Genomic DNA, 144,179 nt, shown 5'->3' with positions numbered 1-144,179 from the left:
TATATACAGTTTCCTATATTTTCCTTAGAGGTTGTAAAACCTGGCTCAAATACAGATATTTACAGTAAAACTCAAAATCCAGTGGGGTGTAAAAGATGGAAAAGTTGAGTGGACTAGACATGTCCTCTGTCCAAACATGTCTAACGTGAACGGCTTTAGGCAGGAGTGAGGGGCTCTGGGCCAAGTTCGACCAAAATTAAAGACAGAGTCACTTCATAAACCTATAATAAACTCACTGTTGACTGTTGCAAAAATGAAGTCATTAAATGCAGTCTAATTTCAAAATACTGCTACATTTCCATCCTCGACTATAAGGACATTCCTTTGAGAAGTGCTCTGGCCAAAATGTTAATATTTCTTTAATAATTTTTCATGAACTGGTAAAAAAAAAAAAAAAAAACATTAAAACAAAGGAAGCAATCGTATAACATTGTAATGTTAATCACTTTATGGTGTCGGTAAAATCTGGCCAACAGCAGGTAACAATAAATCGACCAAGTGTTCCTTGAAATGCTTCTCACCTGCATTCAACCTGTTACCACAACACAGCTAAAACAAAGAGCAGGATGCAGAAAAGACTATAAGGCAATGGAAACTGAGAACTGAACAGTCCAGGCAGAGACGATCTGTGGACTGCAGAGCCAGAGATAGAGGACAATCTGCAGAGGCTTGTTGAAAGAAAGAAAGAAAGAAAGAAAGAAAGAAAAAAGCCGGAGAAAAACATCCTGTGCTGTATCCCAGGTGTATGAGGCCTCTAATACACTCGAATACAGACATGAAACTCGGAAATTATGTATAAAACAGAATGAGGTCAGTCAGTCAGGCCCTCTGCGAGATCTTTAGAAGTCAATGATCCAGTATTACTTACTCTGACCTTTCTTACCACATAAATAACAGCAATTCAACAATTCAAAAACGAAATACAGGTTCCAACATGTGAATCTCTGGTTCATCTGCATCACTTTATACAAAGATTGTTTTCCTTTTGTGCGAAAAATATTTGAGGAATTAAATTACGTTATTGTTTTGACTCTGGTTTCCAGTTTTTCATAAAAGCGTACAAACTGGCATTGCACACTGGCATACAATCCTCTCTAACCAAACTCACTTGTCGTTTGGCTACGCCATCTCTAAATCCTAAGCACATTTTTACTGGAGTTCACTCTTATTACAAAGCAAAATAATTCCTTGGGATTCAAGAAGTATTTTCATGATCGATGGTTGTGTCGTCATTTGGGGATACTAAGACAGAAAAATAAACCGACTTTAACATCTGGCAATAAGAAAATACAAATGCAAAGTCAAATTTCATACATTATCATGAAAAAAAAGAACTATTATGCATTAATAATGAATAAAACAGGAAAGTTAGTACTGTACTGTGTGAGAATGCATAAGATGAAATGTCATTCCTAGAGGTGAAAGTATAGCAGATGAGTTGGATGTAAATGCTTGAACAGGCTTTAATGAATTCATCAGCTGACCATTGTTATACCCTGAAACTTTGCATTAACGCTAGAATTTTCAATTTGAATTAATTAATGCATTTATTAATTCATTTTAATCAAAGCATGCTAAATGTTATTTATTCACAGTTTGCACCTTCACTTTTGCATACTAAATATATAAACACACACACAGCAATTTTTTTATCTTCTCTAGATGATGCAACTAAACAACATACATAAAGGACTGTGTCCTCACTCGGTCAGTGCAATGTGGAAAAAAAAAACGTTGTGTAAAGCAGCATGAAGACTTAGAAAATTCATCCCACCATCGAAGAACCCAGCTTGTGGAAAAACCTTAAACTGCCAGATGCCGATGAATGATCTAATCACTGAAGTCTTCAATGTGGTGACATTGACGTGGCATGATAAAAACCCAAACTGAAAACTAGGACAGACGTTGAGAATGGGCTGTCTTCAGTGATGATCTACTTGGTCTCCTTTGTGGATATTTTCCCACTGATGTACAACACCAGGTAATTCTATATTTGTGACAGAATGGCCCAGCACTCAACATGTTGGTCTTCAAAACAAAGGAAGAATTCAACAAAAGACTGCTAACAACAAAAAACACTTGGTTTAAAGTCTGGAGGTTGCTCTATTCACTAGAAAGGATCTGAAGCTCCCTTTATACTGAGATCAGTCAAACAGGCTTGTGATGTCAAAAATAATCAGGTACAATTCTATAGCTCATCAGTCCTCAAACATCTTATCTCGTTTTTGCTCTTGGGTGTCGGCCAGGCCATAATTCCTGCAATCTTATCAATCTGGGGAAGTACCTGCCCAAGTGGAAACCTATAATATTCCCTACTTCCACCTACTTAATTGCACCTTTTAGAGTTTGCCAAGGTTGCCACCTCCCTCAAAGATCTCAGTCCTCAGATGTTGTATGTGCAGCATATAGCAGCAGTAAACACGCTATAGATGTGAAATTGGAGTGAGCAAACAATGAGTTTTCCAGTAGGCCTCAGTCAAATTCAACCTTAAATAAAAATGAGCAGTGACCAACCATTCAAGCATTGGCTGTACAGTAGGTGGCATTGAAAAAATCAGAATCAAGTGGGCAAAATGGACCGTTGGGGGTGGTCAGGGGGTGGACTTGTTGACGTTCACACTGTTAAATTCTCTCTTGGTTGAAGAGTGTTCTAGTTCCACAGGTAGACACCTCTGAATTGGAAAAATCCTAGGGACCCTGGAGAGACAGTGTCTCAAGTGCCACCCTCCCCAAACACAGTCTACTCCAGTCATGGAAAACATAGAAAACATCCCCCACGGTGAGTGCTGCAGACATCCCTACTGCAATCCTACCCCTTCCTTCCACAACTGTGTCTCTTTTTAACCACTGAACATTGGCCTGTTAGGCCAACCAGAATCCACCAAAGTTAGGAAAGTTGGACAGCATCAATTATGGGGGCCAGTAAGTGGTCCAAATACCAGGCACTGACATTCTTTAGGCTGTCATCATCCACTGCAGATACAATTTGGAAGTCCCTTCGGAAAAGCTCTCAGGCTACCTCCCCTGCTGCCAGGTTGAGATAACTCTGCAAAACTGCCCGCTTGTTTATTAAAGTCAACCTTGTGAAGATGGTGTTAGGTACAGCTGAAATGACATCTCCATGCCCGCTCCTTTAGCTGATATGCAGTTAAAAAAGTCAAGGAATGCCTGATTTGTCTGGTGAAGGCTTTCATGGCACGACTGTAACACACTATCAATTAAAACATTCAGTTGCTTTTGGCTAACAGCATACAGGTAGACACTGCCATGCACCTTCCATCACCAGCCTAAAAGAACTCTTCAAATAGATTAAGGCAGAGTAATAGGATGGAATGTATAGTATTTGGATGAGTTGTTGGGTGGCGAACTATTCTTGGATGCGTTGGTGGAAGTTGACGTTATCCCCTATAACAGTATGGCTAGTGTAGTCTGGAGCCCTGTGCTGTCTCTCTGTGAGTGGGAAGAAAACGTCATACATCGGAGCACTTTCACAAGGGGTACTGTGTTGTACAGGTCAGTAGTGACTAGAGATGGGGGAAAAATCGATTCAGTTATGGATCATGCAATCCTTATAATGTATGCATAATATATATATATTTATATATTTATATATATATATTTATATATTTATATGTTTGCATTTAAGGTGGTAAATTGTTGTCTGCTATAATATTACAGATTCTGCACTCTAAGCTCTTCACACATTGGCAGTCAGCAACTTATTTGCCAAAAAAATGATATCAAATCATAATATTTAAAGAATTGTTTTTAAAATTGTGATACTTACGGAATCCCAATAAAAATTGAATCAGCTCCTAGGTACCACGATAATATTGTATCGACTAGTCCCTTGTGATTCCCTTCCCTAGTGGTGAGATAATGATAACCAATCCTTTACAGACTAAAAGCAGCACATATGGTTATGTTCCCCTTAACCTCCAGCACTTCTCTTTATCATGTGATATTTACTTTTCTGAACTTTTGGTCACATTGACTGCCACATATTCCAACTGACATCACAATCATGAACGAATGGAAACTATAGCAGTCTAAACTCTATACAATGTGAACTACACATCTGACACATTCTCACATGTATATATACTGTAAGTATAGCACCTCTTTTTTCATGAAAGTAAATGTAACTAAATATATTTGCTTAAGGCCTTCACTATAGTATGTTATCCTTAACCTGACATTAGTCTTATATATTTCCCAGGATATTACGTTTATTATTTTACAAAATTGTCTTCTCTGATAAATGTCTCATTTCTCAGTGCTGTTATTTAAGAATAACTTGTTGACAGCTGTGGCTTTTTGATCTTGGGTAAGCAGGTTCCTTTTATCTGTGTGCTCGAATTATAGCAAAGGTAGGTCCTAATGGTAAAGCCATGATCCATTAATTATAATAAATGACTATAATTGCTGCCTGGCTCCCGCAGCCTCACTATATATAGTAATAACCATATTTCAAATTTTCATTTAAATGATTTCCTCTATTCCTTACAAACATGAAAACAAATGTCACTTATCAACCACTTAAAACATGTCTTAATCAGCTTATCTCCTAAAAGCTTAACCTATGTCTGAGTACCAATGAGTACCAGTACCAGATGACAATCTGCAACAATCTGCTTGACCGTGATGAACAAGTAAAGATGTGGTCCACACTTGTAGTCACCCCATGAGTTCACACTTAAAATTCCATCAAATCTGCTAAACACTCATTGAGGCATTTCAAACATGCTTATGGCCTCCCCCCTAGTGGCTGAATAAGATATTACCAACCGAAATAGTGTGCAAATCTTAAGAAGTCATGTTAAGATAAATGTACCAACGCATGAGTCATGAAGCTTTTACACATAAGAGGATAAAATAGTGATATTTGTTCTGATCACAAACCAAACACACCCAGTGAACTTTAAGCTCCAGGCAAATCATTCATGACATACAAAACGCTAAATCCTCCCTGACAACAAGAATAGGAAAACTATAATAACCAAGGTTTTAGTTTTGGATCATGTTCAAGAGGTAGAGTTCTCTTCCAAATAAAACACTGCTATCAGTTTACCTCAGCTGGAGCACTGTTGCTCTGTCTTCTGTCTGAGTGGTGTGTGTGTGTGTGTGTGTGTGTGTGTCTCCGTAGGTATAGCTGTTCTGACTCATACTCATGAAGTGTCGCATCATATCAGAAAGCTGACCCTGAAACCCTGGACGCAAGAGGCGTCTTGCACCGTGGGAGACTGATCACTCTGCATGCAAGGATTAAACTGTACCTAAGGGGATTAACTAATGAAGGCGAGGTGATAATGAAGCATACAGTATAAGTAGAGCGAGTAGCTAGAACCTAGTGCATGAACAATTAAGGTACTCGAAACACAAGTTTTTTTCCCTGCACAAAAATGTCCAGTGTCAGAACTGCCTAATCCGAGGCTTCTCATGAGCTTATGCTCTGTTTGCACCTAACAAAGCTAAACAAACACAGATTAGAGTTTAAGCTAAGTGGAAACATGTTTCAATTGGATGGACGCTCGCTTGGAACATCCTGGGGCAACGGTTGTCTTGTGCATTGTCACTTCCTACAGTAACACCTAACTCGGGCTTGAGTGAGCATGTGTTCAGGCACGTTCAGTCGGCAGCGCAGAGTTCAGTGCGGATCCGTACAACAGCTTTTTTTTGGTAACAAAACCTATTACATACTGTATAAATGAATGATTTAACAAATCGCACTAAGCAAGCATTAACTAACCTGACATGTTTTAATGTTAGTGATGACGCTGCCTGATTCTGAGACACGATGATCTTTGTCAGCAATTTCTTTTTCTTAGCTGTGTTCTCACAATGTGGTTAACATTACCAGCTCCAGCTACACCAGATCTGCCTTGTGCTATTTCTGGCTGACACGCACCACCTTCTTTCCCTGTACACATCCGCCACGAGCAAAAAAGAAAAAAAAAGGCACATCATTAGCATTTTTTCTTCACTGTTCAGGAGATAATTACAGATAAAGACTGGTGCATGTTTCGAAAATCCCATCCCTCTTGTGTTCCTGGGGTTTGTGGCAAATAAATGAATATAATGAATAAGCCTATTGAAATGTTTTCATTACTATTAAGACTTATACAACAGTTAGTTCTGACTGAGCAATCTGATTAGACGAGATATATTCAACGAGTGTTGATAATGGGCGGTAACAGCACTGGGATGTTTAACTATAGAGTATGTATTACTCCGTTTTCCAGTTGTTCTACAAATGTTAATTACACCAACTGTCGGTCACAGCATGAATAAATATAGGGTGTTACGGTCCACCAAACTGAGTGGAAAGCAAAAGAAACATTTAAAAGCAGTTAAAGAGGCACTTTAAGCAAGAAGACACATCTGATAACATTATGTCATCTTGTCTGTGAAGATTCTCAGTCATCAAGGTGAGGTTATTTACAAGTTAAGTCACGTCAACCGGACTTCTTTCTTGTTAATTGGAAATGTTTCGCTACTCATCCAAGAAGCTTCTTCAGTCTAAAGAACTCCTTAACAGTTAACACTTTGACTCCTTAATAAATGCCTAATAAGTCATTCTGAACCATCTGTGTTTATTTTATTTACAGCTAGGAAGCTAACTAGCCCTTAACACAAGGCTCAATCCTAAATCGCTCTCCAACCCTTGATCAAGGGCACTACTTAGTGTGTGAGACAATGGATTCTGCTCCCTAGTGCACTAGATTTCCAATTAAACCCTACTTGGGATTCCTGGATTCCTGGAACCCGAAAGTTACAGTAACAGAGCTGAACTTAAAAAACTATTTTCACTCCTGTTAATTACACTAACTGTCGGTTGCTAACTGTCCTGTGTCAGCTCGTCCAGTCATGGTTAGTTAGTTCCACCAGTTGTGGAAGGATATGTCTGGATGAAGCAACTTAAATAAAAAAACAAATCCTAATCTACTGATAATAAACTGTGTTCATAGAACTGTTGTAGAAAAGCAGTATCACATGATAAGGATTGCTGTATTGCTGGATATAGCACGGCTGGATGTAGCACAGCTGTATGCATAAGGGCAAAGCATTACAGCACTCCAAGTCACATGATGACAAGCATCTGAAGCACCAGTATACAGTACAGTGTGGCCCAAACCTTTGTATCCATGAGCATTTTTAATTTTTTACATTAAATTGTATCTGCCTCCGAGTGGCGCAGTGGTAAAGTGCTCGCCCTATCATCCGGAGATTGCTGGTTTGGTTCCCGGGTGATGCTGTAACCTCTCGCAGCCGGAGGTCCAGAGAGGGCTAATCGAGAGAGCTAATCGGCCGAGCCCTCTCAGAGGGGAGGGATGAGAGGTACTTAGTGCTCCCACATTAATCATGGCTCTACAGCCAATCAGGGGCGTCCATGAGCTCACGCAAGCGGAAGGAGCGGACAGCGATGTCCTCTGAGTGTGTTACGCCGCCCCCAACGGTGCGTGAGCGAGCAGTTCGAAAAGATGCGGTCAGCTGGCGTCACGTGGTTCGGAGGAAACAGGCCCTTCCGACTGAGTGGTAGTAGTAGCCTTAAAGTGGGAGCCCCCTAGTGACGGGGAGGAATTGGACACGACTAAATTAGGGAGAAAATCGGGAAAAAATTCCCCCCCCCCAAAAAAAAGGGTATATGTTTCTTTTTATTCCAGCCCCAAAGATGTGTCTTCACATAAAGAAGCTGTTGCTGAACTTTGCTTAAAACAGCGTTTGCTTTTCTGACTCTGGATTCATACTTTCATGCCACGCTTTGTAAGTCATGTAAGTATAGCGCTCTTCATCCACAGTAACGTCTGTTGTGAGTAGCATCGCTGTATGTTGTTACTGTATATTCAAACTTTGCTCATGTATATTTCATGGCTGTCTAGTTAATGCATGTCTCTTATATAGTCTTTAATCTTTTTCACGTGTCTTGCAGTCAAACCTAAATTCTATGCACGTGCATTTATTTCCAACCCCTTTCATGACAATAAATTGAAGCCCAAATGATTTGCATTACAGCTCACAGCAAAAACCGGAGAAAAAAACAACACCTGTCAAACTTGTCCACAGCTTTCGCCTCTGCCAGTTCAGTCTGACTAAAGAACAGCTTTTCTCGAGGAGGATTAACTCCGAATCAGTAAAGATGGATGAAGTGCCAAAAAGGAACTTCCAGATTGTGTCCAAGCATAAGGATATGATTGAACATTTGTGCGAGTTACAAACTGTTTATGCATTGGAGAGTTCATGTCCAAGATGGTGAAAAAGAAATTTTCTGTATGTCTTCGAAGCAAAACAGCCATGTAACTGTCATGTGAGATCTACTTTCAATTAATGGGAGAATGATATACTGGGTCTTAGACCTTCACCTGGCTTACGATTACACCATTAATCTCTATTGCTAAAGTACTATAATAATAACAAAAAAAAAAGTGGAGACTTAAGATAGATGCATTTTGAGGCAAATCAAAAAAGATTGCTGAGCTTTTGGGGTCGTTTTTCTGAACTCCGCACTGTCCGACGATTATTCATCTTTATTCCATTGTGCTTTCATGAAGCAGAACAAATGTAGGACATTAGTTTGCTCTGAAATGTATTAGCACGATCATGCCAAAGACTTATTGCATTCCCATTCAACAACCAAGTGTAACAAACATCTTACTTTATCGTGGAACTATTACAGCACTGTGAACGCAGGCATACCAACAGCACCATAAGGAAAAACTCAAACCTTAATTATAACACTGATGGTAACTTTGACTGTGTAAACACTGCTTACTGTGACAGATTTAAAAGCTGAATACATATCCACAGAACCACACTATCAAGGCAACTAATCTTTATTTCCAAAATAAATCCTGATCAATAAGAGATTCCAGATTTTTTTTTTCCATTCCAATCCCCAAGCAGCGACACCACACATTAACAGTCGGTGCGGAAAACAAAAACATCCAGACGTGCTCCCTTCCCATGCTTTAGAGGCTGTCAGTCAACACATTCACATACCCCTAATTTGTGCAGTCTAGACTGAAAAGGGGCTAAATTACCCACCAGAAGCACTAACAGTGTAAAACAAAGCTCAGATAACCACATAAGAACACACAACCACAATTTGGTGCCATAAATCACTCATAAACATCACCCTTACATATGTGTTAACAGATTTAATAGAGTCTTTTTCAAGGTACGATATACCTTAACTTTTGTCTTATACGACCTGCACCAAAGCAGGGGAAATTTTCTGTACTATAAATGCTTTCCACTTTTGCTTTGATCACACAGCATTTTCAGAGGACAATTACGTCATACAAAGTCCTTATTGACATGCTCTGCTTTAATCGCTTTTACACAAACTGTTCACGAATCACTTGTTATTGTTAATATGTACAAAATTACACTCACTTACTCATCGTCCATACCGCTTTATCCTGTATTCAGGGTTGCGGGGTGGCTGGAGCCTATCCCAGGAGACTTGGGGCACACCTTGGATCGGGTGCCAATCCATCGCAGGGCACACACACTCATACACTATGGACAATTTGGGAATGCCAAATAGCTTAATCTGCATGTCTTTGGAATGCGGAGTACCCGGAGGAAACCCAGCAAGCACGAGGAGAACATGCAAACTCCATGCACACAGAGACGAGAATTAAGTCTGGCCAGGAATCGAACCCGGACCCTGGAGGTGCAAGGCGACAGTGCTAACCACTACCCCACCATGCCACCTACAAAAATAAGATACACTTCAATAAGTTATATTATTAATGTAGCAGGGTATTATATAGAAAATTAAAGAGAATTTTTGCTCTTGCGTTATTTTAAGTCCCGGTTTGACTTGAACACCCCTTGTATTTTAGGTACCAACTGATTAAAATTTAGTTAGAGCTTAACTTTTAGTGTATGTAGAGTATTTAGATGGAAATGAACAATAGTTATACTGTGAGATTACTGTGGGATCAGTGTATTTAAATTTGGGAAGAACAACTTGACTTGGTCATTCTTGGACTTGGTACAATTTTTTTGATGTAATCTGACCTGTCTGGGATCACAAAGAGGAAGTGCAAATGTTATTCCTATGAACTCTGGGTGGTCTACCCACTTAGTGCACACACACACACACACGTGCGCGCACGAACACGCACACACACGCACAGAGCCATCCTTCCGAGCTGTATTAATGTTCGTAATAGAGATATACCTTTGCATAGCCTTATCATCAGTATCCTAAATGAATTCTCCATTCTGACTTTATATAAATGTAATTAGATTTTCCTTGTAGTTTCCTGCCAAGCTTCTAAAGTGTCACCTGTTCCGATTTTTATGGGAACATTCGGTCATCCGAACCCTGAACCGCGAACCCCGCAAGACACAAATAAAACTGTCAAAGGCTGCTTTAAGTCATTAAGTCACCCATCTGCACAATAAACAGGCATTTAAAGGCATAAAAGTCCACAACCCAGAGACGTTCATGCTATTAAAAAATAACGAATCCAAAGAGAGCACAAATGCAAAACAAGGAAACACAGCCATTGTGAAAGGGCTTGCAGATGTTCAAGTGCATTCATGAATGGACGAAAACTAAAACTAAGAATAAACAAGTCTATAAAGCCTTTGACAGCTACTGCCTCAAATAATAACAACAAAGGCCAAGACACACTTCAGTGGTCCGATAAAAATGCACAGCCAAACTAACTCACGCTGGGAATAACCGTACACAGTGAAATGCGATGTACCTGGGTCTGTGTTTGTGTGTATATCTAAGACTGGCACACTGCCACATTGCTCCAGCAGCCAGAAAGCAAACCTGTCCAAGGAATGCACTGCTCCACCCAAGATAAGCAGGTGGAGCTGAAAGCGACCAAACAAACTGAGCATCTGAGAAAAACCTGCCGTAGCCAGGGAAAGAGACAAAGGCTGAATCGGGTTCATGCTCGGTTCAGCTGCCGCTCAACGCCATTCATAAAGTTCACGACGTTCACCAGGGCCAAAATGGTGACAGACGGTCTCCTTCTTGGTGATGCTTGCTTGCACTTCAGACATTTTCCACTGCCTCTAGTTTTGGCTCTGTCACACAAGGCTTTGTTCAGTTCCTGTTCTTAAACAATAATACATTCAGGCAGAAATGTATCACAGAAATTCATAAAAACAAACAGACTGCATGATCTAAGGAATTACGTAGCCAATACCGTACCAGATAATCCTGTATTTAATTCTGGTGTATGTATTTCTGTTTATGTGCATGTGTGCATGCTGTGGGAAAGTTTCCTGCTGCTGGATACAGTAAAGTGCCTCATTAATCGCTGTATGTTTTAGGTAATGATGCATTTAGGAGGACACAAAGGAGCATTTACAGCAGGAGAAGCTGTGCACAATCTGCTCGAGTATAGACTTCTCTTTGGATGGTTTTGGCTTCTCTGCTCTTGTGTTGTGAACGGAATTACCTCAGCTCTCAGCTGCAACAGTCAGTGCGGCTCTTAATCATGAACACGTTAACTGTATATGGTAGAAATTAACTTGTTTTCAATACCCATAATTCGGTATTTTTAAATAGTGTGATAGTTGTGTATTTAAGCTTCGTGTTCATTTCAGACAACAACAGGATACATCACATGCTGGCGATTTCCGGTAGACAACAGATCCAACTTGGGTATAGGCTTAAGCTATTGGCTCAAGACTAGCTGAGGGAATAAACATGAGCTAGATTGAGTGGGTGTGCCGTAGTCCAGAAACAAGCAAAGTTTCTCACGCAAAGCAGGAGAACTTGTGACAAATCACTTCCACTAGTCAATGGTTGAGTTCCCCTACCAGGAACGAAATTACTCTGCAAAAGTCTGCCCAGATGTCTTTCCTTTCCCACTGGCACTCCTGTCGCTTTTGTCATGCATTTATCGCTGCAGTTTGTCCAGAAATCCTGCTCTGCTCAGCCCGAACTCTGATGGATAGCTCTGTTGGTGGCCTATCATCACAATGAAGTCACGACACATGGATGGAATCACTTGCACTCTCTTCATCCTGGGCCTGAGACCAGCATGCATCCTCTGCGAGCCAACTCCAACCCTATCCTCAGGAAAAGAAAGCAGAAAGCATAGCAGCCCAGCCCGAGGTGTATACAAATACAAGTAAACCATAGAGCAGCTGCTGATGAGATGGGCCTGTGACAAGCAGTCAAGTCGCTGTTAAGAAACATGTGCAATAAGCAGGAAGCTACAGTAAACAGGTATAGTTGCAGAAACACCCCATTATAAATGTAGATAGGAAGAAATAGTGCCACTATATTATTTCACTATATACCCAAAACTGTGCAATAAATATTCAGAATAAAAAAATACAAATTTGTTCATCTTCACATCTTCTGTGTTCATTTTTATTTAGTCCTGGTTTGTTTGTTATCCAGACACAGAAGGCACCTCTATCATTGCATTTATAAACCCACTCTTGTGTTATAATCTCACAAAACCAGTGAAAAGCACTCGCACTATACAAGTCCATCAAAACGACCTTAGATTTCATGTTTAATACAGCATGCATTGAAAAAAAGAAGTCTATCTAAGAACTTCCAGAAAATAATTGTTTAGAGCAGGGCCAACATGTGTTTTAGACCAGTCTGGTGTTGACACTGATGTAAACAAATCACTATTTAAAATGTTTTTGTACCTATTTAAGCTTAGCCATGGGTTTGTTGAGACTGCTCTGCAGTGGTGCTTATGCAGTGTGCTAATTGCAGTGGTGATCTGACTTGATGACAGGAAGCATAAATATATATTTTTTTTGGTGACTGTAGTGTCTTAAGGCTCAGGAACCACATGCTCCTTGTCAACAAGCACAAACCCACTCTTTTAGTTTTTAAAATATAATTTCTAATGTTTTGACTTCTAATAATTGCCCATGCACTGTCCTGCATGCTTTTTTTCATTAGTTTCATTTTGTAGTTGGGTCAATGACGTGACGCCCCCTTTTTCTGTCCGGGTTAATTTTATTTTGCAAAAAAAACTAAAAAAATACATAACAATTTCTCATCTACTTGTTATACCTTCTTTACCTACTAAACCACTCTAACTTCTCCAAATTTTTAAGTTTTTCATCATTTCTCTGCTATCCGAAGTGCCAAAACACCATATGGGGCGACAGTCCGGCCTTGACTTTAGTTAGGACAACTGGTTTAAAAACACTTTAAATCGACTTAAATATATCTCTTTTCCTAGTTGGCATGATTTTAAACATGTTTTACATCCATTGACAAAACTATAAAGCATTTGCTCATATATTTTTATCATGATATACAAACGAATGTTGTCCGAATTATGTTGATTCTATCCATTTCATCCGGGGCGACCATCAACAAACCACAATTTTGGGACCTTTATTTTAAAAAACATCTCAAGGATGGGATACTGCATCAGCCAGACACAAGTGAAGACCCCCTGGAAACAACTGTATAGTAAATCAGTCTCTCTCATATAGTAAGAAAAAGCTGTTTTTTAACGGCTGTGATGTCGTAGTCACTTTTGGTCATCATGTGGGGCGACCACCCCAAAACTGTGAATTTTTTCCACAAATCTATATTTTGATGATAAATTTGATAGTGCTTTGTCACTAGAAGAAGCTAGTTTGGTTTCTGAGGCTAACTGTTAGCCTGTTATACTTGAGTAAACCTGAAAACATCATATGGGGCGACCGAGTACCATGTGAGGCGACCCCTGCTAAATGTGTTAAATGATAGATATATGTCCTATATTTGTAGTTTTCATATTCTATACATCAATTATATACATAGAGTTAATTGTTTAAGTATAATTATTTGTATATTTTATCTTTTTTTTCTAAATTCAGCCATTTTCCATTCCTTTTATAGGGATAAACATTTATTTTAACTGGATAATGAAGGAGACTCTGATATTATAGAATAAACTTGTGAAATAATGGTTTTCATAAAATGAAAGGGCACTAAAGTTTATCTTTCTTCATTAGTTTATCTACTTACTGATATGAGTTTAACTAGTCTTAATGATACATAAAAATGTGAATTCTGAGATATATTACGGTCGCCCCAGATGACTTTTTTAAGACTTTTTTTTTTTAAAAGTCTTATCCGTCAATGACCCAGTTGCGTTAATCACATTCATTCATTATTTTAAAATGTCACTTTTTTTTTCATTACAAAAATATATTTTGAAGTCCAAGACTGGGGAAACAAATCCTACAAGTCAGTAGTTATCTCTGAGATCTCGTTACAGTTCCATTACCAGATCTGTAACTCTTATTCTCAGACACATTGAAGAGAGATTTATTACTGATGGGGGTTATCTGCATACCAGATAATCTTCTGGAGAATTACATTAGAACAATGGAAAAAAAAAATGCATTGAAAAAAAAAAGTTCGCAAAACATTATTTCTCTCATCTGTTTGCAAACTATATTTCCCATGCATAAAGACTGTATACATACCTGCAAGATAGAGCAGAGATGTTGTCTGTGGTTACCCTCCACTTCTGCAGTCAGCCACAGTCCCTGCCAAGCAAACACACATCAATCACCTAAACACGTCAACGAATTGAGTGCCTCATTAATTTGCCGGAGGAAGAAGCCTTCATTTCAGGCATAACAGCTGGTCTCCACACCCTGATGCTGGACCTCACTCAGTAACAAGGCTTTAGGGAAAAGTCCAGGAAATGCCCAATGAGCGCTTCAAAACAACCGTAAAGGTCTATTTAAAATAAAATGCAGCAAAAAAGGAAAGCACCACCCTTTCAACCATAAGTGTATTTGTACTAATGTACTGTAATCTGATAACACATCAAAGCACTAGTGAGAGGCAATTAACTTCAAGGCACTAGTTCTCCAGCCATCGTTTTCAGAATATAGTGAATGAAACATATTTTATGAATTATTCGCTTTACTTCAACATTCATGAACAAAAATCGAGATCTTGGACATTAGGGCACTATCTAAAGCAAAGTAGGGCATGTGAGAAAGTGGCATTTTAAAGACTTTAATTAAACAATTATTGTAACTTATGACAATACCAAACAAAACCAAAAGCAAATTTACTTTTAAGCTAAATACTCAATATTTTAAAATAATATTTTAAGCTCTCATTACACATTATTATTATTAATATAGGGCAAAGAAAAAAATGTTAAATACGCTTTCCTATAATTGATTAAATGAAACATGGGGGTAAAACTGGAACGTTATAATCCCATTAAAGGAATATCAGCACCATGGCCAGCTACCACAAGAAACCTATTGAAAATATGCACACATACCTGAGGCAAAGCCAAACCCAGCTGCCTAAGGAAAGGGGTTGAAAAATGTACAACTTAGCCTGAGCTAGTAGCACACTCAGGAACAAAGAAAGAGACATGCTTCACTGAAGATTAAACTCTCAATGCTCTTCTCAATGATAAAGCCGAAGGTCATGTGGTCTGACAATTGGCGCATCTGTGTAAGAAGGAAAGCACATGAACTTTTATCATGGAGGCAGTGTTATGATCTGGATTTGCCTCAGTTGGTCAGGTCTAGTCTTAGCAACGTTATGTGGTAATAAAATGAAGTCAGCTGATGACCTGAATGTACTGAATGAGCGAATGTTATCCTGTCAAATGATTCCTCTTAACCGATGGAATGGTCCATGACTCAATTTGTGGTTCTGGAAACATGAAGAATCATTTCCACCCAGGAATAGGTCACCACAGCATCCTGACCTTAACCCAGATGAAAGTATTTGGAAGTATTTCTGCTGGAGAAGGCTTTACAGAGTTGCTCAACAAACATTAATGCAACTCTGAATGAAAGTAAACGGACCTTTCATAAGGTTGTCAAAGTATTAAAGGATCTTGCATTAGGTTGTCAAAACAATGTCTTGGCGAATGTGCACCATAATCAAAGCTAAAGGTGGTCCAACAAAGAGAATACACATTATAGAACAATAAAAACATTAAGGGAATTGGTGTCAGCGCACAAGATCAGCAAAAGCATCACGACTAAAAACCTTGTCTCGGTATGTTAATTTGCACATAAGAAAACTAACCTGCATTCAACATTATGCTTGTCCACTTGCCCAAAGTAATAAGTAATTAAGCTTTGCATTTGGGCAAGTAGAATGCTGCAAATTAATATGAAGTTTTAAGTTTTAATTTGACTGTCAACCAATCACAAGCTGAGTTTCCTGGCCTGGGTTCAAATTCCAGCCAATGCCCAAACCCAGCCACTGGTTGCAGAGCATCCTTCATGCAGGGTTCCAAGCCAGAATAGAATGGCAAGGCTGTGTCAGGAATGGCATCCAGTGTAAAACCTGTGTAAAGCTGTATACAAATCGGATGATCGGTAATAAACCATGACAATAGCAGCCAAAAAAAAAAAAAAAAAAAAACAACGCTGTTGGTTAGCACATGTCTGTATGACTATCACGTCGCTCTCACTTATTCTCTATACTACTTATTTTGTATAAGGCGTGGGAGGCCTAAAGCCTAAAGTGCCCAATCCATCACAGAGCTCAAGCACGAAATTTGGAAATGGGAAATTAGCTTTATCTGCATGTCTTTGGACTGTGGGAGAAAACTGAAGCACCCGGAGGAAACCAAGCAAGCACAAACTCCACACAGATAAGCCAGAGTTCTAACATGCCATATTTTACATTTATTAGAAATAATGATTTAATGATTAATGAATCCAATAATCTACCCCACAGTCAACCTATAATAATCTATAAAGAAATGTATAATATTAAACATCATTGCTACTGTAAAAGCCCTGGCCTAAAATAGGACACAAAAAATAGCATTTCCCTGTGTTTGATAGATGAAGACAAAAATTCTGCTACAATTTACATCCACTGATGCTCTACAGAAGTCTAGCTTCACTTACCTGGAGCCAGAAAACCTTGTATAATTCTATGTTCTGAGGATGCAGCGTTTGACCGTACACAAACTACTGACTGGGAAATTAGAAAAAAGATTCAAAGATTACATCTGGCGGAAAGAGAAAACAACAGATAAAAAGACTAACAGAAGATGGTGAAGGATATAGCTAATTAAGAAACAAGGCTTATCGTGATATCAGTGAGAGTGTACGTCATGGTTTGATTTATTCACCGGGAGCTGACTAAAAACTAAACTGTTAATAATCTCCATGTACACAAAGACACACTGTCTGAACAATGGCTATGGTCTCTTTCACAAATGCAATACATGTGTATAAACTTTCTCTAAACCTCAAACTCATAGCCAGTTGTCTACAATTTACAAAGCGGACAAAATATATTGCATAGCAACACAGTGAAGTGAATTAAAAATACAGAGGAAGAGCGAGATGTTATCGGATCTGGGGAACTCCGCATGCTCCTTCATTACAGCGGGCTTCATTCAGAGCAGAGAAGCTGTTCTTTTACCCCGGATTAAAGTCCTCTACATGTAACACACACTAACATACTGTAGACATTTTGAGCAATTACCATACAGTAGGTTAAGCTGTACGAGCAATATGTACACAATCAAACCCCAAAGTTTGTTAGTATACCTCTTAAGTCAGGTTAAGAGGTATGGCACTACAAGGGCTCTGTGCATAATTGTGTGTATCTGTATGTCTGTGTGTGCATTTGGGAAACATTAGACTATGACAAACAGGTGGCACTGAAAAGCAGAAAGAAGAAGAATGGTATCATGTGAAAACTCATATTTAAACACGCATACAATGCTGAAAGCTAGGGCAGTTCACTCAGTGCTTAAAGAGAATTAGGTTGTTCCCAGTTGTCTTTTTCCAGACTCAGGGCTATTTTCAGTGCGTTTGAATTGGACAAGCTGTTTTCAAGCCTGGGTGCAGTCCAGAGAACAGATCTCTAGTCTTCATGCAAGCAGTGTACTGGGGCTGAATTCAACTGAAACCACTGTGGCGTGTAAGCTATCTGCTCTTCATAGCTTATTAATATTGGCATTCAAAAAACAAACCTCTTAAGACTAGACCAATGTAATTAGATTACTTTTGTGGTGTTAGTGCTTGCACTGAACAAATGCAGGTCTCCTGTTGACCTGCATGATTTATTGCACTTTTAACAATTGTCACAAATCAGCTTAACAGAGCTCTGGATTTAAAAAACCAACGACAAAACTTTAGCTTTCTTATACAAGTACGATTCCTCATTGGCAGTTTTTCTTGCACGTTAATGCAACGCATCTATGAAGGGCTGTTTGCTGCCTTACTGTTTGTACAGAATGAAAATAATAAAAAGCAAATACAGATAAACCTAAACTTCTAAGCAAATATGCCCGCTCAAAACTGGGGTATAAATCTGTATAATCAAACCACTTTGTTTTGTATATCAGCATGAAGTTGTGATTCCAAGCCCCTAAAGGAGCCCAAAATCTGTCCTGGCTGTGGAGTCAAGTTTTTTGGGCCAAATGTGAAAACAGTCCAAGAGGTGTTTATAGATAACCTGATTGTTTTCTACAGCGATCACATGAGTACGTCAGGCCAAATTGCACACTTTGTTTATTTTTGAAATAAAAAAGAATTAAACATGATCCAACTGTATAATAAACTATTGAAAATATAATTTTCTGCAAATGTTGATACACAATACCTTCATATTTGACCAACTTATCCAATATGGAAGACAATTAAATTAAAAACAAAATGTGGCATGTTTAAAAGTTTCGACACCCTTTAAGATTGCAAAGGCAATCTATTCTGTGCAGACGTTTTGTTTCGTGGGGCCGTCTTGCACGCACAGCATGATTAACATCTCCACACAGATTTCTAGTGATGTTAGGGGACTCTGAGAACAAATCCAAAAGCTTCAGCTTGCCTTTCTCACAGTCCTGGATCACTCTCCTGATGTAGAAGCCAGTCTTCTTTCAGTCTACATGCCTGTTTCTTGACTGAATATGTCACATTTGCTTCCAGAATCTGATGAGATTTACTGGAATCTATTTATCCATCTACCTGTGCGTTGTTTCATTGGCTGGTACTAAACCACAAAGTGCAGCAGATCCACCCACATTCTTAACACCTGGAAATTGTGATTATTTAGGAACATATTGCAACTGGGATTTAAATTATAAATGTTTTTAAATGTATTATTTAGTATTCAAACTTATTTTCTAAGCAAATGATGGCATTAGAAGAAGGCAACTTACAGTATATTTCCGGTATGTGTTTATTAGCTTCTGAAATCCTTCCTTTATAACATGGCCCCCATGACCTTCGCTAAATAATACGTTACAGCATCTTCAATTTTCATGTCTCTTTGATATTTCCTCATTCAGCATGATGGCTGCAAGTGCTTTATATTAATATTCGGGGGGGAAAATTGCCTTTCCTAGTCACCAAACCACAAACACATGCGACTAGTTTATATTACAAACAATGCACTGATGAATGAGACTTTTGATTGAAGATCTCTGATCTTGTTAAGTATACTTCAGGCAAAACTCCACCTGATTGACTGATAACACATTACACCTTTCTGTGATAAGATAACTGCATGGGTTCATATTGCAATTTTGATCTTTATGTGATTTAATTGTGCAGCACTAGTTGGAAAGATATTCGTGAAATACTGCTCCGTTTTTCCTCCAAACATACCTTTGGTGGATGTGAAAAAAATCATTTTTACTTTGTCAGTCCACAGCATTTGTTTCCAAACTGCTTCAGGCTTATCTAGATGTTTTGCATACTTACTGAAAATAATATTTATTCTTTTCTATCTGAACATTTTCTTCTTCTCACAGATCTTGTATTGATTTCCACAGTTCTCCTTAACGCTTATTTCCTAATGACATTTCAGATATTGGAAATTGTAACCTTTTTGTTACCTTCCTTTGCTTTACAGAAATATCAATTAGCTTCATTTTTAGATCCTTAGACAGCTGCTTAGATGAGCTCATGGTTGTTCCGAGTCAGCAGAGTTTACAGCAGAGAGCGCTTATTTCAGTTTGATATGATAAAACCTGTGCATTAACATTGCAAAAAATCGTATGTTTTAAAAACAGTTTATTGCAGAGGCTGCACTTAAAAAAAAATAAAAATAAAAAAGGAAAAAAATATGGAATATGGTCAGGTGGGTCAGGTGTGGTCACTTTTGCATACAACTATAAGCAAATAATCCTGCAAACTGAAGCTGCAGGAAGCACAAGGCCAAACTGCAACTCAGAAGGTCATTTATTACTTTACATCATCTATCACTTTCACTCTAGTCATTTTTAAAATCTTCACTCTGGTATCATATAACGTTCCACATTAGAACTAAGGAAATAAAACCAAAACACCACTAACCCATTGAGGCATTAACTTCACAATGTCACAGCAAAACATTATCGGCTGATCCTTTAAGTCCTGTACGTCCCGTGTAAGATGGGGCCTCCATGGTTCAGTCTTGTTTTTCCAGCACATCCCATAACTGCTCAATCAGATTGAGATCTGGAGAATTTGGAGACCAAGTCAACCCCTTGAACTCTTTTTGTCATGGTTCTTAAACTATTTCTAAACTATTTTTACATTGTGTCTGGATGCATTATCCTGCTGCATGAGGTCTACTGGTCATTATGGAATGCTGTTGCCATGAAGGAACTTAGTCGGCAACAATGTTTAGGTAGGTGGTGCATGTCCAAGTAACATCTTCATAAATGGTAGGACCGATGGTTTCCCAGCAGAACATTGTGCAGAGAACTTCCCCAGGTTGCTTTCTTCTCATAGTGCATCCTGGTGCCATTAGGTCCACAGAAAACCAAGTCACACACACACCAGATGATTTATCAGACCAGGCCACCTGCTTCCATTGCTCCATGGTCCAGCATTGATGCTATTGACAAGGGGCACCATGGGCACTCTTACTGGTCTGCAGCTACTCAGCAAGCTGTAATGCACTGTGGATTCTGTAGACCCCTTTCTACCATGGCCGGCATTAACTTTTTTAGCAAGTTGTGCTACAGTAGTTCTGTCTGATCAGACTAGGTAGGTCAGCCTTCGCTCCCGACACATATCAATAATCCTTGGCTGCTCATAACCAAATTGTCGGTTCAATGGTTGCCATTCTTTGGACCACTTTTCGAAGGTACTACCCACTGCATATCAGGAACGTACCACAAGACCTGCTATTTGGGACATGCTTTGACCAAGTCTTCTAGCCATTACTATTTGGCCCTGATCAAAATCAGATCTGGCACCAATACATCAACTTTGAGAACTGAATGTTAAATTGCTGCAGAGTATATCCCATGCATAGAGGGGTCCCATCGTAGATATAATAAATGTTATTCACATCATCTGTCAGTGCTTAATGCTATGGCTAATCGGTGTAGCCCGAGCTAAACCAGTACACAAGGTTGTGATCTGGATTTAAAAGTCTCCTAGTGAGCTAGCTAAAGTTTATGGACAATATAAAGCACGGCTGAACTAAAGCGCTTCAGGAGCTTAGCATCATATTCCAAAACTAACAGCATCTATGGCTTTAATGATAAGATGAACTTTATAGTCAATGTAGAACTTTATAGGGCGCATATTACGACTAGGGTAACACTGTATGCGATTTTCGTGATAAAATCAAACAAACCAAAAGATTCAACAACGTGAATCATTTTTTCTGTTTACTGACAAGACAGAGTTATTGCCATGGTGTGCCTGTGACTGTTTAAGTTTCTGGCAAGACAATGAGAGCATGCACAATCTGTCTTCTGGCCTGTATCTTAAGTGTAATGAAGACCAGTCTTTGTTTTGGTCATCTGCTCTGAAGGGGGATTTGGCGGTTTGGGTCTAGCATGATGGCATGTTCATTGCAGACTTTATTTTACTTGTGCTGTTTGGCAGTGACTCATTTGAGCATGAGAAACTGATTGCTGCAGTGCTGACAAAGCTGTTTTTAAAGGTTTGACCAAAATCACAAAGTTTGACCATGACTTTATCTGCACAGTGTTATTATAACCACACTGATCTTAAGAATAAGGATTCGTTTCGGTATATGGACTGTCTCACAGACGCTTAGAGAGCAGCTCGAGCGTCCCGGTCATCTGTGAGTCAAGTGCACAGCTTCATATCCACTTTGAAATCTCTTGACCATAACCATCTGCACATGTTTATATGGTTGGTTGCTAAATCTTTCTCTTCCTAAAGCTGCAGTGTGTGTATATATGTCTGGGATTCACACAGTGCGCTTCTAGCTAGAGCATCTGTACTGCATAAACATCTTTTTGGTATGGGTGCCAAACACAGGGCAACATTATGTAGCGGCTTTCCATATTCTCACATCTGACTTCCCTCATATTCAAAAAATATGTTATCAATATCTCTCAACATGATGGCTGAAAAGGCAAAATTGGTGCAAAACTGTCTAATTAAAATTAAAGTCAATAAGGCACATCATTTACTTACTGCATAAGTAATCTTAATCATAGCATAAGAATTGCCTTTATTAACTAAATAATCAATAATTGTGAAATAAGTAGAGCTGTATGACTTAATCGATTATGCAATTTCGATGAAAAACAAATGTGCAAAAAACTTTTTATGCAAAAAAACTTTTTTTTAAATAATTTGCATACTTACAAGTATTAAAGGGTTAAAAATAAATAAATTCCTCTTAAATTAAACCACAGCTTTGCTTCGTACTGTGTAAAGTGATTTAATCAATTATGTAATTGACTCAATCTTTTGTTAATCGATTCAATTGACTCAACCGATAAGTCGTTTTTTGATTCTATGTCCAATCCCTTTTACTATGTTAAACTATATAAAAATCTTTAATTCTTGATTCTTCTTCTACTGTTGAGTTTATGGGCTAATCCTGAAATACAACCTACAGGTCTATGGAGTATGGAGCAGACGGTTGGCAGAAAAAACAGGTATCACTTTGTTTGAAATATATATTCAATCCTCAACTCATCTTCTATATCGTCTGTCCTGTACAGGGTCATGGGGGCCTGAAGCCTATCCCTGATGACTTTGGGAAGGAGGTCAAAAGGACAGGGTGCCAATCCATCGCAGGGCACACACACACTTTGGATTGTTGCTAGACACCGGACTGTACAGAGGAAACCCAGCAAGCATGGGGAGACCATGCAAACTCCATGCACATTACCCGAGGCCTGAACACAAGTGTAAAGCAGAACATTGACAGGAAAAAAGATTATTGTATCGTATGAGGCATTTAATCAATGACATTAGTTACACAGTATTTCACTGTATCTTAGACACTGTTCCCAGGTTTAAAGCTTCACAACCTGTAAGAAATGCAGCTCCTCAAGACAAATAAATAAACATTAGTGCCACTGAATTGGGACGAATCAAAAAACACTATGGGAATTTCCTACCTATGAATCCCAGCTCTAGAAATGATACCTACCGCACAGCTGAAATAATGCTGGAACGTTCTCTCCACTTTGTCATGAGGGACTTATATAAAGACAAATGCAGTTCTTGTAACAATTCATAATTATGTCATGTCGTGTATGCATGAAGGATCCTCCCATTGGATGGGGACCAATAGGTCAAACCACAATCATTTATAAACATGTGAAAAAGCAAAGTCATGCTTGTGTGTGTGTGATACATAGATAAAGAATAACTCTGTGAAAACCATGCAGCGAGAAATAAGTAGTGGTGAATATTATTCCTTTTTAAAGATCCACCAATAAGAAAAAATAAAATAATTCGTTCCAGAAGCAGGTATTCCAAAACACTCGTAAACCAAATTAAATTTTCCCATAAGAAATAATGTAAACTCAAATTATTCATTCCAGAGTCCAAAAAAATACATAAAAAGAATTAACACAGAATATTAAGTCAAATAAAACAAATTACCCTGCACTTTACCTTTAAAAAAAAAGTAAAAATAAATCCGGACAGATAAGTATTTCCGTTTGTGCGTGTGAATCTAAAGTAAGCTCCCCTCTCCCCCTTCTCGTCTTACAGTTACCCTTCCTCCACTCTTTTCACACACACGTGCGCACACAGCGCAATTAACCTGCACTTTACCTTTGAAAAGAATCGTGACACAGCAGTGAATCTGTGTAGAGCAGAGAGAAAGTGTGTGTGTCTGTGTGTGTGTGGCACGGTGTCCAATGACGCGCAAACAGACACAAAAAGCAGCCTGAGTCTTGAGCAGAGAGAGAAAATGGATCTTTAAATTCTCTAATGAGAGCAAAAACCGTTGGTTCAGTTGTGATCACGTGACATTCAAAAAACACAAAGCGCATGCGTGATACATGATACTCGCTACTCGTAAAACCAAGACTTCATTTTCCAAATCGAAATTTATTAAAAAATATTTGCTCGTCTTGAGGAACGCTCGAAAACCGCGTTACTTGCAATCTGAGGTTTCACTGTAAAAAGAAACAGAAACACATGCTATTGTGCACAACTCAACCTACTTATGATATATCCTTAGAGATGTAACATCATGCTTGTGCCAGGAGATTTTCACCAAGGCTTTGGTGTTAATTCAGCCTGCAATTCAAATAAACGATGTGTCTTCTACTTTGAACTACACGATTAAGTATAATCATACACATAAATTGCTTCTCAGGAGAAATCAATCACCTCTTTAAAAAAGTGACATTTACCTGTAGTATATCCATCACTAATTCAAATCACATGCCTTTCTGTGACTTTCCAGAATAGTTTCGCTCTGCAGGGACATTTGATTAGGAGAGATTTTTGAGAGGAATACAGAACACACAAAACTGTTCTAAAGTGTTATGATCTCTGATAAAGCTGGAAAGATGTGGAATCTGGGATTTGACCAAGAGCAGACTAATCAAAGACTTTTCGTACTGAAATCTGGAGGTTCTTATGCATCTACTGTCATGTTGACCTGCATTGAAGCCAAACTGGAAGTGAAAGGCTCTGAACAAAAAGGTGTGATAAAGTGTTGCTGATAACACAATGAGACCGTGTTTCAATTACGACAAGTAAATGGGGTCCGAAGAGGGCAGCGACGATAAGTCAGGCCTGAATGTCTGGAGATTTGAAGAAGTGTGAGTTTGTGTATTTGTGTATGAGTTCACCTCACTAATCACCCAACCTTCAAAAGAACAACACCAGATGCGTAACTCAGCATCTTGTGCGCTTATACTGTACGATCGCACACGACCGCTATGATTTAGTCCATGTCTCCAAACCATTTCACACCATCACACTTCACCAGGCTGGAGAACACTCTCGAGACGCTTCTTATTAACCACCCACAAAAAAGCACAGCAGATGACCTAAAACGGCTTCCTCTCGACTTGTCCCTAATTTCTTTCTATAAATCAGACAACCAGTAGCTGGAGGAAAAAAAAAAGTCTGATTGCTGGGTGGAGCATTCAAACCTCAAACCCAGGCAAAGTCTGTGTCTTTCTTCTTCCATCAAGACAACCACAGTTCAGGTCTGACCGACCGAGTGAGCGTACTGCCCGAGCCAGCTGATTTGGCAGGGACCCTGCTCTAACTCGAAACTTAAAAATGTAATGGTGCTGTGTATTTCAAGTGCATGTGATTTATTTCAGTGTACAAGATGTGATAGCACTTCTGTTTCTCATTTTCCTTCATCATGCTTTTGCCACACGTTCTGGATTGCATTATGGAGGGGGGAAAAAAATAAAAGGATGACAGGCCTGAGCAGGCAGCACTGTTTATATGAATATTAATAGCATCTTATGCAATTTGCCTCTCAGGTACTCCGAAGCACGCTGGCCAGCCTACAGTATGAGATGGCATTAGAGGTGTCTGAGGTCTGTACTCTTTTCCTGAAGTCACAGACACTCATGCAGAGAGAAGTTCTTTTTTCACTCTGACTTAAGGTCATGTGATCAAAACTGTATAGTGGACATTGTTCAGGTCTAATTAATAAAAAAAAAAAAAAACATGGGTTTAACAATAAAAGGTACTTTTCAGTGCAATGCGCACAGGACACTCTTCTGAAAGAATATAGTGTATAGTTGAGTTTTTGTGGTTCACTGAGGTCATTTTCACACCCTGGCCCCGGTGCAGATTTTTCTATGATTGGTGAAGTGTGTATGGTACTCTTGAGCCTGGGAGCAGTCCAAAGAATCCATCCCCGGTCCTCTTGGGTTGACTTCAGCTGAACCCTGGTGCAGCGCACACCTCCTGCCGAGTAGCGTGACTGCTTCTATTCTATTTTCGTGATCCTGGGGTAAGGGTTATTTATAACCTTATATACTGATCTATAGTCCGTTTACTGATATACTGATAATCAAGACTTTTACAGAACTGAGAGTGCTGTAATTAGCTTTGTGAAGCAAGTGCTTGCACTGATGCAAAGCAAGTACCAGCCTGCATGACTAAACATTTGATGTTGAAACAGTTCCCACTTTGCATGCATTCCTGCATTATGACGACCCGCACGTCCTATAAACTTGACTGAATAAGTGCTACCAAAGCATGAACACATTGCCTGCCACTTGAAACCTAGCCACACTAAAGTGATACCGCGATCGTGTCAATTTAGAGGAAATTTAGAAAAACAAACCAGCGATCAAGAGCCCTGCCCCCAAATGAGCGCTGAAACAGTCTGGGGTGTGTTTGAAAATCTCATGCAAGGGGAAACCCCCTTGGGTTAGATGGGAGACATAAGACAGGTTTGACCTAGTCTTACGTCTGAAGGAATACTGCAGCTGTAAGAATGCAAAATGAAACATTCATCTGAAACATGAGTAGTTTCAAAGAAATGCCAAGCAGCCATCCAAAATATCTGTTCGTTCACCTTCGGTCATCAATGAAAGCTGATTCCACTCATCTGGACGTTTATCATCCCATTACTGAAGACAAAGCATGGAAAATTTTGACAGCCAAAAAACTCTCGTCGTTCCCTTTTTTAACAAATTGTTATTTCTTTAGCGTTCGCCTTATGAAGAGTGCAGCTTCAACAGTCACTGCCAGTCGTGCCTGACAAGTACCTTCCTAACAACTTAATTCACACCACGGCCCCTGTCTGATAAATATCTCTCATGGATTAAGATCCATTAAATGCATCCAGAACAAGGCTAGAGGGTGGGAGGGCTGAGGAAGGGAAGGAGCGTTAAGTGCTTTAGCCTGGGACTTTACACTTCCGCATAGGGCACGACCTGGTGTGTTTGTCTGGAACATGGCGTACTGTGATAGCGTGTGAGCCATGCTGCTTCTCCTCTTTACTCAATTTCCCGTGTAAGCTTCAGTCGCACCCATGTATACAAAAATTCAAAATATTTGACCTAAAAGACTTATGTAGGACAATAAAAGTTAATCAATTCAGAGAACATTGAGGACATAAGACAAGTATAATGATAAGAAAAAAATGGTGGAAAAAAAGCAATTTCTCCCCTGAAAGGGCCTCGTAGTGTTTGCATGATCTGGCATTAAAGGAGTCAAAAATTATCAAATGTTTTTGGCTGCAACTGAAGCATGACTCAAATCCCACATCTGGCATGACAATAACAAAGATATGAAAATCAAAGGCAGCTTTTCCCAGGCCAGTGAAATCTTGTGTTCAGGGGGGGAAAAAGAGCTGTATTGCATTAACCAATAAGAGCTTTTTTCCTTCATACGAACAAGTTATTCAATTCTGGAACCTTAAATCTATTCTCACAACAACAGACTATTTAGCATTTGTATCTAAAAAAAAACAACAACAAATCCTGAGTTTGCGTCATACTGTACGTCACAATTAATCAATCCATGACAGCCTTTAAGCATGTTGCATGTTTTATAAAACAATTTTATAAAATTTTCCTGATTAAAATGATTAATTATAATACATAAAATTAGACTTCTCCATTTTCAAAATGACCAGGCCTTGCAGTGCCAACCTTTTTACAATTTCAGAAACCAAAAACATTTCAATACCTAAAGCATCGCTCGCACACCATTTTAGTCAGCAGGGAATTGTTCCGTGATTGTTTGCGCTGGCACTACAAATGATCTGAATTAACTGTTCAGGTTGAGAAGAGAACATTCCCAGGAAAACAAAAAATGTACTCATTCTCCAAATACCACACTGCAAAGTCTAATATGTGTGAAATCATTTTTAGTTATGTGACCCTAAATCACACACAAAAACACGCTGTTTCGGATGCAAGCTGTTTAAACAAAAATCTTGACTTATAATCTAAATTTTATAGAGTTCCAATCGCAATAATGTGGTATAAAATACGCATAACGCGATGTCGCCGAGATCTCTGCCAAAGCTGTTAGTGTTGACCCAGCGGTGCCAGTTTGCTTAACACATCCCTCTATTTCATTTGCACAAACTCGGCCTGTAACACAGCCTCCTCTCACAGCTGATGATTATTTGCCTCATTTGCAAAAGGAAACTGAAGAGATTTAACTTGGACGCTGCCTCTGTCTCTCCACTCTCTCTAATTTGGAGAACCAACAAATTGTTTTCAGCCCTGAAGAGGCTTTGGAAGAGTTGATTTCTTAAAAATATATCCAAATGAATGAATAAATAATTAAATAAATGTTATATGTTTATTTAACATTTTTTATATATATATATATATATATATATATATATATATACTCAGCAAAAAAAGAAACGTCCCTTTTTCAGGACTGTGTATTTTAACAATAATGTTGTAAAAATCCAAATAACTTTACAGATCTTTATTGTAAAGGGTTTAAACAATGTTTTACATGCATATTCAATTAACCATAATTAACATGCACCTGTGGAATGGTCATTAAGACCTTAACAGCTTACAGAAAGTAGGCATTTAAGGTCACAGTTCTAAAAACGCAGGACACTAAAGAGACTTCTCTACCGACTGTGAAAAACACCCAAAGAAAGATGCCCAGGGTCCCTGCTCATCTGCGTGAACGTGCATTAGGCATTCTGCAGGGAGGCATGGGGACTGCTGATGTGGCTAGGGCAATAAATTGCCATTTAGGCATTTGGTAGACGCTCTTATCCAGAGCGACTTACATTTTTATCTCATTACACATCTGAGCAGTTGAGGGTTAAGGGCCTTGCTCAAGGGCCCAACAGTGGCAACTTGGTGGTTGTGGGGTTTGAACCTGGGATCTTTCAAACCGTAGTCCAATGCCTTAACCACTGAGCTACCCAAATTGCCATGTCCGCACTGTGAGACGCCTAAGACAGCGCTACAGGGAGACAGGAAGGGCAGCTGATCATCTTAGCAGTGGAAGACCACGTGTAACAACACCTGCACAGGATCGGTACATCCGAATATCACACCTGCGTGACAGGTACAGGATGGCCACAACAACTGCCCGAGTCACACCAGGAACACACAATCCCTCCATCAGCGCTCAGACTGTCCGCAATAGGCAGTCCATGAGGAGGAGATGCACTGCAGTACTTCAAGCAGCTGGTGGCCACACCAGATACTGACTGGTACTTTTGATTTTGAGCCTCCCTTCATTCAGGGACACATTGTGAAACATTTTTAGTTTATGTCTTATGGTGTTGACTCTTTTAGTGTTCATATAAATATTTACACTTTAGGTTTACTGAAAGTAAAAACAGTTGAAAGTCAGAGGACGTCTCTTTTTTTGCTGGGTATATACAGTGGTATGAAAAACTATTTGCACCCTTCCTGATTTCTTATTCTTTTGTATGTTTGTCACACTTAAATGTTTCTGCTCATCAAAAACCGTTAACTATTCTGTCAAAGATAACATAATTGAACACAAAATGCAGTTTTTAAATGAAGGTTTACGTTATTAAGGGAGAAAAAAAACTCCAAATCTACATGGCCCTGTGTGAAAAAGTAATTGCCCCCCTTGTTAAAAAATAACTTAACTGTGGTTTATCACACCTGAGTTCAATTTCTGTAGTCACCCCCAGGCCTGATTACTGCCACACCTGTTTCAATCAAGAAATCACTTAAATAGGAGCTACCTGACACAGAGAAGTAGACCAAAAGCACCTCAAAAGCTAGACATCATGCCAAGATCCAAAGAAATTCAGGAACAAATGAAAACAAAAGTAATTGAGATCTATCAGTCTGGTAAAGGTTATAAAGCCATTTCTAAAGCTTTGGGACTCCAGCGAACCACAGTGAGAGCCATTATCCACAAATGGCAAAAACATGGAACAGTGGTGAACCTTCCCAGGAGTGGCCGGCCGACCAAAATTACCCCAAGAGCGCAGAGACAACTCATCCGAGAGGCCACAAAAGACCCCAGGACAACATCTAAAGAACTGCAGGCCTCACTTGCCTCAATTAAGGTCAGTGTTCACGACTCCACCATAAGAAAGAGACTGGGCAAAAACGGCCTGCATGGCAGATTTCCAAGGCGCAAACCACTTTTTAGCAAAAAGAACATTAAGGCTCGTCTCAATTTTGCTAAAAAACATCTCAATGATTGCCAAGACTTTTGGGAAAATACCTTGTGGACAGAAGACAAAAGTTGAACTTTTTGGAAGGTGCGTGTCCCATTACATCTGGCGTAAAAGTATTTCAGCATTTCAGAAAAAGAACATCATACCAACAGTAAAATATGGTGGTGGTAGTGTGATTGTCTGGGGTTGTTTTGCTGCTTCAGGACCTGGAAGGCTTGCTGTGATAGATGGAACCATGAATTCTACTGTCTACCAAAAAATCCTGAAGGAGAATGTCCGGCCATCTGTTCGTCAACTCAAGCTGAAGCGATCTTGGGTGCTGCAGCAGGGCAATGACCCAAAACACACCAGCAAATCCACATCTAAATGGCTGAAGAAAAACAAAATGAAGACTTTGGAGTGGCCTAGTCAAAGTCCTGACCTGAATCCTATTGAGATGTTGTGGCATGACCTTAAAAAGGCGGTTCATGCTAAAAAACCCTTAAATAAAGCTGAATTACAACAATTCTGCAAAGATGAGTGGGTCAAAATTCCTCCAGAGCACTGTAAAAGACTCAAGTTGCAAGTTATCGCAAACGCTTGATTGCAGTTATTGCTGCTAAGGGTGGCCCAACCAGTTATTAGGTTAAGGGGGCAATTACTTTTTCTCACAGGGCCATGTAGGTTTGGATTTTTTTTCTCCCTAAATAATAAAAAGCATCATTTAAAAACTGCATTTTGTGTTTACTTGTGTTATCTTTGACTAATAGTTAAATGTGTTTGATGATCAGAAACATTTTGTGTGACAAACATGCAAAAGAATAAGAAATCAGGAAGGGGGCAAATAGTTTTTCACACCACTGTGTGTATATATATATATATATATATATATATCCCAACATGACAATGACCCAAAGCACACAGCCAGGAAAACCAAGGAGTGGCTCCGTAAGAAGCATATGGACTATTTAAAAGCAAAATAACAGGTCTTTGAGGGTCAGAAATCTGGCTAATAAGCTAGTGATGAAATACCTATTTGACACAGTAATTCACAAATAAATTGTTAAAAATATCATACAATGTGATTTCCGGATTTTTCTTTTTACATTCTGTCTCTCACAGTTGAAATGCACCGAAACGCACTGAAAATTGTAATCACAGGGTGATCAAATACTTATTGACCTCACTGTATATATGTTAGAAGGTATATACTGTATACCTTCTAATTCCACAGTCGCTCCAGATTTTTTATTTCCTTGTACATTGTAAAACAGTGCTGCAGGTGTCTAAAATATGCTATAATCTTCTTTTAACAGATGATATTGAGATGTGTCTGCTACTTATGCTCTGTAAAGTCTTCTTCTCTGCAACAAAGGTAGCTTTTCATTTTGCTTTCCTGGCCTGCTCTTTCTGAGAGACAGTTTCATCATGACGTTTGATGGGTTTTGCTAATGCACTTGACAATACTGTTCATGCAAGAACTTTTCAGAACAGCTGACCTTCGTGTCTTAACCCTAAAAGTGCCACAGATCCACGGCAGCAACACAGCATGGGTCAATGATTATAGGTCGAAATAGAATAAAATATAGGTCAAAAAATATATATGATTATATACGATAGTTTGTGGGTTAACGGGGAGGCTTTGGACATCCAACAAAAATTTGGTTTGCAAGGATGCCTGGTAGAACGGAATTTATCATCCCTTTTATAGCGCAAATTTTATTATTACCAGAATATGGGAAAGACCTCGTAAAAAATGAAGAGCTCTCAAAATGAGCATATTGTTATTATGCCATAAAGACCATGGAAAACAACCCTAAAAACTGTGTATCTGTACTATTTTTTGCCTTTTTTTATTTATTTTTTTGCTTAGTCATTTATATTTAGGTATTTGGCAGACTCTCTTATCCAGAGCGACTTACATTTTTTTAATCTCATTATACATCTGAGCAGTTGAGGGTTAAGGGCCTTGCTCAAGGGCCCAACAGTGGCAACTTGGTGGTTGTGGGGTTTGAACCTGGGATCTTCCAAACCGTAGTCCAATGCATTAACCACTGAGCTACCCCTGGCCCCTGTATGTATCATTGGTTAAAACAAAAAAATTAATCAGTTTATGGTCTGGACTTTGACCAGGCCATTCCAAAACCTTGATTTTTTTTATTTGCGCATTATTCTGATCAAAATTTACATCATCCTGTTGCATGAACCAATTTCAACCGAGCTTTAGCTGTCAAACAGATGGCCTCACATTTGCCTCTAAGACATTCTGGTATACAGAGGAGTTCATGGTCGACTTATTGACTGCAAACTGCCCAGCTCCTGTGGTTGTAAAACCAGCCCACAGAACAGAAAACAGAAGTGGTTTCTCCTGGCAACCTTTTCAAAAAACCATACTTGTTCAGTCTTCTTCTAATTGTGCTGTCAACTTGGTTGTTAAATTTTAACATTTACCATGCTCAGTGAGGTGCATCCTTTAGGATCTGATATGTAACTCTTGGGGTTTTTTTTGTATTCATTTGAGCCTTGCTGATGTGCAGCAACAGTTGCTTCTCTAAGAGCATTGCTTATGTCCTTCCCTCTTGGCACTGTGTTAACACACACCTGAATGCTCCAGACCAGCAAACTGTCAAAACTTCTGCATATCTGCTGATTATCAAGTAATCAATGGCTGATGATTTACAATGCCTGGCTGCAACTTACCCTCTTGAATCATGTGGAAGCAGTAAGGGGTACTTACTTTTGCTCACTTACTTAATATTCAACCTTTCTATAAATAAATATACACTATTGTAAATTGCAGTCACCAAACCCATTAAAGGTTATGATGAAACTTTCTCCCGTGAGGACTGTCCCAGCTTAGGGAGACCAAGAGCTACCTCTACTGCAGAGGAAAAGTTCATTAGAATAACCAACACTTCATTCATTACAGGATGGAAATATACTTGTGGTGGCACAAACGCTGTCTACTGGGTACAACAAAAAACAAATACATATGATATTTTACACAATATTTTTATTTATTTCATATTTCTATTAATTTCACAATTCAGAGATTCAACCTGCAAACCCTATCAACCTTTATGTTAAGAGTAAGACAAAGTTAAAAAAAAAAAAAAAAAAAAGAACTAAACACTCTTTGGTCTACAAAGATGATTGTAAGAACATGTGGCCCTAAAAACCAGAGCATTTTTAGCCATTTTTTACATTACTATGTTTTAATAAATAAACATAAGCAGGCAGGATTGGGCAGTATAGAGTGACACGCTGTTTTTTTCAGCACCTGCGTAATATAATGAATTTAATTTTTATTTCAGTTTAAACAACTACACAAACATGACTGAAAAATAAAATAATAAATAAATAGCTGAATACAATTAAAGGTCACATAGGCAAAGAAATAGCACAAATCATTTATAAGATCATGGGTTTTTATGGTTGTTTTTGGTTATTTCTGTGAGAGTATACAGTAGCAGAAAAAACAGATATGGGAGCAGTATCGTGAGAAGAAACGCTATGTGTAGGAAACCTGCATTCAGATCTCAACCCCATAGAAAATCTTTGGAGGGAGTTAAAAGTCTATGTTGCCCAGCGACAGCCCCAAAAGACTTACAGAGAACGTTTGACCTCTGTCATTACCAACAAAGGGTATATAACAAATAATTGAGATAAAATTTTGTTACTGACCAAATACTTATTTTCCACCATAATTTGCAAATGAATTCTTTAAAAATCCTACAATGTGATTTTCTGGATTTTTTTTTTTTCCTCATTTTGTCTCTCATAGTTGAGGTATACCTATGATGTAAATAACAGGCCTCTTTCATCTTTTTAAGTGGAAGAACTCGAACAATTGGTGGCTTACTAAATACTTTTTTGCGCCACTGTACACATAAAAATATAGGCAATTTCAGAATGCCAATTAGTAGGGGTGCAACAGATCGCAGTTGATCCGTGCGAATCACAGCCCGCAGTTCGGCAGGCACGTGACCAGCGGATTAATTGCTCATTTTTTTAACTTTCAGATTCATAAAAAAAATTTTAAGATCGAAAGTGATTCTGCTGATATTGCTTTTTACGTAATGATTTAAACGGAGCAAAACACGAAAACGAAAAAGCCTACTGCGTCATTCAAATCGCATGTATGCGTACATTTTGCTACCCTCTGCATAAAATATAATGATGACGGAAGATAGGTGGTGGACAAAAACTATTACAGTGTCTAGGCACTTTGGTACGAGAAAGCTGTATGAAAGTGGCAATACATCGAGCATGGCCACACATCTGAAGTGACGTCACCCTGGTGTGCTGTCAGGATGCAAACAGCTGCTCACTGCTGCATTTAAGCAGAATAAGCGCCACAATCAGAGCGGCTAAAGCGATTACCAAATCTATTGGGTGTTTATTGCAGCAGACATGAGGCCATGTTCTGTTGTGGAAAACAAAGGAAAGCTACGTACTGTAACAGCGATTGCTCACTACATCACACCGGAGTGGGAGATACAAAGTCCAGCACTACAGACACGGCCCCTCTACGATAGTCACACAAACACAAATCTAGTGCAGGTACTCAGGTTTTCTTACATGCACTTTAACAACTGAGTATTAAATATTTTATTTTAAACTTTATTTATTTGGCCGGTTATTTCTTCATTTATTTTTGTTAAAACCAAAAGTAGCTTTTTTTGCTGATACAAAAAATTATCAGATCCGTGACTCAAACACTGTGATGTGATCTGAACCGTGAATTTTGTGATCCATTGCACCACTACCGATTAGCCTATACTGCATGACTTTGGGGAGGTACCCAGAGTACCCGGAGGAAATCCACCAAACACGGGGAACACATGCAAACACACAGACAGACATGAGGGTGGAATCAAACTCTCAACCATTGAGGTGTGCTAATGGGCCACAGTGCTAACCATTACGCCACCATGTTGCCCCCCTCAGATTATAGCCCAGATAAATGCTTCTTGGCATTCAAGCGGCAAACATATTTCAGCATCCACTGTTCAGAGGAGACTGCATAAGTCAGGCCTTTATGGTCGAATAGCTGCCAAGAAACCATTATTTCAAAAGAACAACAACCAGAAGAGACTTGCTAGAGCCAAGAACCACAAGGAATGGACAATAGATCAGTATAAAAGCGTCCTCTGGTCTGATCAGTCCAAATTTAAGAGATTTGGTATTAAACACCATGTCGGTTTTCCAACAGGACAATGACCCTAAACACACCTCAAGATTATGTAAGAGCTATTTGTCCAAAAAGGAAGTGATGGAACGCTGTATCAGAAAGCACTGGCTTCCACAATTGTAATGGTTTTGGATGAGTTGGACGGGAGACTGAGGGATAAGCAGCCAACGAGTACTCAACACCTCTGGGAACTCCTTTAAAACATTCCAGGTGATTACCTTATGAGCCTGACTGAGAAAATGCAAAAGTGTGCAAGGCTGTGGCTACTTATTTGATCTGTAATAATTTGAATGCAAAAGATGGCTACCATATGTGTTCTGTCATAATTCCAATGTCTGGTGTGTACAACCAGTCAAAAGTTTTGACACCAGTCAAGGGTTTAGACACAAGTTTGGATTTATTTTCTACATTCTAGAACAATACTGCAATAACTGCTGTTATAAAGGTTTTACAGAGCATAAGTAGCAGACACGTCTCAATATCAAATGTTCAAAGGAAATTAGTGCATACTAGCATACTGTACATACTCATCATTGAAAGTTTCATTAAACTCTTTCCAGACAGTTATACATGGTAAAATTCTGTTAGAATAGAAATTTTTATAGCGATTATGTGAAGAGGCAATCCATGCCAGGGGGCATTTTGGCGCATAACACTGGGCTCTCAGTTCGGGTATTTTATATGCCCTGACTGACTGCTGCAAATATGTTTGCTCTAATGACCCATGTTTTATTTTATAGGGGCGCTTTACATTACTGCTTGTTTTCAAGCCCAGTTTTGAGAACATATGGGAAACCGGTTTTAAACTTCCTGCAGGAATGATAAACATACATTGATCTGTCCATTCATATTTGAAAGTTCAGTCCACTAAAGTCCACTTGTCTTATTCCTTGGAGTAAGCCAGGCTGTGTGGTGCTTTCGTTTCTGTTACTTTAGAGTCTGGCAGGTCTATTACCATTTCTGTGTCTTCCGCATACTCCATCTATACACAGTAAACTATCGTGTTGATTGGCTTTGTTGGATGACACATATATAGTAGCAATGCCCACCTCGAGGGAAAAAGCACTACATTTTAAAAATGCTGTGACATAGTCTGGCACATATGGTAACTGCTCATAACATTTCTTGTACTCAACATTGCAGGCCTCATGGCCTAATGGATAAGGTGTCTGACTTCAGATCAGAAGATTGCAAGCCCCTTAACCCTGTCTACTCCAGGGACACTGTATAATGGCTGACCCTGCCCTCTGACCCCAATCCACTAACAAGAATTTCCCTGTGCAGTAATGTATATATACGAATAAAAGCTGATCTAAACATTTAATTTTAGCAACAGGTTTAACTTGAAGCAAATACCTAAATACTGCCAAAGTTACATTAAATTCTGTCCAGCCAGTTTTGCGTGGTGATGTGACAAAATCTGGCTGAACATACATGCAGACATATTTACATACTGTACATACATACATACATAGAGACTGGTCTCAGGTCCTCCAATTTATGAAACTTAAAAATATCATTGAAAGAGAAATTTCTGACCCATGTACAGACAAAATGTTATATATTTTGAATGCCTTCAGCATTGCTTTAGAATGTAGAAAGAAATAAAAAACAGGAAAGAACATGGAATTAGATACTGTGGAATTAAAAGATAAGATAAACATTCTAATATATATAATAAATTATTTGGAATTGCTGGAACGTTCTAAAAAACAAATTAAACATGTATGACACTCGGGCACAGTACTCTTATTAACCGGGACACAGTTTCATGTCATACCAAACAGATTGAAGCAGTTTAATTAAAGTTAAACAAGTAAAATCTTCCTATGTACAATCATTTGAACATTAGTGTAATTGAGCAGGATCCTGACAACTCATTAAGCAATCCAGAAACAACCCAGATACACAGCAGTGTTACAAATGCTTTGGCTATTATGTTCCAATGAGCCATAACTCATTAATGCAGAATGCACTATTATCACATCTGGCCAGCAGTTATGTTGCACCACTTTCATAAAGCGCACTATTAAGCCTTTTTGGATACATTGCTGCTGGTGAGATGCTAAACTCACTAGACCAAAATAGAAGTATTCTTAATTATTATGAGAGCATGCCTTCCTTTGTTTACAATTTTATACTGGAGAAAATGTTTGCATGTTACACGGACAGATATGAGACATGCTATTAGAAATGAGACAAAGTCTGAATTACACTCTCTCAAAGTGCAAGGTGCAGCTGGTATGTCTCAAGCATGGAGAGATACAGGACACCCAGCACCTCTCCTCCCTTTCAGTGTTAGCACCTCCCCCACACACCCCTATCTGACAGCATCACCATGACTTACAGCTTCCATTAGAAACTTTTACTGGTGCTATAGGAAACAGGAAGATAGTGAGGTTCACAAATTTGATCACAACTATGGAATGTCAAGAATTTTGTTGTTTATGGGCATTCGGTGCCTAAAGAAGAAACATTTAAAACTTTAAATGCCTGGGGGCATGTTGAAAAATGAAAGAAAACAGAGGCAAGAGTGAAATGTTACCCCACTTAGAATAAACTTAATGATAGGTCAGCTCTGAAACATGTTACGCTGTTCCACTGACATGTGAAGTGATCAACACCGATTCTCTTGTTTATAGCAACACCTGTCAATCAGTGGAATATATCAGGCAGCAACTGACCAGTCCGTTCTTGATGTCTGGGATGCAGGATAAACCCGCAAGTGCAAGAATCTAAGCAACGCTGACAGAAACCAAATTGTGATGGCTAGAAGACTGGGTCACTCTTGTGGGATGTTCCTGGCATAGATTAGTTACTACCTACCAAAAGTGCTCCAAGAAGGATTACAGGTGAACCACTGACAGGGCCATAAGAGCCCAATTGTCATTAACGTGTGGGGAACAAAGCCTGGCCTGACTGGTCCATTCACACAAATTGCTGAAAGAGTTCATTCTGGCTATAACAAACAGTGCATCACAGCTTGCTGTATGATTGCATAGCTGTGGACCAGTCAAAGTGCTCATGGTGTCCACTCACATGCAACTATACAGGCACAGGAGCATCAGAACTGGACCATGGAGTAACAAAAGAACACAGCCCGGTCAGGCCGGCAAAGGCAGTGTGATGCTTTGGACAATATTCTCCCGGGAATCCTTGGGTCCTGGCCTTCGTGTGGATGTTACTTTGACACATACCACCTACATAAACATTGTTGCAGACCAAGTACGCAACCTCACGGTAATGGAATTCCCTAAAAAGAATGTTGTCTTTTACCAAAATAATGCTCTTTGACACACGGTTCAGGAATGGGTTTAAGGACCATGACAAAGATTTGACTTGTATCTCCAATCCAATCACTGTCTGTGGGATATGCTGGACAAACCAGTCTAATCCGTGGAAGCACCACCTCACAACATAGAGAACACGAGGACATAGTCTTTTGCTGCATGATTGCCACCCCCCAACAGCCAGCTTTCACAATAGTAATAAGTTCAACACCAGTCCACTTCCATCTTCATGTTCAGGTGGTGTTTATTTATGATTAGAACTGTCTCCAGTTACACTGTACTTTGCTCAAGACCAACTATTGAACAGGGCTTGAGCATGTTATGCTAATTCATACCCAGGTACAGTACAGAGCGTTCACATTAACTTAACGGTACTAGACATTATCATCAAGTGTACTCAGATCTGTGCCTGCCTCTCTAGTGTGAACGCACCTTTAAAGAATATGCAGCTAACATGTTGGTGCCAGATACCACAGCACACCTTCAGAGGTCTTATGGAGTTCATGCATCGAGGGGTCAGAGCTGTTTTACGGTGGTTTTAGTGTTATGGCAAATCAGTATATGTTTATATTGAAAGATGTGTAATGAGCCTAAAGATATGCTGGTGGTCAGTGCTGTATTTTCTTTATTTCTGAGAGAATTTGTTGGTTGCTGACACACTCTTGTCTCAGTTCAGTAGCAATGTGTGAGTATGATAGTGTTGATGGCAATATTAGTAAGAAAGCCGAAGCTGTGACCTGTTAGAGCAGAATGTACAAACTGTATGTGCAGGTGAGAGAGCTGGAAAGACTCAAGGACTAAAGTGTCTCTGCATCACTCTCTTCCAATTGAGATGAATTCCTACTTGCCCCGGTCAAAAGGCATTGGGGGTGAAACGGAAGTTAATTATGTAATTTAATTACAGAATAAATAAAGCACAAATTCTTAAAATATATACATTGTTCCAGATGGATTTTCTCTTTAAGTCTGAAATCATATCTCTTTGAGGTCTATCACGTGCTGTTCGTGGTCATTTTGGGAGGTATTTTGGTTTGTCCATGTTCCATCAGGCGATAGATACTCCAGCCGCGAGGATATATCAAGCTTTTCTATGGATTCGGGTTGCCAGCTCAACGCCTGATTGCCATTTACACACTATGGGCAATTTGCTTGTGCTTTGACCATGAGAGAAAACCGGGGTACCAGAAGGAAACCCACCAAGCACGGGGAGAACATGCACACAGACCCTGAGATGGGAATCAAACCCTGACCCTGGTGGTGCGAGGCCACAGTGGCACCTTTACTGTTCAGTTAGTAAACATATCCAGTTTTAAATGATTATGTTTTGTTGAAAACCAGGCAGATATCCTGCAATACAATAGCAACACAATTTGTTTGGGCTTATATAGCATCCTAAGAAATGCACAACAAAACGAAGGAAAAGAAGATAAGAAAACGCCTTAAAGTTCAGTTAATGTCGCTTTCAGTGTGCACAGCCGATATCTAAGACAAGCTTTTATTCCTTCAATGCAGAATGAACACTGGTCCTGAACTTCTCAGGTCACCAGGCCGAGGCCGAAGCTTGCACACAGCTGCCCCACTTCCCCGACACTTTTTTATTATCATTATTGCACTTCTCCCTGAGTGTAGCGGCAGAGGTAAGCAGACTCACCCTCAGGTTACACTTTAGAGACGTGAGCTCAGTCGCAGTTCCAGCGGAACGGCTCCTCCATCACCCGCGCGCGCTGTGTGCTAGAGCTCTCGCGCTGCGGTCCATCCGCGTCTCTGCCCGCGCGCGCGCACGTGCCGCTCTGCGCGCGTCCCCGCCCACTCAGACGAAAACACAAAAGTTAACCACTGCACGACCAGCGTGTCTAAACGCCTCACACACACACACACAGACACACACAGCTTTACGCGACCTCTTAACGTGGCTTTTAAATCATTTCTGACTGAAAACAGGTCCAAAATACCTAAACTTGGGAATAAAAGAACGAAAGAATGAACCCCTGCAGCTGACATTACTCTGAGCCTGGCCCGTGGAGGGAGAGAGCCAAATTATTCTGTCTGTGCGATGAGAACAGGCCTGCTGGGAAATATACTCTATCTGGAGTCGGTTTTCTAATAAAAACAGTCAAAATCCAGTCAAGAACAGCATAGACCTTGGGAAACAGCTTAAATTTTTTTAATGCTGGACAGAAATAAGAACCAAAACCCGGACATTAGAGTACTCTGTGGATAATGAGGGCTTTCAGCTACTGAACTCTTCATCCCCTGAGTCTGATCCATCCTTTCCCCCTATAACCACCCACAACCTCATTCCAATGTTTATAAAGTGATAAAAATCCTATTAGGCAATGCAGTTTGGTGAGAGTGCAGCAGGAAGTGTTTAGTAAGAGAAGCAAGTGACATAACTCTCTGGGTCAGTGTTATAAAGCCAAAGCCAGTGCCATCTATATAAATAAAAGAAAGGTTCTGTCTGTACATTGGATAAAACCCACTTTTTCAACTATATAGCAACAATCTATACATAAGAGAACCTAAAACCAGTCTCAGAAAACTTTCTGTCCGTCTGTATGTCCAGCCAGATTATGTCACAGCATCATGCCAAACTGTCTGGAACAGAATTTAATCAAATCCTTAGGTTTTTGCCTGCAGTTAAAGCTGCGCCATAAATTAAATCGAAATGTTAAGTAGAAGTAAAGTTATGAGCAGTTATGTGCCAGATCATAAACCACAAATTTTGACAGCATAATGCGCATATATCAAACTGTGGCGAAATCGACCGCTGGACAGATTTAATGAAACTTTTGCAGTACTTATACTTAGATATCTGTCTGAAGTTTAATCTGCACGATAAGTGAAATCTAAAGACAGGCAGTCATGTAAATGGACTTAATAATATCATTGATTACATTAAAGCTGATCAGCTTATTTTTAGCTTTAACCTTTTAACTATTTCTAAAAACTCTTTTCGCATCAAAAACAATACCTTTTTATAAACCAATGAATGTATGATTGCCAGAGAGAAATTATAGTTAAATGTACTCTTTAAAGTGGAAATGTTTCATTTACTAGAAATGCATATGCTCATGAGAGCAAGTTCTCTATCAGTATTAGCGGGCAAAAAATAGAATAAGCAGGAAGAGCAATAAGAGTAATGGACTATAAGGTTTGTACAGCAAAGTTTGTGCACAAAAAAAAAAACTAATGATTAATTGACTGTTATCATTTTTAGGATTAATTTTGCCTGCATGAAATGTCTGGGCTTTATGGAGTTTCCAGAGATGAAAGTAGATGTGAACATCTGCAAGTCCATAAGAATGAAAAAGTTTGTTTGCCCCAGAGTGGTACCCATTTGGACATGATTTTGATAATCGTCACCTGATAGTTACACCTTTTAGGAAAATAATCCCAGACCTTTAACGTGACACAAACAAGCCACATTATTGACAGATGCTGTCCTCAGGTCAGATTGAGCTGCATCCCCTTTATTTTTGCTTCTTTTTCAGCAAATCATTATTTATTTATTTACAGCTGTAGCCTGATTTTAAAAAATTCCCCTCCACATAATGTCTTGCTAGATATCCCTTCCAGGCTTGTAAAAAGTAAAAAGGGGAAAGTTGGGAGGAAAGATAGATAAACAGACCAGGCGAACCCAAGCTGAAGGTGGTGAGAAGCTATGAGGCAGGCAAGAAGGGAGTAAAGGGTCCTCGCCGTAACCTAGCTGCTGCTAAGGCGTGAAAGCAAAGAGTAGGTGGAAAGACAGGCCTGAGAGTGCTGATATATACTACTCACTTCCTCCTCTTTGTTGCAGTCTATCGCTTAAAGCCCAGCACCCCTCTGTTATTCTGCCTTTTTTTCCCATGGCCTCTTAGAACACAACCATGACAACATGGACAAGCAGTCCCTGGTGCTGCGCACAACTTGTAAAAACTGAAGAAACTAGGCCGCTGAACATGGAATTTTTCATCTGTCTTTTTGTTTTTTAGCCCAATCGGAGAGGACAGCCAGGTCCCGTAAGAATCGGATGACTCAGGCAAAAAAAAAAGGGGAGTGGGCAAAAGGGTTTTTGCAGCTGCACTTTTGCCAAGACTGTTCCAAGGAGACTGATAGTGGAACAAAGACAGATGAGAGGAAAAGACGGAGACAGGCAGATTACAAAAAAAAAAAAAAAAAAAACGGATGAGGGGAAATAAAGTGCAAAGGAGCAGAAATCTGAGAAAGCCGGGTTGCATTCAAGTGCTGGAGAGATAGTGGGAGGAAGCTTAAAATAGTGTTTAATTGACACACAGACTAAGAGAAAACAAAAGGAAATAGAGAAGAAGTGTGTTTATCAACGTTTGTACGACTTGTTTCTTGCAAACACTCCAAAATACACTATTACATCACAGAATGTGTGGGAACTGCAGTAAAGCTCCAAAAAGACTCTTTATCTCTCTCTCTCTCTCTCTGTGTCCCAACCCACCCCGTCTTCCTGATACCCATCACCAGAGACTCACTCCTCCATCTGCAGTAAACACACACACACACTATGACGGGAGTGGGAGATCAGTTCGGTCACCATGTCTTGAGCCTTGATGAGAAAATGTGTGGTGACCTAGAGGAAGTACTTCATCCTTTAACACACCCAGTCCCCAGAATATAAAATTTAACAGCAAACAGACTACTCTTTTAACAGCAAACAGCCACAATACTAAACCACGTATATCACTCGTTTCTTCACAGGCCCCTGGATTTCAGATCGTGGATGTTAATACTAGTGATAGCACTAAATATAGAAAAAAAGTTTCATAATCCAACTCATAGCATCATGAGACATATTAATCTATAAAAATAAATATTTTTCTGCATTCACTATATTCTGTCTGCAAGTTACTGTAGACATGAAAACCAAAACATATGCAATACCAGTACAGGGCAATATTTCTTTGCGGTGCATAAAGAAAAGTGGTGCATACTCCAGTCAAAATAGCACTTTTTATAAGCTTCCATACATTACATTTGATGTCATCGCCACCATCAGAGTTACCCTTCACATTTGGTTGCTCTGATTATGGGTTCATTACCTGGTTGTTTTAATTTTTTAATAACAGATTTAATACTACATAGTAAGTTCAAAGTTTGTGAATTTTTATTATATCCAAAAACTGCCTGCGTGTCAGACATCTGTTGGGTAGGATATATTCCTTAAAAAAAAAAAAAAACCCTGGCAACTTATAGGTACACTCCAGGTTTATTTGTACTGAGATCTTTTGATACACCAATTGTACACATTGTACAAATTATTTGACTTGTCCTAGAAGCATCCTGCATCAGTAATTTGATTCATGAGTCATAAGTCCATTTCAGTTCCAGGTTGTATCATGACAAAAAAAAGGGGGGGGGGTGAATACTTGTGCAACAAAAATGTATGTACATAGGCATGTCAAATACAAATTCATGTTTCCTATCTATATTACTGATCAAATGACTGCTAAAAAAAAAAAAAGCTCCATAAATATTTCTGCTAAATACATTTTCTTCCATACGAAGAGAGGAACCTACAATCCTCTCTAATAGGTGAGGCATTGCGAAACACAAATGAGAGCCAAACAATGATAGCAAACAAATACAATAAAACAGTTAACTTTTTTTTTTTTTAAACAAAGCAATATGTCGTTAGTTATGCGGTAGATGCTTCAGCTGATTAAGAAACCAGAACCTTGGAAGAAACACGCAAAGTAAAGCCTCCTTCATTTGCAAATGTCAGTCTTTTACAGGCCGGGATCACTGTCGTAATTGGGAGGGGATTAGCTGAACTTAAAAACCTAACAGCTAGACAGACTTCTCTAAGCTGCAGTTAAATAAACTCATCTTGCACAGTGAAGCTGCTGCAGTGATGGAGCACAGATGCAGAGGAGGAAGGGAAAAAAAACAAAAAAAAAAAACAAACTCCTTTCTCCTGTAGTCAGCTGGGCCACAGTCTGTATCACATGCAGCTTTGACAAGCCTGCGCTAGAGCCAACAGCGCTTTTGTGTTAATAAGCTGACTGGCCGCTTTCACAGTCTGTGATCGTCGGGAGATTGCCAATAGACTGGTTGACCCAAAAAGAATTATATGATTTGTTTAAACTAAACCTTCCCACCTGGGCTTTAACCCATGGTTGTCCACTCATATTTTTGAGTTTGAGCACCCACACGTAGCAGTCTTTATCTCTCTCTCTCTCTCTCTCTCTCTCTCTCTCTCTCTCTGTGTGTGTATCTCAGGTGCTACTGCTGCAGAATCGCAATGATGCATCTGTGTATGTGGAGCCGTCTTGTGTTTGAGAGAGAGCTCATGAGCTGGTGTCTCAGGTGCCCACTGTGTTGACGGGCATCTGAATCTGGACCACTTCTCCGTTCGCACCTTGCTGGATCTGTATAGCCTCCTTCACCTCCATCTCTGCCTGCAGAGCAGATCCTAGCGCCTCAGCCTGAAGAGAAACAAACAGGTAAGATGAATATGGGTTGCTGTTCAAACAGACAAGTAGATGACAAAAGAAATAAAAATACCTAAAGCACAAAAAAATCATACTGAAAGAGCAAGAGCAAAACCATGACAGATATACTACCAGTCAAAATTTTTACACATCTTTTAATTCCATGCTCGTTTCTGATTTTAAAAAATTTCTTTCTACATATTTCTTTCAAAACCATGCTGAAGGCATGCAAAATATGCAATAATCTCCTTTGAACAGTTGATATTGAGATGTGTCTGCTACTTGTGCTCTATAAAGCTTTCATAGTGGCTCTAATCTGAGGCACTGATAATTGAGCAGAGGTAAGTCTTCGGTCTTGCTTTCTGGGATTTTTACTCTTCATGAGTGTCAGTTTCATGGTGCTTGACGGGTTTTGCAATTTCTTACATTCTTGCAAGAACTATTCCAGAACAGCTGACCTTCATGTTTTAAAATTACAACTGACTGTTGCTGTTTTAACTTAATAACCAGATGCAATGTGTTATTTCATAGTTTTGGGAAAAAAAAAATCCAGTTTTGTTCTAGACTGTGGGAAAAAAAATCCAAACTTTTGACTGGTACTGTGTGTCTTTAACTGTCATCGACGGGTACTAACGCTAGTGTATATAGATTTATATTCGGCAAGGTTTGTGGAAGTTCGTACAAGGTGACTGACGGGAGTGGGACATTTAGAGATGAGGTAGAACAAGTAGAACACAGCAAGTGGTGATGGGAGGGGGGTGAGCTAAGCATCTTCCTCCACACACCCCACCTCAAGGGGAAAGCGCTGGCCCTGTTGAGTGACGCAAATGGCCACGCCCACTTTGTGTAGACTGACTGGCCCCTGGTCCTATATATATATATTAGGACAGGAATCACCATGGACCTGCCAATACAATGCCATCAGGATTTATATTGCGATTCTATGAGCATCATGATTTAAAAAATAAATTTTATGAATTTTTTCAGGTTTTGTTAAGAATTCGAAACAAACGTTGTAAGTAATTTGCGCCTGGGCGAACAGTGGATAGCATCCGTACGATTATAAAGGAACAGCAACACTTAGCCACCTCAAATGACACATGAATTAAAATTTATAAAAAAAAAAGTTTAACAGTCATTGTGGCGATAAATGAATCACCACACAAAAGTACTGCAATATACAACTGAATAAATCCCCCCCCCCGCCCCCACCTCTAATACATACGCACCATGTTACAATACTGTCATTGCTAACATTGTTAAAACTGCTCTTAGCACCATGCATTACCACAATGTTGTTGTTTTATCACTGTCAACACTACACTAATAAACAGTGCTATCAGTTCTGTGTTACTTGAGAGTCCTACCAATAACGGGCCGTTGAACCAAAATGAACTGCAGAGGGGTTGGATTAAGGCTACACTTTATCTTTGTCGAACAACAAATAAAAACAGTGTGTGAGGTAGAGCACGAGGGACGCCGATGAGTCACATCTGAGAGCGGAGCATGTTGAGTGAGTCATTCCTTCCTCACACGCTTGCCAAGAGACTGTACACCTGCACAACATGAACAGGCAATGTCACTCAAGGACATGGCCCAGGCATACACTTAAGCCTCTTTCTCTCAGTTTCACACAACCTCACATCACACAGCTGTGAACGCAACATCCTACACTACATCAGTCCCTTATGTGCTATAGCCCAAAAACATGGATGTTTTGACCTAACCCGTACAACAGATGTGATTAATCTGCCAAGTGATCTGTCCCATGTCCTTCAAGCACTCGATTGTGAATTCTAACTGTTCCACAAGAGGGCAGTGATAGGAACTTCTTCTTAAACTCATCGTTAAATACATTTTTATCCTTTTTTTTTTTTTACAACTACAGTCTTTAGGTATCGTAGACATTATTATGATAGAGTCAGACTGAATACATTATCTTCAATAATGAATATTAATTATACACTTTATCTTATATTCAAACTGGGTTGCACAGTACAGTAGCAGCAAACATGGTTCATTTATATAGTCATGTTTGTGCACATTCTGCATGTTATTCTCCTTTTGACAAATCAAAATTTAAAGGTTAAGAGGAGGAGAGCGCAGGGTTAGCCAGACACCCCTGGAGCAGATAGGCTTAACAGCATTGCTCGAGGGCTCAACACTGGCAGCTTCGGCGCTTTTGTGGCTTGAACCCCTGACATTCCGATCAATAATCCAGAGCCTTAACTGTTTGCGCCACCGCTGCCCGCAATCTCTTGTGTTAAGAAAATAGTTCTGTGCAGGATATCTATTAGGCTCTGTGTGTTTATTTCCCCTCCAAGCGTTATCCAGCCCTCTTAACCCTCGGGGGTCATTTGTAGGCTGCTGTGGACTGTTTACAAATGACCACCAGGCCAGGACCAATCCACAGCGTCTAGCTTGGAGAGCTATGCTGTAGAATATTGAACATGACTCGAGTCACAATGGGCAAATTGTCAGTGACTAGTGGACACAGTGGAAAACAGGCTCTATTTACTTTGTGGCCTCTTACTTCGGCTGGTTTTCTAAACCACTGGTGAGTCTGTTTAGATTGGACAGGAAGTGTGGCATATCTTGCATACTAGTGACAATCAGTCTAGCATTTCGACATGCTTCCTCTCTCCCTGACTTCCTAACAGACTCGCTGTAATCATGGCTTTCTCAGCAACTGGTCTGAAATCAGTGCTCATATAGTCTAACATTAAAGGCAGTGCTTCCTGTATGTTCTATTGTTCTCAAGGAAGAAACAGCAGATGCTATTTGCACCCAGGTGTCCACATGCAACAATGCTATTTGCACCAGGAGTAGAATAGCCCATGTGGCTATTTGTGCCTGTGTGTTCATAATCAACCTTGCAATTTACACCCAGGTGTTGTATATTCACACCCTAATCCTATCTGCATCCATTTACATTTTAACTATTACACTCATTTTGATTAGGTGAGGTATGGATGCCATTCATCTGCAAGTTACCCCAGCCTTTGTATACACTGGTGACTGGAAGTATTGAGACAAAAGTGAAATTTAATGTTTTATTGACATTCTCATTACATTTTTTAAGCTAATGATAATCAAGATAAGGTCCTTTTTCCTTTTTAAAACCTGTTGGACAAAGAGTAAAAAAATAAAATAAAAAAAAAACGTCTCAAGTACTTTGGTTGCTCAATCCGCGCCTGCTTGATTGCTTCCTGAAAATCATGTACAGAGATTTGCCAAAGTTGTTCTTAGTGTTATGTGTTAATATTATGACTGATCTGTATACATACAGACTTTAGCTATCTAAATTAAAGAACATTTCTTTCATTCAAATCATTTAAACCACTCCTTATTACACCTCATAGCACATATTGACAGTTAATCTGGAACACTTGTAATGCCAGCAAGTGCTGATTAAGCGCAAGGGATTACTAAATTATCACACAGAAACACACTTGCATGTCTGGGTTTCTGTCCAGCACTGAAACATGACCTATTGCTGAACCGGCATCAAGCCAGTGTAAGAATTTTTGACAGCGTTCAATCTGTCAAGATTCATCTGAGCTGTACATAGAACAGCATTTCCTGCTTGGAAATGTCCTTTTACTTACATCCACCCACTTTTTTATCATCTAGAGTCTGTTATGGAAACTATTACATTGCAAAAAAAGGCAAATGAAAGGTTGGGTCAAATAAATACATAAATAAAAAAGGACAGAGTAATTTTTCAAGCACTCGTTTAAAAACGCTACCACATGTTGGGTCAGACATAACAGTAATTGTCGTTATTCTCACTGTAATCTTCACACAGCATGGAACTTTACAGGTGAACTGATCTTATGACAGTAAGAGGAAAGTCAATGTCTGGTTCAGGTACATAAATGCAAGAAATCTGTAGAGATCTGAGGAACTGTTTCATGTATAACCAGCAGTGACCCTTGTTCGTGTTTTATCTGTATGATGCTTCTGCTAGTTAGGAAGAAGGTGGAAGTGAATATGGCCTTGGCAACAGATTAATTTATGTAAACACATGTAACGTGTAAACAGACAATCAAAATCATTGGGTTTATGGTGAGCTTTCTCAAATTTGTGAAAATTATAGCAGTTTCATGATTCCTTAATAGCTGCCTCAACTAACTCCCTTCTGTGAGGTCAAGGAGTGATTTAAAAAAAAGGAGAGAGAGAGAGAGAACGAGAGAGAGAGAGGGAGACTGTGAATTGGTACGTAATCACCAGCTTAACTTGCTCTGAGCTTGTTGATTTAAATCAACTTGCTTGTTGATTTCAGCCCAATGCTTTGAAAATCATCCATCATTAATACATTTCCAGATAGCCACTAAGTGTAAACAAACATGATTACAGCAAAGGCTACAATAAAACCCAGACGGTCCAAGAAAGCGCAGCTCAATGCACGGGGTAATGGAGAACACACTCTCCAATGAACCCATATCGTCATAAAATGCTCCCAATGAGGCAGCATGGCCTGAACTCACACTCCAGCACTGAGAAGGAAGGGGCATGTATTTCAGAAGAGCCTGGCTGTGAGCGAGAATGAGGCCAAACCTGCAGAGCCTCATCTGGCGAACAAAGCCAGTCATGAAGTCTCTCACACACATACACTGGCCCTCTGGGCTTGGCACAGCATGCTAAAGGAAGATGACAAGCTGAGTGCTGAAGATCAGCCAATGATCTGTGTGTGAGGGATGGAGAGATGGATCGAAGGAATGAGAGAACAGAGATGGAATCCGAGGGGGAAAAAAAAAACAAGATACCAGGAAAGTTCAATACCCACGCTTAACACTCGGACAACGGCCCGTTAAAAGCAATGTGAGCACATTTTGTTTACATCAGCTTTGTACAAGGATATCAGGGCAGGATGTGTGTATTTGTTTGGAGAAGAAAGCAAGAAATCTTAAAATATAGAGAAACAGTGGAAAATGGAAAAGTGAACATATGCAACGGTACACTGAAGATGTGGACATGTGCCCGGAGACAGAATAAGAAAGAGAACTAGAGAACAAGAGGGAAATGGTGCAACAGGGATGAACATATTTTAGTGTTGACATTAACAAGCGAGCAGTGCCGTTTAAACTGCTTGCTTTGCCAGGACCCAACTTATAGGGTAGGAAAACAAAACGTCTGCTCTATGCAGATGACCTCCTGCTGCTCACATTATATAGACGATACCATTTACAGTTATCAAATGCCCTCTACTCTTTAAAGATATGGTGTGAAAATATATAAAAACACTAATCACCCTTGGGGTAAATTAGAATGCTGACTGCACCCCAGAAGTTCTCACTTGAGCCGTGCCTGACCTAACTATTTCTAACATGACTTATGGTTAAACAAGGACAAACCAGCACAGCCATGTTCTGAAATGTAATGGTAAGCCTTCCCGGGAGAATAAAGTCTATTATGACAGCACAGACCAAATATTCATTAATGCCCATGGTTTTGAAACGATCATAAAGAAGTGTAATAATCAGGTGTTACACCTAACACATCCATTTTCATGCAAATAGTGTATGTTCGATGGGCAGCTCTGAGCATTCCAGTTCCTCCCAAAGGTGTCCACTGGGGTTGACATGAGTGCTCTGTGGGGGACACTCACATTCTGGGCCCGGGATAGTTTCTGAGAACGCTTGACCCCAAAGTCTGGATCATTTTGATCAGTGAGAAAACATAGGTTCGTGTCCCGCTGAAAGAGGTGGTCTCGAGCATGATAGATGCTCAAATCAGATATGGAAGCCAATTGTACCTGAACACGAAAGCAGAAGTGATGTCATCAGTGCTGTCTCTTCCAAAAACTCCTCCAAAAAAGTGTAGCACAAGCTAATCTCTTCTTGTACCTTACACATTCATAACTGATGAAGTAAAAAGGCATGAGAGAGCGTTGCTCTTGCTCTTGGCATTTTTCTGGAAAATCATAAATATTAGGCATAGCAAGAAGATTGACTTCCTCGTTCTCTTCTCTTTGATTTTTTGAACGAATATTGCGATTGCGATTTTATTTGCGATTTTGGCAACTGTTTTTGCTTTTTCAAACAAGCTACATGCATACATTCTAAATTTAACACAGTGCACAAGAAATGCATAACAAAACATTTCACAATGAAATAACATAGTATTAAGTTTAATAAAAAATTTTTTTAGTAAAATTGTCTTTAAAACAAACATAAAATAAATTAAGATTAACTATCCAATAACTATTCAACTCAAGTTAATAACATACTGTACACAGTAGTACTAACTGCTTGATAAACAAAACTGTAATAAATTGTCTTAAAAACAGACAACATAAAAAAATTAAGACGTAAATCAAAACAAAAAAAAAACTCCATTGTCTGTGGTGATAGACACTTGTTCAAAAAGTCCCCATAATGCTAAAGCTTCTTTTCACAGTTTAGCTATAATTGCCCGGTTCGCTGCGTAAAATCATGTGCACAAGAACGTATTCTGAATAAAAATCTAAATAAATTAATAGATAAAATTGCAGCCTTATGCGGTTTAGAAATTGCATGTGCTTAAATTAAAGTATAATAAAGTATTCAAATTAACAGAAATTAATAGTGCCTTCCACAACCAGGGATGTCTTCACCGACCTTGCTCGTCATACTGGAACTAGTCTGGAACTCCAAGGCTCAGTAAAGGGACGTTGTAAAAATATGGCATTTTACCCAAATACATTGAATAAAATTGTGTCCTTGCAACTTTGTTTATTTTTTGAGAAAACGCACACAATGTAATATTCAGGTGTCCACAAACCTTTGGACATACAGTTTGTTGTATGTTGGATCAATGCTATGAAAAACACTATTGTGTTCTACTCTGTACTTGATAAAAGTTCTACTTCTGACAATTTAATGCCAAAATACAAAAGACGACCCAAATTCCAAAAATACTATGAAACAAGCCCTCGGGAGAAACGGAAATTAAAGACACTAGAGATTCAGAAAGAGAGAACCCATGGACAGGTGGTTCAGAGGTTCACTTACCTCCTAACTGGCATTAACACAAAGCACACCCAGATCAGTACCACTTTATAATCCAATAAAATCACCAACTAGCATCAAACAGAGTTAAGACACATGTCTGGAACACTGCCATTCTGAAACTAAAAGCCAGAGTCAGTCAGAGTGCCATCAGGCACTAAACTGAGACACCTGAGAGCACAGACAGATTCAGTGCGTACAGCCTCATTAGTGTAAAGAGCAGACGCTAAAGCACCTGGCTGCTCAGAGACAAGAGAATACGTGTACGCTGCACGACAAAAACTTCACTGTTTAAAAAAAATCTTCTTAAAGTCTTGAGAAACTTTAATATCCAAATATATTTGAACTCTAATCTCAACCCGCACAGTAATCAAAGGTCTACATCTGATAAACCACAAAACTTCCCTGGTTGAAAAAAAAAAAATCTAGAACAATACTCCCTATAAAGTATGTCGCGACATCCATTGTATTATTGTTGGTATTATCATACAGCTGTTATTCATTTTGGTAATATTATTGGTATGAACATTATTAGTGTTATCGTTGATTCCGATCCATTTTTTTCCTCCAATGTTCTGGCAACATCGTACAATACTCGGTCATGCCAATAAAAGTTTAACTGAATTGAAGGAGATGATACAGTACATATGGGCGCACTTATTTTATGGTTTTATTTAAAAACACACAAAAAAAGAAATGGAGATTGCAGTACAAAAGAAATAAAAAAAATTTGCCTGAGGTGGAAAGTTTGAAAGATTATATGCAACAACAACAAAAAAAAAAAATAATGTTGTCATATTGGGCCATAAGTCATGTTTCCACTGAACATATTTAAACATTCCTGGAAGTGTTATTTCAGCAACTGGGTGTAGATCAAATATTTGCATATAATGTGATAACATTCTATTAATTTTCTTTACTGCATGAGTAGATCTGTAAAATGCAGGATTTACATTGACATTTATATGCACTCATGTTCCAACTAATTTATCTTTTATGCTTCTTAACCAGTTTCTAACTGGAGTCGATATTTCCTTTAAAACTGATTGGTGGTTTGTTTCTTCCTGAAAAAGACAACAATAGCCTTACACTTTTGTATTCTTTTCTCCTTAATCTTAACGTGTCATCTTCAGGCTTTTCATGTAGACCGAAGAAACTGATTCAGTCAAATTTTTGACACATTTTTGGAGATTCCTTTAATTTATGAATAGCTTTTTGAATAGGAACCCAGCTATAGAGACCAATACAGTGATGATGGAAGGATTTAGTAAATACATGTGGTAGGTGTAGATTAAACGAGAAACAACACCAAAGGTTGGGGGGGGATGTGAAAAAAAAATTGAGCAGATACACAAAGTGTGGCTAAGATATTCCTAGGCTTGGTTTGGTGCATTCCAGCTGAAATGCAATGCCACAAATCATCAAGGAGGGAAAGATGTTAGTAAGGTTTTATAATGCCATTGGTTCAGAAGAATCCACTCTGTTCCTGGTGGGTGAGAAGGAAGTTTCACAATTTCGCACACTTCCTCGTTTCTATACTTCGCTCTCCTTAGCACAGTCAAAGACCATTTAAACATATAGACCACAGCAACTCCCAAAAGTCAGCTGTTTTTGGTTGTGCCAGACAGCCCACTTTAAAGGATTCAGTGGGAAGCAAGTGCCCTCTTCTTTCTTTCCACATGGCCTGCATTACCCTCTACTTCACCACCATGCAAAAGGGATTTGAAGCTCATCTACTAATTATTACTTTCCCTTCTTCTAGCATTCCATTCTAGAACTCCAAGTGCTGCAGTCAGAGCAGTGGAAAGACAGCCAGGATTTACATCAAGTTTTAAAAATAAAAAAAATGGCCAACAGATGCAGTTCCATTTGACTGCATCAAACCTGACATTCTGCACTGAGCTGGGTGTTTGTGTTAACTGTGCATTTGTGTGTCCTTACGTGCACTGTTCCTGCGTGGTCAGTCACCGGGCCGAGCTGGACGTACTGAACCTGGATGTCATTGGCCTGCAGAGGAGACGCATCCACTGTCCCCGTCCCATCAGCAGAGGCCACTGCAATAAGCTGAGTCCCTCTCAAAACCTACAAACATGGAGAGAGAAAGTTTAGAGAAAAGATGCCGCAACCTGTTTTATACTGCATAGTCATTAAGTAATCTGTAGTACACGCACATAGTAGCAGAGTCAGGAAAAAAGCTGATATATTTGTCTAAACCAGGGTTTTAAAGTCAACACTATTGTAACTGGAAATTTTTCAAAGACATCATGGCTCAATCTGAGTTAAATACAGTGTAATAATAATTATGCAATTGCCAAATAAAGCTGTGTGCGTGTGATTATTTTTTAAATTGTATTATAAATAGCTTGCATTTAAGCAATTTAAGGCACTTCCGCTCTCAACCAAGTGTGAACTAATGTACGCTACTTATGACCCCCAAGGGTTGACACTAATAAGCCTTCCATGCACTCAGATACACTGCAACTTGTCGTTGAGCTACAGTGTTTAATTTTAGCTACACCTCATACATCCTGAATTGCTATCAATATAGAATCTTTTACACAAAAAGAAATCTCTGCATAAAAACTTTGTGGGTGTGTTCATTTAAGACCTCCCAGTCCAAATACAAAAAATTATAAAAAATAATAATCCTTATTAGCTTTGTCTGTAACATGCTGCTAATCATGCCAGCAGTGTAAGAACTTTTTTTTTTAAATATCAGGCATAAAATTAAGGCTTTGAAACAGGACAATGCAATTGATGCAGATATTAAACTAACTATGTCAAATCGGAACCTAGAATACTTTACACCCCTTGAAGAGAATGAACTAATTTCACTCAGAACCAATTACAGGCCAATATCAAACCTCCCGTTCATCTCTAAGATTCTCGAAAATATAGTAGTGGAGCAGCTATGCTCATATCTACATAGAAATAGCATACATGAACTGTATTAGTCAGGATTTAGGCCTCATCACAGTACAGAAACAGCACTCGTTAAAGTAGTAAATGACCTCCTATTGGCCTTTGATCAGGGTTGTGTAACTATGCTTGTTTTACTTGACCTCAGTGCACCGTTTGACACCATTGATCATGGGATTCGTCTTCACAAATTAGAAAATGTAGTAGGAATTAAGGGTACAGCCCTCTTCTGGCTCAGATCCTATTTGACTGATCGCTATCAGTATGTAGATCTAAATGGTGATTATTCTGCATGCTCTCTAGTTGAGTTTGGTGTTCCACAAGGTTCAGTTTTAGGCCCACTGCTTTTTTGCCTATACATGCTTCCTCTTAGCAACATAATCCGTAAACGTGGTATTAGTTTTCATTGTTATGCTGACGACACACAGTTATATGTCTCAGCAAAACCAGATGAGAAAAACCAGCTTACTAAAGTTGAGCAATGTGTGCAGGACATAAGAGATTGGATGCTAATCAACTTCCTTCTGGTTATTCATGATAAGACAGAAGTTCTAGTCAGGAACGCATTCAGCTAAAAGTAAGATTTTAGATCACACTGTAACTTTAGATGGCCTTTCTGTTCCATCGAGTGCAACAGTAAAAGACCTCGGTGTGATTATAGATCCCAGCCTTTCATTTGAAACACATGTAGATAATATTACCAGGATAGCATTCTTTCACCTCAGAAATATTGCCAAGATAAGAAATATACTGTCGCTAAACGATGCAGAAAAACTAGTTCATGCTTTTATCACCTCTAGGTTGCACTATTGTAATGCCTTACTGTCTGGTTGTTCAACTAGATGCATAAACAAGCTTCAGCTAGTCCAGAATGCAGCAGCGAGAGTTCTCACTAGAACCAGAAGATACGAGCACATCACACCTACCTTATCTTCACTTCATTGGCTCCCTGTGAAATTTCGCATTGTTTTTAAAATACTACTCTTGACATATAAAGCATTAAATGATCTCGCGCCGCAGTATCTGAGTGAACTGATAGTGTCTTACGATTCGCCACGCCTACTTCGCGGGGTCAGGGGTAGCTCAGTGGTTAATGCATTGGACTACGGTTTAGAAGATTCCAGGTTCAAACCCCACAACCACCAAGTTACCACTGTTGGGCCCTTGAGCAAGGCCCTTAACCCTCAACTGCTCAGATGTGTAATGAGATAAAGAATGCCAATGCCAAAATGCCCAAATGTAAATGTACTTCGATCAAAGGATGCAAGCTGCTTGTCAGTACCGCGTATTATGCAAACTACAGCTGGGGGCAGAGCTTTTTCTTACAAAGCCTCAAAATTATGGAATAGTCTTCCAAATAGTGTTCGGGACTCAGACACAGTCTCAGTTTTTAAGTCCAGGCTAAAAACCTATTTATTTACTCAAGCATTTTTATAAATAGATTTGTCTTGGGTAAAGGGGCAGATCTAGGGGACTCATGGACGTAGAGTATTATGGTGAAATGGTATGTTTAGATGCTGTCTTCCCCACTCTCCATGATCACTCAGGTTTGTTGACAGTGAGGAGATTGTTTGCTTTACATCTCAGGGAGCCCTCATGTCTGTGTTTCCTTCTGGCTCTCCCCTTTTAGTTATGCTGTTATAGTTAGTCCTGCCGGAGTCTCTGCTTGCACTCTACACTAAATATACGTTCACATTATACATTATTTGACTGCGACCATACCTAACTGTTATCTCCCCTCTTCTGTTCATTTCCCCCTCTCTCTCTTCCCTATCTCCCCCTCTCTCTGTCGAACTACACATGTCGTTCCTGAGCTGCCAGTGATCCAGACTCCCTCTGCCCTCCGGACCTGTCGGACCCATCCTGGTCGGACCCTTCTGCTTGGAGTTCTCGTCACAGGGATGCCTCGTGTGTCTCTTTGGGATGTGTCTGGTGTCTGGGGATGGTTTCACTCTACCATAAATATGGTTTTGGCCTCGACTGGTCTTGACAGCTGTTTCTCTGAGGACTTGACTTGGCTGCGGTCAAGATTGCAATTGTCTCCACAAACTACCTGGACTGCATATTTACATCAATTAACATTAACTGTTATAGCTGCTGCCTACCATATAACACACTGTATAATTGCAGATTGATTCCTGCTTTCTGTTTTACCCAAATGAGGATGGGTTCCTTGTTGAGTCTGGTTCCTCTCAAGGTTTCGTCCTTTTACCATCTCAGGGAGTTTTTCCCTTGCCACAGTCGCCTGCGGCTTGCTAACCAGGGACAATCTGCTCATGTTGATTCATGCACACTTACATTCCATACAGACTTAAATAATTCTTTTGATTGTGTAACGCTGCTTTGCAACAATGACAATTGTTAAAAGCGCTATACAAATAAAATTGAATTGAATTGAATTGAATTGTAAGTAAAATCTGTCAAGTAAGCTGCCAGGAACATCAGAAAAATCTGAGTTTAAGGTCTATCCTTGCTCTCTAATTCCCAGCATGTTACATACTGTACGGCATAAACAGTGAGAGAGAGAGAGAGAGAGAGAGAGAGCGAGAGAGAGAGAGAGAGAGAGAACTATGTAAAAGAAACAATTTAATAAATGATGTCTCATGTTAGTGTTTTTTTTTTTTTTACTATGACTAAGCCGAGACGATGTTGAGACGCCGGGGATATCAATGAACAATGACAGTGCCGAAATCAGCACGCAATATTGTTGACGGAAAAAGATGAGACTAAAATGTGGTTTAAAAGAATAAAAACTAATAAAACATCTGTCTTTATTTTATTCAACATTTAATTTTCATCACAATCCGCTGCAATACGGTGTTCATTCATTATGGCATGAGCAGCAGCGTTTCCCAGGGAACAGTGTTCCGGATATAAGGAGTAGTTTGTGCGCGCAGTCATCCTTAACTCTTCGTTATCACAGCAGTATTACTCGGGCGAAAGAGAAGAGCTGATATTTGGGCCCATTTTCTTTATACTGGACCGGAGAAATAACTCGATGTGTTATTATATTGGAGGGGAAACAGTGGCACACAATTGCTGGGAAAAATACACACTTGAGACACATCAAGGCAATCCATAAAATCACCCAGTTTTACAGCCTCTTTGTAGTAATAATGTTAATTATATATAATGTATTTTATATTTTATTTGATAGCTAAACTATTGAGAAACCCATTAAACTAATAGCCTAGCAAATGATTGTCACCCATAGAAGCTATCCTTACAACAGTTCAAGTGTGTACATTAATACTTCAAAACAATATTGTTTTGTAGGAACAAATATGGACATTTAGGGCCTGTCCACACAGAGACACGTTTTGCTGTATACGTCTAAATTTTTTATCGTATTGGCGTTTCGTCCACACGGATCCGGCGTTTTAGAAGACTGAAACTGCTATTTTTTTAAAACCGGGTCCCAAAGTGGCAAAATCTGAAAACGACACCCTTGCGGTTTCGTGTGTACAGCCAATCCGTATATTTTGTGAAACGATGATGTCATCACATCACGTGTCGGCTGCGTCACACGTAACAGCAATGCACCAAGTGTTCTAATACTTTGTATTGTTGACTTTTTTTCTGCAAGTTGGCTTTATCTATGAATCGGTCCAGACAGGCATAGATGAGACATGGAACGCCCATGATTCTGTTACCATTTATTGGTATAAAATTTGGGGGAAAATCACTGATAATCAATTTATTAACATATGACAAAAGCAGTAGTACATTTTGTTTTAAATATTATATATTAAAGAGAGATATAGAGTGTCAAGAGATGGAGCTTCCAGGAAGGCCCAAGAGGAGGTTTTTGGATGTGGTAAGGGAGGACATGCAGGACGTTGGAGTGACCAAAGGAAGATGTAGACAGAGTAAGAAGATGGAGACAAATGGTTCACTGTAGCAACCCATAACGGGAGCGGACGAAAGAAGAAGAAGGAGATGAAAGAAGTAGTTTTATAAAAACTAAATTGCAGTGTTTTTTACTGATAATGATTGGGAAATAGGATATTTATTTTTGTTCAAAACATTCCTACGTATAATGAAACTAAATCATGAAGCCATTATCATGAACTGATTCAAATCATGACCCGAGTGCATTGTTACACCCCAAGTGTTCACCCTAATTTACAACAAAAGCATCAAGAGTTTATCCCTCCAGTCTCAGGTATGCAAGCAGACGCTCGGTCATCTATGCACAGCAGACCAGGAAAATAATTACTATGATATGGAAACCAAGTGTGTGTGAGTGTGTGTGTGTATGGTTTGCATTAGCATTAGCTGTGGAGTGTGCATGTAGCCTTAACTTAAAACAGGAAATGAGGCTCTGATTTAGCTCCTGGCAGGAAACGATTTCTCAATAAATTTTAATACTTTTTCCATTTTCAACATAAGTAGTATGGAATATTTGATTATAAACCTCCCATGTGACTGGTACCTCAACCGCAATCTGTCATGTCTAAACCATTCTGTTTAGTTTGCTAGATCACAGATTCCTGTAGAAAATGTATAAAATTAAGACCACAGTTTTGTCTATGTGGTGCAGAAAAAAAAAAAAAAAACATGTAGCATGCTGACACTGTAAAGGATGAATACACCCAATGTAAAACTGACGCTGTGGCGTTTCCAAGTGCGCTCGCAATCTATTACAAGCATCAAAATTTTTTAAAGGATATGACTACAAGAAGAGTAATTTAATGTTCGCAACATCTCATTAATTTGCCATAACTCCACTAAAATCTCATGGATTTTGCCGGTTAACAAAAGAGGGCCTGTTGATGTGGATGAGAACATTCATATTTAGAAAATTACTTAATAACAAATGAATGTGTGTTAAGGGTGTAACTCAATGCCACCATCTGTGCCTGTAGCTGTTTAGTGCTCCAAATATTTGTCATTAACTACACATGTTCATTGGACTGCTTTTAATCTCACTCACGCATTTATTATTTTTTGGTTATACCTTCCAGCGATACTTTCTGACAAATTTAGTTTATTTACCTTCTATTGCCAGAAATCCAAAAAGCAGCCTAATTTAAACAACCCTGACCCAGCCCAGGCGGTTACTAAGGACCGCTGCATGGTCATGTTAACGTCTTTATTTCAGCCTCATATCATAGTGACAGCTCACTCGCACTCACATGCAGGTCAAATCCACCCACTTTGTTTTCTTCTTTTTGTGCTTCACGGAGGGTTTCAGTTCCAATACACACCTCTAGTTTAAATCGGATGATCTCTGAACCCTTATAACAAGTCTTTAAAATAGTGACACACCTACTACAATATTAAAACTTAGATTTGAAGAAAGGATTTTTTTCTCAGTTGGGGTCAGAATGCAGGGTCAACCATAATACGGTGCCTCCTTAAGTAAATAGGGTTAATTGGGGCTCGAACCTCCGACCTTCTGATGCGCAACCTGGTAACCTACAGCTGTAACATTTTGAGCCACCACTGACCTAAATATATGAATTTGAATCCACATTAAACACATATTTTGTTCCATCCCAATAATTTATTTGTATTTAGTTCCATCCCGTATCAGTGTGTGTGTGTGTGTGTGTGTGTGTGTTTGTGTGTGTGTGAGAGAGAGATGATAGGAATCTTGATAATTTTTAGAAACGACACAGAAAAAGGCATGCAAAAGCACGCACACACAAGCAGACACACACAGCCCACAAAGCTGAGGTGAGCAATGTACAGAACACATTCGTCAACGTCACGCCTCTTCATCAGCCTCCTGTTGTTCCTGTATCACCACAACCTCTCCGCCCCCCCCTGATGACCTCACTGCCGGAGCACTCAACAACACATACCGTGTTACACCAGCAGGGGACAGGACTGCCATCCATTCTCAATTAGTTGGAAAAGGAATCCGTCTCTCAGCACAAAACGCCACATAAACCCCAATTAAAGATGCAGTGCAGGCTCAGGCTCCCCCCTCCTACCACAATCCAAACCTTGCCTTTGAAACTGTGAGTCACTGACGTGCCTCGGTTTTGTGCCGAGTCAGCGTGGTGCCCAACGCGTCTCCGATGGAACTAAGAAAATCTGCCAGCTTTACCACAATGTCTCCTGTTTCTTAACCAAACTATGGTAGGATCACCACGACGCATACAGAACGATTAGGGTCGTGCTGTCTTACTTCTTTAATCACGAGGGGCAGAAAGTCATCAGCCTTCACAAATAAGTCCAGAGAAATATAAACACAATGCCTTCTACATACCGCTGCTCTCTACTGTAAATTATAATGCAGAAATATGGAACAGTTTATGAAAACGTAGGAAGAAACTTTCAATGAGAATTTACAAAACTTATATCTGTCTAAAACCAGAGTTCTGCAATGGGGAAACGGCAATCCCTGGATCGAGTTACACCGAGCTGCACGCTGAGGTGTAAAATGATGACTGTTCATAAACTACCTGTCAGGAAAGTGTGCAAAAATTGCAGGTGACATTTATAAGTTGTAATGGGATTGCAGGAAGGCTCGGCATAACAAGATGAAACAGTTCAGAGCAACTAGAGACGTATCGCAAAAACTCGTTTCACTAAATAAAATCGACGGGACTACGATTAAGCCTGGTGCTAACACTAAAGCTGTTGTAATACAATTTAGAGCTGTCAGGTTAGATTTGGTGCAAACTGTTTGGATTTGGAAGTCATTTTGCCATGAGGAAGATCCAGCTGCAAACAGGACAGTACTGAAATCAGCACTAAACTCTAAATATTATGAGAGAGGGATACACAGATCAGAGTTATCCTCTGCAGTGTCGCCAGTGGGCAAAAAACAAGCACAAAACTGCAACTGCAAAGAGATTTATTTTCAGCTTGTGGAAATGTTCCGATTTATGCAGTGCCACACTGACTCTGAAATCGATTTAAAATAAATATAAGATTAATATATGTTTGCATATGAGTGAGTCCCCACTCAGGCCTCCAAATGGCGCAGTGGTAAAGTGCTCGCCCCATCACCCGGAGATTGCAAGTTCAATTCCCGGGTGATGTGGAACCTCTCGCAGTCGGAGGTCTAGAGAGAGCTTATTGGCCGAGCTCTTTCAGCGGGTTGGGATGAGAGGTACGCGTGCTCCCATGCTCTCCTGAGTGCGTTACGCTGCCCCCAAGGTGCCTAAGCGAACAGTTCGAAAAGATGCGGTCGGCAGGCGTCACGTAGCTCGGATAGTCTTCACGTCTAATCCCAAATGAGTGGTAGTAGAAGCTTAATGTAGGAGCCCCCTAGTGATGGGGAGGAATTGGATACGACTATATTAGGGAGAAAACCGGGGGGGGGACACACCCAGTCACTGCTGTGCAGGTGTGAATTTGTTACATTTGTATAACTGTGATGCCAGCAACTTGTGATTTGCATGAAAAAAGAGCAGCGTACAGTGATTGTCTTTTGTGGTTTGAGGGTGTAACTGGTATCGAAACAACTCACAAAATCTGGCTGTCAGAGTGTTGTGCTGTGTGAATACGAGCAAATTATTTGCTAAGTTTGATCAGAATTGTAAAAATAAATAAATTAATTAATTAAAAAAAATCTTTAAGGAAATATTAAAATCACAATACTTACAGAATCGGCACCCAGGTTTCGTGATAATATTGTATCGCGAGGTATCTGGTGATTCCCATCCTTACTAATTTCTGTTTTCTAAATAAATAATAAACTTTTAAGCGCAAACAGCTTACCGATGCTAAACAGCAACGTCGACATCTGCAACGGACTTCGGCCAAGTTTGTACACAGATGAGATCTGTGTTGACAGACTACATATGGTTGAGATATGAGGTGCTGCACACACCAAAGTATCGCAATTTAATCAGTAAAATGCTGTATCTGTAAGTAGGAAATACAAATTGAAAATTTAACTCGGGATGACTATTTCACCTTGATGTTATAAGTACAGGCATCTTTTTTAAAAGACTGAAAATATTTCACGTCAGACGTTTGAGAGCAGAGAACCTGTCCAAATCTGTCAAGGATTTGAAATCTGGAGGGCGGCTTAATGAGAAGCACGCAGAGCGAGAAGTTCGGTGGAAAGGAAGTTCATGAATACACAAACGATTGCACACATATGCACACACACCGAGCCCTTAGGGTGACTTTACAGATTTCCAAATTCAAATTCCAGCCTTTACTTGATCTTTTTAAATGAGGATTTAAATGAGGTAACACACCCAAACGACAGAAAGCGAATCAAGTCATGCTTCAAGTCACGAATTCGAGATCAAGGCCCAGACATGCTCTCTTACTCACACAGACATTGTTTCAGTCAAACATTAGCACGTGTCATCATCTTGTCATCGATCGTACCACATAAAAGAGATTCGGAGACTGGAGAGCAGGTATCTATGACGTGTACGTGTGTGTTAGATTATATAGTTCCAGTCTGGACCGGAACTATAAGCCTTTGGTTGCATGTTCAGCTGCTCGAAACTTAACATGCTGATGGCTTACAAGCCTTGTAAGTGGAAGCGATGAAAGGCACTCTCGTCGCATTGTTCTCAAATCTGCTGCTCGTGTTCTATTAACATTCAGTTCATGTGCATGTAGTCTGACACTTTTTAAATAAACCCAGCTAATTCAATGCGCTTACAGCATCGCCCGATTCTGGCCAACACCGCAGACCTGAGTGTGATCGATCCAACACCGATCTAGGACCGGCAAAAGCTCTGACACATGAGGTTATTTCGAATTCCCGGACACACGGAAGTTCTGGCACGTGATAACAGGCACATGTCACATGTATCCTCGGATGACAAATGCCACACCGCGCAGAAACACACATCACGACAGAGAAAATGGGCGGCACCCAGGAAATGTCTATGACCAACTGCTGAGAAGACGGCCTGTGACAGAGCTGGGATGGACCGCTAAAGCTTTTCCCTTGGAGGCAACAGTTAGATCATCAAGTCTGCTACATCCATTCAGTTGATCCACCGGGCACAAGATGAGTTCTGTATAGTGAACCCAGTGAACCGAACTCCTTGATCAGTGCTCGCCGGTTGCTAGGCCCGAAAACAAACAAGACAGGGGGAAAAAAAAGGATTTAAATAAATCTTTCAGTTATGCAGTAATGCCTTCAGCAGTAACACAGGACACCAAACACACAACTAGCAACTGGAGCAAAGATGACAGAACAAAACAACAACAGCTTAATGTGAAAAACATTCAGCAAGGACCTTGCAATGAAACACAATAGCCAACTGTACAAACAAGTCTCCTTTCCAAAGCATCCTTTATCTGTGCTCCAGTATATTCACTACATATGACTCTCACTAAACACAATTATAAAAGATAAATAAGAGCTTGTGACACACCTCGAAACAGAAGGAGTTGTGAACTGCTGCATCAACTAACAAACTCTGAACTTGACTCTAGGCATGATCAATGCTGCAACATCAGGGGACTTTAAAACATTATTTACGATAGCGCCATCTGGTCAGTCACGCTTCCATTTCAGGAACACATCACATTTTAAGGACGTTTTGCCTTTACTATGAGCCCTGACATGTGCTTTATACGGAAAAGGTTCAGAAAGGCGAACACGCTAAAGCTTTGAAGCATGGACATACTCAGGGAAAAGTGCCTGAAGGAAGTATCGAAATTATTCACTGCATGCTTCAAGCTCAGGTGTGACAGTAGTAAGACCTGTGTTAACCGCATTGTTCTGCCCACTGTACCACATCACGCTCACAGAGCTATGAAAAAATCTAAGAAAAAATCTACAGTCATTTGTATCTTCAGTCATCAAAAGTCAACAACATCTGCAGGACATAGATCAGGGCCAGAACAGATGTGGATGGGAGGAATGAAAAGTTAGAAGAAGCGATAGAAAGATAAAAAGAGAAAGAATGAATCAAATAAAATCAAAAAAAGAAAAAAAAAATCAAACAAGAAATAAAGAAACAAAGTTAGAGGTAAATAAATAAAGAGGGAAAAAAAAGGCACAGCGCAAACCACGTAACCCCTGAAAGCCTTTAATCAGCTTGACAGAATCTGTTCTCCAGCTGATAAGATCCAGCTGAAAGCAAGCTTTGCTGCATAGGGCAAACAGAGGTTGAGTGAGAACATCCTTAGTAAAATGTTTGTCTGAAATATGACTGGGCCACCTGGAAGTATAACAGAACCTCTGACATTGGCAGGTTTGAGCTTCAGTTGTTTCTGCAATGTCAAAAGGAAATGCCGCTTGAAAACCTTTTTTTTACGACTCGCTGATAATTCACAAAGCAGTGAAGGTTTCGAACAAATACACGGCTGAACCTCTGGCAGACCCTCGGACACGCACACTCCGGATCCGAATGTAGTTTTTACTGAAACTGATATTTACATCATTCTGGTGGTTGGTGGAATGAATGATTCTGATTTCTGAATGATTTCTGCAGCTGTATTTTACTGTGCCCTTTCTTTTCTCCATTTACAAATCCGCGCAAGAAATGTTACAGATCAATTAGATGTGAAAAAAGTTGGCCACATAGCAAAACAGTCTACACCTCTCCTCACTCTCTCACTCTCCTGTTGTGTTTTAAAAAGGGAAGAAAGGAAAAACAGACTACAGACAATGATCAAGTTTTTTGATTTATCTTTGCCTGTTTATGGCCAGCCTTGCGATCATATAACCAGTACTGACATCCTTACACCTCTTTCACCTCCAAAACCATTGTATTTACAAAGAATCTGATGAGCTTTGACCCTTCTTTCTATGAGGGATGTTAAGGACAAACCGAAATTTGTGACGAAACATCCCATAAACAAAAGCATGACATTTCCAGAAGACTTCAAGCACAGTACCATGATGAGACTCTTTGCCACAGTAAAACATTTCAATAGTGTAAACATTTTAAACTAAGTTTTTTTTGTATGCGAGTGATGATCATAGCCAAGGTGTCTCACAGCCTACTGCAGACATTCCCGTGAACATTCGCAAGTGGAACACCTGATCCTTATAATAAAAAAAATTATTTATAGACCTCCGAGTGGCGTAGTGGTAAAGTGCTCGCCCTATCGCGAGTTCAATTCCCTGATGATGCTGTAACCTCTCGTAGCCAGAGGTCTAAAGAGAGCTGATTGGCCTGGCACTCTCAGAGGGGAACTGAGCTCACGGCTCAAGCGGAAGGAGCAGAAAGCGCTCTCCTCCGAGTGTATTACTCCGCCCCCAATGGTGCGTGAGCAAGCAGTTCGAAAAGATGTCGTGACGGGGAAGAATTGGATACAACCAAATTAGGGAAAAAATCAGGGGATGGGACCACCTGCGCATTCCGGGAACTGAGTTGGGAGTTATTTTCACATTACCTGTACAGTTCTGACCTCCCTCAAAGCCATTTCTACATGTTAGGGTCTTAAAAGGAGTTCCTGAGAGGCCAGCGTTTCACATGTCAAGCAGGCAGTCCAATCTTGTGTCCAGCATACTGAGAACGCTTTCTACCTTGATGGTATCCAAGCAATAGTGAAACACCGGGAGGAGTGCAATAGTGTAGCAGGGGATTATATAGAGAAGTAAAGGTAGTTTTTACTCTTCTAACCAAAGTCCTGGTTTGACTTGACCACCCCTTGCAAAATCCATACCACTCTTTAATTACATTACACCCATCACTAATGCAACAAACCTAAAAAAAAAAAAAAACAAAGAAAAAAAAGCACATGACCTTCTCATGGTCTTTAACAAAACCTTTCATGCGGCTTACCGACTCCACTTTCACACAATGCCTCACTGCTAATTTACCTCTTGGATCTTGCTCTTGTGTAGGACAGGATTCAAGTATGTACTTTTAAAAAATTGGAGTCAAGTTCAGCTTCAATCTTTTTGAAAAAGCAATGCCTCTGGTCTTTTTAGAAATGCTAGCAGCTCATAAATGTCTGTTCTGAGTCTATTCACGTAGTCCATAAAGACACATTTAAGCTGGAAATCCAAAACCCTGATACAGGCAAAGCCAAGACATCAAACACACCCAGCACTGTTTTCAAACAAAATCAACATCAGTTAAAATCAGCCAATCAGGTGCAGGCAGTCATCCAGCTGACAGAAATGATAACTATAATTTATTACAAATTTATCATCACACTGCTACAACGTGAAGCCAGACTTGTTTTAGGACCAAAACAGCCAAGTTATGTTTCCTTTTTTAATCTTTTATCACTTCGTATTAGGTTTACATAATGTTAAACATATTCTAGCATTTAAATCTTACACCGGAAATTTTTAACGATCTTCTGGGATTAGATATATGAGATACATTCAAGAAGGAAAGGTTCTCAAATGTTTTGTTATAATAAGATGGAAATCCTGTAATACCACAAATGCACAGAAGAGAAATACGTATAAGCAGGACCAGATTCAGAGTCATTTGAGCGTTATTTGACTTTACAGCCTTTTTATCTCGGTTCCTGATGAAGGACCACTCATGGTGAAATATGCAAACAATAAGTGCATTTGGTTAGATTTTCATCAGCAGATGATTTCTCAGCCTCACACTCCTGATGCCTTATCACTTTCTCCAACTGGACAGGAAACCAAAGATGCCTGACAAGCACGGCCTTCATCATCCTTTTCTCCACTCATGTCAACAGGCAGAGACAGCCAGCCCGTGTTGTCATTAATGAAGCAGTGAGAGAAAGATAGAGTGTGTTTGCGTCTCTTTCTTTGGCTCTTTTAAGTGTGTAGCTTTGGGGCCAGTTGGCTGCTTAGCTCTCTGGAACAGAGACACAAAGAAACTCTACCAGAGACATCTGGAGTCCTTTACCCATAAGCATAAGGAGCCAGGATCCAATCGGCTGCCCAGAGCACTGCGATCCAGCAGTGGCATCAGGTTCCTTCAGCTCCATGACTCCGCCAAGCAAACACAATTTCAGCTGCATGCTCAAATCAGCAAAATGAGAACTGTGAATATAAACCAACCAGCATGCACACAAGCTATTCTCATTCACTCCCCTTTAGCAAGTCAGTGCACACTACCCCTAAAGCCCTATCATATTAATGGGCTCTCCTGAGTGCGTCTGAGTAAAGCCTTCTGATCCCAGCAGCGCCCTTGGTTTTATGATACCACAGCAGTCCTTGATCCACTGCCGCTTTTAAATAATGGAGCTCGACATCTCACATATACACACATACACCCACACACAAACACACTTGCATGTGAAACATGAGCTCTGCTGTTGCCAGTTTAATTTTCCCTAAGTCAAGAAAAGCCTTGCACAACCATCTTTACCTCATGGTACCACTGGGAAGACAGGTAAATTAATTGAGGGTCTAGAAGTTAGTACTCCAGAGGTTCGGTTATGGCAGCAACTGGATCTCAGGTTAAATCCAAGAGCATTAAAGTTCTTAAGCAGGTACTTAGCCTAGTAAGACTCAAAACATCTGGTTTTAATGTTAACATGGACAAAACCTAAATCGCTGGCTTGCTCTCTCTCTCTCACACACACACACACACACACACACGCACGCACGCACACACACACACACACACACGCGCGCACGCACACACACACACACACGCGCACGCACACACACACGCGCGCGCGCGCACACACACACACACACACACACACACACAAGCTTACCAGTCAGTAAGGGCAGTGACATCATTGAGGCTGGACATAGACTGAATAAATACACACAACTTTTTTAAGATGCTGTAAAACCAATTCAACATGAACGGAGGATAAATGCTGGCTCATCACAATACTATGGAAAAAAAAAACCCACCACAACAGACCCAAACAAAACGAAACACATGTGATGTGAGACGCATACCGTTAGGGCCTATTGTGGCTCATAATCGTAAACACGTCTAGCTCCGCTGAGACACCACACTGACCTTGTAACCAGGTTACAGGAAATTTTAGATAAATTCGTTCAGCTTGTAGTGGTCTTCCAACACCCAAGACCCCTCCACCCCAAAAAAAAAAGGTCTTTGAATCCCTTGGCCCAAACACACTGTCTCCTGCATCCGTTGTGGGAGCAGAAACCCTGGCTTGGGAAATACTAAACCTTTCCAACAGTGCACCTGGCTCATCCGGGAGGTGTTGTTGCTCAAGGCTTCCTCCCTTGTTCTTTCACTGAGTCCTCCTTTCCTTCCTTCTTTACCTCCTTTTATCAGGAGAGTCATAAGTGTCGATGCATTCCTCAGAACGTGACTCCAGCAGGGGCACAAATAATGGACTAATGGATTTGTGTTTAACATGAATATTCCAGTTCTCTATAAAGGAAGCTGACCTGATCTACTGAAAGGCATGATTTGTGGGAAAGCCGGGTCGAGCCCAGACTGAGTCCTGGGAGACGTTTGGATGAGGAAAGATATACGAGTAGATTTTGGAACATTTTGCTGTCTGCAAATTTGGCTGGTCTTGTTCCTTCCCTTTACAATCTCAGCATCAGCAGCATTGTGCTGCCTAATAGAGGTCAGAAACTATAATTGCATGATCGTCCATAACCCTTAACGACATACATCTTTAGGTTCCACACTGGGGGAGGGACTTCTCCGAGATAAAATAAGAAAAAAGTTTGTTCCTTTGCCACCTTCAACACTCAGCCACCTCATCAGTCTTTCACTCTTATCTCTGCATCTGGATGTGTACTGTGGCTTGGAGTCACCAGGATCAAAGAACAAAGATGGGAACTATCAGATAAAGAAAAAAAAAATCTCTTACTCAAGTGCTTTTAAAAAGAAAGAAAAAAAAACCATTAAGGAAAAGCGTCTGTTGTGTTCTGACCACAGATTTTAGATAGACAAGTAATGCGCAGCGCCTCTGCCGGCGCTCTGTAATTCGCTTCATTCAAGGCAAGATCTTCAGTGACAGTTGAAGGTGTTTAAGGAGAACGCAAAGCAATACAGAAATTACAGAATGGCCCTTTAACTTATATTTACAAATCCCTTAATGTAACATTTTAGCTGTTTATTGAACTTTTGAATAAACTGAAAAAAAAGTAAATCTAGTAACTTCAGGGTTTTTTCAGTTTAGTTTCCAGGTAGAAATCCACAGCAGGAAGGAGCGAGGGATTTATATATATAAAATCGTTAAGAAACCCTTTATATAATATAATATAATATATAAAAAAATGCCAAGCTTCCAAAGATGATATGTCACCTGCCACTTGGAAATGCAAGAATTTTAACGTTGTACAGAGGAAAACAATAAAGAACGTACACGTCTATGCTTACGAGTAAAGGTTCTGTGAAGGCTTGGTAAAATTCCTATAATGGTTTAAATAGAAGTTTTAGATAGAAAAAAAAGTTTGATGACGGATGCAGAAGACATGAGACAACGAACAGTGTTGCAGATCCCTATACTTTACAGAAGCACAATTGTTGTCCCTTTTTCAGAAAAAAAAAAACAAATAGCAAAAATGTAATAGCCAGTGCACATCTATGCTTCCTAATAAAAGTACTATGAAGGTTTCTTCATATTCTTATAAGTGGATTCGAAAGAGTTGCGAATAGAAAAAAATCTAATGATGTCGGTGTTGGCGCCGCCGCGAGACGAGAGCTAGTGATCCGGACATTGCTGAGCCATGACCTTGACCACCAATGACCCGTGATAGCAACCGTCAACACTCTTAATGATCAGAACCCCTTATGAAATTGTAAATCCAGCCATTACTCATTTTCAACACTATGCACTTGACCTAAAAACTGATCCAAATCAACAGCATTCCCACTTCACTACTTATGACCAAGAAGCTGTCCAGACCACCATGCAGCCATGACATTACAAAACAAAACATTAAGCCTAATATTATGTGGGTTCCCCATGAGCTGCCGGGCATGATGCCACAAGACAGGATCTTGTGTTGTGGTGCACTGGGTGCTCTGTGGTGCACTGGTGCCTTTCTTTAGTGGCCAGACAGTCTTGCCTTTTGTCCCCAAAAGCACAGACGAGCCTTGGGTGTCCATGATCCTGTCACCAGTTTACTGATATATAATTGATAATCAATGTTAAAGTTTTACTGTTATGGCTGATCAGTGTAATATAGCAGTGAAATATCTTAAGCACCCGCCATATTTAAAGTACCACACGAGATCCTGTGCTGCTGAATGTCAATGAAAGTGTAATAGATACGACTGGTTGAACCAAGCCAGGAGAAAAGAGAAGATCTAACTATAGCACATGGAGATTAAAAGTAAAGACAAGGAAGGAGAAGAGGCACGGAAAAGTCCTTGGACAGGACAGAAAGAGACCTGATATTGAGTGAGATGTGGAAAAGATCCAGAGAAATAAACCGCAATGGGTCTTAGGCCTAATAACCAAACTCTTTCTTCCTCCAAAATATACACACAGAAGGCAGAAGACACAAGCTGCTCTGTGCTCTCCTGCCAGGCCCTGCTTTAGAGCTCTAACATCAATAAGGTAGCGAGGATGCTGCCACTAGAACAATGCTGATATTTTTCACAGCTATTTTTATTTCTCGCCATGGGAATCACACTCTGAAAAAAAATTTAAATAAAATAAATAGAAAGGCTCAGCCGTTTGTGTGTCTGAGTTTCTAAAAAGCCAGCTCTGGAACACAGGGTTACGGGAATAAGTCACAGTATGTTTGCCCTGGCCTGAACATCAGATCGCATCATTTAACAGTGCAGTCTGTAAGTAATTGAGTAGTGGCGTGGGTTTTTGTTGTTTTAGCTCTGTGCTTCTGCACATTTGACATGAAATAATCACAATGAGGTAAAAGTACAGAACATCAGATCTAATTAAAAAGATTTACATGTACACTGAGTAAACCATGAAAGAAACACGGCCATTTTTATACATCATCCAGTCTCTGCCAAAAAAAACAAAAGTAGCATAATCTTACATAAAACTGTCTTGTATAATACTTGTTTAAAAATCACTTGCAAATGATCACTGTAACAGGCGTCCCCAGAAACTAGATATCTTCCCTGGTGATGCTCTGCATGGTCTTTAATGCAGTCATACTGAGGGAGATCTTGTGCTCTCATTTTTATCAACACTGACTGAAATACAGACAAATTTTAGCCCATCGAATACAGTTGACTCTGTGGACATTAAAATAAAAAAATCTGAATATAGGCATACATTTTTATAATTTAAATTAATGAGTTTCATTAAATACTGTCTAACCTATCCATAAATCTTATATATAACATTTTATATTTGATCACATTTTATACAGTGTATATATATATATATATATATATATATATATATAAATAAAATGTGATTAAACAGTACCCTGGCTTTAGTCTTAATATCTTGAGGCTATACTCATAATAAAAAGAGTTCTTGGGCACTTGAATTGTGAAATTGTGAGATTGCATAATTGTCCATGCTCTCTCTCTCTCTCTCTCTCTCTCTTTCTCTCGACATTATCAATCACACTGCATTACCTGTCAGTTTGCAAGTTCATGTAAGTGGAAAAAGTCAGACAGCTCATAAGCCTATAAATGCTTCATGCTGCCCTGCTACACAACATCAAAAAGTTGTGATTGTCTGGCAGGTGGCACGATGGACCGATCAGCACTGTGGCCTCGCACCTCTAGGGTTGAGGGTTCGAATTCTACCCCAAGATCTGAGTAGGCTAACTGCCATTAACAAATTGCACAGTACAGTGACACCTCGGATTGTGAGTAACGCGGTTTGCGAATGTCCTGCAAGACGAGCAAAGATTTTTAATAACTTTTTATTTGGAAAACGAGCAAGTCTTGGTTTACGAGTACCGAGTATCATGTATCACGCATACACATCTTGTTTTGACCCCGAGCATCACGTGATCACAACTGAGCCAACGGTTTTTCTCTCTCTTGTGCTGCGGAATTGTGGGTAATCGTCTCCCTTGCTGGGTGTTAGTGCGCGTCTCTTACTGGTATAATCAACATATGTGCACGCGTGTACTGTTTACTATAACACTGTGACCACGTGTGTGTGTGTGTGTGTGTGTGTGTAAAACATATTTTATTTTGTGTTTGTAAGCGTGTGTGTAGTGTGCATGTGTCAAGCAAAAGAAAGTCACATTTCTCAAGATTAAAAATCCATTTTCTCCATCTCTGTTTCAGCTTAGGTGTGCGCACACGTAATTTGGTGCAACTGGGAACAGTTTGGGAACGGCCATTTCCTGTTACAACATGACTGCACATCAGTGCACCAAGCAAGGTCGATAAAGACATGGATGAGTGAGGTTGGATGAGAGTGGAAGAACTTGACTGGTCTGCACCTCAATCAGATAGAACACTTTTGGGATGAATTAAAGCGGAGACAGCAAAGACAGGCCTTCTCGTCCAACATCAGTGTCTGACCTCACAAATGTGCTTCTGGAAGGGTGGTCAAAAATTCCCATAAACACACTCCTAAACCTATGGGAAGCCTTCCCAGAAGAGTTGAAGCTGTTAGAGCTGCGAAGGCCGGGCCAACATCATATTAAACCCTATGGATTAAGAATTGGATGTTATTCAAGTTCATATGCATGTGAAGGCAGGCGAGAGAATACTTTTGGCAACATAGTGTACGTCATGCTGTTGCAACATTTCATTGTGTACATTGTCTGTGGCAATTATCTGCTCAAAACATTGTGAGGCCTTCTCATCATTTAAAAAAATTCTTCCTTCATGATCAAAACTATTTTGACGCATTCACTCCTGTGGTGATCCGTTGCCCAAAAACTCACCAGCACATTTTCACTTCTTAAAACGTGGTTGGCGTAGCAAACAGTTCACCACTTTGGCACGTCTAATCCTCTTTGGCGCATCTCGATTGATCTGTTTGGATTCGTCTACCTCAAGACCTGCTTATCTATAATTGAAGCAATGCTGGTCCTCATGTTGAAGTGGAACCGTAACAAACTCAAGACACCAACGCTACACTTGTGCATCATACGCGGTCATAAAACAACACAAAGGCACCTGGTAACAACTCAGCAGCCATGTAACTGTTCGGTTGTATCTGATCCAGTAAAATGTGAAAACTGATTATGAACAGGGCTAAATGGGATCATTCGCTCAAATTAATGCTGAAAGCCTATACTTTAATCTCACACTGATTGATGTGTTTCAGATGCAGTGTGCTGGAGCACAGAACCAGAACAACAAAGCTGGGTTATTGTGTAAAACTGCACAACTTCGGTATGAGTATGTACTAAATGAGGCTAAGAGTGATTTCTGTACACAGTACATTTAAGCCACAGGAGTGTGCGTGCACCCACACACAAACACACCCCGTGTGCACTTCATTAAGAACTCAATTTATTTTTAAAATAAAATCTAATTAATTAAGTTACGGGTAATGTAAAACTTATGACACAGTGAGATATTTTCTGGAGTGGAAAGGAAAGAAAGGAATATCGTGTTTTTGTCTGATGTAGAGCTGGATCTAATTAGATAATACGACTGACTTGCAGCATATGCATGTTTGTGATATTTTACAGAGCACTAATTTAGCATGAAAAAGCTGGTTTTATAGGGTACATGATGAGATGTATAATTAGAAAAGTCGTATACACAATGCTCTCTCCTGCTAAACAGTTTTACGACTGTCGTCATGCATGCACAACACGTGACGTAAATGGTGTGTATGTCTGTGACTTTTGCACTGGTCTCCTTTGATTTGAGGCTTCTTTGATGTGAGCGGACACAGACTTACGACAGCTAAGATAAAGAGTGCTGGTTCCCATCACAAGAGAGGCGGAGAGACAGGGACAGAGAGAGATGGAGAGATTGTACAAGAAGGTCACGGAGAGAGGAAAGAAGGTGACAGAGAGCAGAAGAGTGAGACCAAGAGAGAGAGAGAGAGAGAAAGCAGAAGAATAAAAAAACAGAGGAAAAGCTAAAGAGAGGAGGGAGAGAAAAAGGGAGAGTAGAAAAAGAGACAGAAAGCAAATGTGAAAAAGAAAGAGCAAAATAGAGAGAATAGGAGAAGAGAGATAGTAATACATTTATTACTATTATTATTATTATTATTATTATTATCATCATTATTATCATTATAATGTGTTTACTCCTGTTATTTTTTTGTGACCTATTTCTAATTTTTGGCAATATGAATGTAGTTAATATTTGTCATGACAATGGGGCACCTTTGAATCTTGAACCTTAAAAAAGAGAAACACAAAAAAGCTTGTGAGAGGGAAAGAGAGCAAAATAGCGATACAGGGAAAGGGAGAGAAAGAAGAGAGAGTCAGACAAAGAGCACAAGAGAGAGAGTAGATAAAGACAGAAGAAAGAAAGGTAGAAAAGGCATGTAATACCCCTATCTCACCTGCGCGGTTTCGCGCACTGCCCGTAAGTATGGTTCATCTCAATTCACCGCGAGTTTTGGAACTGTGATTACGTTATCTTTGCATGTAAAAAAAAAAAAAAAAGTTTTATTTTTTTCCAGTTCTCACAGAAGCTTGCGGACACTTGTGGTGCCCAGCACTGCATCCCACCATGAGTCAAACCACATACATTAGGTGATATAAGGGTATGAGCAGAAGAGAGAGACGGAGATGGGGAGAAAAAGAGAGATAAGGCCAAAAAAAAAGACATGGCGAATAGAAGGAAAAAGCACCAAAACAACACCATAAGTGAGCAGAAGAGAGGGACAGATAAAAAAAAAGGGAGATTGTGAGAGGATGGGAAAGACAGACAATAAAAAAAGCAAGAGCTCAAGAGAGATACAGGGAGATGGAGAGGGAGAAAGGAAGAGAGAGAGACAAAGAGAGCAAGACAGAGAGAGAGAGAGTCAGAGAGAGTGTAAGAGAAAAACAAATGACAGACATTTATTAGAACGGGAAAAAACTATGGAGAAGAGAGAGTTACAGCAAAAAAAAGAGACAGACAGAGTGAGACAGAGTGAGACAGAGAGACTAAAAGAAGATTGTGAACTGTGTATAGAAGACATGTACCAAAAAGGAGTGTGTAAGACAGAGCATGAGAGAGAGAGAAGAATAAAGTGAACAAGAGAGTAAAAAAAGAGACACAGGTGTGTGTGAGTGTGTGTGTGTGTGTGTGTGTGTGTGTGTGGACAGAAGAAGGTAGTACCTGTCCATCCTGCCCAACATGCACCTGGTGGATCTGAAGGTTGCCCTGGAAAAAAAGAAAAAAAAACACAATCACTGTTATAGCCACAGTATGAACTGACCTCACACACATTCACTCACACACACACACACACAGGTATCAACAAATGATACAGGTAACCTCAGGTTTCCCCCTTTTAGACGAGCAGATAGAACACAGCAGTTGTGTGAACTTTTCCTGCACCTAAGCCAGCTTGTGTTTCCGTGAATCATTCTTGTATGTTAATGAATCAGGCTGTTCGGTCATGTGTGTGAGATCACACCTCAAGCTGTCAGCACCGTAATCTTTTCGAGCTTTAATGTTGGTTTTGAGGGTTTTTTGGTATTTTATGGCTAGAACACACGCACAAGAGAAAAACGAGAGTCACTCCAATAAGCACAAATGAGCACACAGTGGCAGCTGTGAAAGGCACAAGCACCACATTGTCTTCCCCTCTCTCTCTCTCTCTCTCTCACACACACACACACACACACACACACACACACACACACACACACACAGTGTTGGGAAAGAATAAGAAAGCAATCTATTCATCATTTGTGTATAGGATCCCCTGTTATTTTCTCATCGAAATACTGTCAGGAAGGGAGCACAGACACACGTGCACTCACACACTCACACACTTACATACACAAACAGACTTCCTCTCTCAAACACACTGGAGATGTGAGCAGCAGGGAATAAAAGCTCATTTCCTTTTTAAACTTTTAAACAAATGGCTTTGATGAGGCAGGCCCGGCTTTGAACTCACAATAACAAACAATATCAGGAAAGTTAAAAGAGGAGAAAAACTTTTGCTGGGGTTCCCCAAGGGAACTGAAAAGACTTATATATGTCCCCCTACACACACTTACTTTTTCATTATTAATAACTCTATTTATATTGCATTAATGATATTCTTGTGCACATTTGTATGCACTCAGTGTAGTGTAATGGCAAGTGTCATTTATTGAGCATTAACTATGGTACATTAACTACAGTGTGCTAACCACAGTGTGCTAAATCCGGTGCAGTTAACTACAGTGCATCAGGACAAAGCACTAACTACAGTGCAGTAACAACACTGCATTAGTATAGAGCACTAACTATGATGCATTAATTATAAAGCATTAACTACGGAGCATGACTACTATGGTACATTACCTATGGAGCATTAGGTATGATGCATTAACTATACTGCATTACAGAACACTAGCACTAACTGCAGTGCATTACTTAGCACTGCCTATATAGCATTACCTATGCCACGTCGTCTAGCACGTAAATTATGCCGCATGAACTACACTGCATTACAGTACATTAACTACACTGAATGAACTACACTGCATTAACCATAATTAATTACATGCAAATTAATAACAGTGCATTAATTACACTGCATTAACTATACTGCATTAAAGTGTATTAACTAGACTGCATAAACTAGATTAACTAAAACTGCAATAAAGTGCATTAACTTAACTGCATAAACTAGACTGCACTAACTAGATTAACTAAAACTGCAGTAAAGTGCACTAACTAGATTAACTAAAACTGCCTTAAAGTGCATTAACTCAACTGCATTAACTAGACTGCATCAACCATACTTAATTACATGCAATTAACTACAGTGCATTAACGACAGTGCATTAGCTACAAAGATTTACAGCGCATTTACTACACCAAAAAAATTACAGTGCATTGATTACATTGCATTACCTATACTGCATTAAAGTGTATTAACTAGACTGCACTAACTAGATTAACTAAAACTGCATTAAAGTGCATTAACTAAAGTGCATTAACTAGACTGCACTAACTAGATTAACTAAAACTCCATTAAAGTGCATTAACTAGACTTCACTAACTAGATTAACAAAAACTGCATTAAAGTGCATTAACTCAACTGCATTAACTAGACTGCACTAACAAGATTAACTAAAACTTCATTAAAGTGCATTAACTAGACTGCACTTATTAGATTAACTAAAACTGCACTAAAGTGCATTAACTTAACTGCATTAGCTAGACTGCATTAACTAGATCAACTAAAACTGCATTATAGTGCATTAACTAAATTAACTAATTAACTAGTTAATTTATTAACTAAATACAGCATAATTAACTACATTGCCTTATGCTGTATTAGCTACACTACATTAACTAAAGCACATTAACTACTGAACTACTGCATTAACTGCACTAATAAACTTAAAGTGCATTAACTAGACTGCACTAACTAGATTAACTAAAACTACATCAAAGTGCATCAACTAGACTTCTCTAACTAGATTAACTAAAACTGCATTAAAGTGCATCAACTCCACTGCATTAAAGTGCACTAACTAGATTAACTAAAACTGCATTAGAGTGCATTAACTCAACTGCATTAACTAGACTGCATCAACCATACTTAATTACATGCAATGAACTACAGTGCATTAACGACAGTGCATTACAAAGATTTACAGCGCATTTACTACACCAAAATAATTACAGTGCATTAATTACACGGCCTAAATGATACTGCATTAAAGTGTATTAACTAGACTGCACTAACTAGATTAACTAAAACTGCATTAAAGTGCATTAACTTAACTGCATAAACTAGACTGCACTAACAAGATTAACTAAAACTGCATTAAAGTGCATTAACTAGACTGCACTAACTAGATTAACTAAAACTGCATTAAAGTGCATTACCTAGACTGCACTAACTAGATTAACTAAAACTGCATTAAAGTGCATTTACTCAACTGCATTAACTAGACTCTACTAACTAGATTAACTAAAACTGCATTAAAGTGCATTTACTCAACTGCATTAACTAGACTCCACTAACTAGATTAACTAAAACTGCATTAAAGTGCATTAACTAGACTTCACTTACTAGGTTAACCAAAACTGCATTAAAGTGCATTAACTAGACTGCACTAACTAGATTAACTTAAACTGCACTATAGTGCATTAAAGTGCATTAACTCAACTGCATTAACTAGACTGTACTTACTAGATTAACTAAAACTGCACTAAAGTGCATTAACTAACTGCATTAACTAGACTGCACTGGCTAGATTACCTAAAAGGCGTTATCTCCAGAGCAGTAACTGCTGTATTCCCCATCAACTTTGGTACATTACCTATGGTGCCTTAACCACAGAGCACTGTCTATAAAGTATTACCTATGGAGTATTATCTAAGTAGCCTTAATTACGCTGTATTAACTACAGTGCAATAACTGCATTATAGTATAATACAGCATAAGGGAATGTAGTTAATTACAGCATAATTAACTACATTGCCTTATTCTGTATTAGCACCACTACATTAACTAAAGCACATTAACTACTGAACTACTGCATTAACTGCACTAATAAACTTCAGCCTCAGCTGCTTCTATTAAATTCCTGTGTAATATCATGAGGCTAATAACTGCTCAGCAGGAAATACTCAATCCTTGTTTTACTTCTCACACTCTGTCCGACTTTTACATCGTTTCTGTAAATGTACAAAAAGCGATTTCACTAAAATTCAGTGGTGTTCCTAATCAATAAAAGAATTATAAAGACGAACCATTCAATATGTTCCTCCTCCACCAGAGGAAAACTGTGAGGTGAGAACTACTGAAAATACTGAAAAGTACTTAATACTTAAAAATCTTTTATAAATAAAAGGGAGCCGCTGTCAGTTTCTTTTTTTAAAGCAGCCGGTGCCAAAAGGAATCATAAATTAAGATTAAGTGGGGTTTTATGTCTCTTTATTTCACTAAAACTGCATTAACCAGACTGCACTAACTAGATTAACTAAAACTGCATTAAAGTGCATTAACTCAACTGCATTACTTCTTTTCTAAATATTTTGATTGTTTTTATATGCAAAAATATGGTTATAGTGTTGGAAATTGCTAATGTTGGTAATGTTTTTAGCTGGCAGAAACCGATTACCTGCATTTACATTATTTCCCATGGGAAAATACATTTCGTAATACATTTCATCTTAAGAACTCACCTCTGAAATGGATTAATTTCATATGCTGAGGTGCCATTTATGTAAACTTTCCAGTGTTAAATTCTATCAAATTAACAAACTCTTTCTGTCAGGAGCCGGCAGGAAGAAGAAGAGAGCTAAAGGAGCAGGACCCAAGTGCAGATTACAGCGCCAAAAAGGGGGCGTGGCACGTCGGCGGTCGAGCACTTCCGTGTTTCGGGGGGAATCCCGATGACGTAATACAGGGTTGTAAAAACAGGTCGAAAAAACAGAAATATCCGTCCGCGGAGCGTGAATCAAAAGGGAGCGAGCAGAGACGTTGTCGTGAGCCAGTGCGAGAGTTCAAAGCCAATGAGTCAGTCAGTGAGGCAAAAATCCGAAAGGGGAGCGAGCAGAGACGTAACCGTGAACCGAAGCGAAAGGTCAAAAACAGCCGGGAAACACACAGCGAACGAGATCCAAAAAACGAGAGACTAGAAGCGAAAACCGAGAACAAGCGAGGTCGAAGACGGAGATAACTAACACGAAAAGAAACGCGAGAAAACTGGGCTCTTGAAGGCACGTAATAATCTGGCAGCGAGACAGCGCTCTGCGCTTCCTTAAATGCCGGGAGAAATTAGTTGTGAATGGGATGCCGGTGTGTAAAGAGGCGGGGCGTGTGAAAAAGCATGACAGCCAGAAAATATGAGCACGTGTGAGAGCGAAAGGACATGACAGCGTGGGAAAAAGGGGAGAAATAACAGCAGTTCAAGATGGCAACGTGACAGTACCCCCAACCCCCCGTTACGAACGCCTCTGGGCGTTTGGCCGGGCGCCCCGGGGAAACGTTTATGGAAATCTGTGATTAGTTTAGGGTCTAGGATGAATCTAGCAGGAACCCAACTTCTCTCCTCAGGGCCGTAGCCCTCCCAGTCCACCAGATACTGGACGCCCCTCCCTCTGCGGCGGGATTTAAGAAGTCGGCGGACCGTGAATGCTTTGCCACCGTCAATGAAACGGGGAGGAGGAGGCGGGCGGGTGGAGACAAGGGGTTGGTGACAAGGGGTTGGTGACAAGGCGCTTGATTTGGGAGACATGAAAGGTGGGGTTTATCCGGTGCATAGTGGAGGGCAGGCGTAACCTGACAGAGCACGGGTTGATAATCTTGGTAACGGTGAATGGGCCAATGAACCTAGGGGACAGTTTACGTGAAATGGTTTTGAGGGGAATGTCTCGCGTGGCAAGCATCACTCTATCGCCGATCCTGTATCTAGGGGCAGCCGAGCGTCGTCTGTCTGCTTGTCGCTTGAAGGTTTGTACTGATCTAGGAGTTGGGAACGGGCTCTCTGCCAGGTCCTTTTACAGCGCCGCACAAAACTCTGTGCTGAAGGGACCGTAACCTCTTCTTCCTGAGAAGGGAACAGGGGTGGTTGATACCCCAAACAGCACTGGAAAGGAGACATTCTTGTAGATGAGGTGGGAAGGGAGTTGTGGGCGTACTCTACCCATGGGAGCATCCTGCTCCATGAAGTCGGATTCTGTGATGTCATGCACCTCAAAGCGGTTTCCAGTTTCTGGTTTGTTCTCTCTGTCTGTCCATTTGACTGAGGATGGTAACCCGACGACAGGCTAGGCGTAGCATCGATGAGTCTGCAGAAGGCCTTCCAGAAGTGTGCAGAAAACTGGGGTCCCCTGTCAGAAACAATGTCAACAGGAAGTTCGTGGAGCCGAAAAACATGTAGGATGAGCAGCTCAGCAGTCTACTTGGCTGAAGGGAGTTTAGTCAGGGGGACGAAATGGGCAGATCTGGAGAAACGATTAACGATGGTCATAATGCAGGAGTTCCCCTCTGAAGTTGGAAGTCCTGTGACAAAGTCAAGGGCGATGTGAGACCAAGGACGGTGAGGGATGGGGAGGGGTTGAAGGAAACCGGCTGGAGGTTGGTTGGGTGACTTGTTTCTTGAACACGCCTCGCATGCAGCCACGAATCCAAAAACGTCTTCCCTCATAGTTGCCCACCAGAAACGTTGCTGAATCAGGTACAAGGTGCGGGCCCCCCCAAGGTGACAGGCCAGTCTGGAACAGTGTCCCCATTCGAGTACCTGTGGGCGAACTGATTCGGGCACAAATAGGCGGTTGGAAGGAGCGTTGCTTGGGCCTGGTTCTTGATCCAGGGCCTGTCTGACCAGGACTTCGATGTCCTGTTGGGTGGCAGCCACAAGGCAGTGTGGTGGGAGGATGCTTTCAGTCGTGGAACGATTCTGGGGCGACGAGAATTGTCGTAAATGAGCATCTGGTTTGGTATTCTTAGAGCCTGGGCGGTAAGATATAGTGAAGTTAAACCTTGAAAAAAATAAAGACCAGCGGGCTTGGCGAGCATTTAACCTCTTGGCTAATTTTAGGATTTCAAGGTTTCTGTGGTCTGTCCAAACCAAAAAGGGATGCTGAGCCCCCTCCAACCAATGTCTCCACTCTTCAAGGGCTAGCTTGACGGCTAGTAGCTCTCGATCACCAATGTCGTAATTCCTTTCGGCAGGAGTAAGACGACGAGAAAAAAATGAACAGGGATGTAACTTGTTGTCTTTGGGGCTTCTCTGAGAAAGGATAGCTCCAGCCCCGGTCTCGGAAGCATCCACCTCAACTGTGAATTGGAGGGAGGGGTCCGGGATAGAAAGGATGGGAGCTGTAGTAAACCTCTGTTTGAGGTTAGTAAAGGACTCCTCTGCCCTTGTGTTCCACCGAAAGGGAAGTTTTGAGGAGGTGAGGGCTGTGAGGGGAGCAGCCAAAGTGCTATAGTTCCTTATGAATCTACGCTAAAAATTGGCAAACCCCAAGAAGCGTTGGAGGTCCCGTCTTGAGGTGGGCGTGGGCCAGTCAGTAACTGCTTTGACTTTGAAGGGTTCCATCTGGATCTTGGAGGGGGAAATCACAAACCCCAGAAAAGAAGTGGATTTCTGGTGAAACTCACATTTTTCCGCCTTGACAAAAAGTTTGTTCTCAAGCAGCCTCTGTAATACCTGGCGAACGTGGGTAACATGTTCATCGAGGGAGCGAGAAAAGATTAAGATGTCGTCCAGGTAGACAAACACACACACATTCAGAAAGTCTCTTAAGACATCATTTATCAGGGCTTGAAAAACCGCGGGTGCATTAGTTAGTCCAAAGGGTACCACCAGATATTCGTAATGACCAGTAGGCGTGTTAAATGCTGTTTTCCACTCGTCCCCTTCCCTGATCCTGATGAGGTGATAAGCATTACGAAGGTCCAGGTTCGTGAAGATGCGTGCTCCCTGCAAAAGCTCAAAAGCCGTGGTCATGAGGGGAAGAGGATACCGATTTTTAATTGTGATTTCGTTAAGTCCCCGATAATCGATGCAGGGTCGTAAAGATTTGTCTTTCTTCTCCACAAAGAAGAACCCCGCCCCTGCAGGTGAGAAAAAAGGTCGGATGATTCCAGCTGCTAGCGATTCAGTGATGTATTGGTCCATGGCCTTTCTTTCAGGGGAAGAAAGAGAATAGAGACGCCCCCTCGGGGGGGCTGTGCCTGGGAGAAGATCTATGGCACAATCATATGGTCGATGTGGTGGCAGGGGCCGGGGGCGGCGCCGGGGGCACCGCCTGGAGGTGCTGAATTTGTGACGAAAGAGCAGCAAGGGAACTTGTAATGGTTTGAAGAGTCTGGTTGATGCTTTGGAGATCCTGCTGGTGAGAGCCCAACATGACACCCTGGCTCTCCAAAGCGGTCCTTAGCCTGTTTAGTTCTGCTGGGTCCATCTTGGCCAGATTATTCTGTCAGGAGCCGGCAGGAAGAAGAAGAGAGCTAAAGGAGCAGGACCCAAGTGCAGATTACAGCGCCAAAAAGGGGGCGTGGCACGTCGGCGGTCGATCACTTCCGTGTTTCGGGGGGAATCCTGATAACGTAATACAGGGTTGTAAAAACAGGTCGAAAAACCAGAAAGATCCAACCGCGGAGCGTGAATCAAAAGGGAGCGAGCAGAGACGTTGTCGTGAGCCAGTGCGAGAGTTCAAAGCCAATGAGTCAGTCAGTGAGGCAAAAATCCGAAAGGGGAGCGAGCAGAGACGTAACCGTGAACCGAAGCTAAAGGTCAAAAACAGCCGGGAAACACACAGCGAACGAGATCCAAAAAACGAGAGACTAGAAGCGAAAACCGAGAACAAGCGAGGTCGAAGACGGAGATAACTAACACGAAAAGAAACGCGAGAAAACTGGGCTCTTTAAGGCACGCAATAATCTGGCAGCGAGACTTCCTTAAATGCCGGGAGAAATTAGTTGTGAATGGGATGCCGGTGTGTAAAGAGGCGGGGCGTGTGAAAAAGCATGACAGCCAGAAAACAAGAGCACGTGTGAGAGCGAGAGGACATGACAGCATGGGAAAAAGGGGAGAAATAGCAGCAGGTCAAGATGGCAACGTGACACTTTCAAAATATACCAGTCTGCCAAATAAAAAAGAAATAAAAATTGTAAATCGTTTTCATCTTTTGCGTTTGCGAGATTATCGCTTCTTCTTCTACTTTAAGGTAATGGGCGGTTGGTGCAATGCAGCCACCGACTGGACTGGAGTGTACTACAGACAATTGCCAGGGAAATAAAATGCTTTAAATAGGACTACAAGTTACTTAGCATTTCAATACACATTAGATATGTTTAGTCATTTTAATACTTAGCACCTGTATCAAATAAAGTGGCTTGAAATAAATTAGACGAATAAATATTGTTGCCATCAAACCAAAATGAATCAAAAATTGCAACGGCTAAAAATCTAACTGAATCAACTTAAGTCTATCCATGATTCACAGCTCTAAAAAGTAGAGAAATAATTATTTTTAAAAAACTATTAGATGTGCAAGTGTTTACATATTTAGCATAAAAGCTCCAAGTTCTAACACTGGAACAAGTTATCATTCAATAATTTCTCTTTTTTTTAATATATAATCAATAAATTCTACAAGCTTTTATAAGACACGTCAACAGATGAAATCATTTAATTTTCTTTTATTACAGATGAACCAAAAACTTGTTAAAATGGCCAAATGTGGGGAAAAGGTTAAAATTTGTAGCAAAAAGTTATAAACATATGGGGTTATAATGGACAATTAGACAGTGCTGATAAAACTTGGATGTGTTACTCTTATAACTATATTGGTCCAAATAATTTGTTTTATAATGGTTGGTGAATAATACTCCGTGAGATAAATAACTGATAAATAAGCTGCGGGACTATGAGGTGAGATAGCACCGTAATAAAACTAAAAACATGTCTAGTGAGTAACAAAACAGAGTCTTGAACTTTTTGCAGCCAAGAACATTCTCCAGTGTGAAAACACTTTCATGACCCCCGTTATGATCACAGCACAGATTTATTACATGAAAACTCCCACTATTTAAATACTAAGGGAACATGCCACCTATATATTTACTAATTTAAAAAATGAGCTAAAACAAATTTAACAAAATGTTTATAGTGGCACAATTCTGAGATTTTACAGGTCAGCTTTCTTACCCAACATTATTATTGTGAAATATCAGCATGTGTCACTTTTTAGTGCCAATGACTGGAACTGATCCATGGGTCACCCAAGACCATCTGTTTGGTTCTAAATCTGCTTTCTAACTGTCTTCATATTCATGAGAATGCAATGCATTTACTTGTCCAAAAGCCACAAACAGCAAAACAAAATGAGAAAGTTCAGTCTCAGGGAACTGCCCACAATTTTACTTTGTGTTCCAGACTAGGACAACTTGTTGCATAAACTGTTTTTGGATTTTTTTTTTTTCGCCTAGCAAGAAATGAGCCATCTGGTTACAGACTAGACATAAACAGACCTCTAAATCACAATGAAAAGCTATACATTTGAATTAAAGTCAAATATTTCACAATAATTAAGAGTGGGACAAGACTTTGTTGGTAAACATGAACTTTTCAGGTGATTTCATTTGATGGTTGTGGGTAAGCTGCAATGTTTTTGTCTTTTCTGTTTACGAGCAAGTTGAGAACCTCGTTAAAAAACTTATCAAGAGAAATCATCAGAAAAATGTAATCGCCAACCATGCTGTGCTAAAAATCCATCAGCAGTTTTCGTGCCTTTCCTGTTTTGCATTGTTATAGCACTACGACATTAAGCCATTATTCAATATTGTGTGTTTTTTTTAATTTTATTTATTTTATTTATGTTCTTTCAAATTTTTGATACAGAGACTATTAGTGAAATGCGGTCTGGAGACATTGCAGCCTTACTGCCATAAATAAGCCTTTTGCAGTTCCAGACTCACTAGAAACTATGTTTTTGGAACAGCTGCTCCTTTTCCATTTCAGCGACTATTTTTTAAAGACACTTTTATCAAATGCAACATATCCAAAAAAACACCAAATACACAGCTGACTGTTTGTGAGTGTGATAAGCCTTGCTAAGGCCCTAATTATGACTGATAGTGCTGGGATTTCAAGCCCCTAGGATTTCAAACCCTGAGACACCACTGCATCGTCTGGTCAGCCTCTTTATCATAGAACAAATCAGGGATTATAACATGAGAAAACAAATACAGATAAATGTTCCTTATAAATAGCTTCAGCGAGAGAGGATATGGCTTGAGTAGTGCTCTGGCACACATGTGAATTAATTGCAAAATTAACTATCATAGTGCCAAATACAGTTTGGAGCCTCATTCATGACTTTTAAAAAAAAAATGTTTTAGATTTATGGCTTTTGGCACACGCCTTCAACCAGAGCGACCTACAGAAGTGCTTTGATCACTATTCATAGATTTATCCTTATATTTGTGCTCCTCATTGCTGATTAAGAGTCTCATCAGTCTCAGACACTGTCGCAGAGGGGTGTATTTGTTTTGTTCTGTTTACCCAAGCAGTTTTTTTGTACACACACAAGTTCTATTGTCCTGCGCTTGAACCCGCATGCTGTGTATTTTGGCTCCTTCTAAAGTTTTCACGAATTATATTTCCGATTGCGCAAATGCTCCCTCTCGCGCTCACCCTTTGCTTTGCTATACTTTTATATGTATATAAATATATGCATACTTTATTTTAATAAAATTAGTCTATTTTTTTTTATTACCCACATTGGACACATTTAAACATTGAATTTTGGGGATGTATATATATATATAAGAATTATCCCTCTCATGCCTCATATTGAACATGGGCAAATGTTCCTTATTTTAAGTGTTCTACAACAGATAAATGCAAAGCAAAATTTGCTGATTTTTTGCTGATCTGAAAAATGATGCTGTTTATGATTCAAAAGCTAAGATCTGATCTGTGATCCTCTGCACTGTTACTCTAGAGCGTGAAAAGAGAGAGGAAATCAGACTAAATAAATATGACACATTAAAGGAACACTCGAAGTGTGAAGATTAAAGAAGAAAGAACAGAAAGGAAACTGAAAAGGAAGGGGGGCAACAAAAAAAACAGGAACACACTGATTATGAAGAGCGCATGGAGAAAGCAAATAACTGGTGAAAAATAGAAAAGCTCTCTAAACTGCGGTCGCACATCAGGCCAATCAGGGCCCTCAAACCCACAGGAAACTACTCTATTACCTTTATTCCTATTTCTCAGATAACATCTTAATTCGTTTATATACAACTGGCTCCTTGAGGCTTAACATATGATTATTGTTGCGCCATTTGTGTCCAGATGGATATTATGTAACTCGCATGCAATTACTGCTTATACAATTTATTCCCAGAGTGATTTTAAAAACCTTGGGAAATGAAAGGCACGGCATTGCATTGAAGGAGACAATCATGGTCTCGGAGGGATTCTTACTCTTAAGGTATGACGCTCGCTTTTTCACGAACCCGCTGCAAGTCATGAGTGCGTGTTAATACGCTTCAGGTGTTTGCGATCAACAGGATTTTTTTAGTTACCGGTTGCTGGATCTGTCGAGATGTGTAAGCTAAATGCTCGACTGAAGACAGAGAGAAAAAAGGGCCCTCATTCATCCGTAACCCTTTTAAAACTTAGGATTGTAAAATAAACTCGGCATTTTGAAAAGGAGCTGGCTTAGCGTCAGCACGAATGGGTGTGCCACATTCTGAGACCAGTGACATCTAGACTACAGAGAAAGAGAGAGAGAGAGAGAGAGAGAAAGAGAGAGAGGGTGGGGTGGGAAGATATTAAGGGAAGAATTACTATCCAGAAGGTTGGTCTTACCTCACTGTCCTGCGTGATCTGCACCTGCTCTCCCTGTGGCACCTGAGCTATATGGAGGTGTCCCTGTGGAATCTGAAGGGGGAAAAAAGAGAGCAAGTTTGTGTGTGTGTGTGTGTGTGTGTGCATGAGTTTGTGTGTCATGGCAGCTGTTCTCATGCATAAAATTGAGGCCTCGCTCGGTCCCCTGTGCACGTAAAACCACAATTCTTGCAGCCGCCATCAGAGGCCCGGTCCTGCCAGTGCGTGTGCTTTACATTTCCTCTAGTGCATTTACTGCCCTTGTAAAATCCAGCCTTAGCTGCTCCCACTAAGCTCCTGTGTAATATCAAGCGTCTAATAACAATTAAACAGCAGGTCCTGGATCCTCGTTCGACTCTCTCTTTGACTTTTCCGTCTTTTCTACCTGCCTCTGCTACTGTAGGAAAAAAATAATCATCAAGTCCGACGGCGTTCACGATCCTTCTGAGTGTCATAACGAGCGATAGGTCGTAACCCTCGCGTTAAATCGGCACTACAGTATTATTTCAAGCACATGGTTTGAATGTATGATTTAGGGCTTGATGTCTTAATCTCACAGCACCACTCCATGGGTCAGTTTGTTATCATGCGTCTTTCATCCCTCTTGACCTGCCGAAATGAATTTACTGCTTCTCTTGAAAGTTTAATGATTTAAATCAGTCAGCGCTTGGCTGGGCTTCTTAAATGATCTCTCGAATGTTTTTTGGCGTCGTTCAGGCGGTCAATGGAAAGACTGAGCAAAACCTCTACTGCAAGGCCAACAGATATTACAGCCATGTCACGGAGTTGGAGAAGAGGATAAAAAATAAACGAATTAAAAAAGAAAAAGCAAATCTTGCTAAGTACGACGACTATAATTCACTGCTCACAGCTGTTCATCACCAACACAGCATAAGACAAATAATACAGTTGGCAAGCTTATAGGCTATAGGCTACATCTTAAACCCCACCTTACGAATCTGAAGCGTATACATGGTGTGTGTGTGTGTGTATGTGTGTGTGTGTGTGTGTGTGTGGGAAGGGGTGACCAACTGCAGCTGTATGGTTCATAGGTCAATGAAAGGCTCTTGAGAGAAGCACAGGAAGCCTTTGACTTTCAAAGCTCATCTTTATTAACCACTAACACTAACATGCACACAGCACAGGACCTCACGCACACACTCTCCTGTGGAGATAAGCGTGTGTGTGTGTGTGTGTGTGCTCGTCTGTTAGAAACTGGGGACGAAAGACAGTACATAAATGTTTACATTGTTTCAAATACCCAGCAGAGGAACTCCCAAGCATCAGTGTTCTGCGCGTATGCGTGCGTGTGTGTGTGTGTGTGTGTGTGTGCATACTCACTACTTGCACTTGTCCATCTTCTCCTATGCGGTGGATCTGGACCTGTTGGGCTGCACCAGCCAGTGCGTACTGGAGCGCTTGCTGTGTGGAGCTTTCCAACGATGCTGTTTCTGCTACCTCTGCATGCACACACACACACACACACACATTAAATTATATATTCGCATTCCTCACAACAGCAATGTCAATGCATATTGTTTATCAAGTGACTGCTTTGGGAAAGAAAGACAGAGACACACGCTACTTAACGATAACAGGAAAGATGATGCAATTAAGACACGCTATATATTTAATCTCTCGTAAACACAATCTCTCGGACTTTCGCGTGAGCTACATGCTGAGCGATCCGATAAGACCCAGGCAAACCCGTATTTACATTTGCGTAGGCCACACATGCTGCGCGAATACCTTATAGCGAGTATACAGACATACGTCTACTTCACGCTTATGGAAACTCCGTCATGCACTCCTGACACGCTTGTGTAATGTCCAAACTACACATGTTTATACAGCGCAAACCACCACTGAAAACACAACACGGACGCGCCTGCGAGCAATCCAAACACACTTGTACCCCTGCAGTGAAAAGTAAACGTAGCCCCGTAGCCTAAACACTCGTTATCATCACAGTGGTCGACGCAGCCACACCTAGGATGGCCGATACACGCTACTGACCAGCTGCAAGCGTAAGTAGTGCTTTCTTAGAAACGTCACTTTAACTGAGCCTTTTCTCAAAAACTGAAAAAAAAAATCTGCCTTTTTTGTGTCTTTCTGCCTTATACTGGTCAGGGTCACGGGAGATGCAGAGCCTTGTGGAATTTGCACCCGGAAATACCACCTGAATGGGCCGCTGCTCCATATTTACTTAAATTATTGTAGATAAAACTATTGTGCTTGTTAATTTGGTGGGGAAGGGGGGGTGGGGATTTTCTCCGTAATTTTGTCGTGTCCAATTCCCCCCGTCACTAGGGGGCTCCCACATTAAGGTTCTACTACCACTCATTAGGGACTAGACGTGAAGACTATCCGAGCCACGTGACGCCAGCCGACTGCAACTGCTCGCTCAGGCACCGCTGGGGCGGCGTAACACACTCAGAGGACAGCGCTGTCCGCTCCTTCTGCTTGTCTGCCCCCGATTGTCTGTAAAGCCATGATTAATGTGGGAGCACTAAGTACCTCTCTTCCCTTCCCTCTGAGAGCTCGGCCACTCAGCTCTCTCTAGACCTCTGGCTACGAGAGGATACAGCATCACCCGGGAACCGAACCAGCAATCTCCGGATGATAGGGTGAGCACTTGACCACTGCGTCACTCGGAGGCCCCATTAATTATTAATTATTTTAATTATTATTATTACATACAATGTATGTAATTAATATTTCTTACATTATTATGATCTAGAATCCAGGTTAAAATCTGATAAACCATATAAAGCTTCCTGTTCACCAGTGTTGGGTGTAACGTGTTAGAGTACTTGGATGACTTTTTTGATGTAAAGAGTAATCTAACGCGTTATGTCCACCATTTTAATACTCAGTTATTTAGTTACTTTTTTCTACAAGCCCCGCCCCTGATAAACCTCCCCCTCTGTTAGTCCTGCTGTTATATCCCTATCTTACCTATGTGGTTTGACTATGAGAGGACCAACGCACGGAAAGATGGAAACCTAATCACGGCGCCAAAACTCACAGTGAATCATGATGAACCGTACTTACGGCCACCACACGAAACCGCGTAGGTGAGATAGGGGGATTAGTAGGTAACAGATTATGGGCCAAACTTCGCTAAGCGATGATGGTAAAATTAATTATAGAAAATTGTAGATTACTGATTGTAGAAATAATTATAAAGGTCTTGACTAAAACAACATGCATGAGGAATCATAATGGAGTTATCATTTTCTGCAATGGAAAAGTTTTCTAACTAGTTACTTTTATCAGTATTATGCTGTAATGTAACTGATTACTTTTTAAAGATAGTTATTTTGTAATGTAATTACTTTAACGTCCCCCAACACTGCTGTTCACATGCACTTCACCACATGTGGTTTAGTGCACCATAAGCCCAAAAACTAAGTAAATAAATAAACAACGAATTGATGAATGACTGATGCCTGTAACTTGAAAACTTGAAGTAAGAACTGATACTTATGAAAACAGAAATGAAAATAGAAAATGTGTGCGCTTTAACCAACATAAATAAAATTACTAAAATTAAACCAAGAAATGTTGGAAGAAATTCTGATACGCAAACAATTAGGATTTGATGTCAAATCGTACTGTGAAATCCATATAATCGTGTAAAATGAGCAAACGTTGAACTCGCTTTATCTTGACCTTTAAATGATCTGTATTTGCGCAGGTGCTTTTCCGAGGCAGAATCTCTCCCTCCTCATTGTCTGTTGCATCATCACCAAATAACTGCTTAAACTACGGGGCAGTTTCCAAGGGAGTGCAGAAAGCTAGCAGCTTAATGCGGTGTGTGTTTTGCAGGCCACTCTGGTGGGCTCATACAGGATATTTGGATGCGTGCCAGCAGGTCAGAAGCGGTAGCCCGCAGATCTCCGAGAGGAAGAAACAGGAAGCATTACGCCACGATTGCAACCATCTGTTGTTGAGAACCCTGCCGCCTCACACATTCTGAAGTTGGAGCTTCACTGGAGAGCGCAGAACAGCTGAGGCTCAAACGCGGGAAACTATCAAATAAGAGACTAAAACCTGTCTCAGTTCCTATGATAAATGGGTCATGGCACTGTTACCTGAGCCAGTGCGGGCAGCCGGTACCCTGCGAGAGAAGCTCTTGACTGCCAGGCTCTGGCCACGCTGTTTCCGCCTCCACGCTGTGCGACACTTGGAGTCGATGCTCTGTTTGATGCGGTACCAGTCGGATTCGGTGATGGCGAACTTATGAAACAGATGACCTAAAACAAAAGAAGCCAAAAATTTTTTTTTCTCATGCAAGAATTTAATCTAGCCAACAAACAGAAAACACAGTTGCATTAAATCCTAATTGGTTTCCTAATCAATATTAGGATGCTTTAATATAAAGCATCTGACTACATGTTCCTGCAGACCCAGATGTGGATCTCTCCAAACTGTTGCCATAAAATTGGAAGAAAATGATTGTCTAGAATGGCTTTCGATGCAGGAGCATTAATGCTTAAGCATTAATTATGACTGGAACTTAAAGGTTCAAACTGATGGCATAGTGGCGTAGTGGATAGCACTGTGGCCTTACATCTCCAGGGTCTTGGGTTTGATTCTCGCCTTGGGTCTGTGTTGGAGTTTGTACGTTCTCCCCGCACTTAGTGGGTCTCCTCTGACAGTCCAAAGACATGCAGATTAGGCTAACTGGCATTACATTATTGACACACTTTCCATGGCGTGCCCCGCCTCGTACTCAAAGTCTGACAAAAATAAAACCTCATGGGCTTGCACAGAGCCCTGACCTCAACCCCACTGAAGACCTTTAAGATGACCTGGGATGGCAACTATGGCCCAGGCCTACTTGCCTGACATCGGTGTCTAATCTCACTAACTCTCTTGGGATCATATTCAAAATCTAGCAGAAATCCAGGCCAGAAGAGTTGGGGCTAGATCTACCTGAAAGGTGGAATATTGTTTAAAAAGCATAGACAGTTTTTGATGGTTGGGTGTCGACATAATGTGTATACTCACTACGTAATTTGAAATTATGATGTTGTAGGAGCTTTTCCTAATAATATGTCATGAGTGGCTACGAAATGTCTTTTTAATACTTCAGAAATACATAAATAAATAAACAAACAAACAATCATTTTGAGTAGCGGTAATATTTTCTTTAAATCAGACCCGATTATAAACACGTGACTTTGTAGATGCGAAATGAAATACAGAATATGAAACCGTCATATGTGAATATTTTGGTCCTCCAAACACAATAATATTATACACGCCTAAACCATGTTAACAAAGAGTCGTCCTAACATCCCTGATCCAACTACACACCCAGTGTACGATAAGAAAACGGAAACCCCTGACCGTTACGCTAACAATAAGGGAGTTAATAACGGCTACACACAGGGTGAGACTCTGGGGAACTGAACTAAGGCTTCAGGAGGTCACACTGGCACTGGGAGCGTGGGTGGTCGGATGAATCGAGAGGATGGGGATGAACGCGACTGGGTGTGGCTGAGCTATCGAAGCACACTATCACTTCTATGCACTGATTCATTCCTCAGCAGTGTATGTGTATGAACTGTACATGGGGGTGTGTGTGCTTGTGTGTGTGTGTTTCCATACTATTCATCTCCCTTATATATACAACGAACATAAACTTTGGCACGCTCAGGGAACGATGTATGTAGGAAAACTCTGCTTTATATTATGATAGTATTACACTGCAGTACTTTCTGGTTGATAGATGAAACAATCACCCATACCTTAAACATCATCGTTTTTAGCAGTTAGTTTATATTGTGTCTTAGATTTATTTAATGTTTAAATGACTTCCCTCAAGTCAATCGTGCTAAATAAGCCAACTGCGAGAAAGGTCACGAACGAAAAGCGGTGCTCTCGTCATTTCTCGCAGAGCTCCAATCAAACTCGTTAGTGCGTTACTTGGACTGTGACACATGATCTCTGTGAATGGCGCTTTGGATTCCCTCGGGAATTCGGTCTGTGCCATATCACAGCAGACACTAGGTAATGAAGATTGACTCCGAGCTGTTTAAACCTGCCTTGAGGAGGGGAAAAATAAAGAACTCAGATCCTGAGAGCAACAGAAGTTTTAGATTAATGACGGATCACTTTATATGTTAGGTTTGGAACTCTGAGCTTTGACATTTTTTGGTAGGATACCGACTCTGAGTGTGTGTGAGATGCCAGAGGCATGCCAGAGAATACTGGCTTGGGAAAAGAGTCATCTAGCAGCAAATCCCAGTGTAAATAAATGTTCAATTGGCATTTAAGTAGAGCTCCATTTTTTTAGGCTAATCCTTTAGATTTTCTTTAAAACTCACAGCCTTTCTTTCCAAGAAGCACAAATTCAGCTTGTTGTTAAAATATTTCAAGAGATAGAAAATAATCTATAGCCACATACGTCATTTCAGGATTATCCTCTAATAACATAACGGAATGAATGCATAAAAAGGCGGCACTAGGCTCCTGAGTGGCGTAACAGAAATACGTTCACCCCTTTGTCCTCTGGAGATTTTGAGTTCGATTCCGGGGTGACGCTACAGCCATCCGCGACCGGGATTCTAGAGAGCAGATTGTCTGTGATCTCTTTGGTTAGTGTGGGTATGCCTTCCCACTCCCCGATCATGGCCATTTGTAAGTTCACGCATACTGAAGGTGCACTGTGCTTTTCTCCAGGTGTTAAACCATCCAAAATGCTGCGTGAGCGGCAGTTCGAAAAGATGCGATAATGAAAAGAAAAGGAGCCATCACGTGTCTTGGAGGAAGCATGTGATCCTCTTCGCCCTCCCTGGTTGGTAGGCGTCACCTTGATGGGAGGGAATTGACTAGGAATAAATTAAAAACAATGAGCCCCTCTTTCCTGCTCAATGTCAGTGACGTGCGCTCCTTTAGAAACTTAATCAATGTTCTGACCGATCAGGTTTGCAATTTTAACAGCACAGTTACGCACCATAAACCAATGACAAGAGCTAAGCAAATGGGAATGAAGTCAAAAGAATAGGTATAAACACACAAATTTTCTTGATTTTGAAGTCCTTATAAGGAATTGCATGATGAAATGCTATGATAAAATATGGGGGAATTTTGCACACGTGTGGGTAGTCGTGTGTGGGATACTCACAGCGGATGCCGTAGATCATGAGCGGATCCAGCTGCTTCTTGCCATGCTTGCCCTGCCCCGACAGGTTAGAGACGGCCTGCACCTCACGGTGGAACAGGTAGTCCAGCAGCGTAAGCGCCATCTTCTCTGGCGTGCGGCAATTACTGCCGATGTGCAGCATGTCTGCTTGAGACACGGGACAGCGCACACGCATCTCCGGGTTATTTTCATCCCCGAGCCATGTTCCTGCAGGGTAATCTTCTGCTCAGACACACACAAACACACAAGAAGAGCAAACAATCATAATCAGGGAAATTGTTTTTTTCTTTATATGGTACGCCAGGCAAAACATTCAAGATGCTTCAAATACATCAGAAAAACAAAGTGTTTTCCTCCCTGCAAAAAAATGTGTTTTTTGGAAACGAAGAAAGATTCCACAAAACTTCCACAGTAAAATGTTTTTTTTTTACAGTCTCTTAGTATCACACAGATTTGTCAATAAAATGTTTATGTGAATATTAGGGACCAAAAGCACATCTGGTCAATTAATATGCAAACATTGTAATAATTATTATAATATTTATAATAATGATTTGATTATACTAGACAAAAAAAATGTTATTGAGAAAAGTTTAAAATTAAGCAGCGATAGTGTGTAGATCATTATCATGACAACGTTCCTAAGAGGTACAAAATGTGCAAATACACATAAAAATTCAGCAGAATTGTCTGGTGTCATTTTTCTTCGGAAATCAAGCAATATCGCCTCATGTGGCCCGACAGAAGAAAGAGCAGGAAACCAGGAAATGTTTTCTACAGCTTTGATTCTTCATGCTGTCGGATACTAAGTCTGGTTTCATCTGTCCCAAAAATTAAATTTTTTTTTCTGTTGATATTTTATGCTTACTGTGAAACCCAACTGCAAAAGAAATTGACACTTACCACTAAATAAAAGGGTCAAAAATAATCAACAACATGGTGGTTGCTGCACACTTTCATGACAAAAGCCAGAAAAAAGTCATTCCTTTCTTACGTTCTTAAACCAGTATAAGCAAAACAGCTTGTCAAGTACTGTTGTAGATGACTTTGTTTAAAATGTAAGGTTTTATCAATGACTGTAACACTGGAGACTCCACAGGAAGCCTCCGCTCTCAGAAAAATCGACACGGTCAACAATCATGCACTTGTTTTTAATCCGGTGATGTGGAGCGTCCACATAGGGCCCAAGTGACCTAACACCTTGTAACCAATCAGAACTAATAAGATAATTAAATCAGTAAGATAACTCTTTATTAATCCCAATGGAAAACAGTGGTCTAAACAAGACTGACACAAGCGACTTAAGTAAAACACCTTCATTCATTCATATTTTGACTGATCTATCGAGAAGAAGTCATAAATTTGGTCCTTTCTTAACCAATTAAGACTAGCTGCTACTCCAAGATGCAAAAATGTGGAGGAGGGACAGGCGTGGGAAACAAGGCATTAAACCATCAGCCTTGTTTATTTTTTTACCACGCTTTATATTAGACGGGATGGCTTATTCACTTTGTTGTTTACCATACGCACATGTAGTAATTGTTTATTTAGTCTCTGTGTCTATATTTTGCTATACATTGCCTGACCAGACATGTGCATGTCTATGTGCGAAAGAACATATTGTAAATGTATCCTCTAACCCCTAAAACTCTGTATATGCAGTATTATCATGCAGAAGAGATACTCACTATACTTATGGCCTAATACAAAACTGCCCCCTGGTGGTCAATACTCATACCTCAATAGAGGAAGCATGGAATAAAGTAACTATCTCTTGGCTTTTCTTACTACTCATAACTTAATAAGAAACATATGGTGAGCGTGGAGTAAGAGCAGTAGTAGAGAGATTTTTTTTTTATATTTGTAAACTGAAATATAACAAACCATGTTGAACAGTCATGCAGTCCGCTTTACCCACTAGACTTTAAAATTAATCTTGAATAGAAGAAAAAAATGATAAATTTTATAAAAAGATGATAATAATAATAAGATGAGGATAATAATCATTCTTTCAGTTAGAAGAAAGGAAATCAGTGAAACAGAGCGGAGACCCCTGTGTGATAAAAGTTACCGGCAGGAACATAACAGGTGCCGCTGACAAAAGACAAAGAGAGTCGGTGTGTGAGGTTTTGATCCAGAGAAGCCTGTTCCAGTCCGACTTGACAGACGGAGCCAAGATGTGACTGATAATGACAAAAGTTGAGTGCAGGAAAGACATGTGGAACGAAGAAGAACAAAAGATTTCTTTTAAAAGCCATATGTGGCCCTGCAGCTATTAAGACACACTGTCATGAAAATTCACAGCTTCAAATAATAGGATATATGCACAGGAATGGCTGGGAATTGCACAAAGCCTCTCTTAGAAACAACAAATCATAAAAGCAAAAGCAGGAGCTTTTCAATCAGAACCAGCTTGTTTTTTCTTTTGTTTTTAACTAAAGCCTATTCCTGAGGTAGAGACCTGCATCAGACCCCTACATCAGAAATAGACTAAAGCTGCTTCAAATATACCAAAAAAAAAAAAAAAAACTATGCGTTAGGGTATTGTTTAGAGTTTTCAATTAAAGGCCTACTCAGCAGCTTATTCGGGCAGACGAACAAAAAGCCTATAGCTTGTATTAAGCACTTGGATAGTGATTTGTACAGGCACACAAACAAACAGATGACTGATTAGTCCAACCAGGAAGTAGTTCCTGTTCCAGCACGGTGTCTCAAAAGAGAAGAACCAGATGAGGTAAAGATCCAAGCCTCGCCGTTTGAAGCGCTTTCTTACTTTGTGGCCTAAACCCAGCTTCTCACCTTCTGAGTTCAGGGTGATCAGGGTGACGTTGTTGGTGTTCTGCGCTGACGATTGGCCGCTATTGGAGACAGAGTCGCTGGCTTCTGATCCACTCTCCTGGTCCTCCTGGCTTTCTTCTGGACCTGGTACCTTTAGGACGATTGTTTTTTGTTTCCCTCGGCCCACCGTGCTGTCAGCCAAATATTCAGTTGTTACTGACTCACTAAACATATTACAAAAATCATGTGTAAGCGTCTGGTTTCACAACACACTCGGTGCGTTGAAATGACTTATTGCATTAATTAAAAAAAAAAAAAGCAAAATAAAACAGAAACCACAAAATGGTAATTAACCTTGTTTGGAAAGTAGCTGCCTAATTAAAGCAAGTTGACTGAACTCAATTTGGTTTCTTTCTAGTTTATATCTTGTATATATGCAAAAAGGGTAACACAATGATGACTAGCATACTGACATTGTAATAAATGATATGAGAGTGGAGAATTAAGAAACACAGAACAGTAATTGCAAAGGCCTTACTTGCTGAGAAGGTTTTCCAGTGAGTCTGTGGTGCGAGGAAGAGGCTCCTCTTGGCCTGTTTTAGGACGTTCGCTGCTCATTACCACGTTGGTCTGGGGCACCACACTGTCACAACCATCAGGAAGCTGTTAGTGACACTCAAGTGACACAAGACATATCTACATCTTGTAAAGACTTTATTAATGCTTCACTCACCAGCGAACCTTGTCACATGTCTGTGTAGCACCAAAAGGTGATCCGGCCACCATCTGCACCTGAATCGCCCCTGGGTTTTTCCCCATCACGGTGTCGAACTTGTCCTCCAAGGCCCGACACGTTGCCTCCAGCATCTGCAGCTTTGCCTCCATGTTGTCCAGCCTCTGGCAAATAGCCTGGCTAATGGACATTAGTAATGCCTGGAAACAGCCAAACAGATACCCACATTAAAAACAAACATTTATCAAAGTGTAGTGTTACACTCCCGTGTTACTCTCTCATTAATCTTTGATCTAACTGGAATTTATGCTTGTAGGAAAAAAAAGAAGTTCATAAACCCTTTGAAACTATGTGGATTTCTCCATAAATGGCTAGTAAAGTGTAATCTGGTCTTCATCTACACTAAATCGTAATGTACTAAAGGATTTAATAAAGAACACTCACAACACATCACAGTGCCGAACGGTTTAAATAATCAAGTTTATGAATGGAAAAAGCTATTGAATCCTCAAATTTATTGATTTGTTAAAAACACAAACACACACACACACACAAATACGTTTTTATTGGCAAATCCTGAACAAGACACTTTGTGAAGCTGCTGATCAGTACTAAACAATATTTGAAGAGCATTGTGTCCTGTTCCTTTTGACTAAACTGTCCACACATACTTGTTCTCATATGAACAGCCTGCTTCAGATCATAGCACAGAATTTCAAAGGGATTGATGTCAGTGAAATATGGCCATTCTGAAATGTGGAATTTATTCAGTTTGAGACACTCTGTTGTTAATTTCCTGATTTACTCATCGATTGATCATTCCTATGCTGCCTGGCCCAGCTTATTTTTAACTTCAGATTACAGACAGACTGGTGTGGACATTTGCGATGCAACATGGTAATGTATTGGTTTCCCAAAAGATTGCAAATTTTCCACAACAGAGGCGAGAAGGCAGTCAGGGATCATTCTATAGTGCGTCCCAAAAGTCTCTTAACTGCCTGACCACCTCATACTGAGATATCTGTCAGGAACGTTCACATACTTTTTAACAGCTTTAAATGTGTCACGTTTTACGACACAGCACTATTGAACTCTGTTAAATCTGTTACTTTTTGCTTAAAATGATATGTGCACACTGTGGGATGCTGTATTAAACCTCTCTATAGCTATTATACCATTAGAAGTGATGTTATGTTCTGATACGCCCACTCTGTTGGATTTCACTCATTATATACATACATCCATTCCACTACCGTGCCAAGCATGAGGGGAACCTACCAAGAACCTTGCAAGCACACAGACCCAAGGTAGGGAATACAACCCTTGACCCTGGAGGTGCCATATTCCTTATAAACAGTATTGTGCAAAAGCCTTAAGCCACCCCTCATTTCTTCACATTAAATCAAAGGATGTAGATTTAAAAAAGAAAAGATTTAAAACAAATGCTGCAAAGTGTCTAAACATAGAATTTAAAAATTGCTTGTTTAGGTAACAGCCTTATTCATAGTCTTATTTGCCTTCTTGACTGTACAAACCACTCAGCATTCAACATCAGCAGTAGACTAATCACCGGCATGATCATCTGCACCTGTTTCACGCTGGTTCATGCCTTACGTGTGGTGGTTTATATGCTTGCATGATTCATAGTTTAGTGTGTGGCTTAAAAAAATTTCTCTGAAACTGGTCAGGTGGGTGGGACTGGAATGAAAATGAGAACCAAAAACTTGCCAAAAACGACAATCATTCCTTAAGACTACATTTTTTTATTTTTTTATTTTTTTACAAAAAAAAAATGCTTCTTAGAAGCAAATTTAGGAGAAATGTGGGTGTCTGAAGACTGTTGCACAGTACTGTATACATGGTGTCGACTTAAAGGAGCCATTCATTCTGGAGTACACAGCAACTGTAACAAGACTAAATAATTAAAGCTTAAATATCAAGCTTACTTTAAGAGTCATATCCTGGTTGCTGCCGTCCATCCTTGCTCGCTTCCGTTCAGGCTTATCAGCATCATCATGGTTCTCCAAAACATCTAAAACAATGCCAAAGACCCCACACATAACACATCAGGCACACAACAAATGTACCAAATGATATAATCCAAACAAATTGGGACACCGTATAGGAAACTATAAAGACAGATGAATTAGAGTAATTAAATATAAATGGATACAGATGAAAATAAACTGGAAGGTAAATTTTAAAACATAGTTTTAATGTGAGATTGTGAGTGCTCTTAAATCTATAAAAAAAATTAAAGTAAATGTTTACCTTCAAAAACAGGATTGTTCCAAAAATGCAAGCAATTGGCTAAGTGTCACAGGTCCTGTGTAATGTATGTTAAAGCAGAGAAAGTGTAAAGCATTTCTTACCTGTATCATTTTCCTCATGGTTTAAGTCGGCCACAGCAATCTGGACTATCTCTACCAGATCTTGCTCAGACATCATTCAGGCCTAAGAAGCAAAGAAACAAGTAGTATACCTATTAACAAAACATGTTTTTCACATGTCTACATCATGCATCCGTCATTATTTTGCGTGTAAGAAATGACTAGGTTGTGGGGTCTCAGCTTCAGCCCTTTCAAATGATATACCTCAGAATTGCCTCCATCTTTATCTTACTTCGCATACTCATTTTCTTTTGATTCAGTGTTATAATAAATATGGGTCATGATCCATGTACAGTCAATTAAATTACAATTACAGTACACTACCAGTCAAAAGTTCGGACACACCTTCTTATTCCAGAATATTTCCTGATTTTTATTCCTCCCTACTTTATAAAACAATGCTGAAAGCATTAAAAATATGAAGTAATCTCCTTAAACAGTTGATATTGAGTTGTGTCTGTTACGTATGCACTGTGAAACCTTTATAACGGCTCTAATCTGAGGTGCTGGTTGTTAATTTGTGAATTCTAAGGCTGGTAACTCCAAATGAACTTCTCCTCTGTGGCAGAGGGATGTTTTGGTCTTGGTTCCCGAGATGATCTTCATTAAAGACAGTTTCATCATGGTGCTTGAGGGGTTTTGCAAACGCACTTGACAATACTGTTCTTGTAAGAACTATTGCAGACCAGCTGCCCTTTATGTTTTTAAATAACAACTGACTGTTGGTGTTGCTTGATTATATTTTGCCTTATGTGTTATTTCATAGTTTAAAAATAATAATAATCCAGTATCCTCCTAAAATGTAGAAAACAAATCAGACATTGTGTCCAAATTTTTGACTTTATGCTTGTGATAGAAATGATTTCCTTTCTGTCTGATTCATCTTTTACAAATTACTATTATAAATAACAATGTAAATATGATCGCAGATTTTGTAAAAATGTTACTGGGAGTCACCTTTAACTTAAAGAGATAGTTTGGGTTTCTTTAAGGCTGTTTTAAATTAATCATATAGTACATTACATTGGTCGTCAAAACTTCCTGGCTCTGCACACTTACTGTGAAGTTTGCATCCTGGAACCCAAGTAAAAAGTATGTAATCAGGGCCAAATACCACAATCCTAATTTTGTGCATAAACACACTCCGATGTTCAGCTGAGACTCATATGAAGCTTCTGCAGTCCCACTGAGCTAAATCAAGTTTAAACAAATTTAATTGAACACTACTAATTCTGCCAAAAAGAGTGATCAAATATCCATCCATATTTTTGCCAGAAGGATTTCAAACACATCTGCTAAATGAAGCTTGCTAAAGGGAAATTCAATAGAATATTAGGCTGCATTTATGTTTTTTTTAAAAAAAACTGTGCTAAAAATAAATGAAAACTTGTGCACCAAATTCTTTTTTTTTTTCTATTAATGTATATTGTGAACAGACTGTTCATCTGAAAACCATTTCTGCTTTCCAGACTTGCTACATTCAAACAAACACCGATTTAGTACGGCACATCCATGAATGATTAATTCATCTAAGAATGATGACTAAATGACGTATAGGTTTATCTCTAGACATGACCATTTAAAACAATTTGTTATTAAATTCCTGGCCATATTTGTCCCCATTATAAATGCTGCCAGTTATACTTTGTTGTATGGCAACAAATTCATTAACCCCCCCCCCCAAAAAAAAACACAATTTCAACTATATACAATATTCCAAAAAGAATAATACAGTTAGTTAGCTGGTCTCATTCTGTGTGTATTCGGCATTGCAGTTCATTTTAATGTTGTTAAATTAGAGTGGTTGAGATCAGGGGGCTCCGAATGCTTTTCACTTTGTGCACAATGGCATTGCCATTAGCTCTTTAGTCACAATGAGGGGTAATCCTAATGCTACAATGCATTCGTAACCGTAATGTGCTTTCAACTTTGGGGCAACCAAGGTCAGCTGGCCTCACTATAGTCGCAGCGAGATTCAAATGAGATTTCAGGGTCTAAGGTTGTTTTCAAACCTGTAGTTTCTTTGCACTTGAGTAAGAATGTAAACTCGTTAAGAAGATATGTGTTCTGTGCTGATGAATATTCCTATGAAAGAAATTTGCTCTTAAGCATCGGCAACAAACCAAACAAGACTATGCCAACAAATGCTAAATTGACTTAAAAACCGCTTCACACTTTGCAAAGAACATATATTGACAATGTACAGTAATAAGCAAATAAGCAAAACAAATGAGGAAGTATTGAGCTTGTTTAATGTAATTCTGAATTTTAACAAGTTGTTAACCTGAATGTGTTTGGTGTTCAGGAGCATTTTAGCTTTAGTCTTGGAGTACTGCTTGCAGTTAATCCGGATCAAGATCAGACCATGTTTTCAACTGTTCCACGCTTAATTTAGGACCAAACCAAGAGCACATCCACTCAGGGACTTGTTGCAGATTTTATGGTTGCTGTGTTCACACCTGCCCAGAAAAACTGCCCCAGAGGGGGGAAACTAACCATAATTAGATTCAATTGAGCTAAACAAAACAGGTGAGAAAGTTATTATACAGGATATCGCAAATGTCTCCATAAACAAAGCATTAGCACCTGGGACAGCTTCCCAATCCAAAACAAGCAAGATTTGGTTCACCACTAAAGACATTTAGCCAAATTTCTATTTTTATTCTATTTTATTTTGTAACTTTTGTAAATTTGTTTATTATAACCTATTTTTTTATATTGAAAATTCTATCTTTTTTTTTATTGTATTCTCTATTGCATTTTTTTAATGTAGTGAAATCTTTGTATTCTATTTTATCTTTCTACTTTAGACCACAAACATTCATTTAAGCATTTCACTGCATATCATACTATGTATGCTTGTGTACGCGGAGACATAAAACTTAAATTTTACATTGGTTCTGCTTCTCAAAGTTTCTAGGTACTCTATCCAGCTCTAATGATTTGTTTATTGCTATGATATGTTTAAGCCATTGTTTTAAGTCACAATCTGTGCTTTTACATAGTATTGTCTTTTTCAACAAAAATTCTGACAAAAAATAATTTCAATGAACAAATCTGTAATAAAGAGGGGCTGATAATTTAACGGATTGGCGATAGTATTAACAAATTTAATATCTGTTAACCTCTGCTAAAATGTTGACATTACTCATTTGGCAACTACTTTATTCAACATTAGTTACAATCAAGCCAATCATAGGAATGTAAATGTTTAAAAAACTAGCGCACAGAATTAACACAGAATTGGTCGATGACGCAAAAAATAATAATAATAATAATCTGCTCGTATGGAAGTGGTGTGTTAACTGTGCATTTGGGTTTGGAGATATGTCAACTACTGAAATATGGGAATGACATCACAAAAATTCAGAACCCTTAAAATAAAATAAAAAATTTAGGTCAAAGGAACAGCCAAAAAACACCATAAAATTCTGTATCTGTACTATTTCTTTGCTTATAAGACCCCTTTTTTTCTCAGTCACGTTTGTATACTTGGTTAAAATTCAATTTAGTTAATGAACATTCAGATCATCATATTTTAAGGGTTGTGCAGAAAAATTGGTTGTCACCCTCTATTGTACAATTCTGAGCCCTATAATAAATATATATATTTTTTTTTTTTACAGAAAAACAAAAAATTACTAAATGCTTAGATGAGTACAAAGGGATACAAACTGTGAAGGACCTGCAGCAGTAATTTTGTTGTGCAAGGGTTTGCACTTTTAACCTTTCGATCATTAGCTTGTCTTGCAACATACATAGTTTAGAGATGCAAATGTATGGCTTACAGCCTGAAAAGCAGAAAGCAGCCTATGGCCGTCCCTCTCACAGTGGGGTCTGTGAGTGTGTGTGTGCACTACAGTCAATCACAATGCAACATCATAAAAGACAGCTAATCTGAGTTACTGTTATCCTTAATAACAAAAATAGATATGGTATCACTTTTAAACAACTTGAAATGGTCTTGAGTAAACAAATATGTGCTGAGGGGTCTCTATGGAATTTATTTTTCAAATTGAGGGGACTCTTGACTTCATAGGTTTAAGAACAGCTGGGCTAGGAAGACATTACGCTAAATCTTTAATTAATCCTAAAGAAAATTATTAGTGTGCATTTCCAGCCTACTCATATTCGAGATGTATTATCAACGTACCATCTGAATGTAGTGATAGAATGTCCATAATCATTTTATTCGTTCAAATAAGACAAAAAATGTATCAGTTACTATACACACACACACATATCTATATATAATGTGTTTCTCTTCTTTTTTCCACAGAGCTGCACCAACTCTGGAGGCCATAATGACCACTGGAAAAATAGCATAATAAATGTTAAAATATTATTAAACCTTATTATTAGAAACCTTGTTATCCATTAACCAGCAGGCAGCGTCCAACACACAAGGTCAGTGATAATGGCGGTGAAGAGGCTAACCCTGCTGGTGTAAGCTAGCTAACATGGACAACACCATCATTCCATTACACTGCTGTCTTTGCTAACTAAGCGCGCTAACACACACAGTTAAATGAATTACGCGCGCTTGAAGCTTATACTGTTTTCCTTATCGTTAGCAAAACTAGCCTAGCAAGCTAGCCGACCCTGCTACGTGCCCCTAATTTTAAACACCAACAGAACGATGACAAACATTCGCACAAAATATCTCTTTCAACCGTCTTAGCCACTACAAGCAAGTCCAAATCATGACAAATTAAGAATTAACCTGTGCTAACCGTAGCTAATGCTAAACACAGCTAGCAGGATAGCCAGCGCGCGCTAAGTCTGAGCAGTGTGTGTGCAACAATAACGCAAACAGCGGAGTAGATGCGGCGTTAAAAGGCCTGGAGCTGTCCCGCGACATTACATACACCAAAAGCGCACAAAACGAGAAGAGCGATCGCTGTCTTTAATTTTAAAAGCGGTGAAATCGTGACTCAGCACGAGCGCGCCGGTCCCGACAGACCGCCGCTGTGCCACACTGGGTTAGATTACCGTGTGAATGATGAATTCTCGTGTTGTTTTGTAGAGATTTCGGTAATGGCGTCCTTCCTCGCGAGAGAAGAGATTCTGCACGAGCTCCACGCCTTCCTCTGAGCTCCACTGCGCTCTAAAGCCGAAGAGGACAATGTCAGTACTGCAGCCCTGTCTGCACCTCAAACCCATTCCCTCACGCAGTGTACTGTACAACCTTCTTACTGTTCTCTCTGAAATAAAGCTCCTTACTGATTTGTTTTGGAAAATTTCAAGCCATGATACACTATTTGCACAAAAGTAATTACCCAAGCCTGTTAATTAATTATTGGGTTTAATCAGGCCCCTTATCCCCAGTGAAGGGCAATCTTAATGCTTTAGTAACCAAGGCATCTTGGACAATGCTCTGCTTCCAACTTTGTGGCAACAGTTTGGGAAAAGCCCTTTTCTATTCCAACATGACTGTACTACAGTGCACAAAGCAAGGACTATAAAGAAATGAATTTGGTGTGGAGGAACTTGACTGGCTCGCAGAGAGCCCTGACCAGACCCCCACCGTACAACTTTGAAATGAATTTAAACAGAGATTGCGACCCAGGCCTTCTCGTCCAACATCAGTGTCTGAATAGATAAATGCTCTACAGAAATAATGGCCACAAATTCCATACAGAAACACTCCAAAATCTTGTGGACAGACTCTGAAAAAGACTTGGACTTCATATCATCCGGTATGATAAACGCAGATGTGTCTCTGGCAGACGAGCTGAACACTTTCTATGCTCGCTTCGAGGCTGCAGCTAAAGACGCTAGCGATGCTAATGCTAGCGGCGCTAACGGCTGCAGACAGGAAGTCACTGCCAGCACCGGAAGCGCGTTCATCATCACCGAGCATGACGTGAGGAGAGCCTTCAAGAGAGTGAACACCAGGAAAGCAGCAGGACCAGACGGCATCTCAGGCCGTATTCTCAGAGCCTGCGCAGACCAGCTAGCACCTGTGTTCACTGAGATATTCGACATCTCTTTATCTCAGTCGGTGATCCCCACATGCTTCAAAGAGTCCATCATTGTTCCTGTCCCAAAGAAACCTCATCCTGCTTCCCTCATTGACTATCGCCCTGTAGCCCTCACCTCAGTAGTGATGAAGTGCTTTGAACGCCTGGTCAGAGACTTCATCATCTCTTCACTACCAGACACACTCGACCCACTACAGTTCGCTTATCGTCCAAACCGTTCCACGGATGATGCAATCTCTTATCTCCTCCATACATCTCTCACTCACCTGGACACTCGGAGGGGGAATTATGTGAAAATGCTCTTCATCGACTACAGTTCTGCATTTAATACCATAATTCCCTCCACACTTACCACCAAGCTGGAGCACCTGGGACTCAGCTCATCAATGTGTCAGTGGATCTCCAATTTTCGGACTGGCAGACCACAGGCAGTAAGGATGGGCGGACATGTCTCAGCCTCCCTCACTCTCAGCACTGGAGCCCCCCAGGGTTGTGTTCTGAGCCCCCTGCTGTACTCTCTGTACACCCACGACTGCCCGGCCACTACCAGCTCCACCACCATCATCAAGTTTGCTGACGACACTGTTGTGGTGGGCCTGATCACGAACAACGATGAGACGGAGAACTCAATCTGGAGCACTAGTGCCAGAGAAACAATCTCCTCCTGAACGTCAGTAAGACAAAGGAGCTGATAGTGGACTTCAGTACAAAGCAGGTGAGGAACTACCAGACCCCCGTCATCAACAGGAGCCCAGTGGAGAGAGTGGACAGCTTCAGATACCTCGGTGTTCACATCACGCAGGACCTGGCATGGTCCTGTCACATCAACACCGTGGTAAAAAAGGCCCGGCAGCGTCTCTACCACCTCAGACGCTTGAGAGACTTTAGACTGCCCTCCAAGGTGCTCAGGAATTTCTACTCCTGCACCATAGAGAGCATCCTGACGAGAAATATCACGACCTGGTTCGGGAACAGCACCATGCAGGACAGACGAGCTCTACAGAGGGTGGTGCGATCAGCTGAGCGCATCATCCGCATCGAGCTCCCTGACCTGCACTCGATCTACAGCAAGCGGTGCTTGACCAAGGCCAGGAAGATCGTGAAGGACCTCAGCCACCCCAATAACGGACTGTTTACTCTGTTGCGGTCTGGGAAGCGATTCCGCTCCTTGAAGGCCAACACAGAGAGACTAAGGAGGAGCTTCTTCCCGCAGGCGATAAGGTCTCTCAACCACAACCACGAACTAACACAATCTTTTCATAATTGATCAAATCTATCAATCTTTTTACATCCATGAACACTATGGACAATTACACGCTCACCTTCCTTCATATCTACACTACATTTTGTACATTTACATCCTGGACCATTGCACAAAGACACTTTAATAACTTTGCACACCTACCTTCACAACTACACTACATGTTTACGTTTACATCCTGGACCAGTGCACAAAGACACTTCAATAACCTCTGCACAAAGACACTTTGTTCTATGCATATTTGCACACCCAGTACAGTATATTTCAATTTGTACAGTATATTTCTATTTTTATGCATATCATATTTCTATGTACAGTATATTTCTATTTTTATGCACATCATATTACTATTTTTATTTTTAGTTCTATTTTTCCTAGCACATTTCTATTTTTATTTTTAGTTCTATTTTCTCCTAGTTTAATTAAATTTTTTTATTTACTTTCTATCGTATTCTTTTATTTATATTTATTTCTTATTTGTAAACTTTAATTCTCTTTTAGGGTCAATAGCAGTCGTATAATGCATTTCACTACATTTCTTACTGTGTATGTTTGTGTATGTGACAAATAAAATTTGAATTTGAAATTTGAATTTGAATTTTATAGCTGCAAAAGGAGAATCATACATATATGTCACATACATACAATTTAATTGCAGGTTGGGCCAAATACTTTTGTCCACATAGTGTACAGTATTTTATTCCGCTGAATTGACCATTCTTACATGAACATAACACATATTATAAACCATGGTCAGGCTGGTTTAGTTGGGAAATGAAATTATGCAAGGTGTCTGAGCAAGAAAAAGTAGACTAATAATAATTAAATACTTTATTAATTTCAAAGGGAAATTGTAATTTTTTTAATAAAGTATATATGTATGTACAGGTCCTTCTCAAAAAATTAGCATATTGTGATAAAGTTCATTATTTTCTGTAATATACTGATAAACATTAGACTTTCATATATTTTAGATTCATTACACACAACTGAAGTAGTTCAAGCCTTTTAATTGTTTTAATGTTTCCTATTCATATTCTTAGGTCACGAGCAGTTGTCTAAGCATTTCACTGCATATTGTACTGTGTATGACTGTGTATGTGACAAATAAAATTAGAATTTGATTTGAATTTGAATATTGATGAAAAATTTGCATATTTCATCCGACCAATAAAAGAAAAGTGTTTTTAATACAAAAAAAGTCAACCTTCAAATAATTATGTTCAGTTATGCACTCAATACTTGGTCGGGAATCCTTTTGCAGAAATGACTGCTTCAATGCGGCGTGGCATGGAGGCAATCAGCCTGTGGCACTGCTGAGGTGTTATGGAGGCCCAGGATGCTTCGATAGCGGCCTTAAGCTCATCCAGAGTGTTGGGTCTGGCGTCTCTCAACTTTCTCTTCACAATATCCCACAGATTCTCTATGGGGTTAAGGTCAGGAGAGTTGGCAGGCCAATTGAGCACAGTAATACCATGGTCAGTAAACCATTTACCAGTGGTTTTGCACTGTGAGCAGGTGCCAGGTCGTGCTGAAAAATTAAATCTTCATCTCCATAAAGCTTTTCAGCAGATGGAAGCATGAAGTGCTCCAAAATCTCCTGATAGCTAGCTGCATTGACCCTGCCCTAGATCAAACACAGTGGACCAACACCAGCAGCTGACATGGCACCCCAGACCATCACTGACTGTGGGTACTTGACACTGGACTTCAGGCATTTTGGCATTTCCCTCTCCCCAGTCTTCCTCCAGACTCTGGCACCTTGATTTCCGAATGACATGCAAAATTTTCTTTCATCCGAAAAAAGTACTTCGGACCACTGAGCAACAGTCCAGTGCTGCTTCTCTGTAGCCCAGGTCAGGCGCTTCTGCCGCTGTTTCTGGTTCAAAAGTGGCTTGACCTGGGGAATGCGGCACCTGTAGCCCATTTCCTGCACACGCCTGTACACGGTGGCTCTGGATGTTTCTACTCTAGACTCAGTCCACTGCTTCCGCAGGTCCCCCAAAGTCTGGAATTGGTCCTTCTCCACAATCTTCCTCAGGGTCCGGTCATCTCTTCTCGTTGTGCAGCGTTTTTTGCCACACTTTTTCCTTCCCACAGACTTCCCACTGAGGTGCCTTGATACAGGACTCTGGGAACAGCCTATTCGTTCAGAAAGTTCTCTCTGTGTCTTACCCTCTTGCTTGAGGGTGTCAATGATGGCCTTCTGGAGTCAGGTCGGCAGTCTTACTCATGATTGCGGTTTTGAGTAATGAACCAGGCTGGAAGTTTTTAAAAGCCTCAGGAATCTTTTGCTGGTGTTTAGAGTTAATAAGTTGATTCAGATAATTAGGTTAATAGCTCGTTTAGAGAACCTTTTCATGATATGCTTATTTTTTGAGATAGGAATTTTGGGTTTTCATGAGGTGTATGCCAAAATCATCAATATTAAAACAATTAAAAGGCTTGAACTACTTCAGTTGTGTGTAATGAATCTAAAATGTATGAAAGTCTAATGTTTATCAGTATGTTACAGAAAATAATGAACTTTATCACAATATGCTAATTTTTTGAGAAGGACCTGTATGGATGTATGTATGTATGTATGTATCTATCTATCTATCAATCTATATCATTTTCCTTCTTTAACTGCAATCATGCCTTATCAACATGGTTTTCTGGTTTCCCGCAACCCCAACATCTACTGTATGAGTGACTAATCTAAATTGCCTCTAGGTGTAAATATGGGTGTACATTTGAGGAAAGGGGAAAACAAACAAACAAATAAATACCTAAAGGGATTCTCTCTTGTTTTTTGTTAACAATTTAGATAACTATTATGAGTAAAATGTATAGTCAGTGCTATTGATATAATAAGCTACTATGACTGTACAGCATGTTGACTCAATTTCAGCAAATACTAGTATTTAAACATTATTAATGTTAAAGTAAATTAGTGCTACTTTGTTTACTGTAGATGTTGTGAGCCAGCAAGTGAATTTGATGTCACTTGCTGAGCTTGAGTGGGAATTCAGGGTGTTTTTTGGTCTAGTCGGCAGTTAGAAATTACATGTTACTGAGCCAAGGAGCTGCCAACCCACTGCCTGCTTTACCACAATGCCACCTCATGTTATAACTTCCTTATCACTTAAATAAATTAAGTAATAAACTGGTGAGTTGTTGCATTAAAAGTAGTAAAACATGTAGTAGAGTAAAACTGTTAATAATAATAATAATAATTCAGTCTCTTTCCCGATCATCTTTAGGTGGATTGAATAATTTATATTTATCAATATACTTTTTGAACAGATTTTCTTACATAAGATTTTCTCGCATAAAGAACACAGCAATAAAGCTACTACAACTGTAATTTACTTATATATACAGGGCATGGTATCTAGAACTAGTGCATGTTTCCAATTTAATATCATAAATTTAAAACAAGTCAGCACTTAACCAAGATGATCTAGTATATAGACCAAACATCAATATTTAAGTGTAAAACGTATATTTAATGTATTTGCTGGCATATAAATACCATTAATAATGCTTACATGTTTTTACCCCAAAATATAACCTTTTTTTATTTAAAAAGAATAAAAAATAATACAGTGTAACTGACTTGTAATACTGATATTTATTTGCCTATATTTGTTACTTCCCTGTTCACATACTTATTGTAGTACTTTGACTTAACTGCGTACATTGTCACTCATTATTCCATGTTCCATCGTGATGTCCCATACCTTCTACATTTAAATTTTGGCAGATACTCTTATCTAGAGCGACTTACATTTGTATCTTATTAGACAGCTGAGCAGTTGAGGGTTAAGGGCCTTGCTCAAGGGCCTAACAGTGGCAACTTGCTGGTTGTGGGGTTTGAACCTGGGATCTTCCGAACTGTAGTCCAATTCCTTAACCTGGTAGCTGAGCTACCCCTGGCCGTCTAAACTAGTTATTTTTCCCTTTCATATCCATGTTTATGTTTTCTAAATTATCTTATTTGTGTTCCCCACACTCCTGTCTACAATGTAATTTAAAGGAACGAGTGTATTTTATGCTGTATAAAAATTCTTGTTCGCATCCCATTAATAATTATTGTGATTCACACAAAAAAATCTAAACACACATAACAATAAACAATGAAAATGCAGCACAGTGTGTTAATTTTGATTTATTACTCTCAGAAACTAGTACTATTATCATTTAAAGAGCTTTTGATCAGGATCAGTTTGTACAATGTAGAATTCCTCGATAGGACTGCTCGATCCAGATGTCCAACAACTGTCTCTGCAAGTATAAATCATAACAGTTCCAAACTCAACTGCAAGCTCTGTGGAGGCAAAGAAAAGGGAGAGAGAGAGAAAATCAAGTCTCTACAACACATTTGCTAACATTTTATACATTCATGGGAATTTTAATCTATCATTTTTGCATCATTACCTTGAAAGGGAAATGCCAAAGTTTGTAAAATGCAAGCAGTTTGTTACTAAGGAAGTATAAGTGAAAAAAGCATAAATTCAGAATCTTACCGGTGCTGTTCTTTACACATTACTGGCAAGGCTTTAAAAAAAATCAGACAAAATATAGAGTATGTATCAGACAAACCTAAACTTAGACGTGCACTCCGGAGCAAACTGACCAGTGCTGGCATTAATTGAAATTCAAACACTCTAGGACTGCCACATTGTGCGCAAGGAGGCACCATCTGATTTACATTTGAAGGAGGCTCCATTATAAATAATGGCGTCCCACTCCAACTGTACCTGGAAGATCCAAAAATAATATATTTAACTATTGGTCTGATACCATGTGAACACACAACATGAAATGAAAGCAATCCTGACTTATTTCATGAGCAATCCTGACTTATTTCAGTGGCAATCAAAGTAAAAAAAAAAAAATCAAAGTAAAACTAGGTGAGATAAAATGCCTACAGACAATATCTGGTGAGTGAACATAACAGCTGTTACCCAGCATGCCGTTCTGAACAATCAGCCTTTAAGGGTCATTGATAACAAGGGAATACATTGTAATAAAAACAACAGGGTACTTTACTAAAGCTGTATGGAAGCACTTTTTGTATGGTGAAAGAAGAAGAAAAAAACTCTTCTGCACTGTAATTTACTCGAGCCAAGGAAACAAACATATCTAGCTAAAAAAAATAAACTCAAATTGTTAACATTATAAAGAATAAATTACACTTTAGGCTCGGTCTGAAGAAACTGCTATCAGTGCATCACTACATCTAACCAGACACACACGCAAACATGAATTACTACAGTTACTGAAAGAATATCAACATTTTCTTTGAGCTCTGGATATCATTACATGTTTACGCTATAATTACTCTATTGCCACAGACATGAGAATTTCTGCTGTAGCGGTTTCTGTTATAGCTGTGGTTGCACTTATTGGTTATTATGTCTTGCTTTCTTTCATCGAATATTAAACTCGCATAAAGTCAGGGGTTAGGGGTAAAAACGTTAAGCATATTAATCATCCAACCAAAAAACAGGGTCATATTTGCTAATGGAAAATGATTAGTCAGCATTATCTAATCTCTCTGACCATAAAATGGTGTGCAGGGTCATTTCTTTTTCCATGCCTCATTAGTAATAATGCCTGTAATTCACAATGTATGCTTACTGTTATCCTAATTTAAGTTGAAAAAGACCATAATGTAGGACTTCAATGTAAAAGTTCTTCATGGGAACTGAAATCCAAACCTCAAAGAGGACACAGCTGGTTTTTAGCTCATCTCCAAAGGTTTGCCTATTATCCGTCATCTTATTAAACTCACCGAAGTACTTGTTCTGGACAGAGGGAAATCCTCTTCATAAAACTGGAGAAGACTGCATCGCCATGTTTGGCGTTGGATTTTTCATATGCCTCCTCCCTGCCTTCACTTTCACTGCTGGACAATGCAATTAAAATACCAAAAGATTAAAGTCACATTTAAGATGAGTTAAACATCTTAAATGTTAAAAAAAAAAAAAAAAAAAAATAATAATATATATATATATACACACACACACACAGTACTATAACCATGACATTAATTTAACATGAAGTTATGTTTAAAATGCAGGCTGGTGATTCAGGTAATAATTTCATGTGGTTTTTATTGTAGGTAATCATACCTCAATTTAAACAAACATTTTCTAGGATAAAATTCCCATCGGCTTTATTGAACTGAGTCAAAATGCAAAGTTGTTGGTTTTTTTTGTGGAAAACCAGACACTTTGATTAATACAAAATCCAGCAAGACATGATTGGGGCCCAGCGTCTCTTTGACAACATAAGGAGAATGAAATTCATCATGGTGATTGCTCTTCTCTAGAGAAAAGCAGTAATTTGGCTTGCACTTTTCCTTTAGCTGCTTTTGTTTAAAATGAATCAATTCAGACCAGAAGACAATTGTGAGCAAGTGCAACATTGGCCCTGTTTTTTATCCAAGCTGTTTCTCATTAAATCTCTCTTTGATTCTATTAGCTGAGCTCACTTGAGGCAAATAGCAATAAACACATCAAGACACATGGCAACATGCTTAAATTAACATGAACCATTTAATATGCAGTAAAAAAAACCTACATTTTCACCTTTTTATGTAAATTATACTTGCAATAACTACTGAATGTTGTATACCTAATATCGTTTAGCAATGGGTGGCAATTCACTCCAGAGTCAATTTTTATTATTATTACTTTTTTATTTACAGTTATTCAAAAATGATCCACACTCTGTTTATATTAAATTTTCCATTGCCTGCACTCTCTTATCAGCGGCTCTGTGTTCTAGGCTCCCCAGTCACTGAACATGTCACATCAGTTCATTTGTGCAGAGCAAAATTGTGGTGCGAGCAAAAATGGATACCTCACATGCGATTTGCACGGAAGAAGAGATTTTTTACAAAGATTATTTTTTTGTGTGTGTGGTCAGGGGTGTACCTGGTGCCCGAAACAACTCATAGAGAAGCGTAAACAGAAGTGTTTGGATTTGTCTTTTTTAAAAGTTAAGTCAAATAAATTCTACAGCCAATGTCTAAATCATTTTAACTCAACCTCGTAAAATACTAACATGATCTGATAAAAGAATCAAAACTATACCCACCATGCAATCTCCCCGACAGCTACGCCCTCCCTCTCCTCATACTCCTTTAGCAGTTTGTTGGCATGCTCCAGGTCTTTTTGGCCCACAAGATCCGTCTCCTCCACCACACTGATATAAAACGACTGAAAGGTGGGAATATCTGTAGGTGATTCAGCATCCTTAACACCTGCTGACCTGCTGATACAAAGTTCTTGAAGTCTGGTGCTGACATCCAGGCTCTCTGTAAAGTTACCTATCTCTGACTGAGCTGTACCAGTCTGTCCACTGCCCACATTCTTCTCAGAGTCCATTCCCCAGTCATCAGCATCATCACACCAGTCTGTAGTGGAAAATGATGTTGTCATAGAGCTCTGACACACAGAAGGCTGTTTTGTCTCAGACTCCAAACACTGTGACCGGAGTGCTTTCCAGCTATACAGAAGAACAATCCAACAGAATGAAACATTAACTCTGAAACTGCATCAAACTAACTAACTTTTCATTAAACCTAGAAGTGATCGCTTACCTTCCCAGCTTGCCGTGACACTCAGGAGAAGTGCAGGCAAACACATTAATGGTGCGGTGATACAGAGAAACCGCAAGGGGGCAGTATACCTGAACGACATGACCAAGGAACCTGCCACAAAGCTGGCACTGGTTATGTGGATTAGATACACCAGGTACAAGGTCCTGAAAAAATAGAACAAAGTGCACGTCAGTGAAGAATGCTATAAACATACAGGTGAAGCCATGAGTTATAGTTAAAAGCTGGCCTGTATTTATTTTATTAGAGTAACAGATTTTGTATCTTATTTTCTATATTTTTCAGATATTTTTTCTTTTATTGTATATTTCTTTTATTGTACAGTTGTTATTTAATTTTAATTTTATTTGATTATTTCTTAGTTAAATTTACCTTGTTTTCTTTTTCATATTTATTTTCTATTCATAGTCTTTTATTTTAAGGTCACGGGCAGTTGTCTAAGCATTTCACTGCATATCATACTCTGTATGACTGTGTATGTGACAAATAAAATTTAAATTAAACTAAATTTAAATTGTATTTATTTATTTAAAAACACCCATTGACATTATCAAATAAATACTGCATAATTCTCATCTTGGAGATTGATTAGGAATCTATTAAACACTTTGGGTTTAATAAGAGGGCTCAGCTTCTTGTTGAAGCATTTGGCAATACCAGTATTAGTTAAACCTGACTATATGCAATCCGCTGTACAAAAGCACCAACATGCTTTTTACAAACGTTATTTGCTCTTCTGGATGCACAATACAGTTACCTGCACTACCTCTTCTGATGCGCAATACAGTTACCTGCACTACCATGCACACTCACTTTATGTACAGTGCAAATTTGTTACATATACTTAGATTTTTTTTCAGTTTTTTATTTAATCTGTCTAGTTATTAAATGTTGCAAAACTTATTGTGTAAAGTGTCATATCTATAACAAATGTACAGATTTTTTGGTATGTACTTTAAAAGCCACTAACAGCCAGAATCAAATTCCTTGCGTGTCAACATTCTTAAATAAAACCTAATTTTAATTCAAAATCAATTACTGTGATAATGATTTATTAATGAATTGTATCAAAAACTATATTCTGTGTCATAGATTTTAATAACCTATAAATGTAAAATCATTTCCACAAACAATCACATAATGATACATGTAAAGTAATAACATATACATATAACATACAAAAGTATAAAACTATGTACTATAACATATTGTTAATTTGTTCTGTTTCTTAATTTTTCACCAAACTGACACATTAGATTAAAGTTGATATTATTTCTTTCCTGCTTGTTTTTTTTTTTTTTTTAGATTTGGACCACTGAAAATATACTACATGGACAAAAAAAAAATATTTGCCCAATCCTGTTAATTGTTAAATTCGGGTGTTTCAATCAGGCTCCTTGTCCCCTGAGATAGGCAATATTAATGTTTCAGCATACAAAGACATCTTGGACAATGTTATGCTTCCAAATTTAAGGCAAAAGTTGGGGGAAGGCCCTTTTCTATTTCAACATGACTTCACCCCAATGCACAAAGCAATGACTATAAAGACATGGGTTTGATGAGTCTGGTTTGAAAAAAAACTCATTAAACCATAACGTGCCCGCACTGAGCCTTGACCTGATTAACTTGAACAGGGATTGTGAGCCAGGCCTTCTCGTCCAACATCAGTGTCTGACCTCATAAATGCACTACAGCCATGAATGGACATGGACTCCCAGAGAAACACTCCAAAAGCTTGTGGACAGCCTTCCAAGAAGAGTGGAAGCTATTATAGGACCAACTCCATACTGAAGTATAAAGTGTGCAGTTTACATTGTCACGTGTACTATAGCACATAGTTTATATAAGCATAAAGAGTGCAGAGCTGCAGTGGTACAAATTAGATGAATATAGATGTGCTGAATTACCATATTACCATACATCAGACATACAGTCGTGGCCAAAAGTTTTGAGAATGACACAAATATTAGTTTTCACGAAGTTTGCTGCTAAACTGCTTTTAGATCTTTGTTTGAGTTGTTTCTGTGATGTACTGAAATATAATTACAAGCACATCATAGGTTTCAAAGGCTTTTATCGACAATTACATGACATTTATGCAAAGAGTCAGTATTTGCAGTGTTGGCCCTTCTTTTTTAGGACCTCTGCAATTCGACTGGGCATGCTCTCAATCAACTTCTGGGCCAAATCCTGACTGATAGCAACCCATTCTTACATAATCACTTCTTGGAGTTTGTCAGAATTAGTGGGTTTTTGTTTGTCCACCCGCCTCTTGAGGATTGGCCACAAGTTTTCAATGAGATTAAGATCTGGGGGGTTTCCAGGCCATGGACCTAAAATTTCAACGTTTTGGTCCCCGAGCCACTTAGTTATCACTTTTGTCTTATGGCACGGTGCTCCATCGCGCTGGAAAATGCATTGTTCTTCACCAAACTGTTGTTGGATTGTTGGAAGAAGTTGCTGTTGGAGGGTGTTTTGGTACTATTCTTTATTCATGGCTGTGTTTTTGGGCAAAATTGTGAGCCCACTCACTTAAATGAGAAGCAACCCCAGACATGAATGGTCTCAGGATGCTTTACTGTTGGCATGACACAGGACTGATGGTAGCGCTCACCTTTTATTCTCCGGAGAAGCCTTTTTCCAGATGCTCCAAACAATCGGAAAGAGACTTTATCTGAGAATATGACTTTGCCCCAGTCCTCAGCAGTCCATTCACAATACTTTCTGCAGAAGATCAATCTGTCCCTGATGTTTTTTTTTTGGAGAGAAGTGGCTTCTTTGCTGCCCTTCTTGACACCAGGTCATTTTCCAAAAGTCTTCACCTCACTGTGCGTGCAGATGCGCTCACACCTGCCTGCTGCCATTACTGAGCGAGCTCTGCACTGGTGGCACTCCGATCCCACAGCTGAATCCTCTTTAGGAGACGATTTTGGCGCTTGCTGGACTTTCTTGGATGCCCTGAAGCCTTCTTAACAAGAATTAAACCTCCTTCCTTGAAGTTCTTAATGATCCTATAAATTGTTGATTTAGGTGCAAACTTAGTCACCATAATATCCTTGCCCGTGAAGCCATTTTTATGCAACGCAACGATGGCTGCACGCGTTTCTTTGCAGGTCACCATGGTTAACAATGGAAGAACAATGATTTCAAGCATCACCCTCCTTTTAACATGTCAAGTCTGCCAATCTAACACAATCAGCCTGACATAATAATCTCCAGCGTTGTGCTCGTCAACATTCTGACCTGAGTTAACAAGATGATTACTGAAGTGATCTCGGCTGGTCCTTTAATGACAGCAATGAAATGCAGTGGAAAGGTTTTTTTGGGATTAAGTTAATTTTCATGGCAAAGAAGGACTATGCAATTCATCTGATCACTCTTCATAACATTCTAGAGTATATGCAAATTGCTATTATAGAAACCGAAGCAGCAACTTTTCCAATTTCTAATATTTATGTAATTCTCAAAACTTTTGGCCACAACTGTAGATTTAGAACTTAAATGCAGAATGAGATACATTACAAATACATACCACACAAATAATGAAACTACAAACACACAAACACAAGTATTAGAACAGAAGTATTCTAACACAACAGTATTAGAATATATAACACAACATATTTATGAAATTATGACGCAGTTTCCGCTGTGCGCTAAGCCAAACCGGAAACAGTCCCTGCTCTGGTTTTATAACGTTTCAGCGTTAAGTTTGTTTTTGACATGAACTCGTGGGTTAATAAATTACACAAATATACTCCGAGATTTATAATTACGTATAATTATAAATCTATAAATACGTGTGTGTCTCTGAAATGTTGATTTATTTTATCCACTCTGAACCTTTAGACACTGGTCTTTAGCTAGACTTTACACCTTCAGCCTGATTAGCGAACCCAGACTCTCCGCTGTCCAGTGACCAAACTCTCGGTCATTTCACCCTATATATTACACACCCAACCTACACACACAGTATACAGCTAAGTCAACAACTAGCTCAGACACTGCTAGCTAGCGAGTAGTTAACTGTTCATGCTGGTTGGCATCTAGCACTTATACAGTAACACACCTGCTAACGCCAGCTAGTTAGTTGCCCAAAACTGAGAAACTTGGTCTTACCGGACATCCTCCGATTTTATTAGTGTAATAATGAGTGTCTTTCTTCTCATCGATAGCACCGTCACTTAGTCCTATGAGCAGGGATTCCTCCATTGCTGCCTGAGAAGCTAATACTAAACCCACGTGGGAGTGTGTGTGAGCGTAATGACATCAGTAACACAGCACACGTGAAAGATTTGTGCGGTTCAAACCCCGGTACCACACGTGTGTCTGTGTATTATATATATAGAGAGAGAAAGACTAGCAGTGTTTGGACACCCCTTTTAATTCCATATATTTTCGGTTTTTTATTTCTTTCTACATTGTAAAACAATACTAACAATATGGAATGATCTCCCATGAACTGTTGATATTAAGCTGTGTCTGCTACTTATACTCTACTTATTCTCTGTGAAGCCTTCATATTCTAATCTGAGATGCTGTTAATTGGTGATGTTTAAGGCTGGTAACTCTAAATGAATTAGGACAATGTTCTTCTAAAGATCTTCCCTCACAGCTATGCATTCAAGAGACAGTAGTCTGATTCTCAGCTTTAGCAGCCAGGGGCACGTTTAAATTTAACTTTAGACTTGGGGCACGAGGTGGGGTACACCCTGAATAGGGTGCCAATTTCTCACAGGGCAAACGCATACACACACACCAACTTGTTTGCTCATTTGCATATTACTGCATATTCAAGAACACCAATTAGCCTAATCTTCATATTTTTGTACTGTTGGAGGAAACCGGAGTACCCAGAGGAAACCCACCACTCACAGGCACAACATGCAAACTCCATGTACACAGACCCAAGGCGGGAATCAAACCTAACCAGTACAGATCAATTTAATAAACATACTTTAGCTACTCAAACATACTCTCTGAAAACAAATGTGTACAGTACTGTTCTTGCTATTGGAGAAATTCTGATTTTTCCACCAACAGAACACTAGATCATTTCAAAGACAGTAACTAGTCAAACAGATTAATAACACAATCATAAAACATAACAAATTTCATAATGATAAACTGTGGTTTAAAAAAAGGCACCAGAAAACAGAAATTTCCTGAACCCAGCCATGAGAACCTGTAGAAACCCGCATTACCTGGTGTGAAATTTAATGCTTATTTCTACACACTTGGTTTAACTCACACTCTCACATAATAACGCTGGAAGTCCCAAAACTCAAAACATATAGGTTTTTCCTCCAGAGTTACACAAGCGATTGTTTTTCCTACATGTCACAGTGATTGAGTTAGTGTCAGCAGAGAGTACAGACAGATTAGCTTTTAACTAACCCTACCCCAGACCCTATTGCTCTGCTTAATTGATTTGAATGTTTCTCGTTAGAGGTCACTAAAATAGTTACATATTATTTAAGGTAAAAAAAAATAATAATAATAATGTAACTGGCTAAACCTCTTAAGCATTTTGGTCTGTAAAGGCGTTATCATATACGTATATGTGTATATATGTATATATGTCTTATAATATATGCAATCACATAATGATATATGTAATGTAATAATGAGTATGATATACATATAAAATACAAAAGTATATAACTGTGCAATATAACAAACTGATTTGTTAGAGCCATGGAAAATTCTGTTTCTTAATTATTCCCTGAATTGACACATTAGATTGAAGCTAATATTCTTTCTCACCTGCTTGTTTTTCAGATTTGGACCACTATGTAAAATTTTGATTTCAAAAATAGTTTTAAATGCATTTGGTTCCAAAAATAATATTGAGTAAAACCCACATGCTTCTTTTAGATATAATTCCACAAATGAAGAAGAAATACTACTTTCAAACATAAGGCAAATACCTAACACATTACAGAATTTTTTTTTTTTTACTTTTTCTTCTTCTTCTTCTTCTTATTATCTCATTTCGGTGTACCCCATACTCCTCTTTCCCATTTCCCCAGGAGTGTGCTCTCATTTACATAGGCAGTGTGTATCCTTTTAAGTTGAGAAACTGGAGGTTGGCAAATTTTTTTTGAATTTTTTAAGCTTATCCTTTAGAATGAATCTATTTCGTTCGTGATGAAGTGTATTACCTAATTCTGTCTGCCATAACTTTAGTGATGGAGTCTCTTCCCTTTTCCAAAATAAAAGATCACTTTCCATAGGCTGAGGCACCTCAGATTGCCAGAAACAATTAAGATTATTAAAACAGGCTCTGGGTTTATATGTACCTTAAGTACTTTTGGAAGAAAACTTAATATTTCAATTAAATTCTCCTGTAGTTTTGAACGTTAGGTATAATTATGAAGTACTGTAAAGTAACTTCTGCTGAGTCACACTGTCACATAAAGGTGACACCTCTGGTAATATTTTATTCTATGTTATTCTTGAATAATGTAATCTGTGCAGAATCTTAAAGTGTATTAAACAATTTCATTAATGGAAATCATGTTCATGTAGTGTAGACCTTCCTTCCAAATATCCTAAGATATCTGACTGCCAAGTTCTTCATCCCATTTCTATTATCTGTAGGCACTTGAAACATATTTTGCAGTACACCATATTGGTGAGGTACAACACATTCTGCATATAGAAAGTTACAGCAGTTACTTGTCACAGAGCCAAGGCACAATATTTACAAAGAACTGGTTTCTGTCCATATTTCCTCCTCAAACACAAATATATGGGAGGGAAACACAAATGTGTCATGTACTCCCACAGTGACAACACGGATGAGGTTAGCTTACGATATTCACTTGTATCTTCATTAGCACTTCCTCTTAGCTCTGGCGCACTTTCTTATTTGTCATCTTATCTTGAAACCTTCTTGAAAGGTTCTTGCAAGGTTCCACCTCACATAGCTCAGCCTTTAAGTATACAGTGTGTGAAGATGAGGTGTGGCATGTGACTCAGAAGTTCATGGCTTGGTTACTTTTCACCAGCTTTTTTTTTTTTTGGAATGTTGTTAATGCCAAACAGTGTGAATGGAACTCTACAGTCTTGTCTGGACAGAATAAAATGGAAGAAATAGGAGATATATGTCTAATAGAAAGAGAATAAGGTAAGCTTTACACTGCATTTTTATTATCATTATATAATAAGGATGTGACTTGGGTTTCATTATACGGTACTTGCAGGAACACTCGTCATCAGCAAGTGTTCAAAATGGCTTTGTTTAAAATACTCCTTAGAAATTTTATTGTAAAAAGTTTTTTTTTGTGCCAGAAATAGTGTCTATATGATTATGCTAACTGAAGAAATTGTAGGTTTGATGATAGCTGAAATCTCTTTCAAAAAGAGCTTAATAATGGGACAACTGAAATAAAGAAAAAAAAAAGAAAATCTTACCAGCATTGACAAGCTAACCAGCCATGTTTTGTCTGTGGGGTGATTGGGCTTTGCCATGGGAAGTAACTTCCTTCCGCACTCCATTAGCTGTTGAAGTGTAAATGCAGTGAGACTTGGTCGAAACCTTTGCTAGGATTCGGCAACAGTAAGTTTTATTAAAACATTTTTAAAGTCATCCTCTTAATTATGTTGTTTTGATGGATTGTTAAAATTGTAGTTTTGCAGTAGTCAGAAAAATTCAGTCTTGAATTTCGATATCATTTGCTTGCAAAGTATTTTGGCCTACTTATAACCCCAACATAGTTGTGTACACTGTTGGGGGTTTATGTAAATGTAAATGTAACACCTATTAATAGAGCATTTGTTTACAGCAGTTCTTTTGCTCATGCCTTGTAGCCCTCTATTTTTTAAGGATATATTTTACTGGGAAAGAATGTTATCTTTGTGTTCTGTAGCACACCCAGTTTAATGGAGCTTTGCATCAGTTGTCAACATTCCGTGCCGTTGTTTAACTATGGTGGTGGCTTAACGTTTGATCTGTCACGACAACCAAAAGTTCTTCTTTACAGTTACTTTATTTAAGCCACGGGAAATAAGTGGCTTTTTTTAATATTTCTGTAAATCCTTTGTTATCTTTTACTCCCTTGTTGGCCAAAGAAATCCATCTTTGATTTGGATCTCTGTTTAATAAGTGTAGTTAGCATGTTTAACCATCAGAGAGCAGTATTGCACAGGGGTTTTATTTGGCAAGTGACTTCTGCATTTCTTAAGGTTTGTCTTTTTATTTACAGTGAGCTTTAAATTTGGACACATCAGCCATGGGTGACAATTCTACGCAAACCCAGAAAAACAGCAATAATTCAACTGCATTTACTGTTGCTCCATCATCAGCCAATATAAACTCAACTTCAATCACCGCAAATTCCTCTTCGATTAACTCAACTTCAAAACCAATTTCAGTAACTTCGATGTCAATCACTTCAGTCACAGTACTTTCATCATCAGTCACTTCAGTCACTGTCAATGGCACTACACTGATTACCAACTCCACCACTGCCCACCCCGGGCTGCCCTCTCTGTTGGACAAGATCCCATGTAAGTATTACTAAACATTTGTCCCTCCAGCTCTGCTAACAGCCCCCTATCAACTACCTTCGTCACTCCCTCCCTGAGGATGGAGGCACCTGTTCCATGCAACGTATCTAATTCCACTCCCAGGGCACATTTCTTTCCTCTCACTTTTCACTTGTTGCAAGTTTATCTCACTTTAATCCTACAGCCTGTGCTCTTGCCTAATGCTTCAGATGTATGTCATAGTGCTGCCTACAGCTACACCAGCCTTGTTGTTCGGTCTATTCAATATTAAGGATTTTATAAATCTTTTGTATCCTTCCTTTCTTAGTGCCAAAATGGGCCATCTATGCCATAATTGCCCTGATCCTCCTGGTCTTTTTAATTTGTGTGCTGTGCTGCTGCATAAAGTGCTGCTGCAAAGGGAAGAAAAAGAAAAAGAAACAGAATCAGAAGTTCAGCCTGAAAGGACTCAATGGTAACAGTACAACAGCTTTGGTGAGCGAATGGGACATTTTACACTCAGTTAGACTCACATGGCGGAGTTTAGAGGTGTGGTCAATTTCTAATTGGATGATTTATTTGATCGACAGGTGCCGCCTGAAACGGGGGACGCAGAGTATGGATCACTTAACCAGCCTAGAGGGAAGTTGCTGTACTCCCTGGAGTACAATGCAGCACGCTCAGAGGTCCATCTGATGTGTTTAATTATCTGTGAATATGTGGGCTTAATTTAGAGACCGGAGCTGCAGATTGTACAGTTGCAAGTCTGAATATGTTCAAGTCAAACCGTGACATTTGCAAAATTACAGAACACAGTTATAAGGATAAAAACTACCTTTATTTCTCCACATAATCCCCTTCTACAGCACGTTAATGCACTTAATCCCAGTTGGATGGCATCAAGGTAGAAAGATTACTTATTACCCTAGAGACATGATCAGACTGCCTGATGCATGTCTGAAATGCTGGCCTCCAAGGTATTTCTTTAATGACCAATACATGTGGAAATCTCTTGAAGTGAGGTCAGATCTCTGCGGGAGTTTTGGCAATACGTCCCAGCCGAGTTCCTGTGATGTGCAAGTGGTGTTCGTGAATGATTCTATGACAGTTCCCACGAACAGAAGCATCTCTTTAGCAAGTTGGTAACAAGTTACACACTACCGCTCAAAGGTTTGAGGTCACATGCAAATTTTTTGGGTTTTGTTTAGTGATTTATTTTTGACATTCTATAACAATACTCGAAAACTATGAAATAACACATATGGAATTAGGTAATTATGTAACAACAACAACAACAACAGCAACAACAACAAGAAGATGTTATTTTAAGTCAGCCTTTCTGGAAAAGTTCTTGCAAGAACATTATTGTTACATCCATTTAATAAAAATTGAAAAAATATCAAGCACCATAATTAAACTGTCTCTTATAAAGACCACCTCATGAAGGCAAGACCAAAACATACCTCTGCTGCACAGGAGAAGTTCATTTAGAGTAACCAGCCTCAACCAATTAACAAACAGCACCTCAGATTAGAGCCATTTTAAAGGTTGGCTTCAGCATTGTTCTACAATGTGGATGAAATAAAAATCAGGAATGACTATGGAGTTAGAAAGTGGTCCCAAAATTTGAGCGGTAGTGCAAATCTTTTCAAAATCTGAATATTTATGGGACTGGCTGCAGTGAGCTCTGAGCCACCTCTGCCAGAATTGTCAATCATGTTCCTATTAACATGTGCTTGAAGTTTTCTATAAATGTCAATTTAATTTCTTAGTTCTGGTTTGATGTGAACGTTCCTAGTATTGTCAGTCATATTATTTTTTGTAAGTCGCTCTTGATAAGAGCGTCTGCCAAATGCCTAAATGTAAATGTAAATGTAAATATTATCACTCAGAGATTTGTCCGAATTTGCTGGTAGGGATAAACAATGTAAATTGCACACCAAATTTATAAATATTGTACACTTTTATAGTGTATATACTGTAAAATACGTTTATCTAAATGTAGTTGATGTTATTTAAGATGGCTGTTGGAGTGAAAGAAGCTGCAGAATTAATGGCTATGGATTCAGGAACACCTGACCCTTATGTAAAAGTTTACATCCGGCCAAAATCCAAGACGTTTGAGACTAAAGTGTTCAGAAAAACTCAGAACCCAGTGTTCAACGAGCAATTTAAGTATCAGGTAAATAAATCACAAGTGTATCACATGCAGGTCCTAATCTAAATAAATAAAAAATCAACATTTTTTGATTTATTTAATTTTTTGATTTATTTACCTGATTTACATGCATGTGAATCATAATCCCTACAAGACTTATAAGTCCATTTAATGTTCCTAAAAGTAACTACATTTCTTTTTCTCTATTGCATATGACGTTTGTGCTTAGATTCCTCAGAAGGATCTCAGCGAGTCTACTCTTGTGGTTCAAGTGTATGACTTCAACAGATTCTCCAAACATGATGTGATAGGTGAGCTGAGACTGGAACTCTCCACAGTAGACTGGAATCATGTTATTGAGGAATGGAGAAATCTGAGTGCACCGTCAAAACATGAGGTACAATAGGCTGAGACTGAGGCTTAGGACTTTTTTTATTTATTTCTGTGTGCTGTAGATTTTTCATGAAGACTGAAGATGCTATCTAGGTTCAGCCAAGCATTTCAGCAATTGTACTTTACAACATGTTTTATTTTAAACATAAGAAGCCTGTCAGGATTAATTACCTGAGGGATAGCAGCAGGTTATATAAAGAGACCATAGCACAATAAGACAATCAAGACATTTCTAAAGTAAGTGTACACTGCCTCGCCAAAACACATATATTTTTTAAGAAGAGTCAAATAATTAATTGTGAGACTTATCAGAAAAAAAATCCTATTTGCTATGAAGCATAAAGATTGGCCTTTGGATCAAAAGAAAAAGCTTATGTGGCCTGATGAGTCCAAATTGACCCTATTCTAGAAAATCAGAGTAAGAAGGGGAATGGCAGAAAATGATGGATGATTTGTGCAACGTTTCAGGCATTTCTCTTCTTACCTGACAGACCTATCACTCTAGAATAGGGTCAATAGCAGATGAATAAAATATTTTATATCATGATAAACAGTAAATAGTTTCTAACAGACTGTAAGCACATTACAGTAAAAAGATATATTTAAATTAAATACAATTATTTTGAAAAAAATTAAGCTAAAAAGAAAAAACAGGAAAAATATGATTAAGATAAAACAATTACTTATTAAAACTTAATTAAGTATGCTTCTGAAGTTTGTAATTCAAGTTCAAGTTGTTAATTGCTGTTAATGAAAAGTTATTTTCAAAAATGACAATACTTAAAATATCTTACATTATTGATATGATCATATGGTCAGATGCTTTGCCCCAATTATACAGATGTTTTCTGGTCACAAACCTTAATTTTTTTTTTACAGAGGGTTACCGATTGATCCTCTGCATTTCCATGGACTGCTTTTCAGTGAAAAAACAAACTTTTAAAAACTTGTGGTTTTTTGTTAGTCAAATTGCTTCTTTCTGTTGATGTAGGTAGTTTATTTATAAAAACCAGCTTCAATACCAGCGTTACACTTTACAGTACATTTTCAAAATCTTATTATCTGAGATCAAGTCAAATATTAATATAAATCTCGCACCTCCTTGTAGCAAGAACATCTGGGTGAGATTTGTTTTTCCCTACGCTATGTCCCCACTGCAAGTAAGCTCACCGTGGTGATTCTGGAGGCCAAGAACTTAAAGGAAATGGACTTTGGAGGTTCTTCAGGTTAGTTGGGATACTCCTACCCCTAGGTACAAACTGATCATGAAACAACATTATTATTCTGAACGACAATAATGGGTCATTATCATTAACTGTACTTTAGATCCATATGTTAAAATCCAGTTGATTCTGGACAAGAAGAAGTGGAAGAGAAAGAAAACTTCAGTGAAGAAACAAACACTGAACCCTTACTTCAATGAATCCTTTACATTTGATGTGTCATTCGATCAGATTCAGGTGCGTCACTTGCAAACTTCACACTATGTTTTTCCTTTTCAAATGATCTTGAAATACAGAAGAATTTTCCATGCCTCAATTTTTACTAATATCCATGCAATTTTATTATTAACAAAGAAATTTTTGCCTCTTAATGAAAATGAGTAAACTAAAAGAAAAATAGTTAATATGTGATTCCTTGAATAGAATTTTTTTAAACATGAGTTTACTGCTTTTTTAACTTGTGAAGGGAACAAAAAGGGTACTGTTTTTGCCTTTCTCCATGGTAATGGATGATTAGGAACAAAATAAAACAACCAAAAAAAATTTTTTGCAGGTTTTTAAATACTGACAGAAAGTATTTTTGTCTTGAAGATGATCACCTTATATTTCCTGTATTTATTTAGATTGACTAATTTGGCCATGCACTGTTTTTTTTTGTGAAGTATTCCTTGTAAGTGTTATAATATGGCCAGTCTCAATCAAAACACAAAGCCTGTTTCATTAATCACATCACGGCTTGCAGACACACACTCATTTTTCAAACTCTTGAACCAGGCAAGAAATTATTACAGACCACCACCTGAGCAATCACACAGAACATATCCAGTTCCCACACGTTTAATCAAGCATAACTGTTCATAGTCTCACACACACACACACACACACACACACACACACACACACACGCACACACGCAATGTTCTGTTCAGAATGAAGTCTTCTTGTTACCTGTTACAATTCTCAGTGTTTTTGCTTGGGTTTTTATTGTAGTCTTGATTTACGAGTTTGCTTAAGAGTTTTTTTTGTGCAATTAGAGTTGATAATAAATGTTTCCTCTATTCACTCTGCCTTTACAGAGAGTCCAGCTGGTGATCTCTGTGTGGGATCATGATAAAGTGAGCAGGAACGATGCCATTGGAAAAATCTTCCTGGGATGTGATGCTACAGGAAACCAGCTGCGGCACTGGGCAGACATGCTGTCAAACCCACGCAGGCCAGTGGCACAGTGGCATACACTTCTCTCAGCCGAACAGGTGGACACAACGCTGGCCCTCAAACACACGCTGAGGATCCCATTCATCAATAAGACTTTCTGAAAATGTCATCACTATGTTTTGCTCTTTTTCAAATTGACATTTGTTTTTATCAATTGATTTTTTCTTCTTGATTAGAAATTTCAAAGTTTTGAGGTTATAAACTTATGTTGCTTTTCTTTAAAGAGTGTACATACAAGTGGTAAAAAAATGTAAAAGGGAAACAAATGACTTTATTTTAAGCTTTATCTGTAGATTATGGCCTAAAAATATATTGCTTTTATGAATTCTATCCATAGAATGATTGCACAGGTGGTGTGACATATGTTGAAGATATCTGTGTAATCCAGTACAGTTTTCATGCAATTATTTCTGGAAAATACTAAAGAGAGAGCGAGAGAGATGATTGTCCTTTATGTAATAAATCAGTAATTTCTGCTTCATATAAAAACTATTTACTTTCACAAACTTCTCTTTGACCATGCAATGTTTTATTATGTGCATTAACTTTGGACATGTTCCTAATCTGTACTGCTCTCAATCATGCACAAACATGCTGATTTCTCTGGTGGCAACACATATTCATGTTAATTTCTCCAGCGGCAATAATGGTTAAGGGTTTGTATGCAGAGTGTCCGCACACATCAGCACACATATGGTTTAATTAGGCCACCTTAATGAAATTTCAGGCCCTCTGTTCCACTACCCTGTGCTACAAGATTGCTGGGATTTCTTCCTGATGAGCATAGTCAAGAGAATAATTAAGCTAGACCTCTGGGGGGTGTGCCGTGGTGGCGTTGGTGGCAGATCTTTAGAGAACTATGGATCTTTCGTCAGATTGAGATTTAGGAAATTTGGAGGCTGAATCAACAATCTTGAACTCTATACGGCAGGATGTGATGCCCAAAGTTTATTTCTTTATGCCTTTATTCCACCTAGGCATAGATGAGTATTGGGTGTCCATGATTTTCATGCATTCATGCATTTATCAAATCAGCTATGAGCCATCTGAGACTGCATATTCACAGATTTTTCAAAACTTAAAATTTAACACTTTTTACCTGAGAAAAGATCAGGTGACATGTTTGCAATCATCATCTGTCCAAGTTTGGTAATTGGTCTTTTGTGCTTTAGTGAGTTGTAGCCTATAAGGTTTAATACAGTATGTACAGTATACTGAGATGCTTATCTGCTCCTCTTGGTTGTAAAAAGTGGTAATTTATTAGTTATCATAATTTATCAGCTCAAACCAGTCGGCCAGTCATTGTTCTATGGCCTCTTTCACCACATGTTTTTGGCTGCATCTTTTGTTGTTCTTGTTTTATTCTGTTTAACCTCCAGAAACTGCTATGTGTGAAAATCCTAAGAGACGTCCAGTATCTGAAATAATCATGTGGCAATACCTAACATGTCATGGTTATAACTCACAGGGATCACATTCTGATGTTTAATGTGAACTAACTGAAACTAAATGAAGGTCTTGACCTGTTTTGGAAGATTTTATGAAATGTGCCATTGCCTTCTGATCAGGTTCTGGTGTCCCCAATAAAGTGGACAATTAGTGTATACAGTATATTCTCACTCAGCATCTCATCTTCTATACTGCTTTATCCTGTATTTAGGGACGCGGGGACCTCGGGCCTATTCCAGGAGACTTAGGGCAGGAGGCAGAGTACACCCTGGACAGGGTGCCAATCCATCGCAGGGCACACACACCGGCACACCGGAGTACCCGGAGAAAACCACAGTATATTCTATTCTATTTAATTGAAATCAATCTCAAATAATTTTTTTTGGTATTTTAAATTAATCTTATGGTATCTATGATGTACTGTATGTCTCGATTTTTTTTTTGTTAAAAGAAAATTTAATATGAATTTGAATTCAATACTCAATAAGAAGTAAAAAAATAAAAAAAAACTCTTGCAGCATCAAAGCCTGCACTCAGCTGTTGTGACCTTAAGAGTTCGTCCTGTTCATGCTGTGAACACGGCAGAGCCGTGATCCTCACACAGCAACATGACTGTTAGGGAGACATTGCTACGAAGGGGACCACAACAGGCTGACACAAATTAAGCTGAGCTGCTTGGTGTCCATGTAGACCTCGCGATCTGATACAGTATCTGTAATGTATTTGTATGTTCCAATGCAATACTTAGATTGTACAAGTAGAGTTCTTAGAATGCAGATTCATTCACTTAACTGTGCTTGACTAATGCTGATATTCACTACAACAGGTGAATATAAATACCATCTTTTCCCGTCCAAATAGTGAACTTAGTTAGTTTATTCTTATCCATTCAGTCAGTAATGGAAAGCAGATACCATTATGTACAAAGATGTACTAGTCAGGAAGCTGCCACCTGTAAAATAAGCATAACCATCCCAGTTCAAAGAACAACCTAAAACAACATCTCTGATAAATCTATTATTGATTCAATCCCTTACATACAGTAGTGCATTTACATTTATAGCATTTGGCAAACACCATTATCCAGAGCCACTTACATTTTCCTCATTGTACATCTGAGCATGTTTTTGAAGAGGGCCCAAAAGAGACAGCTTATAGTGCTGAGGTTTTAACCCATTACCATACAATCAAAGGTCCAGCAGCTTAACTACTGAGCAGTCCAGGTATTACAGACCGTTAGCACAAATGATGAGGTCATTCTTTTGTTCACACTGATCAGATATTTTTTTAAATGCCATCCTGTCCTGTGCTTTTTATTTTTTGTTTTCTAAATGAAGTTGAATCCCTGATCTGCTTCTGTTCTTAGTTTCAATTAAGGTATATTTTCCTTAATATACCTTTGCCCTTTATTTAGTGTCTTCTTGTTCTCAGCCCCTTGTGTTTTAGTCACCTGATGATCACCTGACTCTTTTTTTCTATGTCTGTGCATGTGTGTGTGTGTGTGTGTATTTGTTTTTCCACCTTCCATCTTGTTCTTACTCATACTGTATGAGCAGAGTAGTCTTTAATGATTTATGTCTTGTCTTGAGCAGAAAGGACGAGATGCAGGGACCGTCTCTTTGAAATGCTAATAGCTAATAGGATTATTGTACTACCCACGTATGTACGTAAGAGACCACTTACTGTACGTACACCGTATTGGATCGTTACATGCAAGTTAAAAATATGCAAACAAATAACAAAAAAGGTAGTACATAAGTATTATGTCCTCTGCTAAGAGGGTCAAACTAACAGTAAAAGCAGTACAGTATATGGAGCAACAGGCTGTAGACCCATCCATTCAAGGGGTATTTCATGATTAAATAAGTTGGACAAAGAACACATAGACGCTCTGGTTATTGAGGATTATTGTTGTCTCAGACCGTGACATCACTGGTGAGCCAAGGTCTCCTGGAAACCGTGAGAGTTGAGCAGCAGGTCAATTAACCAGAGGAGCACAAAAGCGGCTGATGATCACTAACACTAACACACTGAGCTCTATCTCTCAAATCTCACAATACATTAACAAGACCAAAGGTAAGTGAAAAGTTATTACATATACTGTATGTATAACAGATTAGTTGTAACATTATATGTTGTGATACTGTATGTATGCAAATAGATAAACAGTTAATGTTGAGTATTTACTTTGTTTCTTTCTGGATTTGTTCTGTGCTGTGATTTTATTTTTAAAGAATCTATTTTAAATCTTTTTTATTTTATTTAAAGAAGCCCCGTGGTCTATAAATGCAGGTATACTGTTTCAAACATAATTATATTATCAACTAACAAAGAAGCATGAGCTGTTCTATTTTCGGTGCAGATTAATCATCTATAGTGTTTGCACATCAAAATACCATCTTTATTTATCGAAAATGTATCTTGTGTGTTGTGACCTTTGTCTAATTAAACCTCTGTTGTGCTTGTCATTTATTTGTCTAGTAAAAAACTATTAAGAAAACATTTTATAAAAATATTTTTTATAAGAAGCCTAAACAAAAGTGCCGGTTTATAAGCAAGATACACTTGTAACACACTGAACTCTCATTTCAGTCAAATCAAACTTTGTAAGTTGAATATAAATATAAGTATGAAGCAAGAGCTTTTTACAGTAAGGGAAATGAATAGGAAAATGTTATAAAGAGCTATCTTTGTATGGCTTAAACAGGATCCCCATTAGATATACAAGTGCATACTGCATCCAGTGGCCGGGGTTTGGGCATTGGATGGGAATTTAACCCATCAGGTACAAAATGGTGCTGTGAATATAATGTAGCAATACTTAGAAAAAGTACATGTTTTATTAATACTACCATTAATAAAATGTTGCACAATTTCAGATTTATTCAGGGCTCAGTTTCATCTGTAAATGACTGTAGTATTATCTGAAGCTAAATTGAAAATAAATATTAGATGTAGCGCCACGCTATCATCACTTAAAATACTATATGCTAAAAGACATTAATATTATTTATTGTAAAGTTACATGAGTATTTTATCAGACACCACATATCACATTCTTTTATATAGGTATGAAGGGAGCATGGAGACAGGAGCTATAGTGCAGACATGGACGAAAATGAGTCATAAAGTCTGATGTTACTAACAAATATTTAGTCATAGTGTAGTAATTATTGTTCTAATTTTTACCTTTTCGAAGATTGTGTCTGCTCATTTGTGAGGTTTAAGACTTAAGGTGGAGACAGTCATCCTAGCACTCGCTCTGGTGCAGTGATCACACATCAGATTCAGCCAGGGACTGAAACAGGGAGAGGGAAAGTAAGGAAAAAAGCATTTGTTATAACATATTGGATGAAATTTATTGTTTTGCTAATTTGAGTATCTAAGACATTTAAAAATAAAGAAAAATAAGTACTTATTTATTTAGATTCTGAACAATCAAATTGTATATTGTACAGCTGTTTCTTATTTTTCTATATTTTTCATATATTTTTCCTATATTGTATATTCTGTATAGCTGTACAGCTGTCTGTAATATTTTTAAATGTTTCCATGTTTCTTATATTGTATATTTTGTACTGTACAGTTATGTTATTTTAATTTTATATTTTATTTTATTTTTTCTTAGTTAAATTACCCTTCTGTTTTCATTTTTTAAATGATTCCCTATTCTTTAGTCTTTTATTTTAAGGAAATTAGTTGTCTAAGCATTTCCGTGCATATTGTACTATGTATGACTGTGTACAGTATGTGACAAATAAAATTTTAATTTGAATTTGAAATTACAATAAGGCAGTTGTTTTGCTCATGGTGGAGACATTTCTGTTTGTAATGCTAGAGCAGAAGTGGAAGGTACAAAAAAAAATACTTTTATAGGCCTATAGCACTGGAAAAAATAAGAGATCACTGCAGTTTACTCCAAAACTGTGGTGTATAAGGTTACCCAACAGCAATGTGACAAACTGATGGAGAGCCAAAATGTATGAAAGCTGTAACTGCAAACTGGGGTTACTATTCCACCAAATACTGATTTATTTATTTAGCCAAAGCATGAACATAACTTTAACAAATAATTTGCATTTTATTTTATTTGAGTTATTAAAGCTCTGCAAATACTGCATGATCTTGGGTTATTCTGATGTGTTGTGATGATGTCATTTGCTTTAAGTATACACTCTAAATAACAATAGTTATATTTTAAATTTAGGAGAAAAGTTTCTCAGCAAAACTGTTTATCTCACCAATGCATGCACCTGTAGGAAAAAAAACATAAGAAACTGATTATACTGCAGTGGTCTAATTTGTTTCCATATATATATATATATATATATATATATATATATATATATATATATATATAGTGGAACCTCAGATTACGAGTAACGTGGTTTACGAGTGTTTTGCAAGACGAGCAACAATTTTTAATAATTTTTTACTTGAAAAACGAGCATTGTCTTAGTTAACGAGCACCGAGTATCATGTTTCACGCATGCGCTTCTTGTTTTAACAACGAGCGTTACGTCATCACAAGTGAGCCAACGGTTTTTCTCTCTCTTGCAGCAAAATTGTAGGTAATCGTCTCTCCTGCTGGGTGAATACACACACGCGCTGTGTGTGTGTGTGTGTGTGTGTGTGTGTGAAATGTGCGTGTGCGCGTGCACACACACACACACACACACACATTAACGGAGAGACCGTTTTTAAAACCGTTTAAAAATTAGCAAGGAACATCGCTAGTCACACTCGTGTGAGTGCATACTAACGGGATTACTACTGTAAAGTAAAACAACAACAACAACAACAAAAATTAAACAGCTCCTCACCTTTGAAAACAGTCGCAACCTGAGAGAAGGGGAGCTGTAAAGCCGAGACCTATCGTCTCCCCTGCTGGGTCTTGGTGCCTGCAGTGTTTTTGAGTGTGTGTGTGTGTGTGTGTGTGTGTAAGGCAGAGAGTTTGTGTGTTTGTTTGGCAACCTGAGAGAAGGGGGCCGTAAAAGCGAGCGAGCCCCCCTTCATCCCCCCTCCTCTCAGGTTGCCAAATAAACACACAAACTTCTCTCTGTCGCGATTGTTTTCTAAGGTGAGGAGCTGTTTAATTTGTTTTTTGTTGTTGTTGTTTTACTTACAGCAGTGATCCTGTTAGTATGCGCTCACGTGAGTGTGACTAAATGGTTTTAAAACGGTCTATCCGTTAATGTGTGTGTGTGTGTGTGTGTGTGTGTGTGCGCGCGCGCGCGCGGACACATTTTACACACATACACTGCATGCACAAACGAAAACCCTTATCTGTCGGGGTTTAATTTTACATTTTTTAAGGTAAAGTACAGGTTAATTTGTTTTATTTTTACTTTATATTTTGTATTAATTATATTTATGTATTTATTTTTTTGGGCTGTAGAACAAATAATTTAAGTTTCCATTATTTCCTATGGTAAAATTTAATTTGGTTTACGAGTGTTTTGGAATACGAGCCCACTTCCGGAACGAATTAAGCTCGTAATCCGAGGTTCCACTGTATATATAAAGGGAAAAGATAAGGTTGTCTGTGGTTCAGGAGGGCCTGGGTTATTTCACGGCATGAAATTGTGTCTCAGTCGGGCCCAGGAAACAACCTTTCTAAACCTATGTACTATACTGTATACTGTGTGTGTGTGAGAGATGTAATGCCTAGATATTTTTGCTAATGTGGAATTTCCAAAATGGCCGTGTTTCAAACAGCGGAAACCGGAAAAGCTCTGTCTTTTGCCGCCATTCAGCTCCGGACTACATTTCCCATCATCCCCAGCGTGTCGCCAGTATGAGGTCAGTTGTCCGCGTGAGCCTCATTCAGCTGAGCGCTGCAGAGACTGTGTGAATGGCCGGGGTTTGTGCTTTTCCGATTCTTACCGTATTGATACCGTTTTGTCGGCAGGGCTGCGCGCGAGCGTGTCGGGTGCGCTGTCCGCGCGCTGCTCTGTGATGTCGCAGGGAATATTTGCACGCGCTGCTGAGGAGATCCGGCTGAGCTTTAAAAGCCGCCCGCTGCTGATCTGCTGTCTCTCTCTCTCTCTCTCTCTCTCTCTCTCAGACAGTTCCGCTAGGATCCGCAGCGATCCGGCTCATTGTACACTAATGTCCCTGTGCTATCAGTGCTTTACACCCGATTGCTGTCGTTACCTGAAGGCTGTTTCTGCTCACTGAGACAGACATGCAAACACCTGATCTGACGCGGTTTGGCGTTTATTTCTGGCTGCATTTGTCGTGTTTCCAGCCGCCAAGTGGTGGAATGCATCGGAATTGCGGGGGTGTTTTTGTTTTCCTTGCCATTAAGTTATTGTGAATGCAAAAACAGAAGGAAACGGCTCATCTCTGATGCTGCTGCTGCTGCATTTATTTACATAAAAATAGTGTTTCATTTTTAAATAATAATAATTATAATAATATGACATTTTGTCTACTTCATGCAGGAGGCAGAAGATGGAAACCGTGCAAAAATGGAACAAGGATTTTATTGCACATAACCAGCTGGATAACAAAACCCACTCCAAACAAAATGGTAAGTCCATTGTGTTGTTTAAAACATCAGGGCTGCAGAAAAAGCAACAGCATTGCAGAACAAAGATCATGATTAATTGCTAGAGTTAAAATCTTGATGAACACATGCACTCACTCTCTCTGTCTCTCTCCTTCTCTCTGCCTCTCTGTCTCTGACTCTCTGTCTGTCTCTCTCTCTGTCTGTTTCTCTCTCTCTCTCTCTCTCTCTCTCTCTCTCTCTCTCTCTCTCTCTCTCTGTGTCTCTATACCAGATCAGATAATCTTATTAACTTTATGATGATGTTGGGAAATTCCAGCTCCCCAGTTTAGTCCTGAGGTTATTGTCTGTGTGGAGTTTTGCATGTTTCCTGTCTGGGTGTTCTCTGAGACCTCTGGTTTCCTCCCACACCTCAGAAAACTGGGTGTTTTTGTGTGTGTAGTTGATGGACTGGTGTCCTATTTAGGGTGTACACCTAGACTTCTCTGGGACTGACTCTATATCCTGACCGGAAAGTGAATTAATAAATAAATGTGTATTGCTGGGATAAGGGCTGCACTATTCTTGCTAAAATGTGAATCACGATTTTTCTCCATGGGATTTGAGAATACGACTCTGACACGATTCACTCAAGTAAAAAAAAAAAAAAAAAAATCAAGATTTAGAAGACTTTTAACACTTCATAACAATAAAGTGATTTTTCTTTAAAGTGAATAACTTATAAGCTGTTGAACATAAATTGAATGTAAATAATAATATAATAATAATAATAATAATAAAAACAACAACTAATAAATAGCAATTATGCATTTTGGACACTAACCCGACTACAGCGCATCATCATTGCATGCATTAGTTTATATCATTAATATTTATCAGTATTGGGTAAATCTCAGAGTTTGTCAGGTAGTTTAAATTAAATACATAGCTTACAGTGTAGATTTTATTGTTGTCAAAGGTTTTATTGCTCAAGCTTTACATACTTTTTGTATAGTTCTCTGTAGCTTTCGATTTGTTCTCAGAGTCTCTGTGTAACGACTAAAATCAGTGCATCTAGTTTAATGAACTAATACAGTAAGTTATATCAGTACTAGATTTTTTTGTTTGTGTGTATGTTAGGGAAAGAATAAAACCCACACACACACCTTAATCTAAAAAAATAATATAAACTAACACGTAATGATAAAGTATATACTCGCTGCTAAACGCAAGAAATGAAGAAAACGTTGCTGTTTGACGGGTGCGCCTTGACGGACAAAAAGAGCACCAGGAGGTTCAGAAACAGGTTGTCAGAATGTACCCCCCACCTCAGCTTCTACTCGGCTGGTACTGTCTGACTGGTACTAGCCTCTGATTGGCTGGAATTGCGCAAGTGAGTGTTGTGATATGAGTGTGATATGAGCGTGCGCTAATATTGGAACGCCGTAAATGAGGAAGCGAGATGAGAGAAGCGATCAAGTTGTAAGACTGAATCATTTGCTAATCTCTGTCCTGATTTGTGAATTAATAGAATTAATGAGTGTGACTGATATACGGTAGCATCTGGGATTGTTGTCAAGTTAATAAGCGAACACATAAATGCAGCATGATCTAAATGCAGGAAACTACGTGCAAGTATATTGCCGTCATTCAGGAATGAGATTGCATGTATGTGTGAATTGAGATCTTAATTTATTTATTTTTGATCAATCATGCAGCCCTATTTGGGATAGCTGGTGCCAGGTCCTTATTTGAATATAGACTAATAAGATTGAAGAGGTTTGATGCTGCAGATAGTTTTGAATAATGTCCAGTTTTTTTGGGGGGAAGCATTTTGTCCTTTGGGGCAGATTTTTATAAAGATATTACCTAATAATTTAAACATACATGTTTGATAGGAGATGTAACAAAATGCAATCCTTTTTGCAAGTTCAGAATGCTATGCAGGGCAATTTGAAAGGGGGTGGACCATGGCAGTCGGTAATAGGTTCTTTCCTGCATCAATCAGGATCGATTCCCGGCCAGGTTCGATTCCCACCTCTGTGTGCATGCAGTTTGCATGTTCTCCCAGTGCTTGGTGGGTTCCCTCTGCATGCTCTGGTTTACTCCCACAGTCCAGAGACATGCAGATTAGGCTGATTTGCCCATAGTGTGTGTATCTCCATTTGGAAATCATGGAAGTCCGGGCCTGGCGATTATTTGTTGCAGATTACAGTTTTTGGGATGAAAGGTATAAAACATTTTGATTAAAACTCATGAGAAGTGCACACAGCAAGTCCGAAGTGCTCAGCAATACTTGTCATTTTACAGACCGCACTGGATTAGTAAGCAAAACTAATCTGTACTATCTGTACCTATTAGATTATTATAAACATGCGTGCCACTGAAATATAGATAGATACTTTATTGATTCTGAAGGAAGTAAGACTCGAACAGAAATTTACATCTTTCTCGTACCCAAATCGTATTGTTGTATACCTTGTCATTTCTGCTCATACTAATAACTGTATTAGAACCTGTGCTACAAAATTTATCGTATGGAAATTGAAATTGCAATGTAAACTTGTGAGAATATTCAATTGCACAAAGGAGCAAATTATTGTAAGTAATGTATTCATGCATGACATGTGGACTCAGAGACTCATGCTAAAACTGTCCAATCTTTTGCAATGACAATGAATTGTCTTTAGCAATTCTTCCATTGTTTGTTTTAAACCAGTGGTGTTCTGTGATTTAGGTGACCAGGAAATGCTAATTTGGTGTATTTTTTTCTTTTTTCTTCTCTTTCCAAAAATATTAATATAAAGCACTTGCAGGCCTCATGATGATGGAGAAAATATCAAAGAGACATGAAAATCACAGATTCTGTCGCTTATTACTTGGTGAAGGTCATGAAAGCCATGTGTTGAAAGAGAGATTTTAGAAACTAATAAACACATGAGACCGGAGATACTTATTGCCAAAAGATTTCTCTCCCCTGCATTTAAACTTGAGTAACATCTTTTTTTTTAATCCAATGGGTTTAATAAGATGTTGACCACCCTTTGCAGCTATAACAGCTTCAAGTCGTCTAGGAAAGTTTAGGAGTGTGTTTATGGGAATTTTTGACCATTTTTCCAGAAGTGCTTTTGTGAGGTCAAACACTGATGTTAGATGAAAAGCCCTGGCTTCCCATCTAACATCCCATCCTTTCTCTGCTCTAAATCATTAAAGGTGTTCTATATGGTAGAGGTCAGGACCCTATGCAGGCCAGTTAAGTTCTTCCACACAAAACTCGCTTATCCATCCATATCTTTATGGACCTTTGTGCACTGGTGCGCTGTCATGTTGGAACAGGAAGAGCCATCCCCAAACTTTTCCCGCAAAGTTGGGAGCATGAAAGAGATCCTTTTATTAGAAATAAGTGGCCAAGCTACCTCCTGCCAAACAACTAAGGCTATGCGATATAGACAAAACAAACCCGATTTTCACGATTTTCTTGAACAATATTGCGATTTCGATTTTAATCACGATTTTGACACACACAGTGTAAATATGAAACATTTTTTCAAAGGGAAACAAATAGATCTTTATCAAAGACCTGTAACATGTCTCTAAAACAGATATAAGGCAAAAAAAAAACATCCAGTAAAGGTGTAACAAAATGTCTCTAGAACAGACCTATGATTAAAAGTAAATGTGTGTGTGTGTGTGTGTGTGTGTGTGTGTTAGGGCTGTAGCTGATTTTAAGTCTCAAAAAAACTAATGCACACTGTTATGCGCTAAAATGCCCCCCTTCCATGGATTGCAAATAATTGCGCAAAAACATAATGCAAGCTTTTAAAACTAATTAAAAGATGCTTTGAGGCAGAATATTTCGTCTCGATCATTTTTACTCGAGGAATCGTTTGAGCCGTAGTGTGTGTGTGTGTGTGTGTGTGTGTGTGTGTGTGTGTGTGTATGTGCGTGCGTCCCTGTTTCTGCAGTCTATTTGTCGTTAAGGTCAGTCTCCTGTTCTCGTGCTCTGTTTAGGCGCACTGCGTTGTGATTGGTTCAAATAGCATACTGTTCAAATAGCATACTGCGGGAAAAGTCGGGAGTGCTCAAAAAATCGTGCTGTATGACGATTTAGAAATCACGCATATTCACATTGCGATTTTGATACGATTTCAATTAATCGCACAGCCCTACAAACAACCACGCATCATAAACCCTCTTCACCAAACTTACACTTGGCACAATGCAGTCAGACAAGTACTTCTCCCCTGGCAACTGCCAAACCCAGACTCGTCCATCAGATTGCCAGACAGAGAAGCATAATTCGTCGCCCAGAGAACACGGGGAACACGCCTCCACTGTTCTAGAGTCCAGTGGCGGCGTGCTTTACACTACTGCGTCCAACCCATTCCATGAAGCTCTCTACGCACTGTTCTTAAGCTAATCTGAAGGCCACATGAAGTTTGGAGGTCTGCAGCTATTGGCTCTGCAGAAAGTTGGCAACCACTGTGTACTTATGTGTCTCAGCGTCCACTGACCCCGCTCTGATTTTATGTGGCCTACCACTTAGTGGCTGCGTTGCTGTTGTTCCCAGTTGCTTCCATTTAGTTATAATACCACTAGATGTAGACTGTGGAATATTTAGTAGGGAGGAAATGTAATGACTGGACTTATTGCACAGGTGGCATTCTATCACGGTACCACGCTGGAATTAATTGAGCTACGAAGAGTGACACATTCTTTTCCAAATGCGTGTAGAAGCGGTCTGCATGCCTAGATGCTTGATTTTATACACCCGCAACCATAGAAGTGATTAAAACACCGGAATTTAAAGATTTGGATTGGTGAGTGAATACTTTTTGCAATATAGTGTCTAAGTTACCTTTATGCAACTATTTCTAGAGACATTATATATATATATAAATAAGTACAATACATCTAATCTGGTACAGCCCTATCCACCGGATGCAGTGCCAGTCCCAAGCCGGGATAAATTGGAAGGATTGCATCAGGAAGGGCATCTGGCCTAAAAACCTGTGCCAAGTTGCGCATTGGATGGTCTGCTGTGGTGACAGCTGAAAGATTAACAACAACAACAATATTCCATGGTTAAATAATGTGGTTTAAATCACAATCACAAAATGTGGCAGAATAATTGCAATGTGAACTATGTGAGGAAGCTCCAAAATGTCAGCACTGTAGCACTTATCAGACTATAAAGCATATCCTTTTGACCTGGCCAAGTTTTAATGCCATGAGACAACGATTTTTACCAGAACAAACTATAAAGAACTTATTTTGCAAGATGAAACCAGAAAAACGTTTTATAATTTCTAGCACATCAAAAGAACCTTGTATAAAATCTTGTTCTTTTGGCCAAGGCCATATAATTATATTTATTTTTCCAACATTTATTTTTACTACCTTTCTAAATGGCTTACATTATATTTATACCTTAATATTATATTGGTTTGTATAAATTGGTTGAATGTTTGATATGTATCTGCCATGAAATAGCCCATGATGGAAAGAAACCCTCATACAAACAAACAATGTGAATTTTTAATCAAGTCGTGCTAATTAGAGACTGATAGATTTTTTAACTTGATCAACAATGTCTTCAAACAGAAAGAAATTTGGCCCCTAATTAGTAATTAAATAAATACAATTAGTGGTGCACAATTAATTGCATAAAAATCTAAACCACGATTTGGATTGAATTTTGGATTTTAGGGAAATTTATGTAGCGTTGCAATAATTTAAGCACTTGGTTATTATTAGTTTTTATGTTTTTGAGAAAATACATATTTGCAAACATTCTCTTAATGATTTGTGCCCTTGATGGTTGTTATATGGAAATACATGTTTGCATACAAAGTGGTCCATTTAACAGTTCCATATTGAAGTTTTAAATCTCAATATAAAATTAAATAAGCCATATGTACAATGATGTACACGCATAGTAATAAGAAAAAAATGTAATGTCCTTATATGAGGTCAGGGGAGACTCATGAGGTATAAGACTACAAAGCTATTAGATTTAGTTTACAAAGTAAAATATTGAGCTGAGTTTCAGTTCAAAATCTTTTGCTGTGTTTAATATTCCTGTTTGTCAAACACAATCATGTGCAGTTTGACTGCCGGGAAGAAAGTTTAATAGACTTGGGAATATAATACTTGATTATTGACGCTTTTTTTTTTTTAATGATTAACAGAATATTTTTTTTATTAATGTACTTTATACTGGTATTCCAATATTAATTTTGCACAGGAGGCACGTTCTAAATATTTCATGTGCACACACACTGCACTGTCATATTGCACCCTTTTATTGTCATTGTCGTCACCATTCTAATTTGTCTACTAGGTTCCACTATATGTGCAGTGGAAAAATCGCCTAATAATGATTCACGAATGTAGAATGCTGGTGGATCCTGGTCTTTAATTCTCTTTCTTCCCTTTAAGGCATGATCATCAAGGATCTCCCGAACACACTCAAGATCTGCAAACATTTACAGCTCCAGCCCATTTCTCGTTCAGCATGTGCTATTGGTAAGGATCTATATCCACTCTGATCTTTTCTCACTAGGAATGAAAAGGACATTTGTTCCATCCCAGGTCTGTGTTGTGTG

General features: G+C 39.2%; 4 protein-coding genes across 9 annotated transcripts in view; 2 read left to right on the top strand and 2 right to left on the bottom strand.

The window, feature by feature from the left end:
* Positions 1 to 43,924: 43,924 nt before the first annotated feature.
* banp (BTG3 associated nuclear protein) lies at positions 43,925 to 106,371 on the bottom strand. Of its 3 annotated transcripts, none has more exons than XM_053490893.1 (13): positions 106,283 to 106,371; positions 101,273 to 101,354; positions 100,847 to 100,932; positions 98,901 to 99,100; positions 98,706 to 98,810; positions 98,189 to 98,391; positions 95,372 to 95,611; positions 92,331 to 92,492; positions 89,575 to 89,693; positions 88,216 to 88,287; positions 76,040 to 76,084; positions 54,102 to 54,242; positions 43,925 to 45,162 (listed from the first exon to the last, which is right to left on the bottom strand). In XM_053490893.1, the coding sequence occupies exons 2-13, from the start codon at positions 101,346 to 101,348 to the stop codon at positions 45,040 to 45,042; spliced, it is 1,572 nt and encodes a 523-aa protein (XP_053346868.1). In that variant the 5' UTR covers positions 101,349 to 101,354; positions 106,283 to 106,371; the 3' UTR covers positions 43,925 to 45,039. The 3 variants fall into 3 exon arrangements, with proteins under 3 accessions (XP_053346868.1, XP_053346886.1, XP_053346876.1); XM_053490911.1 differs by having other exon boundaries at positions 98,189 to 98,358; XM_053490901.1 differs by lacking the exon at positions 106,283 to 106,371 and adding an exon at positions 103,575 to 104,466.
* Positions 106,372 to 112,672: 6,301 nt separating this feature from the next.
* pdcd2l (programmed cell death 2-like) lies at positions 112,673 to 120,435 on the bottom strand. Of its 3 annotated transcripts, XM_053514304.1 has the most exons (7): positions 120,270 to 120,435; positions 116,133 to 116,296; positions 115,628 to 116,038; positions 114,318 to 114,431; positions 113,123 to 113,280; positions 112,958 to 113,003; positions 112,673 to 112,847 (listed from the first exon to the last, which is right to left on the bottom strand). In XM_053514304.1, exons 1-7 carry the CDS (start codon positions 120,360 to 120,362, stop codon positions 112,835 to 112,837), a joined length of 999 nt encoding a protein of 332 aa, XP_053370279.1. In that variant the 5' UTR covers positions 120,363 to 120,435; the 3' UTR covers positions 112,673 to 112,834. The 3 variants fall into 3 exon arrangements, with proteins under 3 accessions (XP_053370279.1, XP_053370275.1, XP_053370280.1); XM_053514300.1 differs by lacking the exon at positions 112,958 to 113,003 and having other exon boundaries at positions 120,270 to 120,434; XM_053514305.1 differs by lacking the exon at positions 112,958 to 113,003 and having other exon boundaries at positions 115,628 to 115,946; positions 120,270 to 120,412.
* A 2,604-nt stretch (positions 120,436 to 123,039) lies between these two features.
* syt8 (synaptotagmin VIII) lies at positions 123,040 to 130,099 on the top strand. The gene is made up of 9 exons (XM_053484369.1): positions 123,040 to 123,282; positions 124,361 to 124,664; positions 124,972 to 125,138; positions 125,234 to 125,329; positions 126,664 to 126,825; positions 127,031 to 127,198; positions 128,303 to 128,420; positions 128,521 to 128,654; positions 129,494 to 130,099. Exons 2-9 carry the CDS (start codon positions 124,388 to 124,390, stop codon positions 129,731 to 129,733), a joined length of 1,362 nt encoding a protein of 453 aa, XP_053340344.1. The 5' UTR covers positions 123,040 to 123,282; positions 124,361 to 124,387; the 3' UTR covers positions 129,734 to 130,099.
* A 6,797-nt stretch (positions 130,100 to 136,896) lies between these two features.
* The window catches only part of LOC128511084 (uncharacterized), a 12,317-nt gene continuing 5,034 nt past the window's right edge, over positions 136,897 to 144,179 (top strand). Inside the window, exons 1-3 of one of the 2 annotated variants that reach the window (XM_053483729.1) lie at positions 136,897 to 136,944; positions 137,528 to 137,616; positions 144,013 to 144,099. In XM_053483729.1, the coding sequence (XP_053339704.1) occupies positions 137,538 to 137,616; positions 144,013 to 144,099 (166 nt within the window). In that variant the 5' untranslated portion in view covers positions 136,897 to 136,944; positions 137,528 to 137,537. The other variant, XM_053483737.1, reaches the window with a different exon arrangement.

The sequence above is a fragment of the Clarias gariepinus genome, chromosome 2, assembly GCF_024256425.1.
Source record: "Clarias gariepinus isolate MV-2021 ecotype Netherlands chromosome 2, CGAR_prim_01v2, whole genome shotgun sequence".
Taxonomy (NCBI): domain Eukaryota; kingdom Metazoa; phylum Chordata; class Actinopteri; order Siluriformes; family Clariidae; genus Clarias; species Clarias gariepinus.
The sequence above is the reverse complement of the archived record's forward strand: the minus strand, read 5'-3'. Positions and strand labels throughout refer to the sequence as shown.

Coding starts and splice junctions, on each gene's coding strand:
- syt8 (XM_053484369.1), top strand. CDS start 124,388: ATGGGTGACAATTCTACGCAAACCCAGAAAAACAGCAATAATTCAACT. Junction 125,330..126,663: donor ACAATGCAGCACGCTCAGAG/GTCCATCTGATG, acceptor ATGTTATTTAAG/ATGGCTGTTGGAGTGAAAGA. Junction 126,826..127,030: donor ACGAGCAATTTAAGTATCAG/GTAAATAAATCA, acceptor GTTTGTGCTTAG/ATTCCTCAGAAGGATCTCAG.
- pdcd2l (XM_053514300.1), bottom strand. CDS start 120,362: ATGGAGGAATCCCTGCTCATAGGACTAAGTGACGGTGCTATCGATGAG. Junction 116,297..120,269: donor ATAAAATCGGAGGATGTCCG/GTAAGACCAAGT, acceptor CTATTTTTTCAG/GACCTTGTACCTGGTGTATC. Junction 112,848..113,122: donor GAGTGCACGTCTAAGTTTAG/GTTTGTCTGATA, acceptor TTGCCTCCACAG/AGCTTGCAGTTGAGTTTGGA.
- banp (XM_053490893.1), bottom strand. CDS start 101,348: ATGATGTCTGAGCAAGATCTGGTAGAGATAGTCCAGATTGCTGTGGCC. Junction 100,933..101,272: donor CCATGAGGAAAATGATACAG/GTAAGAAATGCT, acceptor GCATTGTTTTAG/ATGTTTTGGAGAACCATGAT. Junction 92,493..95,371: donor CATGATCTACGGCATCCGCT/GTGAGTATCCCA, acceptor CTTTTGTTTTAG/GTCATCTGTTTCATAAGTTC.